The sequence below is a fragment of the Rhopilema esculentum genome, unplaced genomic scaffold (assembly GCF_057945365.1).
Source record: "Rhopilema esculentum isolate cy_ngs unplaced genomic scaffold, ASM5794536v1 HiC_scaffold_37, whole genome shotgun sequence".
NCBI classification, from domain to species: Eukaryota; Metazoa; Cnidaria; class Scyphozoa; order Rhizostomeae; family Rhizostomatidae; genus Rhopilema; species Rhopilema esculentum.
Window position 1 is genome coordinate 2,022,164 of NW_028300848.1, and position 144,179 is coordinate 2,166,342.

The following is a 144,179-nucleotide window of genomic DNA, read 5'->3' on the forward strand; positions in this document are numbered from 1 at the left end:
GACAAGTCCATTGCAGACTTGGGGTGGGGGGGCTTGAGCCTTCCCTGAAAAAGATCTGATAGCACACTTGGGAACTAGTTAAATGTGTTATCAATTTATAAGGCTTAATTTTCCGCGCATAAAATTGTCTTTCGCGACGTGCTGTCCTAAGAATTTTCAGTGTCATACATAGAACTTAGTGTTAAAGGTTATCTAGCCTGCGTCACAGACCATCACCACTCTCCTCCTTGGTGGTGATGTTATCGTGAAGTCCGGGTCAAATATAGTAGTTTAAGACCAATCCACAGGGGGGAAGGGGGGAGGGGACCTCAGAAAAAAGTAACGGCCAGTAAGGTGCGCTCTTCGCTAACGGCTATAGATAGACGTGTGATAAATTATATATTTAATTATAAAAAGATGTAAAAATTATAAGTTGCAGAAGAAATGTAGATGATTCAACAAGGGTATGTGGAAGATTCTGTAAAATGTTGCTTAAATCGATTCTCAGGACCTTTTAAAAGGCAGAGGATGGCCAATAAATGATGCGCCGTAAATCGGTTAAATCTTTCCTTCTTTTCTTTCGATAAAATCGTCCCGGCAGCTACATAACTTGCATGCTAACAAAGGCAAAATAATTTATGCGTGCCATGGGCATAATCTTTCACAAGAACTATCCCAGAGGTCTCTCAAAACTGATATATCTCCTATAAATATCTCAAAACGACTAAGAGCAAAACGAAGGGTATAATAGGGGCTCCTATATATTCTGAAAACAATAGACATACGTAAATGAAACGGTGAAAGGAAGTAATTGCCCGCAACTCGCGCGCGATAGCGCGCGAGTGAAGGGCTTATAGTCTGCCCCGCGTATAAGTAGCATATGGAAGCTTCAGTTCATGTTGTCAGCACTTTGTCAGCAGATTTTGTCATTTTTTTGCTGCCATGACAACTGTCAATCAATTTCATTGTCAATCAATCGGCTTTGTCGAGGAGGTCGTTAACCGCCACCTCTTTGTGCGGAATTATCTTCGGAGCGTTGCTCTGCCAAGACTCTGTTAAAGGCCTTCGGTATTTTGGCACGAAAACGGTGCTGCATCACAGCTCGGTTCTCCGCAATGGATGGAAGTTTTGATTCGAAGTTTTGGGAATCAAAACCAGTCGAATGCCACACCTTTCTCCCAAAAACTCGACACCGTACGAGCAAAAGTTATGATTTCGCTGTACGAATCCTTTATCGCAATCTATTTTAGCTGTACCCGTTCTATCACGTGTCCATTTTCGTACGTCTTTGCTTCACGAAAACGAAAAATAAATGTCAAACCCTAGAAAAACTTCATGATTTTCAAAAGGGCGTTGGACTTAAATCAAAGGCAAACTGAACACCAAAAATTCTTGATAAAAAGAATAGTTTAGCATCAACTAGAGCAGCTGTTTTTATAAAATTGTGAAAACCCAAAATGGTGTCTCCTTCGAATATCCTGACCTAAATTTTCAAAACAATCATTATCAAGGAACTAATTGTTTGCGGGCAGTACTAGCAAGAGCTATTTCTAGTTTACTTAGTAACGAGCGGGGTAGGGTAGCGTGATATCCTTAAATACTGGGTTGCTATGGCGATCTCCTTAACATGCTGATAATTGACGTAGGTATGAATTTAGTTATAGTAATACAAAGATTATCCTGATACACGTGATAGAAAAATGCGGAACGACCAAGGAACATTAAAGGTAAACAAGAGTGATTAGGTAAGGAAAATCAAACGAATGGACTAGAGAGAAAGGCCTAAAATTAGCAGTATTACAATTCGGAAGGAGATATCGGGGCCCATTTGAGCTGTGGTAGGCCAAAAGATAAGGCAATTGATGAGAAAAATTCCAAGAAAGTTGGAGAAAACATACATGGTTATGGTAATGACGGTAAAAGGCAGCGGGTGTTTTGTCATGTTTGCTTTAGTGCCCGTGCTGCATTAACCACAAGACACACTGGGGACTGTGCCCACGACCCAAAGAAGGGCCCAAAATTTTCTGAAATGGTCAGATTTTTATGAAAAGTATATAACGACACATGATCAAAATCCAATTTTTGGCAAACTTATTTATTTCTTGCCCATCTGCAGCCATTATCACTGGGGTCGAGGCAAGAATTCAAAAAATGAAGAAATGTACACACTATATCTCATGTGCCGCCTATTCGATCAATTTGATTGGTAACCGAGAGCTGAATGCTGCCTCAAGTTGTTGCTTCTTCTTTTCATTGGTTGAGAAAGTGTTTGTTTATTTTTCTGCTTGCACATAATGCTGGAGTATTCTTAAGAAACGTTATATGCAAAAGCAGTTAGTTAAAATGCTAAAAATTGTTCGAGATAAGGCAAATGAAAGATTGTTAACCGATTGGCTTGTTCATAAGCCATGGACACAGATCAAATAACCAAACTGAGAAAGAGTCTGTACTAACGTGACCAAAAGCAGCCAATTTTAAACACGTTTAACAGATTTCGCACATTTACACGTTTTTTACGACGCTCGTTTTCAAGACACGGCCCAAGAGGCGTTTTCGATTTTAAAAATCAAAACTTGCTGGTTAAATGCTTCACTAGAAAGGAAACTAAAGAGATAGCTCAACTACAAAGGAAAAGAATGGACCAATAAGTATTTACCTTCAAAAAGCAAAATATTTGAAAGAGTCAAGTATACAAAAAACCTTCACTTACATGAAAAATATACTATTTCCTCTACTATGTAGAGGGAAATAGTACCCAACATGCACTTCTGCGTCTTGTTGAGGATCGAAAAGCGTGCCTTGGTGAGAAACTGATTGCTGGTACTATTAAGATGGGCTTTTGACCCACGGGTTGAGGGGAATAGGAGGGGGACTAGTCCTCCCCCCACTTTTTTAGAAAGTTGGTCCTTGAGTTTCCTGCAAACCCGATGAGAAGTTTTTTATTAGTAGCACTTGATTATAGGTCTTTTCATGATTTTTACACACGTAAAATTTCTAATATCAAAACTCTGAAAATAAGTTTCAGGAAAAAGTGTTCATTGCCAACGGTAAATTAAATGCCAGTTCTTGGAAGACAAGAGGTGTTTCCTGAGGAAAAAATGCTTCTCGCGGGAAAAGGGGGTGCCAAAAAAGGCCCCCTTTTGCCCCTTTCGAACCGAACCCCCTTTTGCCCCTCCCACATATCCCGGGCTGGAGCCACCACTAATTGACTGCTTACCACATCAGCAAGTAAGTGCAAAATTACATGCATATGTTACCTTCAAGGCAGGGCTCAAAGAGTAAAATTCTAACTACAGTTAATGGAAAGATATAAACAAAGGAGTCCAACAGTGATCCGTTTTAGGGTCATTGTTTTTCAATATTTTCCAAAATGATATCATTCTATTTATAAACAAAAGTGAAATATGTAATTATACTCATGGCAACACAATCTGATGACAACATAATATGAATAAAAGGGCAAACAATTAGTGCTATCACCCAACTACGTAAATTCTGAGGTAATACTCTAAACAGCTGGTTCAGAGATTACGGCTTGCTTCTTGAAAAAGAAAAATGGAAAGATGTGATTAAAGAGCCTTGAAAGGCAGCGTTTGGAGAGAGTGAACGAGGATCGTTTAATCAGATAAACTGATTAAGAAGAATTAATTGGCGTAGTACTTGACAATCATCTAAAGTTTGATCATCACATGAAAAAGATTTTGTAATGAAGCGGGAAAGAAGATAAGTGCCTTTTCAAGAATATCACCTTCAGATGAAGAGAAATTAAAACTATTAACGAAATCGTTTATCACTACCTATGTTGATTACTGTGCCATTGTTTGAATGTTTTGTAGCCAAAAAATGAACAATATAATCAACAATTTTCACAAAAGAGCCCTGAGGATTGCAAATAATGACTATGGTTCTACTTTTGGAGCTCTTCTTATTAAAGATAATACATCAACAAAACCTGGAGAGACTAGCCATTGAAATGTATAAAACTAAAAGTAACCAAGACCCAGTTTTTGAATGGTATTTTCCCTATATAGTTAATACGTCCCTATATAGCCTAAAAAATGAGCCACTCGCTACTAAGAAGGCTCAAACAGTTTTTTACGGAATTGAAAAACAGTGTCTTACAATTATAATCAGATTTGGAATAACATTACAGCTGCCTATACCAAAAGCAACAGATGGAGAACAACTCAAGAAACGTGATTCTATTCAATTGCGCGTTCGTACTTCTCTTCATGCGTCATTACAAGGGGCGTAGCTAGCAGGGGGGTGTAAGGTGTGTGACATCCTTCTTTCTTCGTGAGTTTATCAGTAATTCTTCAGTTGGGCTACAAAATCCTGAGTTTGTCAGGAAAATCGTCTATTGGTAGGTGAAATAGCACCTTAATTGTTCTTCATCTATTTCTTCTTCGGTAAAATCTTACTTTTGATAGCCCTCCACCCCCTTAGTCTGTATTGTTAAGCTTCGCTGACTCATTTGTCATACATATTTGTTGATAGTTGTGCACCAAATCAATTCTACACTTCCCTTGAACTCTAAAAGAGCATTGACATAAAATGTGGGCGATGTTGCGTATAAAGCTGATTTTGCTTTGCACATACACAAGGACAAAGAGCTAGATTTGGAGGCAAATCCGTTTTTTCCTTTTTCATTGTTCTATTCACTGAACAACACCTCCTTTTACGTATTTGCCTGATGTAAGAGAGCTAGGCCTAGAACAACAGGTGTTACCAGAAGACCATCAATGTTAAACTAAACAGTCGTAAATTACTTTCTGTGTGATGAATAGCTTCATTATGTAGGCGGCAGGATTGCAATGTGGCCCCGATTAATGTTTACTAGTTTAGGCCAATTACTTCCTTCCAGTTACCTCCATAACATTATTTAAGCCTCCAATATCTCGACGATCAGTCAACCACATCTTTGCTTTTTTCAATGGCTTTTTAACGCTTCTTCTGGGATATATGTCATATTCTCAACAAGGTTCGGATATTAACTTTCGTCGCTAGAATCGAAAGTATCCTCCATCCTTTTCACTTCCTGTACCCAGGGTAAAAATAATTTACCTTTCTTAGGTAATCTTAAAAATAAATTGAAAAAAGTTTTCTGGTGGATATTGAATATGAGAGCCCCTAGCAAGAACCATTGTGGAACACCAATGGTAGTGTTTCTTCGTTAATTCAGTGTGTTGTTGAAATAGACGCAATTGTTTCATCTGATTAAATATCAATGCTTTGGGAAAAGCAGTTCTGTCGAATCCAAGAGGCTTCAGCATGGCCACAAAAAGCCTTCGGAAAGGAATGGCTTTGGCGATTCCTAATTCCAAAAAATATCCATTCCGGTTTCCTCGAAAAACATATGGGGCGTGTGACAGCTCACTTAGAAAATATTTCATTGCAAAAACGAGGAACTTCTTGCCATGTAAGGATGCCATGTTGGCAGAATTTTAGGTGTGTGAGAGTCATGGTTCAGGGGTTATTCTAAGAAAAATTAACAACACCACATTGGTCATTTTTTAAGCTTTTCAACGCCACTGTTGATAAAATACCAAAAACAACGGTAGTATAAGAACCAGTGTCCTAAGAAAATTAGTCTTTCTTTTGTCTTCAATGTTAGCATTGGCGTTGTAGACTTTAAATTTTGACGGGATATAGAAGGTGGTGTGGTTTTACCCAATAAGGATGAAAATACTCAAAAAGCAGTAGCACTTGACCCGGATAGCGGAGCACAACCCCCTAGAATCTATGCACATGAGTGGTAGGAAATTGAGAAACCCTAAAAACCTTGTTAGACAAATAGACAGGCAGCAAAGGGCACCAAAAATGCCTGTATCAGAGACATATCAAAGTGCGTGATAGAATATGCTCAGATTTGGACATTACGGAACTGGCATTTTAGCATCAAGAAGTGGTCAATTTTACGGATGTCATAATGAAAAACATGAAACTGGCATAAGTGTATATCCGTACCTTACGCAAGCGTTGGCTAGGATGCTAGCAGCAGAGCCGCACTCCTGTAATGTTAGATGGCTAATGAGTGCAAACATCCATGTGAAGTAGAAGAGCCCTTATCCGGGGGGGGGGGGGGGGGGCTTTACCTTGGAGAAAAATCACGGGGATTTGCCTTGCGCAATAATTTTTTTGAACCTGTCCATGAAAAAAATTCTGTAGACATGAAATCTATCATGGAATAATAGCTTTTATTCCAAATCAGAGCTTTAAGAGAATAACGCTATAGAGTGGACAACACTTCTATTTTCATGACAAATCTGACCTCTCCTGGAAAAAGTATCTTTGATAGGCATACCTCTGCTAGAAAAAAGACAGCCCTGTCCCAGAATTTTCATCCAAAAATGAGACTGTTTTAGAAAGGGACATCCCGGTAGTCAGTGTATTACGTAAATTCCCTGCGCCCTCGTCTAAGTGTCACTTTTTTCTGTGATGGATGGCTACAATTGAAGGAGAGAAGGCAAAAACTTAGAAAGAAAGAGAAACGTCAGCGTTGATTTCAAGAAGTGTACACGGAGGCATAAAGTTACCCTAGACAACCACACGAAAAAGGTATATAGCCAAGATCAAAAGTAAAATGTTTTAAGATTCAGGACTGGCTGACTATTAACTATAATTTTTCTGCTGTGTTAAGTTTTTGTTTTAATTTTAAATTCTTACAGTTTTACGAACGAGTCCTTATATTTTACGAACAATTTTCCAGAGGGTCGATTTTTTACAACACCACAAAATTGAAAACACAACACCACAAATTAAATTTACAACACCACAAAACGGTAACAAAACCACGTTAGAATGACCCCTGTCATGATTTCTCTCATAGTTGAGAGTCCTCTTTGTATACAGTACTTAATGGTTAAGGCTTAGGGGCCTGGTTTTGCAGGTTGCCGCATTTGAGAGTGTTCGATGTCGATGTTGATGTGACCACCTCCAGATTCGATATTCAGTAAGGTTTTGAAATACTCCCTCTACCTTTTTTTACCCCTTCTTCTTTGGTCAACGGTTTTTTGGCTATCCAAAATGAAACTCATTGCTCCTCCATCCATTTTCGTCTTTGCTCTCTTCTCGCAATTCTTGGCGTTCTCTACTTTCCACCTTTGTATGTTACTCCTTTCTTATACCAGTCCTTTGTTGTACCATACTTTGATTTCGCAACAACAGGTTACATACCCCCGGCGTGTAAGATGCCCGCCAATTTTTTATTCGAGGAGAATGGCAGGTAGACATGGCAGGGGACAGACAAATTTGTCTTGGACTGGCAGAAGATGGGTACAATATGCAATCAAAATGGCAGTGCTCGGGGTCAAAATGGGTAAATTAGTTTGTAACTCGAAAAAATCTCTCGTATTGTTTATGTTGAGCCCAAAAGGGATCTTGAGACAGAACGGGGACAGCCAATCTCAGCTTGCAAGGGACGCAAGGAGATGAAAAAAGGGCCCAGGTAGTACGATTTCTCATCTGGGACTGTTTTCATCGAGCTTGTTGCAATGGGTGTTGAGTTGCTTTCCTATCAATTGTGTTTTGGTGGTCCAAAATTTAAAGAGATATTGTACCCAGTTGTATTCAGAAACTCGAGCACACAAAACATATGCTATAAGCCAGATTTTTCTTGAACTTTATGTTCTAGATCGTCCTATTTCCATAAAACTGAGAAAGTTGAGTGAATGATTCTTGTAAATCTAAGCCCTGAAAGGGAAAAATCTATTTCTGTGAAAAAATCAATCAGAAAGCAATATTGAAGCACAGAGATGAACAGACACCATAAGCCTTTAGCTGTTCCTATGACAAATTATTCTGCTTTGCTTTGTTTTCTATGTTGGAGAGGTGCCAAGAAACGCTTAAAGCAAGAAGTGTACTTGCTGTGAGGAAAAGTAGCATTTGTGGTTAAAAGCGCGTTTGTGACCCTGCTACACTGTGAGACTACGTAGGCTTCAACTTCCCCCATCCCATTGACTGTGCGCCACTCTTGTTGAAAAATTTAAGAAAGCAAATGAATGGTTTGCAACATAAAGTTATCAAATCGAAGGACTCTAGATAAATTTGACAGCGAAAGTTGGGGGGAAAAAGTACACAGTACTAGATAAGAACATTTGTAGATAGGAAATATGAAGATTTGAATGAATGAAGATTTTGCAGCGACAAGCTCTTCAAAAGGCGTTGTTGGTGATATACCCTTGGTGCTAAAGTCTTCATTATTTAGCCTCAAAAATATAGTTTGAAATGTTTGGAACTCATCAGAGAAATGTTTAGTTAACAACCCCGGTTTCTTGAGCTCTGGTACCCAGGAAATTGATGATATTGAAAGCTGAACAAAGAGAAGAGAGTGGTCGAAAAAGGGCCTTCACTTCGTAAAGCCACTTCTGCTTACGGCACGTTTTTAAAATTGAAATTTAAGAACAATCCATCGAACAATACTTAAGATGAGAACCCATGTGATCGCCGACCTTTTTAAACTTTATTTATTGTCCATATATAAACATTTATACCTTTTTTTAGTTGCTTATAGTGAATGTGCTCTTACAGCATGTTGCTTTACGCAATACGTTACATATGTCGGTCAACTGATAAGGACCCATTGATATTTTTCTGTGATAATGCTCCAATCTTAACTGCATAAAGAAGATGAAATAATTACTTAATCGTACTTTTGCAACAAAACAGTAAACTGTATCTGTTCAACGCTTTGTCGTTGGTTTGCCTTGTCTGATCTGTACACTTGTTTGTCGATTCATTTATCACAGTATCCTGCATGATATATTCTCTTCAATACCCACAGATATTTATAAGACAAAATTCTTTGCCCTTCCTCTACCCGGTATCAAGCAAAAGAAGGTCCCTCTACCCTGAAATTACCCCTAAAACGAATAAATAACAAAGAATAACGATGGTAACAATATTTAATGTATTGAATTGAAACACAAATGTCACAAAGTACAGCTCTTATATATAATTAGAAGTTATGGCTTACAGAAAACCGTTAATGGTTGAAAACAAAAAAACAAAAAAGAAGAAAACTCGAAAGTAAATCAAGTCCAAACTATAAAGCTAGAAAATGTATATTTGACTACAATTTACACTGCTGTGTGGTCGTTGTTTCGAATAGCTAACGAAACGTTTAAATAACAAAATCAACAGAAGAATATTTTATTGTGTTTTATGCAAAGGTCTGAATGCCTGTCTAGAAGACAGAACGATTTTTTGGTGACTGACCAGGAATCTCTTGTCTATTAATCTATTTGGTTTACATTTTCAAAGGCAAAGTTGACAGATGTACCAGAACAAAATATTTGGCTGTTGTCAAGGTTCTCATCCTTTGCAGTCGTTGGCCAATGTACTGCTTGGGTTCATAAAATAGGATTTAAGGCCTCGAACAAACATCGGAAGGTTTGTCACATTAATGTACGTATAACGTTAACCTTAAAGGGAAAAGCAACGCTCTCTGTCCCGAATATAATCGCTTTGGTTCTCAGAACTTTTGATAAGATTTAAGGTCTATGAAAGGCTGATGAGGGGGCACCAGAAGTCAGGAATCATTCTAGGCGGCTGCATTTGTTAATTCCTCATGCAAAAAACACAACAAGGTTCGAAATAGGTTACACACTACTTTGCTAAATACATACTATGCTAAAATTAGTTCTTAAAAAGCAATTAAAATTTGCTTTGAAAAACTGGTTGATGACGATGAAAACCACTAAAAAATTTTGTTTTCTCTTGGCAAACCCTTAATTGTCATCAAGAAAAGTTGCTATCAGGATTATTTCATTGCCCAAATCAAGATTCCAATCTTTGGTAGATCTTCCGCGCGTAAATTGTGCCTAGCGTATACCTACACAAAATTCCATGAGCGGCACGAGATTGCCATAATGCCACATCTTCTGAACTGTACCCAGTTCAGAAAAATTTTTGGATACTATATTTGGTGCATCTAAGAGTGGCTGTTCAGGAACAACATGCAAGGAAAGAGTTAACAGGAAATGGCGTGCCATATCCAAATCAAGCTAGGGTTGAATTCAATGGGTTAGACAATGTATGCCCAACCCTTGGTGGACTGGATCCGCTAAGGTTAACTGGGTCTATCATCAATGCTTTATTTATATCAAGAGCCTTCTAGACAACTGTAAGACTGTTTATTTCAAAAGGAATATCATCTAATACAATAAAAAAACCAAATCTTAAGGGCTTGGTGAACATTTTCCACCGATGGCAAATACCATGGTAATCAGTGTTTTATGGCCAAGCCTTGAACTAAGATACATTAATAAGAAAGGACTTTGAATTCACACAGAAGTGTACATGCAAGAGTGGCGATGTAGTACTTTATAGAACAACACGATCAAGAGCTTTCTGGATGCGTCACGAGTAAGATATAATAGTCTCTAGACAGCGCATTTTGTTATCGAAAACGGCTCAAAAGTGCAGATTTCAAGAATCAAAAAAAATTGTTGGTCTTCTGTGTTGAGATGTCAACAGACATAGTATCCACTTTTGGAGATGAAGGTGGTTGACGGGTTTTAAATAAAAATTGAAAGTCAAAGCAACAAAACAAATGCCTGATTATTTTGCTACATGCATCAAAATTTGTCTGAAATAAGGATCAGTTATTGGTTATTTCGGAAATACTTGATTTCAACTTCGTAATACTTGCCGACTATAAATACATTTCCTAATATTCGTCTGCAGTCGTTAAGAGGTTCCTTCATACATTGGGTTTTTGAAATGAGAAGTCGCTTGCTTGTACAAAGGATTTTCTCCCTAGAAATACGTAAACATTAATTAATACCAGAAGTTACTTGCATACAAGAATGCAGCATATAACAAGCAGCAAAACAATTAGCAATCATCTTTAAAATGTCTTCCGGCCAACAGTCTATAGTTAAGTACCCAATACTATATATTCAGTAAACAATGTTGAGCCAAATGTCTGGTTGCACCCCAAGCACCTCTGAAAAGTTGTTCTGGGGGGGGGGGGGGGGAGGGTTGGTGTGATCAAATGCTACCATAATAATTTAACAGTCAACAACAAATCTTTGGAAGAACATTTTATCTTTTTGAAAAAAAAGTTGAAGCGTTCAAAAAGAGCAGAACTTCATCATTTTAGAGGCCTAAATTCACGTCAAGAATTTTGATTTTGGGATGTTCACGTGTTTGATACTAAAACAGAAACATTTTAAGGGGATGAGACTTTCATAATGGATACTTGTGCTGGAAGAAAATCTTTTAGACGTGTTCATGAAATTTCATTTTTCTTAATAAATGTAAACTTCAATTGATATGAACCTTGTTCAGTTCTGAACTGGGATCAAAGAAGGATCATAAATGAAACAATACCAAACATAAAAAACGATCTGGGTTTGCGAAAATGGGTTTGCTGACTTTTATTTGACGTTTCAATGATAGAGACTTATTAAAAATAAGGTAAATTAGCATAGCAGAAATCTGCTGCACAATCTGTTCCTCACCGTATCAAATTTAACTTCCTTCAGATCTTTATTGAATCGGGCCAGCTCTCTGCGATCCTAAGAATGATTTAATTATTTTAGACAAAATTTCAAAAATATTTCTCGACACAAGTCATTCATACAGGCCGAAAGAAAAATATCTTTTTTACAAGAAAATCTGTTGGTTGTTAGATTTGGCAAATAAAAAAACTTTTCTTCGTAAAAGGGATACATGATCTGTAATACATCATCGCTCTTATTCTTAACAGATTGTTCAATAAATTTAAATGGAATGTTAGTCAATATTCATTATCGAGCAAAAATTTTTTTCCAAAGCTATAAAAACAAGGTTAAAAATACAGGGCAAAAAAGCAATGTTATTAATAAAATTTATGTTATCATTAAAATAAATGCTACCAACCTTCAAAGTTGCTAACAGTTTCCAAATAAGGAGCAAAGCCAATCCAACCCCAACAATACCAGCAATCACTCCAAGAATAATGGCAAGGATATCGGGTTCCGCTGGGCAAACTAAAGAAAGTATAAGTATAAGTATTATTATTATTTTATCATTTATAATTATTTGTTTCATTTGCTTTACGAATCGCCTAGTAATGATACCTTAAAGGAACCATTTAAATAAACGAGCCATACTTCTCTCCTTCTGCACCAGCAACTCGATTTCTTCTGTTACGTTGTCTTTCCGATAAGTAAAAACGAAGGAGCAATCATCTTTGTCCGCAGCGACGCATCTTTCGCCAGCACCTACAGAGAAAATGAAACATAAAAACATAAAACATAAAAATTACCATATTTCATCTATATATTGGTTAATTTTTTCAATAAATGAAATAACAAATATAGTGTAAGTCCTACTCAATCATTCGTTCACAAAAAGCAAAAACCGGTAGAAAATATCTGTACAAACGGCATATTTGACATATAAAACTTATTCTACAAAATTTCTTAGCGATATTATCGAGCATTTTCTGCAAATGTTCCAACTTCTGTTTCTAATAGCGAATAAAATCTTACTTCATTTGCTGTCCTTGCTTGAATTTTCTAAATAATGAATATAATCAACAGACAGATCAACTCCTCTATTGTAATTTCAAAATCGTAAAGCATATGATAACATAAACCAATCCAAAAGCTCCTTCTAAAACAATGAGGATAATTGAATCTTGCCGGCCTCTTATTTCCAGCGACTTGCATGAAGTAACTGAGCAAAATTGTCAAACCTGCTTGGACATAATCAACGGTTGTGATCTTTGTGATATTTCTTTTTCTGCATTCTGTCTCGCATTCCGGTGCCCCGAGCTCACTCGTTTTGAAAACTTTGCATCGCACACACTCTTTGTAGTCCACGCAAGGATCTGGGCAGTTCTAAGCGTCAAAATATCAAAATTTGGTTTACTTAGGTAGTGCTTCCTTGATGATCAAAGAAAACATCAGCGGTTCTAAATACAGTGAGATGTGAATCCAGATTTTTCATATATTCGGTGATAGATCATAATAAATAACTTTTCTTCAAAGTTTTCTAAGAAACCACCTAATCAAGAAGTAGTACCTAGCCTTTAACAAGCATTAGGGAATCACAGATTGGTCAATAGATGAGTGGTTTATACATAAGTCAAAACATATTAATCTTAGAAAACTCTATTAAAGAGTATGTATTTTTGTATAGGGCCAGTACTTCGGTGGGACAAAGTGAAGATGGAGATATTGGGATTTGCAGTCATAGAAGCATCTGCCATGAGTCGCAAATAATCAAAAATAGATATGAAGCCCAAACGTACAAATACATGCATAATTAATACTGACAATCGAGGGTCAGTTTTTTGAGTGAACATATTAAAAAGCATTGCCTGAGCAGGAAAATTACCTCTGCACACTGTTCACAGTAATCCCCAAAGTATCCTGTTTCGCAAGCCGAGCATCTGCCGCAAATACACGATCCTTTATTGTTGCAGATTTTCTGTATGCAAAGAGAGAGGTTAGCTTGATTATGAGAAAAAATCGAAATCCAACAACTGATTTTTTTGATCAGGTAAAACACCCTTCACTCAGGGGGTAAATGTAGCAAAGAGAAGGCACAATTAAAGGCATCATGTCCCGGTAGTCAACCGCCCAGAGTTAACAATAGGCTTTGAAGCACGTTTATGATCAAGAACATTGCAAAATAGCCTTACGCTGCTGACTGCATAGGCAACAATAGGTCTATTGTGTAGTCTAACCAATGGGAAATTTTAATGGCCAACGAATGCATTGGGACATAATGCTTTTAAGGTTAGTGACATACTGTAAACCTTTGCACACTGAAAAAACTGAAACAGGTTTATACTGATGGTATAGAGTACGTATGCAAATGGACTTTTTCACCAATATGTGACCTTTATTTCACTACCGGTTCGCATGATCAATGAAATAAATGGATAGTGTACTTTTTTTATAAAAAATCGCAAGAAAATCATCACGTCTTTGACAAAACCTACCCGCTTGTTGGTGAAAAATCATGCCAGACTCTGCCAAGAGAGGTCAAAGAGCCACAACCATTAGCGATTTTTAAAAAAAGTCCCTTCATTAATTCGCTTTCATGAAACACTACTTACATTGTTGTAAATGCAACCAGCTGTTGAATTAATGCATTCGTCTCCACATGTAGGCCCAGTCCAGTTTGATTTGCAGACACATTTGTTGCACTCACAAGATCCTCGCTCCTTTCCTAGAAAATAGTTGGATCGTATGGACAAACCTGAACTGAGCATTCGATAAAGATTCAGTGAAAAGATCTTTGGGCATAGCCTTCCAAAAAATCTTTCCCTCGTGAGACTTTTGAGAAGGATACCAAGGGGCACAAAAGGGCTTTTACAAGCAATGTACAAGCAATCAAGGATTTCCTTGTACATGTCGAAGTAATCCAATGAAATGTTTGCAAGGGTGTATCATTTATTGAGTTCAGCAATTTGATAAATATCAACTATCTCTCTGAATCAGATACATATAGTAATGCATCTAAAATATTCAGATCGTGCTTTACGAGGTTCCTCAAACCATTCTACCTGTGCTGTTTTTTCTAATATTGAAATCATATCAAGAACAATATAGATAAAAGACGGTCGATATGACAAAAAGCAAAAATGTTAACTGAAGGAAGTAAGAAAGGGTTCAACAAAGAAATAAATGGAGCAAAAGATAGCAAAGTTGAGATAGAGAGGTACTTTAAAATGGATTTTTTCTTAATTACAATGTTTTCAAGACAGAAGGATTTTTGACTTCATACCTCCACAAATCTGCCCAAATGATTTGGGACATGTTGCATTACTGCATTCGCAAAAGGCTCCGTATATGTGTTCTCCTGCATTCTGAAACAAATAGTTTGAAATCAAAACATAACTTAATAGTGATATCACTTAATACGCAACAGTGAGTCGAAAAACAAAATTACTTCGCCCCCTGTTCAACAGCAGGAACGAACTATCAACTTGTTCCCACAGACATTCAATGACATTGCTTTGCTAAGAATGAAATATAAATAAATAAATCAAACATGAAGCGCGAACTGGGCGTTGCAACTTAGAACAGTGTTGTTCCTTATACCAAAACGTGTACAGTTATTTAAATAATATATATGAGAGACCAAGTAATATAATATAATAATATATATACATCGAGTAAAGTATGAAAGACCGGTAAAACCAATGAAACATAGAGAAATGAATGCTTAAAAGCTTAAATGCTTAAAAATGTACACGAATTACTACACAGTGTGCTTCGAACTATCTAAATGAAGCTAAGTTGCTGCGTTGAAAGACTTACGGACAACGAGACATAAGTATGAAATAAGTCAGATTTACCAATGAAAACAAAATTCAGGTGTCATTCATAACAAAGAGGTACAAAACTATGACATATCATACACTGCTCGCAGATGTTCAGGTTAAACAAAAGGTAAATGAAAGGAACGCTCAATTACCGGACTCGTAAAACATTGTACACATTCTCCACATTCACAAATGCCTCGATCACTGCAAACCTTTCCGTTTATTCTGCAAAGTATCGAAAGTATTAAATCCAATAATTTCATCAAATTAACTGAGAGCATTTCTTATAATCAAGCATATAGTCCAGGTTACAATATTCATCAAATTAATCTTAGTCTTCCTGGAGCTATCTTTCAGGAAAACTCTCAGGGATTCTCCCTTAAGAGATAAGACATGCTGCCTTTTGTGTCTTTAGGCTTCTAAAGATTTAACTATCAATTATAAAAATGGAATTTTGAATATCAACAGTTTTTTGGCGGTACTAAACCTGAAAATGGCTTTGATAAAAGCAAACATTTTATAACATATTGGCTAAAAGCTTTTATCTGGGTATATATTGTTCATCGTGTTCTTTCGGACCCTTATTCTCACGTTTAATGCTCTGAGGAGTATCAGACGGAAAAGCTTTTAGCCAATATGTTAGTGACAGTGATAGTAGCACTCAAACAGAATAGCATTTCAGAGCTGCAATGGCAAAATTATGTAATATCCAGAATTAGTGCATGTAGTGGGGAAAGAGATCTTCGAAATGCTTAGAATCATTGGTTTTTGAACCTTCGTTTGTGATGTAAGTGGCGATCATAGTTGTAGCCACGTTCATGGTTGTTAAAGACACAGTGGAACTTAGAAATAAAGTGGAACTGGCTTTCGCGTGATGATGGTGTTTGGCTGTGGAGTGTTGCAGGGGGAAGTGGTGTTGGTTAAAATCGTGATGACAGAAGTGTTCTAGTTCAGAGGACAGAGCCGGTGTATGTTGTTGCATCGGTACTTGTCATTATTGGTTCTGGTGGTTGCAGTGATGCGGTGCAATTGAATAAAAAACGATAGCTGAGAGTTATTCGGCGCTTGCAGAATGAGGTTAGACTTACTCCATGAGTCACTGTTTCTCTTTTGCCTCATTTTACGGACACCACAAGAGAATGTGCGTCTATCTATTCAATTCAATAGCGTACTCATGGAGAAAGTATGGAATGGTTTTTACATTGATAAACAGGTCGGTAATACAGGAGATCAAAGCGTCACCAAGTGATTCACTTCACAAACCTGCATTGGGTGTCGTCCTCGTTTGTGGTTTGATTACATTGGCAGAAGCGGCCTTTGTATGTCCTGAAAACAAATTGAGACAAACATTTTTAGACTCTGTTCTTTAGATGCAAAAACGATTTTGAAAAGAATCTCTATCATTCATCGAAAAGCTTAATGGTTGATACAATCATTGCCAAAAATACTTGGAACAACCAGCAATTTGTGTTGCATTTTATATCTTACATTCCATTTCCGTTGCCAGTTCTGCCCCCTTTCCCTTATAACAATGTTAATAGTATAAACAAGTATCATGAGCGAAACGCAGGAGGTTCTTCCTAAGGTACTTCCTAATTGCGTAACACGTTTTATGATAAACCAAGATTGTTCCGTGAGGAATGGGGATAGGTGAATTTGACCTTGCAAACTGACGTCAGTTTTCCAAGACTTTAGCAGGCATTGTTTGTTGCTTTTAGAAAGCTTTCAGACGAACCTTTGTTTGAGATTCTAAAACGACAGCAACTGCGGCTTAACTACAAATTGCAAGGCAAAAGTGATCCACAATCAGGGTTAATGCAGTAAAATAATGAGAATTCGGTTTCAATGTTCTTAAACTTACGGTTCGCAGGCACACTGTCCGCACTTTAAAGACCCTTTATTATTGCAAATTGGGCTGTCTTTAACCTACAAAGTGAAAGCATACTATCAACTACTTTCCTTATTTTTTGTTGAAGAGATTTAAACGGATAAAAAGGGAAGTAGGGGGGGGGGGGGGAGTTGGAAGCTACGATTTCAGTAGGACATCAAAATCCTACATCAAACATATCAAAAAGTGCTTGAATCTTCAAAAGATGTTAAAAAAGATCGGAATCTTCAAGAGATAAAGGAGCGTTAAACAATGCATTTGAAGAGACTTTGCGACTAATTAAAGAAGCAATTGTATGAAAAACACCAATATGTTCTTTTGCAAACTTTCTTTAAAGGAGCTAGTGAGAATGTTTGAAAAAATCCCATCAACGTTAACATAACTGTGAATCCTATCAATTCTTGCAAATAGCAAACATGCTGGAATTTAAAATCATAGACACCCACTGAGAGCAGCCGTCAAGAAACAGGGATAATGAGGGTAAACAGGGATAAAGTGGTCATTGACCGCAGTTATCGTGGGATTTTGACAGATACACTGCGAACATTAAATATGCAATGTGGAAACATCTTAAAATATGCAAATTTAAAAGCCAATTTTTTTGACTGCACGCAAAATACTAACAAAACTTACATCATAAATTGGATCATCACATTCACAATTGCAAACTAACTTGAGATTGACAAACACATCGTCGAAGCTTGTCCTTATCCGAAACCTAAACATGAAAAAAGAAAGCATGACAAGAAAGAACGCTTTATAGCATTTGCACGTCGATGCGTTGCGTTAAATTCAAGCATCCCAGTTCTTGCTGGGAAGAGGAGTCCCAGAAAACCATAGGCGTTAATTCAATTCCACAGAAAACGACTTCTGTTTCTTTTTTTCGAAAAGGTCTTTCTGATTTGGTTTACTTACACGAAAAAAGCATTTTGGTAGGATTATTTTCACAGTCTTAAACTCAGCGATGTCGCAAATGGCAAAGATCTTTTGCTAATGCAATGCATATTGTCTAAAATAATTTTAGTATTCATGAATTTCAGAGTGCCACCCTTCTTGTGGACGCGTGGTGTCATTCAGGGGTCATCCATAACAAAGAGATACCAAACCATGACACATCATACACTGCTCGCAGACCAGACAGTGGTCAATGTAATAACGGAAGGTGCCAATGCATGTGGACAATGATCGGGCCATCTTCCAGATAGATCAAGAAGGGAAAAATAGAGGAAGGGTTATAGCAAGTTATCTGGCAGGTTCTTTGCTATCAATTCTCGCTTCATGGTATTTTATGTTGCATTGAATTTACAATAGAACATTTAGGGGGTCTAAAAAAAGTTGGGGGGGGGGGCTAAAACCGTATAAAAAGAGGCTTTACTGGTAGTTTATTACTTAATATTTGGCCTTTTTGTCAAAAAGTCCACCCCCCTGCTCCCCCTGCTCCGCGGTGCCTGTTATTTCTTGTGACTATGATGCAATCAAGTGCACTTCAAGAGGTGAAGCCTATTATATCTTTCGAGCTTGCAGCAGCTACAGAGCTGTTTTGGTAGACTAATAGCTTCGTCATGACACTGCCAGTTAACAGCATTATTACATTAACCACTTAACAAAAAATTTTTGTAGTCAACAAAATTTGAAGTAGCATAGCATTGAAAAGTTGAAATCTCATATACCGATATATTCGGCAAGCGTTTAAACTATTTATAGCATTTACTAGTTTGATAATAATCTTTCATGCCTGGCTGGATGATGCTAGCTTGATAATTTTATTCGGTTACACGGGTTGGAGACAGATACAAGTTAACTCAGTAACATTTTTCAGCCCTAGAAACAATAGAATTCAAACGAACCCTCGGACTTCTTTTAATTGTTTGCTGCATTCACTTGCCTCCATTGAAACATTGAATTGAACCTGAAAAAAATATTACGTGAATCTATTCAACTGAAAAATGGACGAATAATGGTGTAAAAACCTTGTTTGCGAATGAAGTTAGGCGTAAAACTAAATAAGTTTTAGAGCAAATGATGATGGGGGAATGAATTTCTAAATACAGATGAAAAGGGCAAACAAAAGGTCGTGGGGACTACGAAGAAGTGGATATAAAGATGGCATATCTTGCAAAACACGCAAAAGAAGGGTGGGGGGCACCTGGTGTTCAGGGGGTCATCTTAGGGAGAAGATTATAATATTCAAGTAACCCTTCTGGTTATGCCCTTACACCTCCATGTCCTGATTGGTAATAAAGTTGGGAAATCTTCAAAGTGAGTAAATCTACCCAGGGTGACATAAAAAGAAATACATTGCCTGGATGTACACATTGTCAGGTTTCAAATGGAAAGCATCTGTGCTGCAAACACATGAAAGATAATGAAAGATTTCTTGGGCTACTGAACAGTTTGAGGACAGAAGTGCGGTGGATCAACGATCAGCTGTGTAGCCTTAATTGGTTTGGAAATGATGCTAGTAGAAAGATTTATTTGGAAAGAATGGAGAGAAAACAACAAAATAGCAGATTTATAAAAACCAAATATAAAAAAGTAGCGACCATTGCTCAGTTTCGAAATAAATTTGATGTTCATGCTAGGAAGAGAAATTGTGAGATGAGTTTTTAATCAACATTGATGTCTAAAAACAATCTTCGTTGAGATAAATGGAACAAACCTCTTCTCCGAACTCAACTCCTGTACAACCTTCTTTGTTTTCCCAAGGCTTGTTTTCACTAGTTAGACAAAACAAAGTAATCCATAACTAACGTTGTTTTCAAAGTATTAAATGAAGTACCGTAACCTCGAGAAGGCCTGAATTTGCTTTCCAGACACATTCTTTTGTAGAGAATAGCATAATTAGAGAACTTTGAGTCATGTACACACGGGGAGAACACGCCTTCAATGACGCATTACTCGAATCAGCTGATCAAAAAGGGGATGTCTATGGCATTCCGTATTTCAGCCAATCTGATGCCTATTTCTAAAAGAGACATATTGACTGAGAGGCAAACTCAAGAGGGTTAATCTAAACGTTTTCTGAACTTTCTGGGCCTACGTGGTGAAAAAATATACCCGATCAAAGGGAACACCCACTGAGGACCTATGAAGATTATAAGTTTTAAAAGGAACTATTAATTATGAGCTGTTTTTATGGTCATATTTACATCAATAAAAAATGCATGTTCCAAACACGAGGTGTCATTACTACTTACCCGCATTTTGCCTTCAGCTTAACGTTAATCCCATTGACTTTCTGTGTACTAACCTTCACCGTCCTAGAGATTTTCTAAAAATGGAAAAAAATTACAAGTACATAAGAACAAATAAACGTTTACAACTTGATTTTACATGAAATCAGCATAACTTTAACATAACAGATGCAGCGATTCTTAAAGCCAATACCTCGTATGCTTCTCTGACTAGTGGCACAATGTTTGCCGAATTGCTGGCAAGTCTGGCCGCGACTGCTCCGGATGCTTTGCCAAAGAAATCTTGTACTCTCTAAAATTTTAAATTTTTTTACAAGTTCATGATTATTTGCTCATAATACAGGCAGATTCGACCAAAAAACTACAATGCATGAATAACTGATTAGTTTTGAAAATAAAAAATCGACTAAAAGCCTGCATAGTTTTCAGGATATCATAGAAAGTATAAAACTCATCATTTAACGTATTGAGAATAATCTTTACACCTTAACAGATTTAATATTACAAATTAAGTCAAATCTGTTTAGTTATTTTGGCAATTAGAAGAAAATGTAACAAAATATTTTTGCAACCTTGTCTAGCAGTTTGTGACTTTTTCAAATATAGAAAATGAAAATTTAAGAGTAAGATACCATAAATAACTCGAGGTTTCCAGTTGTTGCAAAAATAGGAACAATTTCTGCCTCCAGCATCTGCTCACGAAGAAAGGACAGAGAAGGGTAATCCATGGTAGATGAGGCAATGTAATCGCCTTTAGACATATGGCATTTTCCATCATTTGGCATAGCAACACCCCCAAGCTGAAACGAATATAAATCTTTTTTAGCAACCCGTAGGCAAGATTGCCTTTTTAATGTTTCCCATCGGTTGGAATTTAAACCAAAATCTTTCTAGTATGCAGCCACAGTTAATATTATTATCTGGTCAGCGTGATATTTCATAAATAATGTAACAGTTAATTCCGTTCATTTATTTAGTTGTGCAAAGCAGCATGGCTGATTGGCAGGGAAACACAAAAAGTAAATATTGAACAATAGTTAAAAAATAAAAAATATAAAGTTTTTCCACTGCTTTTTGTTGAATAATCAAAATCTTTATGGCTAAAAAACGGAAAATGCCACGATTAAATTCTTCTGAAAATTGCTTTGTTGGGAAGACGCTATAACTCTATCCGATTGTCTGAACCAACAAGAAAGTGCATCAGATGCATACGCGCATTAGGGCGACGGAATGCAGATCTCATGGTTCCATAGTTGCATCATATAAACCAGAGTTTTCTCCGTCTTTGATTCGAGACTGGCTTCTTCCCATAAGAGCCACTAATGTTCCTACCAAATAGTACATTGCATTTAATGACAAAAAGTCATCAATTTTAACGGCGCATGTGCATATGATACGAAATTTGAAAGCCAACGGATCATCGAACAAATGCCGGTTCGTCTCCCCAACAATATTTTTTCCAGGTGTTAGGTAGCTTTTGCCTTATTATACTAGCACGCGCAACTCGCCACCAACAACATTGTGCTTTCCCGTATATGAGTTTTTTCTTATTTGATGCTTCCTCTTCAGTAAATATGATTTTAAACATATATTGACACAAATGAAACAGATCATGAAATCATGGATAATGATAATCATGCCATAAGCAATTCTCATTACGCAAATGAGTAAGCTGGCCATAGGCTCCGACGCAAGGTGGAGAGTTGGGGGGAGGGGGCAAGGGCAAATTTAATACTCATGACTCTTTTGTTTTGCAAAAAAGTGGGGGCATAGCAACATTGGGGCCCTGTTGACTGACATGAGACGAATTACAGACATGACAAGGACAGTTCTTATTACCCATGTCGCGTTATAGAAAGTTCAACAAACGATCAAGCTGACTCAGCTGATACCGAACAACGTATGTTATTATACTTGAGAATAAAATTTTGTTTAAATTATCAAAGAATATGGAATTTCCATGTTACATTCATTTAGTTTTTAAAATTTTGTTGCTATCTGCTTCCAGCTTTCAACTCATACCACTCTAGTGTCTTGGGGGGTTGGCAGTTTGATAATACTGTTGGGCAAGTTATGTTTTGCAAAAAAAGTTCATGCTCTGTGTTGTTTAAAACAATTTCTAGACAAGTTTCTTTAAAGTTCTTTCAATTGTCTTTATGGATAAAGTTTCGTTTATGTGTCAGATGGATTCAATAAGTGTTTTGGACTTAGACACAGCATGAGCCATTAAGAGGTATACCCAGAATTTGTGTTCCTACTGCTCAGGTCAGCATCGACAAATCACTATTGAATGATGTTGCAGGTGTTGTTGATCGTTGCTATGTGAAATGTTGAATTCGCTTGGCGAACTTAGCAACACTAGGCTCTATCACAGAAAAAAAATACTTATTTTCTGAAATACATAAGCGAAGCCAGTTGAGCTTTCATTATTTCAATAAACAACTGCCAAATGTGGATATTTAGAGGAATATCAACATATTGTCCCATGTGATGCTTACCCCGTCTGTTTATAGAGTACAGTAAACATAACAATGTAATTGTAAATAGGAATAACATAAATGGTGAAGAAAAAAATAGTTCAAACAACCTACCAATCCATCACCGGCATAGTGAAAGCTGCCATCCGTGGTTACAATAACAATTCTTCTCGCCTTTTTCTTATCTCTCCATCCTATTTCCTGAAACGATGTTTTTTGATATTGGTTCTTTTGCAACTAAGTAACAAGCACATAGATGATCTGAAATAATCTGAAAATATTTCTAATTGGCAACATCCAAATAAATTCCTTTTGTCTAACCACCAGTGTATAAATACATAAATGCCCATTAGAAAACACCTAAAAGCAATGGAAATTCCTAAAAGCAATGGAAATTCCTATACACACCTACATGGTATAGAGCACTTTATGACAGAACGGTAAAACAGTAATTTTCGGTGAATCCTAAAATGTGTTCCAGTCAGATATCTAAACGTTCCAGGGATTTATCGCCCCAAGCAGAACAACATTCTAAGTCTTACAAGGCTAAAGGGTTTCTGATTGTAGATTTCGGTTTGTGTTAAATTATTGGGGGCAGATAGAAGCATTGCAAAGAGTCTATGAAAAGAGGTAAACGGCAAAATACGACGAGTCATAGAGCTTTGCATGCGAAGCATAAAGGTAGAAAAATGCTTGTTAACCGTCTTTGTCGAACAAGGGGAAAGAAGGGAAACCAAAATGTTTGCCAATAGTAGAACTCTCGATCTCACTAAATCTTTGCAAACTTGATTTTGTTGTAGTTAAGTAGGAACAACGTGATTCATTCGAAAAAATAATAGATGTAAAATTCATTACCCTCAGTTGTGAATGGGTGGTACCTTTCAAATAAGACACTTACAAACACCAGTGATATTCATGACTACCATTAAGTCTCAACGTTATCAAGATTAAGCCCACCATCTATAATGGAATAAGCCTGACGGCAGCTGGATAAGATTGATCTTATGCAAGAAAAAGCATGTGTCCAAGCAAATTCAACTTAGGCAAAAATATTCAACTTACACAAGCAAATCCAAGCAAAAACAATTTATTATCAATTATGAAAAAGAAGCACCGTACTCAAAACAACCGGGTTGCGATACTAGTATCAAAGAAAACATAATTTGACATTGGTGACGTCGAAATCTAGAGTGCGCGAAGAAATCCACAGATAGGCTAATTTGGGAGCCCGTCCTGTGCAAGATCTGGAGTTAAGATCTCGTCACATTTCATGGACCAAACCATCAACATTCTTCAGATGTTGAAGTTCGTTATTCAACCTCACGCATCCTTTCCACAACAAACACACTTAAAACACATACATATCACGTAAAATTATATCACGTGGAAACATAACTAAATGCCTACCCATTAACATATAAATTGCTATAATGTATTGTTATTATGCAGAACGACTATCTATAAAAGACGCCTAAAATCTCATCTTTTAATCAATAAGAAAACAATTGAAAAGCTACTTCTGTATAAAAGGTTGTATGCAAAAGTGAAAAGTGCGCAAACAATGCGAGAATTTGTTACCTTATCGCAGGCAACGACTTGCATCAATGCATCAAGCGACCCTTCCGGTGCATCAACGTTATATGAAATTTTTGTCTTCTTAACAACATCCTACGAAGGCAAACGTTTAGCTGTTGAATACGTGAAAGCTTACAAGCGATAGAAAGTCAAGAATACCCGAAGAAGGGTACTGCTTCAATACTTTGTCGTCGAAGAAACTATCAAATCAAATTTTATTAAAAGCGGAATTATTATTGACGCTGCGTACAAGAATCACAAACAAACAGAATAACACAAAGAAAACAAGTCTATGTTACCCTGAATTTGCTTGTATTCAAATCCAATGGAAGATAATTACGAAAGCCAAATGTTTGCTGTAAACCTTGAAGTTCCCTTGACTTTATTCTACAGAAACAAAGATTTAATCAGGCGACCTGAAATGTTTTTACAAAGAAGATTTGTGTAACACTGCCAAAGTATCATTTTACACTATTGCTGAACATTTTCTTGAGATCTAAAAAAAAAGTTGTGTAAATATTAAGTGCTAATGCTATTCCTATAACGAATTTATTATAATTGGACGAATTAACACGAAACATTCAATGGATTGCAAAATAATAAAGTTGATACGATTAGTACCCTTAAAAAAGGAACGATGAAAAACTGAACATATCCATACTGAGTTTATATCAGGGGGAATAAATTTAAGGGAGAGCCTCAAGAAACTTTTTTATACCTTTCTATAATGACTCCTCGTAAAGAATAACGTATACTTAGGAAGGTCTCGTTTTAAAGATGTATATACGAATTGCTGGATTAAAGGTTGTTACATTAAACTCTCAACTAAAAGATGAAATTTGACAATGAACAACGTTCATGTCAACCAGCAACAGGAATGACTCGCGACAACAGATGGATCAAGGGATAATTCCCTTCAAAACAGAGATCATATGACGTGCACGCTAAAATAAAGTGCCTAATCAACAAAGGCAGTCTGTATAAAAGAACAACGGTAATGAACATAATCCAAGGGAAGAGCACAAAATACGATGCTGAAATAGTAAACATGCTGTATATTACATTTTCAACTTCTTTTTTAAACTGTCTATAAAAATTCGAATAAAACATATCAACTAATTTTCAATTGTCTATAAACATTCGTGAAGAAAATCTAAAATTCTTTATAAACAAGACAAAGAAACCCTAGGTAGCATTTGTCAAGCTGGCATTTATTCAGAAATGGGAAAAAAGTATATCATAATTGCATATCAAATTAAACTTTGTAGAAATTTATAAAAGCTGATAGACTTACTCTTTCTCGAGTGTCAAAGTAAACGGACCAAGGTTTTTGTCAACAAAGCCTCCAAAACCAAGACGAAAATTGGAAGTGACATTTCGTAGTTGAATGCCTACAATTAAAAGCAGTTTTCGAATAACTACGATTCAAAGCTATTTTATTTCAAATTTGATGGTGAACATTTTCTACGATAAAGTGCAACAAACATTACCAGGTGTCTTTTTAGAGGGCTCTTTCAGAACAATCGACAGAAAGTTCGACCTAAAATTGCATTTTTTAAACCTTATGGAAATAACATCTCCTTGAAACGGGCAGAAAGTAACTTTGGCCTAACATGTGCTCGTTGATGGAAATTCTACTGCAGTGATTTTCAAGGCAAGTAAGCTAATATCTGAAACATTTCAAGCTAATATTTCCAAGTCAAATTAGAATTCCATCATAAGTTTAGTTTTGAAAAGCGAAAAGATAAAACACTGAAGTTCCTTTCGCTCGACACTCTTCAGAGTATAAACGTTGGGTAATGACCAAAAGTACGCTGAAAATTCATATCCAAGTGGGTATCGAAAGTAACATGAGAGGAAGAAAGACAGGTTTGATTTCCGCTATTTCGTGCCATCTTCAAATAAATATATGTAATCTTGTAAGATAGCTTGTCGAGTAGAATACTTACTTAAAAGATCACCCAAGTTTGTGATTTGGCTCAAATCATCTTTCATGGTATACGTCAGGTCCATTAAGTAATAGAGATCGACTGGGAAATCGGCTGGGGTCTTAACCCGGACGTTGACTGTGGCTGGCCTGCCTGCGTAAGAAAATAAATGGCTTCAGACTAATATGCTCAATAATCATCACCAGTTTCTATATCCAATCAACAATTTCAGGGATGATAAAACGAAGATAGCTATATAACAGACCTGTTGTAAACAAAAAAAACCCGGTTTAACTAATAGGGGCAGCAGAATATCCCAATTTTTTAGTAATAGCATCTATGAGTGGAATTTTAGGTCAATGTTTCCGTGTACCGCAAAAATGCACACTAGTTTTATTTTGAAAAAATATCAGAAACCAAAAGTACATAAAACAACAGCTACTAGAATAGAGATATTCTCAAAATAGGCTTTATAAAGTTCTATATGTTTGCCCTTGGTTTGCAGCAATATGATTGAAGTTCGGAAAAGCTAATCGGTCCTCTCTTTCGATAAGACCATATTTCGCTACACGCTGCTCGAATGCTTGGAATCCCTAAAAGCTGGTAAATCTACTTACTCTCAAGGCAATGTTTATGGGTATCAGGGCCCATTGTAAAAGAATGGCGACCTCAAAAAACTTCTCGTTGTTGATAGAACTACAAAAAGCTGGTAACTTTTCTCACTCTTAGGCCAGGGTTTCAGGGAGCATGGCCCTTGGAAATAACTTCTAACAACTACGCGCGTCGCTTAAAGCCACCTGTAAGGTCTTTGTTGATGAGATTGGCTAAATTATGAGATTGCGAGAGAACACTTTTTAGACTTATTGGATTAAAATATTGGTAAAAAACACCATGATACGCCACGAAATTTTTAAATTCAATTAAATATGTTACAAATTGGTTGAGATCTGGCCACATGAGCACAGACTCTTAAACCATCGATTCAATCAATTCTGTCTTGGTTCTTAACATTTCAAACTGGCTAAAACAACAGTAATTAATTAGCAGAAATTTATCTTCTACTGGCCGTTACGCGGACAGGAAAAAGAAGATTCACAAGTACCGTGTCGCATGAAACTTCAGTCACTGGAGATAATCAGTAATTATTAAAAAGTGATTCATTGTTATGTAGCAAAGTTTCCCGACATAAGAAACCAAGTTTTGGATAAAGCAGGGATTGGACCACAGTTACTGAGCTCAGCTGTCGCACGTCCTTCCAAGCTTTCATAGCACCTACGCATAAAGCTCTGGTCAGATTGCCAAGTAGCTAACTGATCCTTTAATCAACCAAACAGAAAACATTGCAACACTAAGCTTTTCTGCGATGTTACGTAGAAACAAAGCAAGTAGCCAAAAATTGCTAACTAAACTTCGTAAAACTAATCGCAAACCTGGTCTTAGGTACAGCGTGATATTCTGAGGGAACACTCTGTTTTCACCGCCAAGACCAACATTTCCCTGTAAGAAAGAAGATCATGGTTGCCAAAGATCGTCGCAATTTCCCAATAAAATCGGGTTACAATCAAGATTAAGCTTGAAAGGAATCACTAAATAGCAGCAGGGCACTCGGAATTATTTCGCTGCAGCAGTTACAGAAGATAGCATTGCTAATCCAATAAATAAACAGTTCTTTAAGAAACAACCTCAGAAATTCTTTTTGAAGTTTCAAACCCGGCTAAATAGAACAGTTTTTTGTCCTGCCGAGAGCAGAAAGCAAGACCATACTGTCGACGGGGGCAGGGTTTGTGTGTCCTTTTCTAACAAGCTTTTTAAGATTTCTGATTTTTTTACAAGTATACTAAAAACTTTTGTAACCATTTGTCACTCTTTATCTTATTTACACTTAAAAAAGTATGAAACTTACTCAATACCAAGCTTTCTTCTGTGGAAAAAATTAATTCTCAAGAAGGTTATGTTGTTCTATACGGAGCTACCACAAAATATCCTGGCAAGAATTTAGGGGGAAAAGACCATAGAGAATGTTTTTGGAACCATAGCAAATACTGTATCACTCTGCATAATAAAAAGACCAACTAAATGAAAGGACCATAACAATCGATCATAAGTTATGATAATGAATTAATCGATCATAAATTATAGGGCTAACGAATAAGCCTCTAGCCAAATCATTAAATCAATGTCCTTTACGCTGATTTGCCCTTCTAAATCTTAAATATTGTCACTACAGCAATCATGAAAATCTAAATCATCTTTCCCCTTTATTAATTCACCAATAATATTTTTAAGCAAAAAAGGTCATGATCACATTTTTAAAGATAATGATCAAAACATAGATAAATGAAAAGACGAAAATATTGGTTAAGGTATGAAGGTCGTGTGACTAGCGCAACAGGAACAGCTGCCGCAATTTGCAACCGCATCATAAAAATCATCATCAACATCAACATCGCCAACCTATACTCGTAATTCATCCACTCATGTGTAAATCGAGCACAGCAAACAGTTTTTACAATATATTTCGCCGAATATTTGCGCAATGTGTTGTCAAATAGACGTATTTTTTAATGATTAACTGTAATAACAGATGCCGGTATATTGGATTGAAAAAACTTAATCCACATGGTTGATTTTTCAGAAGTCTTCAGACGAAGAACTTGGCTTTATTGTTTATGTTGTCTACATATATACATAGAGATATAATCGCAAAAAATTTTTGGTGGTACAAACTTCAACAATTGGTTTAAAAAAAGCAAACATTATAAGACATACTAAAGCTTCTTGCCTCACAATCTTACAAAACATCAACGAAACAAAACAAAAATGAATACAAAACATCAGACAAAACAACAGATTCTAAAATTGCTAGATGGAGCGACGTACATACCTCAAAATGCCAAAAAGTGAAAACAAGTTTTTTAAGAAGAAATTAACTTCAATCATTTGGTACCTATATATTTAAAATTACCAAGTCATTTAGCTAAATAATCTATTACTTAAAAACATGAGGAAGAAAAAGAATAAATACACAGAAAGATATACCTTATTCAATGTATAATTTGATGTCGGATCAGATATACTTTTGCATCCCCGCTGTTTGTGATTTTCCAAAAAATCGCATCGTGGAAAGTACGACCTGTCGCCTTTTCTGTATATCTGCAGAACGTTCAACAGGCAATTTACAAGTTAAAAATTGAATTCGCCAAGAAATTTCAATCAAATTTCTTCAAATTGAATCATCAAAAATCTGGATAAGCAAGAAGTAGCTTTCAAGGTCAAGTATTGCTAACTGGAAATTTCAACACTTACCAACGACGGCATTTAATAAAAGCATTGATGTAACTAGACAAAATCGCCTATCGACTTTAGATTTGGTCTGTGATGCAGGCTAAGAAATAACGCCCTACAAAATATTTCTGGCCACGATTTACCGAATGATTTACCGGCTCAAAATAGACTTTTTTAAAGAAACTAAAGTTTGTAAGACCCTTTCGTGCAGCTTAAAAGCCATTCATTTTCAGGCTCTTGATTAACTTCCAAATGTTTCTTTTAAAAATTCAACCGGCATACGTACGGGGTCACGTAACTGACCATTTTGCGAAATCCTTGCGATAAAAAGATAAATGTAAAGATAATGATGATGATGATGATGATGAATACATTTGAACATTCACTTTATACGTTAAAACAAAGCGGTGCATAACAACACATTGTAACACAATTGATTCTCAAACATACTAATGCACAATTACGAACCCAAAAACGTCAAGTATTATAAACCCCAAAATAAAACAACTCTAACTAGCATAGCCGATGCTTAGAAAGGGCGACTTTGCCTCAACAATTCTAGGATTGAAACTTGGCAAATATACTGAAATCAGAAATCATGAACAAACATTTTTCTTATTCAAATGGTAAATTTCGTCACTCGTGTCTAATTGAAACCACCTTTTTATCGCGAGAATTTCGTAAAACTTTTACGTTCCGAAATAACTTTGCAGATATCCAGTAGAGTTTCGGTCAGGGCACGTCCTCCCTAATTCTCAACAGGATCGATTTGCTACTTCGTCTTTAAATTCGATGAGAATATGATGGGGGGGGGGCTAATATTTTAGCAAGTATTTTTCGTGATCTGTTGCTACGACCTTGAAAGTGCTTTTTCGTAACCAAAAATTAGTCAGGGACATTCCCTTTGTGTAAAATTGGCGTTCCTTGTTGGTAAAAGGATTATTCCTGGCAGTAAAGAGACGTGGCATGAAATTTTTGGAAAACTATTGAAAATTCTAAGCTAGGAAATATATTCACCCAGTTACAAATGCAATCACAAAACTGTTAAGGGGGTCATTCCATTTCAAAGTGGGACAAATTTCTTCATTTTGTAACCCAAAGTCTCAGAAATTGCTCATTTTTTGTGAAGAAGTGGATAATGATAAGATAAACACATATACAAAATTTTACTTTAAAATCTTTTGTTGTTCTAAAAATAGAGCATTTTGAAATTTTGCTGATTCTCAGCATTTTTTCCAATGTCCGCCATTTTGAATTTAACCCAGAGGTTAAATATACTAAATAAATGCCTCTACTTAGCATCTTGATGTCAAAATCATGTTTTTGACTGATTTATGTATCAGGATTTCAAAAAAAGTTAGAAAAAATTTGTGAGACACACCCACAGTCTGTAATTAACTAATAAATGAGGAGCAGTTGTTGTCATAGCAACGAATTGTCAAGATGTTATTCAAATTTTTGTCATGTTGCACACCTGTGATAAATTTCAAATTTTCCAAGCACGAAGCTACAGTCATAAGTAACTCTTTTACAAAGAATTAGCAGGGTTATATTTGTCTTTACAAAAATACAGCCCTAGAAATGCTAGCTACTGTAAATGCCTCTTTCGTCTTCTTCACCTTGTTAAAAATTAGCAAATTGCTAGCTGAAAAAATTTTAAAAAATATGTAAAAGCAGGAACTGATCTTTTGACGATCTTTGTGTGTTACAATTTATCAGCATACTGCTAGAATAATGCATATAAATCAGTTTGGGACATGGGTGTGGACATGGGTGTTGGCTAAGGGTGTGGAATGTATGCTGAAAGGTTGTAAGGGGCTTGAGGGCTGTAAAACTTATATTGGTAGGGAGCTGAGGCCTGTTCTCTGTAACAATTTATATGGTCATCATATAAAAAAGTCATGATACACCTTAAATATAATTAGCAACTTTAGCAACATCTCTGTCACAGAGGTAATATTGTCTGCCGGACAATGTTGATGTTCTTGGTGCTTCAACCATCATGACAACATTCTCTATAGGTACCCAGCATATGTCTTCTCTTCTGGGCCATGCAAATGAACAGCTTGGTAAGTGTGGGTGCAAGAAATTGACTTTTGCATCTTTGCTTTCAGTGTCTAATTCACCAAAAAGCCCAAGCCAAAGAAAGTCATCATACGAACAGACCAAAAAACATCCAACACGGAGCTTTTCTTTGATTTTTTCATCTTTGGTTGGCTCTCCAGTAAGACTGAACTCTGCTTCAAAGTTGGTATCAACTGATGTTTGTTTCACACCAACTTTTCATTGTGATAAAGGGATAAATTGATGGAAGCTTCTTGTTCCTGGGACCGTCCTAGCTTTTGCAAAGCGGGTTTCCATGCGTTTTCTCGTCTGTGATATCTCAATTTGTGAGATGAAGAAAAATTGAATGCCAGAGATAAAATTTGAGCAAAATTCCATCATATGGGTTGCAGACAAAATTTGATTACCTGGGGGGCGTTGTAAACTGGCTTTTGCCGTGTTTACAAGGTAGGACGTAGACGGTCCCAGGAACAAGAAGCTTCTATCAATTTATCCCTTTATCACAATGAAAAGTTGGTGTGAAACAAACATCAGTTGATACCAACTTTGAAGCAGAGTTCAGTCTTACTGGAGAGCCAACCAAAGATGAAAAAATCAAAGAAAAGCTCCGTGTTGGATGTTTTTTGGTCTGTTCGTATGATGACTTTCTTTGGCTTGGGCTTTTTGGTGAATTAGACACTGAAAGCAAAGATGCAAAAGTCAATTTCTTGCACCCACACTTACCAAGCTGTTCATTTGCATGGCCCAGAAGAGAAGACATATGCTGGGTACCTATAGAGAATGTTGTCATGATGGTTGAAGCACCAAGAACATAAACATTGTCCAGCAGACAATATTACCTCTGTGACAGAGATGTTGCTAAAGTTGCTAATTATATTTAAGGTGTATCATGACTTTTTTATATGATGACCATATAAATTGTTACAGAGAACAGGCCTCAGCTCCCTACCAATATAAGTTTTACAGCCCTCAAGCCCCTTACAACCTTTCAGCATACATTCCACACCCTTAGCCAACACCCATGTCCACACCCATGTCCCAAACTGATTTATATGCATTATTCTAGCAGTATGCTGATAAATTGTAACACACAAAGATCGTCAAAAGATCAGTTCCTGCTTTTACATATTTTTTAAAATTTTTTCAGCTAGCAATTTGCTAATTTTTAACAAGGTGAAGAAGACGAAAGAGGCATTTACAGTAGCTAGCATTTCTAGGGCTGTATTTTTGTAAAGACAAATATAACCCTGCTAATTCTTTGTAAAAGAGTTACTTATGACTGTAGCTTCGTGCTTGGAAAATTTGAAATTTATCACAGGTGTGCAACATGACAAAAATTTGAATAACATCTTGACAATTCGTTGCTATGACAACAACTGCTCCTCATTTATTAGTTAATTACAGACTGTGGGTGTGTCTCACAAATTTTTTCTAACTTTTTTTGAAATCCTGATACATAAATCAGTCAAAAACATGATTTTGACATCAAGATGCTAAGTAGAGGCATTTATTTAGTATATTTAACCTCTGGGTTAAATTCAAAATGGCGGACATTGGAAAAAATGCTGAGAATCAGCAAAATTTCAAAATGCTCTATTTTTAGAACAACAAAAGATTTTAAAGTAAAATTTTGTATATGTGTTTATCTTATCATTATCCACTTCTTCACAAAAAATGAGCAATTTCTGAGACTTTGGGTTACATGCCTGTCCTCCTTTGATATGGAATGACCCAAGGGTGAAATATTATGAACAGACCTGTGTAAGATTTTTGTGGTACAAATGCAACCTATCCATATCAAACAAACACAGGCAAAGTGTTTTTTATTGTAAATGAAACCAATTCCATGAAAATTTAAATGCAATCAACTTAAAGAGTCTTAAAGAAACAACCGAGGATCATCTCAATTTCTAGTTTACTTTGCTTCTATGATTTGGTGTAGTGTGGCTAATTAACTCTGGTTGAACAAAGAAAGATTTTTCAAAGTTTAAACAAAACTAGAGAAGGATGACAGTGATATTTCAGCTGCCGCACTTCGCATAAAGGAGAAGAAATGCATAGAAAGAAATAGCGATTTAAACGTACTTCGTCCTTACACCAGGCACATCTTGGCCCTTTCTGGATGCACTTTTGGCAAGAGGTTTGCTGTGTACAATCAAAAACTGATTCTTGACCTAAAAATATGGTAAACTGTTACTAAATAATATAAAATATAACAATTTATAAATGTTTTCATACACTGATAAATTAAGGCTTTGGTGTATAGAACAGGAAATTTCTAAGTTGCAACTCTCAGTTTTAAATGATAAATGATTATCAGGCAAATTTTGATCATCATCAGACAGTCGCCTGATGATCAATCACATTTAAGCTGCACCTATTGGTTAACCAGGTTTTTTTTGTTTACAAAAGGTCTGTTATATAACTATCTTTGTTTTATCATCCCTGAAATTGTTAACTGGATATAGAAACTGGTGATAATTGTTAAACATATTAGTCTGAAGCCATTTATATTCTTACGCAGGCAGGCCAGCCACAGTCAACGTACAGCTTTCCTATTCTATACATCAAAGAGTGTACAGCTCTGTATAAACAGCATGGCAAACTTTATGACAGACTAGCAAAACAGCAACTTTCACTATTGATAAACTTATGCCCATAATGCAGAAAAAATGTTGCATGTCATCTCTTCAAAAAAACAATGTTACAATGAATTCAGGTTCAAGCTAAGAATTTGGTGAAAATCAAAACTCTTTTCTTTAAAGAAATATATGTGCAAAGGAACTTAAACCAGTACATAATATCCCCATTCAAGTTTATCCCAAAAGTGTCCATCGAAGACCAACAAACCATATGCAAAATAAATAGAAAATAAAGACTTCTGAAAGAGGAAAAAGATTTTACTGGAAACAGAAGATCAAAATTATAAAATACTTGCCATGTATGCAACTGAATAAAAGCACAGATCCCAGGATTAAAATTGATAAATGTAGAACTTGAAATGCCATTTCTGTTCCTACAAAGACAAAATCAAAATAAAATTAAATATATAACTTTTTATCTAAGAGGCGAGTAAGGCTGCCAGGCTAAGACTTGGACAAGACAAAAGCAGCTTTCAATACACTGAATTTCATTTTTAGTAATGTAAATAAAACTTTTTAAGAATTATTTACAAATCATTTGCTTCAAAGTCAAGAAATTCAATGCTAGGTGTGCTTTCTGGTTATATTTTTTGATTCAAAGCTTTCACGAATCAGATTGAATGGTACAGTGAGGGGCACATAGGCTTTTTCAATCTTAGTACAAGTCTTGAAAATGGCTAAACCAAAGCTTTTCGTCTGACACTCTTTAGAGTTTGAAAGGCCAGAACATAGACCGAAAACTCTATGCTAGGAAATATATAACTGGGTATATATATTTCCTAGCGTAGAGTTTTCTTTTTGTTCTTATGCAAATCCTTTAAACATGTGAGTTTTCCGTGTTTATATCTTGACAAGTTATGGTTTTGGGGGGTATGTATGATTGTGTCTTTGTGTGCTATAGTTGGTTATAATTTAGCATTGAACAAATCGGATCATTATTTAGTTTGCAAGTCTGTCAGTTTTTAGCCTTTAGGCCTGTCCTGTGCAGTGTTGAAAGAGTCTACACATGCTACACCTAACTCTGCATCTTTATACTAGTTACACATTTTACTTACATCTTTTTGGTAGCTCTACTAATAAAATAAAAATGTGAATATAATTTCAGAGAGCAAAGACTGTTGCATAGGAAGGCAACAAACTGTTCATGGTAGTTTCAATTGCAGCAGCAAATTTCTGTTTGAAACTAAAAATGCTTCTCTAATTGACAAAATACTCTTGAAATGCCTTTTTTGGAATTATGCCACAAAATTGAATAGGATCACCATATAGTCCAGAGGGTCAAGGGACTTTACCAGACCAACATTTTATAAACCAGCTTTTGGTGTAGAATTTAAATCTGGATGTTGATCAGGCAGGAAAGGGGCCTTTTCCGAAAAAGCATACAGGTAAAGTCAAACATTTCGCCCCTTCCCGAATTCAATATTCTAATATCATTGATATCAACATTGAACAGGGGGCGAGTGATGAAAAACCTCAACAATATATAGATACGTCTGCACAGGTTTGTAGCCTGCACCAAGGTTCATGGACAGCTGAATAAAGACTGGTCATGGCAATTGACGATTGGACAATAATTCGTGGTTGATTTATTTATCTTAAAAATATTCATAAATTCTAACTAATGCTTAAACTTATTTATCTTGACAATATTCATAAATTCTAAAATTCTTTTTGTCTGCTGAATCTGACAAAATACAGACTTCTTGTGCCTATAAACCACGTAATTTACTTCTGGGCTTCTGTTGAAATATGAACTTGGCCAAAAATATTCTTTCAACTACCACAAAATCACTTTTTCCCTAATACAACCACATATTAACTCTTTCTTACCACTTTTTCATTACCATAACATCGAACTAACTTCTAAATTGTTGACAACCATTAAATATAAATTGACGACTTGGCCTTCACTTTAGTATCAATAACATAGAAACATATCTATTGCAGTCGGGGCTGGCAACAGATGTGAGGAAAAAGTGAAAAGTACTACTAAAGTTGTGTAAATATAGACGAAAGCAATTTAGGCCAGAAAGGAAGCGGTAGAGTATTTTGGTCTCGCTAAATATCTCACGACAAGCCTCAGATGACTAGCGGCGAAGTTGTGGCAGGATAAGGCAAATCTTAGTTTGGTTACAGAGTAATTTGTTTTTCCTGAAATCTGATTTTAACCACAGCATAGGAAGACGAGATTTGCTTTTAAAACAATTTCAAGATTTTTCAATCTACGTAAGTATATTAAACGTAAAAAAAGAGAAAGAAAAAGCAAACTCTATTTTTGTTTTCTTCAAGAGCCGATTGCATAGAAAGAAAATGATTTCAGCAGTTAAATGCTCACAGTCAGTACATATTAAGTAAATACAGAAATGCATCAAGGTTAGGCCATATGAGAAAATAAAGCTGTGCACTTACCTCCAGGGCACAGAAGCTGACACTAGAAATAAAAATTACTTACCAATAAAAGCTAATTGCTATTACAAAGTAGCTCCCCTTGTCACCTTACTCGTGTTATATACATTTAAAGAGACAAAAGGGTAAACCAGTAAAACAGCTATCTAGCAGACACAAACATAACATACACGCCCGTTCAAGCAAGGCCCTGTTGATTCCACATGAGCCTTGACGCTCACCCCTGCCCATCACCCGCGACGACGCCAACCTCCGACCGTCGGGTCTCTCGGGGCAATTTCTAATCGATATAGTCAAGTTTTGTTCTAAACATGTGTGAACCGGCGGCCTTTCGGTATATAAACAGCGCCAAATGTTGAATCATTGATGAGAAAAAAAAGAAAAATAGATATAGTAAGTGAATCGATTGAATTTCAGACTCTATGGTCTCACTCCGAATTGGGGCATTTTCTTTTGTCGCTCCCAATAGCCGCCACTGTGTCGAAGTCACACGAAGTGTCAGAAAAAAACTATCGTAGACCCAACCAAATTGATAAGTTTTATAAAGCTTTTTGAAGGTAGGCTATTTTCGTAAATATTAATAATTCTTTTTATTTGAACTTGAAAATTAGTTTATCATGAAAAATATTCCAAGGTAAAGAGGACGCTTTCAGGGCCTTTCAGGTGTTTATAAAAACGCGGTCAAAGGCTACGGCTATGGGCAAAAGTTCCATCTCCGAAGGAAAATGGGAAGGGCGAGTATGTTCTAGCCAATCAGCGCGAGAGCGGGAAAATTGTACCTGAGTCATATCCTACAGTCATCTATAAAAGTTTTGGTAATCGAAGGGTAGCAAATGATTGCGAAAAATGATTCGAAATTTTTGGTGGTACAGAAATTTAAAATAGAGCAAATATTTTGAAAAGTACATATGTCGCATAAGCAGTTGGCTAAAAAATCAAAAGTGTTTGGAGTGGAATTCCATTGTTTTGTGACTTTTCAGTTCTTCTTAATAAATTTTTACTGCTGTAAAAATTCACCCTCAATTCCATGCTTTGTGCTAAACAAATAAGATAATTGTATTGCATTAGCCAATCATGTTCACGACACATGCCCTTTAGACATCAGAATATTAATCGAAAACTCTAAGCTAAGAAAAATAAAGAAAAATTTGGACTAATGGACACCGTAAAAATCAACAGATACTGTGAACATCGCTGCAAACAACAAAACTCTGAACGAAAACGTAGTTCAGCAAGGTCGATACCTCAGAGAACGAACAAACAAAATTATTTTCAGGATTTACTGATTTCAACCATGGAGTGATTTGCTCCTCAGATTTTGTCAGATAAAAGTCGAATCTTCAAGGGCCAAATTTGGTTTTAGAAATTGGTCAATATTGGTCATAAATTATTTCTTTATTTGATATTGAAGACCGGGACAGTGTCAATTTTGTGTCTATCACCAGACCAGAAAATATTGTCCTAGATTTGAAAATTTTTATGGTTATGTTGCATAAGGTAATGAATGAGATCTTATTACGCTAAAAAGAATTCAATTTCCGGCAAATTTGAATCATTAGATTATAAAAACGTTTTCTCTTCGGCGGCAACCATGGTGCCGCCTTAGGAAGTAGAATTATTCTACCCTGTGATAGCATGGGTTGCTGGCTGGGGAGACAACGGCTTTGACCGAGGTTTCTGGAACTTCACAGGCAATGATACCGCAAATCAACTACGAATCAAAATACCAGCATATCGAGTCCTTGGTTATTCGCTAGAAAAATAAAGCCTTGGATAAAGCTCACAGTCCATTCGAACGGTTGCATACAGTGACAAGAAAATGAATTCTACCACAATAAAATTCTATCAACAGTTGAAGGAGAAGTCATGTCTTTTTTATTCAAACTCACTCATTTAAGGGCCGATGGTGCTTTAATTGTTTTCCAAGAGCTACTCTGATCATGCAATGAGAGTGAATCGTGTTAACCCATATTTTAACTTCAATGTATACTTGTATATAACTGTATCGAAATAGTTCTGATGTTACTTTTGTCTCCGTATTGAACAATTTTTTGTCAAATTTAGGAATATGGCATACCAGTAATGCATGCACCTATTCTGTTAATCTCCAGATCTGAAAAAGCTGGATGTATCGTTTCCTTCTATTTTGATAACTGAAATATCGTCCGTAATTGTGATGATTGAGTGTTAGAGGTATCTACTAACGCTCGGCATGTAAATGATGCTTAATATTGCACTCTCTAGCAGCTGCTGTCACAAAATACAGTGAATGATAACATCTTTCATGTACATACTTGTATATTCTCTAACACTGGCATATTTTCATACCTGATCACATTTCAGAAAAGCTCTTCAAATTGCGAAAGTTGTCGAGCATGCTAACAGAAGCTCCACGTCAGTAGAGCCTTTTGAAGATTAATTGCTTCTAGAATGTTTTACTTTTGCTGGCATTTGTACTCAATCATCTCATTTCATTTTCATTTCATTTTATATTCTTTATACAGAAAAATCAGTGATGTGCCTACATCGAATAGAGAGAACTTGGGAATCAACAAACATGGCCAGGGTGTTAAAACCCCTAGCCCTTCCTCCCTTCACGATCATATTTCCAAAACTGGACACGTAGCTTCTGTTGAAGATTTTTCGATTCTCTCCAAAACAAACAACTCCTTTGATCTACTTATTCATAAAAGCCCCCTCATACACAGGGACAGACCTTCGCGCAATTCCCAACAGTCCTCTATTCCCATGATTTTGTTCTGACTTTCTTTCCCGCATTGTTTTCTTTGTTTGACCTTTATTCCTTGTTTATTTCTCTAGGTTGTTTATTCCTTGTGTTATCTCTTGCGTCCTTATTGCTCCTCCAGCGTACTTCTTTAACACATGATTTACGATCACCTTTGTTTAGCTCTTTCGTATTTAAGTTGATTTTTTCTCGCCTGTAATTATACTGAAGATGACTCTAGCCAGAGTCGAAACGTTTAATCTAATTTAATAGACTTGTCGAAATTGCCTAAATTGGAACTGTCTTAATGTCTTAATGGATTTGTCCTAATTGGAATTGTCCACGATGTAACAAGAAGCTGACGAACACATGATGTCTTTTTTTCATCGTCGTACTGGTTATTGATTTCATTATTAAGCTGCGTTTCCTGAAATCTCAATCTAAAAAATGTATCCAATGGCTTCATGTACCCAAATCAAGTACAAAAACTAAAGTTAGGCACTTTGCTCGATTGTTGTGGAAAATTCCCTACTCTACTTAAGTTTGCGATTTTCTGTGTCAGAACGATTTTCTGTGTCACGATTTTCTGTGCACATATTATATTTACCAATATCATTTACATCTGACCTGAAAAATATGTACGTGTCTATAATAGCCATGTTAAGAGCCTTGTCAAACATCTGTAAAAATTGGCATCCAGTTCTCAACGTTTAAGCAAAAGCTTTTGGATATAATGTCTAATAATTGTAGATCTTCGTTCACAAATCGATCTTCAGTATGTTAGATTAGATGCCATTGTCAAATATTGATACTATTTTGGACAAACAGTTTAAAATACACATCCTTCTGGTAAGCAACCTTTGATTAACAACTCTTATAAAGTACTACATGGAAGTCGCCCAGGCATCACTTGTTAAAATAGAACACAAAATCAGCAGGACCTTTATCTCAAACTAGCATTACCTCTTCATCATGATCAACTGTTTACTATCTAAAGATATTCTCTTGATGACTGAGATCAAAATCTGTCAAGATTTGAACAAGGCCCACTTGGTCTGCTAGCCATCCTTTAAATATGATGCCAGGCCAGACCACTATTATCCACGAAATTCGAACCAAATTAAAATTACATTAGATAAATCATTTACAGAATCATAATATAATTTCATTATGATTTCACTAGGCGCTTCCGTATCTTTCACAATTAAATGGAAATCTTACACTTCTTTTAATTCTGAACTTTCTCAAAAACTTTGCTTCCTCATCTCAAATTCTTCCTTCTCTAGACTACCGCTCTCATGTTTTAGATGGCTCTCATTTATCTTCTTTGTATCATGTGCCTCATCAACAACTCTAGCCCTTCAAAGTCTCTCCAACCACTCCCTCTTCGATGTTATGTTACTGACGCTGACCTTTCAATCTTTTACAGATACTACCGTGGATATTGTTCCCAGGGAACCAGAGTAATTATTCCTGGTCCTCTGGCACATTTCTGAAACACCAGAAGCCTTTTCCCGTCTTCACCCTTCTCGGGTACCCTTACCAAATCTACGAGCTATTTCCTACAGAAGAACAATTTATCATCTTTTTTCTGTTCGTGCTCTTTTAACTTTTCTTTCTATAAACAACCTTGATCTTTCTTTTAAACGAGTCCTAGAAAATTCACAAATTTAAAAAATTTTAGTGCGAAATATGATGTCAATTTGTGGAACAAGTCACAAAAGGGAAAATTTTCAACCCCAAGTAAGTCTCAACTCTACTGTATTGACTTCAATCATAAATCTTGTTCGCTTTAGGAATCTTAATGATAGCTAAACTGAAATATGTAGATGACTTTTTTGCTGGAAAAAGGTGATTTTTTAAGGGTTGGAAAATTTTCGTTAGAATTCCAAAACATGGTTGAGAGTTATTGTTAGCAGAATTTTCGAGTAACAAAATCAAAGACCTTATTGTCCTGTTAGGAAACTTACTACAAACCTACCCAGTTTTATGTTGACATCTCTGCTACAAAAAAGATGATTCTTAGAGCCTACAGTGCCCAAACAGATGGTGTTGAGATGACCATCCCACCCCCTAGTTAAATGTTGACACCTCTGCTACAAAAATACATACGCTCCAACTTCAAATGGTAGGGGTGGAGGGGTAGATTTTAGACAGTACATGGATGCTATCGCGGAGACTGTCTTAATAACTTTGTCCAAGGTTGTAGACTATCTTAGGTTGCGTTTACACGATACTAGATTACTCACGTATCGAATTACTTTTCATATCGGATAGGGTGTGCGTCTCCACGGCTCCATAATAATCAGAAAAGTCCCTTACAACTTTTGCGGAGTGAATTAACTGGTATGTCCGATACATACGTCCGGAGAATCTGGTACGCTTTGGCTCCAGAACCTCGAAGAAGTATGCTGCACATTGAATAGTGGAGCTTTGTCGTGTAAACAGAATAATAATAATAATAATAATAATAATAATAATAATATCATATTTATACAGGTTAACTTTGGTCAACATAAAATCATCATGAAGTCAATCCGGTCTGAACGCAGTCTAAGCAGTGAGCTTTCATATCGGATTGCTGAGACCAATCTGATATCCGGTATCGTCTAAACGCAGCCCACTGTTTCAATGGCGCTGTTTATTGAGTGACTTGGCGTGTATTAGTTTCGCTAGACAAAGTTTCACCAAAAGAAGAAAGACAAATAATACTTTCCCATTCATTCACACAATTTCTAAATACATTCTAATTAAAAAACATGATTAGAGAAAACCACTCTTGTCTACCTGACAAAATAGTCACTGTTATTATATTAAAAAAATAAACACTCGTTTGATATCTACGGAAAAAACCATAGAGAAGACAGAAAAATATACAGAACGTTTTTGACAATAGAGAAGACTACACAGAGCACGTCAAAAACCGTGGGTAAGGTAGAGGGAAAAAAATCGTATCTTACACTCAACTCCTAACTCTATTTTGAATGATATCATTGTTCGATTACATAAACCCGTAAACCGGTCTCAAATTAGCATCAAAATAATATGTAAATAGGCCACTGTCAATAAAATTATTACCCTTATCACAATTTATATACATCATTATACCATTTGGAAATCCCCGCAGGCAACTTTACGATAATAGATTGGTAATGTTCATGAAGCTATCCCTTCCAATGTCCTTTTTGCACTTCTGCTTATGTTTTAGCAAAAGAAATAATTACATCAAAAACTGGGATATAGTCGTGTTAGTAAAAAGAAGGAGCATATACCTCAAACTTTCACTATTCTGGCAAACTTTACATTCTAACCTTTTGCAACTCCTGCACCAAAATTTCGTCGCCATCTCTCATTCGGTAGTTGGAAAGCCATTGCCTAGACTGGTTCATCTCAACGGGTTGCCCACACGAAATGAAAAACATTCGGAATTCCTTCGGTTTGAGATCAACTTTTCGGCATATAATGCGCTTAAAATCCCTAACGTTCATAGAAAGATCCACCAAAAGTTTGGTGAGCTCCTGGTCTTCTTTAAACAACTTCACTTGCACATAATCTTTACGGCTTAAATCGACCTCTGCAAGCCTGTCAAGCTGGCCATGCATTTTTACAAGCTCGTGATAGCGTTCTGGTGGATTATCGCTATTCATATAATACCTGATGAACACTCTTTCAGCATCTTCCCGTTCGTTCTCATCGATTTTGCTTCCATTCAGCTTTTTTATATTCGGCAGCCTCGAAATAAATAACTGCCTCTTTTTTGCCTCTTCTTCGTCTTTTCCTAACGGAACCCCGACCAATCGCAAGTCCGTCAAAACAGGAAACTTACAAATTTCATCCAAGGACTCCCAGCCATTGATCTCTGTTTTGCTAAGACTGAGTGTTTCAAGCTGCGGGAAAAATCTTGAGTCGTCTTCTAACTCCACTCCCTTTATGAAATTTTCACAGAGAATCAAAGTTTTAAGACTGGGGAAAATTTTTCCAATTCTCATAACATCCTGCCAGTCATCAAGATCATTGCTATTGAAGTGGAGTTTTGTAACCTTGGGAAATGTAGATGGCCATTCCACAACATGTCCGTAAGAATTTAGGCTCAGGTGGAGCTCTTCAATCCTGAAAATAAAGAGAATGGTCAACGATCTCGAAAAGAAAAAGTTATGGGAGCTAAGAAAAAAGTATATACTGTAGCTGCCAAAAAATGTGATCTATTAAGTTGGACAGGAAGGATTTTGTGGACACTAAAAAGTTTAAGGAAGAAAGTAGAGTAGTGGGGGAGGGGTGGGAGGGAGAGGGGGTGGGGTGCTAAAATAAATTGTAAAGAAGCTGGCTAAGCTGATCAAGTTGTGGCCAAAAAAAGTATTCGAAAGTTTGCTTTAAATATTGAAAATCAGCTACAATAAATCAGAAAAACTTAAATAAGTCCCACGTCTTATTCCTGGAATCTTACGTACTTCTCGCTGAATGGTTAACGTTTTCGTCATCATATCCTATTCTAGTCGACGTACCCAGAAAATTAAGAATTTGTATCGCAAGTAAGGCTCCCTTCCGTATCTTTCGGTAGCAACTTTCATTACTTAAAAGAATTTCTCCAAAATGGCCATTTAATGCAATCATCTGATCATGCAATGGAAAATTATTGAAGCAAAAAACACACGGAAACATTCGTAACATACGTACTCTGGGAAGAAAGACAGGATTTTGAAGATGATCTCGAAAGGCAGCTTTGTGTTGTTGAGAACCAGGTTCTTTAGTTTTGGGACTGGGTTATTTTGCGTGATACTCCTTATCCTTTCTTCATCAAAATAAAAATGAAATGGATTTGAGCTGAGGTTCAAAAATTTCAATTTAGGAAGCTGGCAAATTATTTTGAATACCTGAAAAGTAAAAACACGAACAAAATAACGTATAGAAAAATCAGGTTTTAAAGCAAAGACCTCAAAAGTACATTTTCATTCACAAGATTCTTTGAGAAGGACTTTGAACTTTAGCACGGTAAACTCCGTTTACAGTCAATCCGCTTAAAATTATACTACTGGTTACAGTCACAAAGATTTTCGGCCCAAATACTCAAAGCTGTTTAATAAACCTCCGTTTACAGTAACACTCCGCTTACAGTCACAGCCTTTCAAGCAACATTTTTTACGAGTTTACAAGATTATACGAGGTTGTTCAGAATGGCAGATATCTTTGGTAAAACTACAAATTGTTTATTACATTATTGGCAAAAAAGACTGCGACAGAAAATGTAAGGAAGGGTATCCATTTATAAGATAATTAAGAGTTTCTATCTATTTCATATACTATATCATTACGCAGCACAGGGAATTTCAAGACAGTCTTCTCTTCTGTAGACACAGTCTTTCAGCTATGGCAATAGATTTGTACAAACTGTGTCTTTTAAAGGTGGCAGGTGTGGCCAGAATTTACTTAATAAACATTGGACAAACCTGTTCCCAGCATTGAATAAAGTTCTTTGTCAAGTCTAGCTCAACCAGATTTGGGCAAATCTCAGAGATTTCTCCAGCCTCACCTGCACTACCAATTTTACAGCCATCAAGAGCAAGAATCTGTCTTTGATGATGGCCTTGCTTGTTGATCAAGGCAGCTAATAAGAAAAATTTGCAAATGTCAATGTAACTCTATTGGAAATTCTATAAGCTACCTATTGGAAATTCTTAATGGGGGCCTCGCCACCTTGGCAGCTTTCTAACACAAAAAATTGATCTGGAAAACAATAAAAGAGTTTAATTTTCCATTTGGGATACTCTGTAAGCAATTGAGACCCCCTATCTATATCATCAAAATCAGAATTGGTCAATAAAGGCAATATTAAGATTTTCAATAACTTCAGTTTCAGTAAGCCAATGCAGTTAAGAGTAACTTCATCTTTGAATATGTGATTTACAAACACATGCCACCCAAACTTTACCTGTAGGAGATACTCACTTTTAAGGATTAGGAAGAAAGGAGTACTCAGAATTAGGTTTTTTGGTACATATAGCATGATGAAAAACTGAGTAAATAAGAAAATGACAGGGTTTCTGTAACAGACTGCTACATAAGGAATGCCAGTTTTTCTGCAATGGTCATATCATATTATTTTTGGTTGAAGCTACTAATTGTGGTTGACCAAGAGTAATATGCAATACAATTTCACAAATCTCCTTCCTGGCCTTTCGAATGATCTGCAGCATTAACAATTCAACAACTGTGTCCTAATAGAAGGGTAGAAATGGGTACTGTTTCATTTCAAAACAAATACATTTGATATCCTTGACAGTGTGAATAAGAATGCACCAGGTTTGAAGACAAAATGTTGAAACTAGGCTTGAGAAGAAGAAGAAGGGGTTTCAGGGCTTGCCACTGAAAATTCTCTAAGAAATTGTACCCGAAACATCTGAAAAACATAATTTCATAAAGACTGATTACAAAATCAACACTCATTAGTGCTGCTGGTCATTTACTTATGCTATTAAAATATCTGAAAATAACAGGAATATTCAGAAAATAATGGGTACCATCTTGGCTTACTATTTGCAGCTATCTGAAATTATTTAATGGAATGTTCCTGGGTTGGATGGAGAGCTGCTGTGACAGCCAATTGATGCCAGAAAACTAAAACCTTTCAATTTCCTGTCTTCATTTATCACATCTGACATCTTTTTCTCATGTTTCAAGGACATTGTGTTTTGGCATGACAGTAAACTTTATTGCCAGCAGTTGCAAGAATTCAGATATCCTGCAACCTTTTGATTTTGAGAAACAATGTTATCAAGTAATAGGTTAAGTGTCAGCAAAAAGTATCAGTGTCGTAGGTAAGAATTTCAAGGGTGGGGCAGAAATTAAGAAAAGGGTTCAGTTCTTAGAGTAGGGTTTGAGGGCAGAAAGGGCACAGCTTTATGACCCACAGGCACGCTGCTGCCTTGGTATTACTTGCAAAAGTACCAAAATCTTTTTTAACTGAATTCTTTTATTTGTTAGGGGGGCTGAGACACCCCCCAATAGCCCAAGTAGTTTTGTCCTTGTTTATGTTACGTTACAGACTCCTTTCTCGGATTCAAGCAATTTGTATCTTCACATTTGGCAAAGATGGATAACAGAAATGGAACCTTCATGTTGAAATTAGTCTGTGCCAAAAATTTCAAATTTTTTGGGCCGTCAGGCTGTGAATTACCCGTAGATAGCGAGATACAAAATTGATGACGTCAACTTGAATCCATCAATTGGCACCTTGATCACAATGAGTGGGTCAAAATCACTGTCAAATAATACCATTGACTATAAATCAAAGTTGTGTTAGTCACTGCTTTTTATGCGGTTTGCTGTGTGTTTTCTTTCGTATTTTGCAATATTTTAACAAGATTTCATGAAACGAGAATATGATTTTTGATTTTTAGAGAACAATTACCCCACTTGTTTACGGCACGAAGGATAACTGTGCTGTGAAGGGGAGCAAGGAAAATTTATGTACAATATGTTTAAGAATAAAACAAAATACGTGACCTGAATAATTTGAAAACTGGCTAAATGCACAATTTTCTATGTTTAATTAAAACTGCTTCACTTAAAAACCCACTCCGGGATTTCGGGTTTTGACGTAATAATGTCACAACAACAGTAACAACTGGTAGTCAAGAACGTAAGAATATTGTAAAGTTGATTCATAAAAAAATACTTTTTAAAACAATTTTTATTGATTTGATTAGTTATTAAATTCAAATAAAGAAAATATTGTTATACCTCTTCGTTTGGGAGAGAGCTGGATGTTGTCAAACAATTTTGGTTCGTAGTCAGCATACTTGCTGTTCAAAGCATCAGCAAAAGTTAACGGTTCGACAGCTTCCTCGACCATTTTATCAAATTATATCTTTCAGTTCGGTCAGTGCAATAGAAAGTTCTTGCGATCAGGTGCATACGGCGAGGGATCACCTCCTAACAATAGCGCACCAGAATTTACACCAAGAATATCTTCTCTTGATTTGGGTACTGCTTCATAAAATAACAATATAACGTGACACATTTACTAGGATTTGATTGGTTGTCCGAAAAAGGAACCAATCAGCATAAAGAATTACGTAATTTTTACGAAGCCGAGGCTAAATTATACTTCTCGATGGCGGTCAACACCGTACATGTGGTTGGAGCCAAAATTGCATTTTTACCAACATTGCTTTATAATCTCATCCGTTCTCGTATCGACAGAAATTGGTATGACCGGATTGATCATACTATAGTGCTAGGAGCTTTACCATTCTTCAGCACAGCGAGAAAGGTGCTTGGTCATACTTTCCTCTAATTTTGCACTCGAATATTTGCTGACATAGCAATTACAGGAAACTGGGCTGGAATCTAGATTGCGTCATATGGTGTTATTGTTTAATTGATTGTTAACCAGTTTATGAAACATGAATTCCACTTGTTGCAAATTAACTTTAATCCAAACTTAAAAAGTATAAACAATGTAAAATTAAGTTAACTAGTATAAACATAACAGAACAAATACAGAGTAGAGCAGAAACAAGCTAGTATTTCCAATGCTCGGCTCACATCACAAGTAGTAACCATACTGGACACGTATTGCGATTTTTTGTCCATTAACTAACTTCTTGCCAACTACTTGCCAACAACAGCATCTGTATGCTGAAGGTCCAGCCCGAAACTTGTTTAGGTATGCCAAAAATATGAGCAGATAGTAAAACTGTAAATTTTGTATGCAAGACAAAGAAAACTTATTAATAGAAAAAACTTTGTTGTATGAGTCTTTATTTTATTCTTTTTCATGTCCACCATGTACCTGGCTTCTTGTTTTACATCAAGTTTTACCCATGCCAAAATATTTTTATTGGTTTGCAGCTGCCAAACCTTGAAAAAAAGCCTGAGTATACACCAAAGATCTTCAGGCTTAAGTACATGAAATGCACCCTGGGCCTATTGTAGGGGACCCAAAAGCCACAAAACGGTGCAAAAATCAGCCCAAATCAGCTATCCACAATTAAATTAGGCACCTGGAAAAAATAACTGTGATGCCTTCAAGCAAAAGCCAACTGCTTGGTTTTAAGAAAAAGAAAACATTGCAAAAAGTATCTGCATTACAAGTTCTTGTTGTTTTCACTCTGTTTCACAAAACAAGCTGTTGCTCTTGCCGAATCTTATTTACCATTTATTGATTGCATTAGTTTTTTGAAAATTCACCCACATCTTGAAAACTGTTGCAAATTTGGACTGCAAGATGCACCTTATGTTGAATCTGCATTCCCCTTAAAATCAATTGCCAAATCTGTAGGTCGCTGGAGAAATAGGGTAAAGACTGTGAAGCTGCAAGCCTATAATTGGCCCATGCCAAGTCCAACTGCAGCTAAGTACCAGTTTTAACAAGATTTAGTGCAAGGCAGTAGTAGAAGATTAAATTACTATAACAAGGAATAGCCTTTCCCTCATAAAAACTGATGATACAGCAACCTTTGCACCACTATTAAAGATCTATGATGTCATTATTGAAAAGAAAAGGCATCTTTTGATGAGTTAAGTGTGGTATGGAGATGTTGGTGTTGAACAAGAAATTGGATATCTTCTACAAGACTGAAAAAATTGACAGAAAGCACAACTTTAAATTAGATAAATTAGAATTTCAAAATATCTTTTTATGAAATGCTATGTTCTAAATTTATATTTGCAAATTATGCACTAGTTTCCTTCACCTCTCTAAACATCTGTAATGTAGAAAAAAAAAAGTTCCCCAGGTTAGTTACATCAAAATTCAACTTTTGGTATTTTGGTTTGTTCAAGATAAAAATATAACTTAATGGGGCAACATTCAGCACCATATCTCTATGTTTGCATTGACTTTTAGGACCAATAGCAGGGAAGCTCCAAGTATTGTTTACGACCGACTCATTCACATCAGTGTCTTATGACTTTTGCAGTTTTATTGGCACTTGACAATAAGCCAACATTTTCTCTAGTCCATAGTGCTCTCACCTGGTCCAAGAGCTGTAGAAAGCTTTTACAATTTCACAAATCAGCCCTGCACACCACCTAATTTGCAGCCCCCTATTTGGCCTTTGAAGCAATATAATGATATTGCAATGCCCCTTTTGTGCCCAACTGTCTATGGCCTAGTTCTTGAGTGAGCCAAACAGTAAATGTGAAATCCATGGACTGCTAGGATGATAGCAGTCTCAAGATAAGATGGTCTAATATATTTAATATAAGATGGTCATATGTTTTTTGACCAATTATTTCATTTGACAAAATCACTTGGTAGTAGAGGTCAGAATACCCTCCTAGGTAAGAATCCCTGTTTCAATTCCTTTTAAGTTTAATTCTGATTTCTGAAACTAATTTTTTCTAATTTCCCTAAAGGTATTTATTCAACAATTCTTTTTAGCTTGCTGAAGAAGAAGGTGTTAAAGGAGTTATATCATTGAATCAAGAATATGAGCTGAAGTACCTTTCACCAACTGCAATAGTAGGTATCATACTTGTTTTTTAATTCAGTGTCCAAATTTCATTTCATTGAGCTAATGAGTACTGTAAGTTTGTTTGTAATAACAACCGATATTTGTCATTCTTTGAATCATTATGATATGACACTCGTGTTTGGTTCTGGGAAAATATCCTTGACACAAAACATTCTTTCTTATATAAATATTTTTCAATAATGTGTAGTTTCCCTATTTCAAGCCTTTCAATAAAAGCAATTCAGTTTGTAGTGCTCTATCCATTGAGCTTAAAGTAATCTCATTGGTTATCTTTGAGATGATGAGGATCAACTGTTTTCTTTTCAGCAAGAGGCATGCTCTTTGCTCTTAATAATCTGATTCAGGAGAGTTGAAAAAATAAACCAGCTTTTCACCACAATTGCCTTTTATCAAGTCCCCAGCAAAAACTGCATATGTGTATTACAATCACCACTTTACATTGATACACTATATTTACAACAAGAATTTTATTAATCTTACAGCAATGGGATGATTTGGGTGTAAAGCAACTCAAAATACCTACGCTAGACTTTGATGCTGCACCTTCCATCCAGGAAATCCAAAAAGGAATAGACTTTATCAATTATTACAGGGAAAAGAATCAAAGTGTTTATATTCATTGTAAAGCTGGGAGAGGAAGGAGTGCATTGCTGGTGACATGCTACTTAATTCAGGTATGTTCTTGGCTGTTATTTAATCATTACTCAAGGTGAATATTGCCTTATCTCTGGCCTGATGAATTGAATCTTTATGTTAAGCAGCACCTAACTTGTTTTTGCAAGACATGGTCAGATTTGGTGGTACTCCCTAGTTGATTTGCTCAGTCATATTGAGCACTGTTAAGTTCTCGCCAAATGCATTTGGTGGTTGTCGTAAATTTCAATTATTCATCAAATTTGGAAAGTGTGTTACTTGGGCAATGGAAATGTTGTTTGTTTGGCCACTTATCAACATCAAGACTGGTAAGCAAAACGTTTTGTGTTTCGTAACTATAAGTTCAATCTATTTGGCCAAGCTTTATAGAAAACTTTCGGAATATTGTTGAAATATAGTCAAGGTTTGGATTTTGGATTCAACTTTTCAATGATATTTACAATCTTATCCTTAATATCAATACCATGCTCTAGTTTGGTAAGGTCAAACAGCATCAATGTCAATTAAGAGTTTAAACCTTGTTAAATATTTTTTTCATTTCTAAATGCTTGTTCAATCAATCCCAAATTAATAAATAGTTTAAATTCTAGCTTCTGCTACAATTTGCGAAATTTTAACTGAGCATATTAGATAACAAAATTTTGCAATTTAATAAAGTTTAGCATCTGGAACTGTCTGAGTTAAGCAACAAAAACCCATCCCCATGTTGTGATATAAAAAATTTATAATACCCTTACATTAACCATTTTGTATGACCTGCTAAAATTGCTTATTGAATCAGTCCTTTTCGTGAGCAAAATTACGCGTGTGTGGCAAATCGCACATGTAAACAAATTTGCGCGTGTGATCGCACTTGTAAGAAAATTTGAAGTACAAACCTGATAAAATTGGTAAAAGGAGCAAGAAGGAAAAAGCCACTCGAATACGTGCAAGAGCAAAACTCAAAATTAATCAATACATAACAGATGTTGTTGCCCTTAGCAGCCATCTTTTAAAAGTCGTCGTCACTCTCCAAAGTTACAAGAGCAAGTAAAAATTGTTTCCAACAGCTACTTGCTTTCAGGGCCTAATTACGTTTTGACAGGAAATCAGTTATTACACTTAACATGCTAATGGCGACTTAGCTGAAAGACGAGACGCTAAGTTGAATGGAGCACTCAGTCAAAAGCCAAACATCACTTCCGAAAATTGGAAAAATCATATTGTGGTCAAAAGTGCGAATCAAGTAACAAGGGAAAGGATAAACAATACCATCACTTGCAGTGTTCAATTTGCGAATCGCCGTCGTTCGATTCGGTTTGAAGCGAGACTATTCGAAATACACTGTGACGTCAAAATTGCGTCACAGTGTCACCAAACCAAAAATTTTTGTCGGTTAATTCAATTCAATTATCGAAATGCAAGAGCTTATATCTCACAAACTGTAAAAAAATGTCGAAAAACAAATAACGAATTCGTGATCAGCAGGCTCAACTTCTTTATAAAAATTGCCAATAAAATGCAAGTGCAAAGTTTGGCTGAAGAGGCCCTTAAACAGAAAACTGCAAAAACACCTGTTTGCGCGTGTGGTCAAAAGCACGCGCAATTTAACTTGCGCGTGTGCAGGCGTGTGCGGGTGCGATCGCACGCGCTAAACGAAAAGGACTGTATGAATAGCAATTAAATGTGTAAGAGAAGTAGAAGTGTATGATCATATTTAGACATAACAGACACTGAACTATTCAATGATACATCAAATTTAAAGAAACTGCTGACTGAAACTGCTTATCCAATGATTTTTGTTGCAGGTTTGAGTGCATATATTGCCCAGATGTTCTTGTAAATTAAAAACTGATAGAAAATTGTCTTTCAAATTAATCTTGAAACTTCTAATTTTTATGTGATAAATGGACAAAAAGAGCTATTTAGTACCTGTTTCAATGGCTTAAAGGATTGGTTGACATGATACAACAAGAAACATCTCATTGCTTCTGCTATTACTTCAAGTGAACATTCAAACAAAGCTCTGACTTCTGTTTCTAATAAATCTCAACAACTAACTACACTTCCTAACAAGAGCACATGTTCTTATATCTATTTTTTCAAAACTGTAATTCAGTTACTTGAAGAGTATTCCGTGAGAGCTACCTGTCTGACTGCCTATAGCTGAAACTCTTTCTTTTTCTGCACCAAGTGAAGTTTTGACTGTGCATCTTGTCAAAATATTTGCTCCTGTATTGTTCTGTTTCAATTTTCTGGAAAATCGTCTTTCTTGTATCTTTTAGTTGGCATCTTCCTTGGCCACATGTTTGTCAAATTGAATAAGACGAAGCTTTTCCGTGCTTTCCATCAATATTTATTGCTCTATCTATTCTTAACTTTAATCTTATCTTTTCAGTTGCTAGGAGCATAATTGCATCATTCCAACATTGCAGATCGAATATATGCAGATGATAATACAGATTATACTCCATGATAGTACAGATACTGATTATAGTTATGGTAACTGTGGCTGTGAAGACAGGCCTTTGATCGTTATTCTGAAATTGTCAAGGTTTTTATGATAACATTATGAAGAGGGCTGTACTGGTTAATTGCCCAGTGGATAGTGAAGGCAGTGGCGATTATTCCGCCAAAGATGTTCAGAGCGATCATTTTTATGGTCATGATTGTTATTATTAATGGAATTTTATTATTGTAATTATGGCTTTGATCCCACAGGATTAGCCTCTGCAATTTCTTTTGTCTCAATGGTTGTTTTTTGAGTGCCTCTACGGAAGGGCAGGAGTGGAATTTGATTTTTGGTCGATTCGCGATATCTTCCTGTTTGTAAGCAGAATAGGCATTTGTGGCTGTGAGTTCGATAGTATTTAAGAAGGAAGTATATGATCGGGTCCAGTATGATGTTTAGAAACAAGACCCATTTGGGAATGATGAATTGGTAGAATGTGTTTGATTTGATGATACCCAAAGTTTGAAGAGTGAAGGGAATTGTGCATACAAGAAATGCTGTTGCGACAAGGAGTGAGTTGAAGAAGATCGTATGGTCGTTACTGCTTGTTGTACGTGAAATGCGCCTTTTCTTGAAAACTTTGAAGCAGATGGTCAGATAAGAGAGCAGAAGGAAGAAGATAGATATTATGATGGTGTATGACATGATAATGAATGAAGGGCTATTCCTTGTCTTTTCCCAGGAACTCCATGTGCAGTATGCAGCACAGACAAGCCAAATGAAAACGAGACCGACCTTGCATCGAAATTTAGTAAACAGGATATGGAATCTGATAGGGTAGAGAACTGCAAGCAGTCGTTGTATGGCAATATACTCGACATGAATGAGTGATGTGACAATGGACAGGTCCAGGGCTGCCTCGTTTATTGTCTCAAGGTAAGAAACAGCCGATGCAATGTCCTGTGCTACCAGAACGTCGTATATGCCGAAGCCGAACAGCGCGAGCGCTGTTATGATATCTGCGACGCTCAAGCTGAGTACCGTCAAATCAAACGGTAGCTTCGTTTGTGCTTTCTTGAGAATACAGGACATTTGCAGGCCGTTCAACAGAAGCCCGATACTGCCAATAGTCGTCCGAACAGCCGAGTCGATAACCATAAATTTCGGCATGATTACGACAGTACAGTTGTGCTTTACCTTTTGAAACTCAGCTAATAAAATCCACCAAATGTGTGCGGTTATTCTTTTTTGCAAAAGAAACCGATTGATTTCTTCTTGAAATATCGCGGCAGACAGTTCTTTGCACCAGGCTACGCAAAAAATGTTTGTGTCGATATTTGAGTAGAGCAACTGTTACGTACTGTTGGCCGGTAATTGGCCATCTAAACTGGCCAGTTTCGGCGCCACATGTTTGTTGCGTGTTTCGTTAATGTGGCATTGGTCAGCTAACCAAAAATGTCACTTGAACCTTAAATCTTTTGTCGCTGGATTTTTTTTAATGTTCACCATTCACTCTGAAGTCAACAACCTTTTGATTTCTCAATATCCTGTAGATGCTGCCACAATGCTATGACTCTTCACAACAAAACGGTAATTTCGCATCAATGTTGATTTGCCATTCAATGCAAGTCTTGTTGAGAACTGTTTCCAAGATCAAGTGACCTGGTTAAGTAGAAAAATCCGAATATAATACAGTGTTTTCAATTTCATCGATATTACTGAACAGTTTAGTGTTTCGTGTAGTAGAAATAGCGACTTAATGGAGAAGGAACTTTTGCGTTTAAACCAACCGTTGAAGCTTGAACGAATTTAGATCCCTATCATATTAGTCCATTTTTTCTGAAATCCATTTAACTTTTTTCTTCCATGTTTTCTTCTTCATTCGTCAGTTTTTTCTACATTTAATCCCTATTCCTAACATTAAGTCTACCTAACTTCAATTCTTAACTTTAAATCCTATTTATTTGCAAAACTTGCGTTTTCTCGGGCTCCAATCACTTTGCATTCAACATTTTTAATCCGCACAGTAATTCTCTACAAATAGTTTCACAGCAATGCCATAACTGTATAGAATCTCTCTTCAAATCGCGCTTTACATCTTGTAAGCATATCTGTCATTTTAACTTGAACTTCCAAAGGTTATGCCTTTCAGTAATCGATGCGGTGAAGTGTATAACATGATATGTGGAATTTCTTCAAATCGAAAATGTGCAGCTTATGTTCTCTATCAACGAAAAACAGCACTGCCTTGTAGAAGAGGGAAAGCTTGTCAGCTGATTGGAAAACTTTTTGAACAAAAAACTCAACGCGACAATGAACATACGGTACGATCAGAAAGAAATCGTAAAAAAATTACTTCCAGCGGCTTCTACACCTATGAATTTTCTTTGCTTATTCACATTTTTTGCCCCGCCGTGCTCCTTTGAAGATTAATATGTCTAAGTGCTCTACGGAAGAATATCTCATCCTACTATCAGTATAATGTCAGTTCTCCTTTCCTTTTTAAAATATTTGAAAGATTTTAAATGAAATATTTATCTATACTAGTAAAGTTAATCTACCTGATAGGAAAGTTGGTTGCAGATTTCCTGTGTCTTCCGGCGTAGATCGCTCTTCATTTCGCAGATGGTGCTGGACTCGAGTGTGTTTGTCGATTGCCTCTTCTTAGCTGTGTGCGTTTTTATATATCCTGTTGAAGCGAAAATTTGAATGTCATTAATGGAACGTTACTAAGTAACGTGTTCATTTTAATGAATATTTTAGAAACGACCTTCTCTAGCCTCCTATACGGGGGGTAACGCTCGAAAAATACTGACAATGTCTGTATCTGTTTCAATATAGGGTTGAAAGTGAACATTAGTGACAAGAAAGAGCTTTTGCAGATGGTCATCTTTCTGAATGAGGTCTCTTATTCTAATGAGTATTGGCAGCGCTTTTGAAAAGAAGTCAAAATTCTATGAAGCATGTGCTTTTAGATATTCTTGGTTTTGCAACAATAAATTTATAGCCGGGGTTGAATTGTTATACAAAAATGTATTAATGTACTTGAACCTGCACGTATTGCATGGTTCATGTATTAATGAGACAAAAACGTTCTCAATTCACCTGCTTCAACAAATCTTGAGTTTGCCGCATGATTTCCAAATGATATTACGAAATCAGCTTGAAGTTTGCTTTTTATTTCGTTCGCTTTACCATTTTCCCCAGTAGTGTAACTTCTTCGCAACGAAGAATCTTGGCCATCTACGTAACATGAAGTCACCCTCGTACTTAACCTCTTAGGTTTTAGAATTATATGATACTCTTTTAAGATCTCAAAAGCTTCAGTAAATGTAAAATTGCACTAAGGCACCCTTATTTTTCAATTCTAACATTCGCCGCAAAAGCCGAATGACCGCAGAGATCACCCTAGGTGAGACAAAAGGGTTTATTAAACCCTACACCTTAAAGAACAATACAATATTTGAGTAAGTAAAAATCATAAATAGTAAAGTAATATGTTTATTGTCAGTAGAGTGGCTACCTATAATTTGTTTTTGCTTGAAACTTGCACGCCAGGGAATGCGATCCCGCGTTTCAAACTAAACTCTCCTATTTAGTGCTACTTTGTCTTCGAATCTTTAGGAAAAATATGTGCGCATTATGTCGGTTGCAGGGGCTTTATCTCATTATACGCAGGGTATAAACTTGAGTTAATTTTGAACCGGCTTGCTTTTCTCACTAACTCACGAGGAATGTAGCTTACTTAGTTGGCAATCCGAAGGCTTTAGTACAGCCAGCAAATTATTCCTGAATCACGATCAGCTTCACTATGAATAAGTAGTCTCTTAATTAATACATTAGATTTCTTTGTTTTATTTTCGGTGGCAAAGACCTGCCATCTCTTCAAAAATGTTTAATATTGTTAGTTGAGATAAAGTCAAGCATGTTATTGAGATATCAAGCTGAGATTCACCACCTATAAATTTCATTTCAATTAAAAATTTAAGGATGGAATGCTCTGTTATCCAATCATGAGCTTTTGAAGTCTTGTTTAGACTTGAAACAGTTTTCAAAAAAAAAGCGTTTTCGTGCATCACTATCAACATTTTTATACAAAATTTCGAATGCTTACTTCGCAATCGACTGTGGCAAAAATGCCTTATGAAGCCATTTTGTATGAACTCAAGCATCCACGCATGAAAGACTCGAGGAATTCACGTGAAATCACTCTCTGATATCAACTCCATCTTTCAGAAGCCATGTTCCTTGAATACAATATGATTTGCTTATGTCTTAGCCTGCTTGTAAGAAATGAAAGAAAATATTGCACTAAAAATTAAAGCATTAATGATAGTTAAAGCAATAAAGCTCTTCTCGATTTTAACATTTTCTTTGAAATCGCGCAAAGCATTAATCTGTCATTTTTTCCTTCTGTTTCTTTTTTCCGTCTGTTTCTTTTTTCCTTCTGTTTTTAAAACTCTTGGATGTGTTCTTAAAGGTAGAATAATAACTGGTAGGTGGCAACAGCGGTTTAAAATGGTAAAATCCCAGAAAAAACAGCAAAAAATTTCAAGGTTTTTATTACCCATCATAAAGCATACTGCAGGTGATTCCTATACCTCACAACAGCACAGGCTGCCGTGGTAAACATTATACTTCACTAAAAGACCCGCCGAGAGGGGGCAGGGTGGCAGATTTTTCCAGGCCTTGGGACAAGCGGGGCCCCAAAAGGTTATAACAAGGTTCCTAACAATAACAACAACGATAATAATCACAGTTTTTTGAGATCATCTGAATATTTCACCAAATCTACAGAATTTAACCGTCAGAAAGATTTCTCATGTTTGTGCTTATATAAAGTATGAGCAGTAATGCTTTCCATGGATTTTCTAGGAGGGAAAGTATTCATAAAAAGAACTCAAACCCACCTGTAGACCATTGAAAACACAACACTGGTGACTGGTGTGAGTCTCTATGGTCATCCGTGCTGAAATTCAGTTTCAAAAACTTGACACTACACTACACAGACACTACATTTTGGACAGTTTTTCGTCTTCTAAAAATATTAATTATTGCATGTTCAGTAGCCAATGCAGCAATGTTGTTTCCGGGTATCAGGCTTCTCTCTTAGAAATCATTATATTTTCAAGCTCTGGAAATTGAAATGCGTTTGCTTATATGACAAACGGTAACTAACTTTATGAATATATTAAGATTGCTTCTTATTTTCTTAAACAAAACATTAATGGAAAAACATACCGATTAATGTTTTGTTTTAAAAAAGATTCAATCAATAAGTGATTATAAAATCTTTCTCTACCTTTGATCTATTTTTATTTTAGATTTTCTGTAATATCTGTTGTGATAGACAACAGTTTTAATTTGAGCGTCATATTTTCGATATTTCGTAATTTGTATTCTGATATTGTGATGTAAGTTGAACTTGGCACTTGACGGCCCTGTTTGAATTATAAACGACGAATTTCAAAACAGGTTATCTTCAGTTTTGTAAATAAACTAATTTTTAGGTTAATGCGCCTTTTGGTTCTGTGCATTGCTGGGGTTATGGCAAATTTAAGAAATAAGGCTACTTCAACCAACAGAGGCTTAAAATGTCTATGTTTTCAAACTTTTACGAAGATCGCTATTTACAAACCTCATTTTCTAGCATGCTTCTTGCAAATTATTTAAACTGCTTTTGAAGGGTATTACCAATCTTTGAATATATGAGATCATCATAATGCTCGCACGATTAGGATTTGAGCTCAGATTAGAATTTTAACAGTCCAATTTTTAGTCCGGATACACAGTTGCAAATTACAATGAAACCATTTACCTTAAGTCAATATAACAAGCAGCAATGAAAACTTGGAAGAAGAATAAATTTCGTATCTTCAAACCGAATCTGAAGGTGCAAATTTTATACACTTGTATTCTTTAAAATGGGCGAAAATTGATTCGGTGTATAAAAAGAGGAGTTCAGACAGTCACTTCCTGGTACATGCACAATTGCTTTATTTTGATGAAATTTTAAGTAGGAGAGCCCCCGCACAGAACTCCTAGTTTGGCTTGTACACTGAGCTGTTGTTTCAGTGTAGTGCGAAGTAGGCATTTTTACATAACTGAAACTGAAATGGTCACGTTACTGGATGCGCCTTCCCTTCCAGCCACCTGTACAACACTTCGTCGATACAACACGGTCGCGCTTTGAAATTTCTTCAGTGTCTTGTCTCTAGCGAATCAGTTCCATAATTGTGATTAATTGTGCCTTACAGTTATGCATGTACGTCAAGTACTACTGTTTGGGGCTGCGTTGGGGATACACCTCTGCAGTTTAAATTTTTTACAACCCGCTACCATGTCCACCTGTACAATCAAACACTTTTTGCTAGCATAACTGGAATAACATCTCGTCAAACGATGACGTAGAGGGTAACGAGACTTCCCCATCGATGCATTTCGTGCGTTTCTGGGCTCTTGCCTGCTTCCTAAGGAGTGAAACGACCTCAGCTCAGCAGTCAGAAAAACACAGACTAAATGACAATCATGACAATCAGGGGGACACGATCTTATCTGCCCTCTTCATGGTTTTGATTATGTCGTCCCCTCAAACATATAGGATATTAAAAGTATATTCCCGAAGGAAAATCAATTTTATTTTGATTCTGCTGTTTTGATGAGATTGCTATTTTGGAATGGCGTGAGTTTCTTTTGCTTGCCCCCCTAACTTTTACAGATCTATGTCAGCAATATTAAATATTAGTTTATTGACTTTTACGATTAAAACTTTGGCTATCTCAAGCACGTGTGGCGTGGATGAAATTTTAAGAATTACACAATTGGCGTTATCTTTTCTTGTCTGCATCTGCTTCGGTATTCCTGATCTCTTGTTGACAAGGTGGTCGCCCAAAAAGAACATTTTCAGGTGTCAATGCGTCATTGGTGTGATAATGGCTTTGAAAATCACACGATATAGTGTTTTTTGTATCGAATGCTTGTTGATTTGGTATCTGTTTGCTTATTTGTCCCGAGGAGTGTCGTGTGGGCAAGAAACACTTATCACTTTTGTTGCTTAACGTTTCCGTAGTCGACTTTAATGGCGTTGCTGAATCCTTGATTTCGTTTTGAACTTTATTATTAAGAAAACATTTTGAAATATTCTTCTGGACCACTGTCACATTTTGGGTACTGCTGTTACTAGAACAATAGGAAACATCCAACGACTTGTCAACTTTCATCTCGGATGATGTATTCTCTTTCTCTTTTCTGCTCAGAAGTGACTTGTAATGCAATTTCAGGGCCCACGCAACGAATTGGAGGTGGAGGGGCCAAGTTCTATGCATCGAACTTAAATTTAGTTCTTCAAAACAGGGCCTCTATGGAGATGTTTTTGCTTGTCAAAAAAGTGGGGGGTGGGGGCAAGGCCCCTCCGGCCTCCCGGTGGCGTGGGCCCTGAATTTCATGCCATTCATTAATACTCCATAGAGCCTTTTTTCTTCAAACGAAAGCAACTGAAAAACCTTGTCGTTTTCTGTAGTTTTACTGTGTTTCCTTTTAAAGGTTGGTAAGTCAGAGTGTAAACCCTTACTTATATAGTTACACTGTATTGCATGGACTATAAACATATTTTCGAAAGAATTTTCCATCTTGTTCTTTCCGAACCTTATTGTGACGTCTTATACTATGAGGAATGTCAAATGAAAAAGCTTTAAATATGTTGTAAAATGTTCGCTTTTTTCAATTTTGTACCGCCAAAAGATTTTAACGTATTTTCAATCGTTATGCAATCACTATTCATACTCTGGAGAGGGTCCGATGAAAAGCTTTAGTATGCAATAAAATGTTTCCTTTTTCAGAGCTGTTTCGAAGTGGAAGCAGTTTTTGAAAAATTTCCTAAAGAGACAAGCAATTTTTTTATTAGACCTTTCGGGATCCATATTACTGATTTTTATAAAAAAAACACCAAATATGAAGTCATTTGTGCTTTTCACTCACTATTTTCAACATGTGAGCTTGTTGTACACATGCTATGCATGCGAGCAAAATCCAAACGCTCTATATAGTCCGTCTATTGATTCATGCAAAATGAATGACCAATGACGATGCTGCATTTGATTTGCGTCAACTAAGTAAGCTAAACAGAGTAACTGAGTGAGTAAATCATAAGATGCTGTTTATGCCTAATGGCACTAGCTCGGTATTCTTAATCGACTGCTTAGATGAAAATATTGGAAAACCGAAGAATTATCCATGCCGTCTTCTGCGACCTTCAACGAGAAGAAATATGTCTTGAGATTTGCATTTTTTCATGAAAAAAACATTAGATACTGCGACAATTATGAACTTCTCTCATCACTGAGAAAAAATAGTTTTGTAAGTTATTAAATACAGTTTGCGGTATTTCTGACTGGTCTTTCTCTTTAATAACTTTGTTCAATTATGAACGCGTGATAAGAAATGTCATGTTACCTACATAATCTGTTTTAGATAACACGAAATACGATGTGTCAGATTGTCTGATGATACATCTGTTATTTCTACCGCAAGGCCGTCGGGAGGCAGCTCGGGCCCAGGGATGATTCACAAAACAGGACCCCCTTAAGAAGATTTTCTGTGGCCACGCCCTTCAGTCTTCTGGAGAATTCGGGAAACGCTCTGTTCAGTTGCAATTGTTGAAAAAGTTTTTAAGGATTTTTAAAAGAATGTGCAAAAACATTTTACATGAATTAAGGACATGTGCGCATTTCTCTGCGATAAACTTATAAGACTTGGTTACATATAATACATTGCTTTTATTGCATTGTAAATAGATCTTATCGCATTATTACAGGTCCCATTGGAGCACGGGCCTCGGACCTTTTGCCCCTTCTAACCCCTCTATCGATGCCCCTGTTCTACCGTCATTCCTATATTGAGACCAAGGCCCGAGATACTGGGGGGTGGGGGCCTTGGCCCACAAAACTTGAATAGTGTTTGTAAAATACTTTTATTTTGTAAGATATCGATGTTTTAACACTCATTTATCAGGGCTGCGCCCCCCCCCCCCCCCCCACAAAATGTTGTATCTCGGTCTTGAGGCTCTTGTTATTTCGGTAATTCATTTTGGTAATGTATATCTTTATTAGGTCTGTTTGGGAAAAAGAAAACGTTTTTTTAAGTCTTTTTTTTTCCATCGCACTTTTCTTGTCATTTTTCATTTGACAAACTTTTAATTTTATATTAAACCCCGTCCACTGATAAACGCCGCCTCTGTTGAGCGCCGATCCAAAGTTGGATTTTTTATAAACAGCGCGGCGTTGTTAAGGGGAAATACGGTTATTTGTTATAGATAACACGAAATACAATGTTTAAGATACTCGGATGATGTATCTTCTATTTCTACCGTCATTCTATGCCTATATTGAGACCAGTGGTGGCGCCAGAGGGGGGGCAGGGGGGGCTACAGCCCCCCCGTCGGAGGAGGCTAGCCCCTCCGTCGGAAGATAAATTATGCTTGAATTTTTTTTGTCGGAGCGAATTTTTTAAGTTTTGGCGGAAATAGAAATTTCTAAAAGGACTGTTATCAGAATTCAGGAAGCTCATCCCAAAACAACTCATCGACACATCAATTTCATGGTAAATAATAATCTGTTATAAGAGGTCTGTTCCTATAAAGTTACGTTGTGTTCCAGTTTTCCTTAAGTTCAGTTGGTTGCTTTTTATTTAAATTCATACTTTCCAAAGATAGGCCCTACTTGAATTGGCAACGTTTGATGAGTTGTAAAGATTTAGAGTAGTTTTAAGCTTATCTAGAGGCAGCTTTCAAAAAAAATTTCCAGGGACGCCGGAGAAGGGGGGCGCGGGGGGGCAAGCGCCCCTCCTGCCCTTTGCTAGGAGGGGCAAGGGAGGGGGCAAACGTGCCCTTAGTAATATGTCAAAAAACGTAGTAAAAAACACGATTACACCATTTTGATAGCATTTTTAGCCAATCTAATGGGTGTAGCCACCAAAATTTTCCCGGGGGAGTACCCCCGGACCCCCCGAATTTTCGGCTCGCAACGCTCGCCTTCGGTCTCCAGTACCCTTACAATTCCTTGTCGCCCCCTAGCCCTATCGTTCTCTAAAAAAATTAGCCCCTCCGTCGGAAGTGCTAGCCCCTTTGTCGGAGGAAACCTAGCGCCACCACTGATTGAGACACTTGTTATTTCGGTAAGGCACATCAGTAAATGCTTTTCCTTTCATTCCAGACAAATGGCATGAGCCCGGACGAAGCGTTCAGTTTCATCAAGTCAAAAAGAAATCACGTATTAGTCTGGGAAAACCAACGAAAGAGGATACAGGAATTTGCAGCTTTAATGAATGGATGAACATTTTTGAAAGCGCATCGCATTTTATTGCTTTAAGCCTTCTCTTACCGGTCTGTTAGAATTAGAATTAGAACGATGTGAATCATTTGTAGGAAATTTGTTTTCATTTCAGAATGAGTGAATTTCCTTGTGTTTTATAGGCATGTAAAAAACTAAAAAATCAATATGTGAACAAAAATGTAATATCCAAAATGGAAAAATAAGAAAAAAAGGAGATAAGGAGTAATCACTACCATCTGGTTACAGCCTCAAGTTCAGATTGGGGGTGGGAGGGTGGTTGTGTGTGCCCCTTGTGTATTTAGAGAAATTGGCTTGAGAAGGGCAGAAGATACATTAAAAAAAACTCATCAGCCAGAAATCCATGAAGGACATATCAGTGCTTTAATTCGGTATGTCCATTTCTCGTAGGCGACCCTCGCAATCCTGCGTCCAGGATCACGGTTGCAAACGTGATAAAAAAATATATGTTATAACGATCAACAAAAGTAGCAATCGACACTAAGTGCTTGTTAAGGTATTGTAGAGTGTATGGAGGCTATTGAATTGAGTGGGTGGGGATAGACAGGGTTGATCGTAGCTTTGGGAACGGAGATAGGTTTATAACCTGTACCTAGGGGCATAAAGATAGGGTGGGCATGGTTGGGTGTGGCTGTGAAAAGGGAGGCTCGAATGGGTAGGGAAAGGGGGTGTAGAGTACCTTATCTGAACATGGGTTTGTATGGATAAGTTGGAAGAAATGAACAAGGCTGGGGGGTGAATTTGGAAGGGAAGGGTTCAATAGCTATGGGCAAAGGGTGGCGGGTACCTAATAGTGTACGGAAAAACTAGATAGAGTATGTAGGAGTGGATAGGGCTGGGTGCTGATATTGAAGGGGAGGAGCACTAGGGTAAGGTAACCTCATCTGTGTAAAGGGACACGTGATATTGAAGGGAGTGTAAGAAGCCTCATCTGTGTAAAAGGACACTTGTATGAAGTGGATGGGAATGGGCTGGTCTGAATATGGAAGGGAAGGGTTCAATGGGTTGGGGAAAGGGGTGGGTCCTGTGTGCGGGAACATATAGATGAATTGGGTGGAGACGGACCGGGCGTGACTAGAGACGAGATGGGTTTAATAGCTTGGGACAAGGGGTAGTTGTGAGATGCCTTATATGTTTCAGAGGTCCCGATCTGAGGCCCCAATTGTTTGATGAAAACTTTGTATTTGGAACATATGCATGTTTTCTTCTTTCAGATGCCACAATACCGTTGTCCGTCAAAAGTGTGGCGAGATTTTTGGTAGCAAAAATGTTTATATTCTAATAGCAGTTATATCAACGAGCTATTGTAAAATCACACTTATAAATACACCTGATGGGTCCATTGAAAGAGTTGTAATGGCAGGTATGTGACACTAAGTCACTGAATGAGGCGTTGTAGTTGGATATGAAGTTGTGTAATTATATTTCCAACGAGAGGAAATAGTTAAGCAGTAAGTGTTATGTTACTAGCCTCAAACCAAAGAAGGAAAGCAACAGAAAACACTGGCAAGCCGCGAATTCAATTGTTAGCACTGCATCTGGGGCACCGTTGAATGTGTATGTAGTAATTTAATCGGTTTGTGAAATCAAATCGTAACAATGACTGGTGGTAAATGGAACCAAAGTGTGTACAGTTAGGCGTCGCGCTTCAACGGAACCTGCTGGACCCGTTGCAAATGGAACTGCTAGCCGTACCCAAACGGGACAGTTTGGAACCGATCCTGTCGAGGTCCCGTCGCAACGCCAGGGACAGTTTCAAATGCCTAAATGCGATTCCAAGGACGCGCGTAGCACAACAAGCTCTGAAACATTGCAACACATCTATCGAGATTCAACAGTTGAGTTGATTTTTGGGGTTTGCAATTCATGAGAAGTTGTGCCAATTGCCCGTAGAATGCGTTCCCAAAGAACGTATCCATAACAATCCATCCTTTCTTTGAGTCTCTTGGCACCATCTCGCTCATTTTTGTTTTTTGATGTCAAGGTAATGCTAGTTAAAACTGTTATAATATGTGGATATCTATCACAGACAGCACGAACAGAATCAATACGAGAGGTCAACCTTGTGATACAGAACTTCCTAAGTGTCAAAGATCCTGCGAAACCTTCAACCCTGAGTATTTCCCATCTATTCAATGATGAACCGAAAAAATTAAAAACATTCTTCAATGTCCCAAAGAAATCATCATTCTCAGGTACTGCCCCCATAGAGTCACTAATGACCAGATTAAAGTTTGCACACCAGCACATGTGTTGTTTATCACCGTTTGCACACCAGCATGTATTCCACTCATGACGTTTACACCATGATATTCTTGGCCTCTAATTTTGGAAATGCAGCCAAAGGTCTTCTAAGAATGATCTGGCTGTTTTTGCAATACTTTAAGCTTACCATCTGTTATTTGTACAAAATCCAAGGAAGGTCTCTACATTGTTACATTTATTATCCTTTATCTGCACCCAACGCATCACAATGCTTAACTTATCTACTCGTGTTATATCATTAGTAGAGTCTAAAATCAAAAACCAGTATGGAGCCTTGTTGATCTTTTGAACAAGAGATGAAGTGATTTCTTTCGACAGAAGTCCAATAGGTTTGTTTTGAATTTCGCAATCGAATATTTTGTAGCTCTTGCAGGGAGGGAAATAATTTTAGAAAGGACCGCATTATATTCTGCTAGCAAAGCAACTATTCCAAAAAAGTTTCCACCCTTGCAATTTCCTTCGAAAGCCTCTTCTCTGTGCCCTCTTAATGACAGATTTAACGTTGTCAAGGTTAGAATTATCAATAAAATACGATCAAGTACTTTGACCCATAAACGTGAGCTTCGCCGTAGCTCTCTTTCTTTGTCTTCATTTAAAGTTTTACCGCACTTGCATTTAAGATAAACTGCCGAAGACTCAATATGATTTGCAGTTTTCTCATGCCTTTTTATCTTCTCTAGCATGTTGTGGATCGAGCCAGATACACCATTCACCCAAGCCATTTGATCAAATATTAGCTTCGACAGCAAAAAGCTATCTCTGTTTTTAGCCAGCCTCTCGGTACTCGAATATACAGGCTATTCTATTTTTGGACTAGGTCTAGTACTAAGCAACAGTGCATTTATTTGTCATTTTTCCTCTAGCAGTGTCTTTCACAAAGTGTTCAACAACTGTTCTATGTTTTTTTCCATTCCAGGCTATTTGGATCCATGTTGCTAATGCTACTGTTCAGGAAAGATAGCTTTTTTGATGCATAATTAAATTCTTATGAAAAAAGTAGCAGCGACAGAACAGAAAACATGCATTTGCCTTAATGTCTTTTGCAAGGTGTTCAACAACTATTCACTGTTTTTTCCGTTCCAGGCTATTTGCATCCATGTTGCTAATGCTACTGTTCAGAAACAATAGCTCCTTTGATGCAAATTCAAATTCTTATGACGAAAGTAGACTGTCCACAGAACAGAAAACATGCATTTGCCTTAATGTCTTTTGCAAGGTGTTCAACAACTATTCACTGTTTTTTCCATTCCAGGCTATTTGGATCCATGTTGCTAATGCTACTGTTCAGAAACAATAGCTCCTTTGATGCAAATTCAAATTCTTATGACGAAAGTAGACTGTCCACAGAACAGAAAACATGAATTTGCCTTAATGTCTTTTGCAAGGTGTTCAACAACTATTCACTGTTTTTTCCATTCCAGGCTATTTGGATCCATGTTGCTAATGCTATTGTTCAGGAAAGATAGCTTTTTTGATGCAAATTCTAATTCTTATGACGAAAGCTGACGGCCCACAAAAAGAGCACATGCATTTGTCTTAATGTCTCATTCAAAGTGATCAACAACTTTTCACTGTTTTTCACTTCAGGCTACTGTCACCAGCCTATAATACTGATTTAATATTTTGCTTTCGTCGTCGTCATTACAACAAAGCTCCGCTAATTTGACTATCAAATGTCTTGTATTGGAAGGAGAAGAAACATCCACTGTTTCAGGTTCTTCAACATCACCTACAAATTGTAGATGAGTATGGTGTGGAGAACTTCCATTCACTTTTGAGAGCCCAGACCAGCGCCCATAGCACCCGAGAGGAAGTAAGCAGGAAGGCACGAGAAATAAGTGCCACAAAAGATGTCCTCAGACAGTTCAAGAGCATTCTGTCGCCAGGTCCTCTGCTTGGCTGCAGCACATGCTGTTAAATAGGCCTAAGTCGATGACTTTTGAAAATGGTAAGTACCTTGAGATCTAGATGATGAACAAAAAATCCCAACGACAAAGTTGTAGATTTGCCTTCGCTGGGACCTAAACTGTCGATTTTCGCGCCGAATGCACTTCGTGTATGCTGGGGAGGTTAAAAGCCCTGAACCACTTTTGTCCGGAGAAAGCATTAAGACTTCTCTGCTTTTATTTAAGATTTCATTAACGAATTCACTTGAAAATAAAACTGACAATTTTCCTAGGAGATTATTACGAGCATGCATCTTTAGCATAATTTATCCAAAAATGATGGAAAATGACGATGTCTACCAAAAACCGATGAAATTCAATGGAGCAAAATTATCGAATAACGTTAACTTAGATGGTTAGGACATGCAGTTCGTTGACCAAAACAAACCCCTGCAAAGCTAGCCTAAGCATACGGGGATGAAAAATAAACAAGACCAAAAGACCATCCTTAACCAGCTTGGCTCTCAAAAATAAAATCAAACCTACGGGACATTTATCATATCGGATGACTAGCAAAAGATAGACAGGAGAAGCTTGTAGACTAGCAAAATATAGACTTGCCTAACATAAACATTTCAACCAAAAACATGTGTTACACTAAGTACATTTTTTTTCAAGAAAGTGTTATATAATGAAAATAATAAATAATAAAAAAAATAAGAAAGCTCGAAATTGAAAAAGATCAAATTCGTAGTACAGTCTTAATCCACATAGATTCGTTGATTTTCTTGCTGGGTTTCCAAGGCTTCTCTACTCGATAAGTTTAAGGTTTACTTTGTTGAGTTAACGCGTCAAAAGAAGCTTATGAATACGAGAACACTTTATTTCCTGAAACTCAATTTACTAATAGAAAAAAATGCCCATCCAGAGAAGAACTCATGCTGAACATAAGTAACCACAATAAGTTGCGTCATATCAACTGCGGAGCCGTCGTAACGGCAACCATAATATAATTGAGTACCCATACAAACAAAGACTCCTGCACCATATCTAAAAGGTTTCATTAGAACCCAGAACAAAATGCCTCATATTTACTGCGGTGCCAACATAGCGGCAACAATAAAAGAACTGAATACGCCTAAAGTCATAAGCTCGTCCGCCATATTTAAAAGGTTTCATAAGTACCTAGAATTGAATACCCAAACAGTCGTAGAAATCTTTCGCCATATTTAAGATGCTTCATAAGTATCCATAGCAAGATGCCGTACATTTACTTCCGTGCCGACGTGACAGCAATCACGGTAGAACTGAACACCCAAACAGTCATAAAACTCTTTCGCCATATTTAAGATGCTTCATAAGTATCAATAGCAAGATGTTTTACATTTACTTCCGTGCCGACGTGACAACAATTTTAGAAAAATATTTCCTTAAAGTCGTGCATTTTTTTCATGATAGCATATTTTCATAACAGCATTCATCATCTTAACTATGATGATTATGTTGTCGCAAGATTACATAGCTTATAAATGTCAAGTCCGTATCCAGGAATAAGTTTGTCAGCAATCGAAGTATGACCTGAAACTTGTTCTGAATTTTCTAATCCTTGCGAAGTGTATGTTGGAAAGAATGCGCAACAAAAATATAAATTGGTTTTCTTTTGATACTTTTTAAAGTTTGATATTTAATTAGACATTTTCTGTTCAACGTCTGACTAAGATTTGTTCTAATAACCACCGTCGGTTTATTGAACTTACTCAACATAGAAGATCTTGGAGGAACAAAATAGCCCTATCCGCTGTTTTCATTAAGTGTTTCCAATCAAAGTTGCTCAGAGGGTTGGTCTAAGATGATCAGAAACTGATAGCGAGTATGTTATTGATGTTGCTAGTTACTTATTTATAAGTCATCTATCAAATAAAGAAAGTAGCCTCATTTCAAAAGAACAGTTTTATGTAGATAATTTGGAGCTTGAAATCCACCGTTGCAATGTTTTTTGTTATCGATATGCAGAAACAGCTGGTGAAAGATGTTTGTGCACGATGTGATTTTGGTGGAGAAAATCAATCAAAATAGATTTCGTCAAATGTCTAACGAATCAACAGACATAAATCTTAAAACATATGAAATAGCAGATGCAAGTCAATTTTCAAACAGAAACGAAGATTCAGACTATTATAGAGAGGGTCGTAGCTACGTTTGGGGTGCAGGGGATGTGGCAACCCCCACTATCTTCTGGCTAAATCACAGTCGACAAATCAATTAAAAATTTAATTCAGTCGGCAAGTTGAGAAAACGTAAATACAGTTTTTCCCACTTTATTACAACACGAAGCTCGTTAACGCTAATTTTGCTACGCATTTTATTAAAAAGAACACAAAGCAACAAGTACCACTTGTCATGAAACCGAGAAAATATGACGTAATACCAAACCCAGGTTATCACGCTGGGCGATGCTACACAACTGTGGACTATGTGGTTATGTAACTTCTGCTGACGTGTTGATATTATGCTACACTTATCTTTACATTGTTGTAAATAGGGTTTGCTTTGGTATTGAATATATTTAAGTACGTATGTATATCGAGTTCAGCTATACATACAATGTATGTGTTTATATTTTCGTGGCTCATCAGTTGATCTTTAATGTCTCAAATTTAGAATGTTAAGGCTTTATCCTTATCAGTATTACATTAAATATATGAGACATATTCTAACAGTCTAGGCACCAATGGAAGGACATTCCCTTTAAGGCCGTTGCAACCAATTGGTGTGATGAGATGTTACCCACCGCCCCCCCCCCTCCAATAGTCACTCAATACTAAATTTCAGGAAAATATCTGTTCATTGGAAGAAATGTTATAGGTTATTCGGAGACATTCATATCAATAATGAATCATACGGTGGTATTTGCTCTGTTGGCAAATTAAGAATTAATAATTTCAATATTTCTTGTTGGCATTTAATCCAAGCAAACAGGCCCTTGGGCAAAAGTGTGCCTTGTCTCCAATTTTCCCACATTTTTTTGGAAGAGCGTCGACTGCAATCAACACCCTAGAGGGACTCGGTTTCCCTGTTTTCAACATGGTGGCGAAATGGTTATATCGCTATACCAAGACAAAGGTTATGGTTTTGTGTACAAAGCACTTTTCAAAGTATCACGGTCTTCAAGACATTGAGTCTTGGAACAGAAACACTTTGTAAATTGCTTGCTGTAATATTGAGCTATAATCTATCATCGGTCTACCATATAGCCAATGTAACATCTTCATGGATCTATACCTAGTCTATACTAGCAAAAATAAAAAAAAATACTCTATCCATTGCAAAACGCCAAAGTTTGCACCGGCTAACTCTGCCAACGTTTGCACCGGCTAACTCTGTTTAACTACACGCCAAAGTTTGCACCGGCTAACTCTGCATGTCTACCAGCTCTCTGGTACTAATTTCCTGTCCTTGGCAATCGACGGCCTTATTTTCTTGTCGTACATACAAGAAAAGATTTCTGGGCACATACAAGAGCTGGTTGGCACCCTGATGAGACTATGTGACTGTTAGGAGTTGATCCTATTTCGAGACCACATTACCCTTCCCTACATAAAAAGAATAGGGATAACCAACAATTTCTAATTGCAAATATATGCTAGAATCTAGCTGATGTCTTTCTTTAATAAGCCAGGCAAATCGTAAAACACATGCAGGTTATGTTTCATCAACTTCATCATCGTAAACACTTCTTTTTTTACGTTTTGAGCAACAAGCATAAAGCAGGGGGCTGCGTGCTGTGGGGTAACAATCTAATGTTACTTTTAGTTCAAAAGTAAGGGCCCTCAATCTTTAGGGATCCCTAGCAAAAATATAATTTATGTTATTCTACGTACAAAGGGCTCTGAGCCTGCATGATATCCCAATTTGACTTCATGGAAAGCAAGTTGAATGAATCTTGGCTTTATCATTATATCAGCAAGCCTTAATATTGCAAGTACCTCCAAACTAGCTGCAAATATGTAGAAAGAATCATTTCATGTACTGTTCTCCTAAGGGTCATTATAGCTAATTATAAATCTTGGCTTTATCATTATATCGGTATGTTTAACTTTTTATAAGATTTCGCTCAAACAGCAGAGCATATCTCACAAAGTGTGAGTTTAAAACTTGTTGTTGGTAAGAGATATCTTTACTCCACGAAGACTGCAAATGTCTCCGCGCTAGAAAGTTTGCTATCACTCAGATCACTGTATAGGAATCTTGTACAACCTTTGGCAGAAATCTTCTTGTTTTATCAGAAAATCAATATAAATTCTCTTGACTTGCTGGAAATCTCAAATGTTTTTGCAAGAGTGAATTGTTTCTTGGAAAAGATCAGAGAAAAGAAGAAGGAAAGAAAAGAAGAAGATGCAAAATGAGAGAATGGACGAGTGATTACATTTCAGTTTGGTGCAGTTTGTCGTCTTTAGACGTATGTATAATACACAAAATATTCAAGTTAACTTCTGGAATTGTCATTAAACAAGACTGTTTATGTTTTGGTCAATGTTTTTTTTAATGTCTAAAGCAAACTGAAAAAACATCCCAGGTGTAGTTAGGCCACTCGCTGCCTGCATTATGTAAAGCCATTTAGAAATTCCCGACCCCACAATAGTCAGTGAGTACTCCTTGTATCTGCTTAGGGAACGCAGAAGAAGCGAGAAGCAAACTTGAAAGATCCTCTTCTCTACACAATTCTAAAAAACTATTCAAAATCATGCACTGATTTTTTACTCCTGGTTTCTTCCATTCCTTACTGTCCTATTCAAAATCAAAATTTTGTAAACAATTCTTATATTATCGGATAGTTTTCGATGTTATCGGGTTGGCTGTTCACTGGTAAGCTAATTTGATGTAATTCAAGTTTTCACTGGTAAGCTAGCGTATAAGATCCCAAGTTTGCCTAAACAAGGAAAATGTTTTCGAAAAGAATAGAAAGGGTATAAAATATTAGCTAGGCCAATTGGCATTAAATCGCGCTGATTTTTAGCGATAAAAATCAATTTGCAAACACGTGTAGTGCTTCTCAATAGTTTAAATTTTGCAGGTGCCATTTCTAGAAGGCAGGGTGACCTAGCTGTTGTAATATGATTTGCTGTCTTAAATTTTAATTTGATCTACGAATGATAATGATACAAGGTGGACGATAAAGAGCACGAGGTTTCCATTATGAATGTTGAATTGATGTGACGAAAAAGAAAAAACCAGTAGTTTTTGTTAGGATACAACTTGAACCCCGAATAGCATTACATTCCTCACAATCAATGACAATTTTTTTTTGTTTAAGTTCACAAATTCATAAGAAAGCTCTCCAAAAACATAAATATTCAAAAGAATCGGAGAGATCAATCTCCAGAAGTCGATGGGAAATCAAGAAACTTAACTTCCTTATAGGGACCAACGTTTGAAACTTTCTTTAAAATAAAGAGGATACCATAATCAGCATTAAATGCAGAAAAGCCAGAAAGATAGGAATGAGAAAAACACACATCTGGAGCTTAGGAACTGATAACATGGAGCGGGCTGGCCTTGTAACCGACAAGAAACTATTTTGGTGCAATCCCAGTAACAATAGCATGTTCTGTGTTTAGCATTTGGATTTCATGGAGAACAGGCTAGCCCGGTTAGTCGGGATGTCGTCTTCTGCCTGTTAGGCTAGCTTGGCAAAGCGGACTGAAATTGAAAGTTACAAACAGTACAAAGCAGTGATATCGTATGAACTGAGGTAACAAGGATGTAAAAAACCCAAACTGTTGAATCAAATCCCCCATAGCTGAAAACCGTTTCTTCGTGAGCTCTGCACCATGTTCAAGATCAATTTACCTGCCGAAATTTCTACCACCAATCTTCAGGTCGGGCTGGTGCTCCTCACGTAAGCGTTCAAAAGTGTCAGCCCGGATAGCCAGGCAAGCCCTGGCCACCTAGTCCTAAATATTCCCGGCAGGCTCAGTCAGTTTATCAAACGTATTACATGTGAGTTCCGAAAAACTCTGAGAAAGGGTGGTCTGTAAACTAGAATTCTGGGACATAGAATCTTGAAAATAGAATTGCTTTTTTAATCAGTCAGAGAGAACACAAAAGGGCAGGAATTATATTAAAGTACAACAAATTGAGCATCTAGTCTTGTATGTTGTTCTAATCCTAGATAAGAAATTTAAGTCTTTGTTTAAAAACCCTTTACTGCTAGCATGTACTCATTGCAGGGACACAACTTTTTCATGTCTTAATAAAAGCATCTAACACAATGTTGTGAAGTAAGCAATATGTTGCAGTTATAGTTTTACAGCTGAGATGTCTGATTTTGTTAATATATACTAAGAACCATAAGGGATTGTTGTTAAAATAAATTTTAGTGAACTCTGCTTTTTAACTTGCCTAGACATAAGTTTAAGAAAAGGGATGGTTCTAACATGAATTGGTATAAAAAATTCCTGCCTCAAGCTTGAATAATCTCAGTGAAAAGAGTTTCACAATTTTGGCAAAGTCACAGAATAGGGTACATTTTACATAACCCAGAATCAGAGATAGGGGTCCAGTTTCTACTTTCATGAACACACACGATATACATTGCAGCAACTGACTGTGCCCGCCGGGTAAATATTTCTATAATGATAATGCTTGTTTACTTTGACAGTCAAAAAGGCTACGATTGCCAAGCGTGACATGTCTATTGATGTTTGTCAAATGAATGAATTGTAGCTTTGACTGAAAAGTACAGCTTTTCGAGAAATTTTCGACCCCTCTTTAAAAAAGGAAGCAATCCACTGTAACTGATCCTTTTGCTGATGCAAAAAATGCAAGGGTTAAAGAATACATTTCGCAGTGTTGTTCTCCTAGATACGCAGGTGCTAAATACTGAATTAAAATTCTCCATTTCATCAAGCACTCATTTTAAAACACGACTTAGCTTCACAGTTAGCTCGAAGTGCTTTTTCTCTCATCTAAATATCAAGATTGACTTGAGAGCATGTTTTGCGTCAATCGATGTAATAATTTTTGTATAATAAACTGATAAACGATATGCATTTAACAAAGAAGTTGCTCAGTCTTCGTTTTTTACCTACTGCGAAAAGTTCTCTAAAAAGTTCCTAAATACTGCACGAAATTCCTCGCTTTAATCATTTCATTTGTTATTCATTTTCATCGCTTTCGTTGACTCTTTTTATTAGGGACCTTTATATAAATGAAGCTTTGTTCATTGATATGATCATTGATATGATATGATCCAAATTTCATGAGTCGTTCGTTGCCTTATGATCGTATTAGGCCTAATACTCGTAATTGCCACTAAGACCCCGTTAACACTACAGACAGAAGAACACTACAGACCCTTGGTTCCGTTCTTGTTTGGGCACGATACCACTTTTTTCATCGCGTTTACACTGGAGCAGAAAGGAACGGAGCCAAATTTGACCCCATTTACATTTAAGTGAAGAGAACGGAATTTTAGGTGAGGCATGCGCAGTGGCGCGGCAAAGACGACTAACTTTTTCAGAACGCCTCGCCCCAACCCTAGATTAAGGCCCGTTTTCAATCGTTTTCAACCGTAACCAAAAGTTCCGTTCCTGACCGTTGCACTAGAGAAAACAAGCATGATTTGGAAACGGAACCAGAGAGATTCGCATTTAAGCAAAAACCAAAGAAAAACGGACCCGTATCCAAACTAGCACGGAACCAAGATGCCTGCCTAGTGTAAACGCAAGGCCTATCGTCGCTTTTTCAGGCATGAAACCAAGGAGTTCCGTTCTTTTTTCTGTAGTGTAAACGGGGCCTAAGTACCCTCCTGTTCCATACACAAAAAACGTGTACAGCTTTACCTACGTAGCGTCGAGCGTTTTATGACAGACCAGTAAAAAAACAATTTTCATAATGAGTAGAGTAAGTTTCATTATGAGTAAGGGATTTTAGAATGAAATTCCGAAACCATAGAGATCTTTCCAGGCTCATTGAGAGGTGAGGAAGGGAGGCAATTGCCCTTGGGCCAGAGAGCAAAGAGGGGCCCAGCGTGGCTCTCGGTGGCCATGGATCTTTCAACATGCAACATGCATGGATTCCAAATAGCAGTACTGCATGCTGTGAATTTTGCCCAAAATAATGATTGGGATACAAAAGGGAGTAGCAAAAATAATTCATTGAACATTGCCAAAACAATAAAGTTTCTTCTTTTAAAGGCAAAAGAGAAAAATACCATTACCATCTTCAGGCGAACTGCCGTGCCCGAAACTCATTTTGCCTTCGCTACGAAGCTCTTCGCACATTTTCATGTCGTTAATAACAAGCCAATAATTTAAATGATTAATGTACAACGATAACATATCTTACTTGCAAAAATTTTCGTATGCAGCTTCTGGCCATACTAATTTGCGACATTTTCTCTTTACTGATTGTAACAGCCCAAACACTTGTAGAGCAGACAAATTTTATCTAGGCCATATCTTCACAACGCTCTCCAAGAATCCAAGTATAAGCTCTCCAGGGAAATGAACTCCCGCTCGAAAAGAAGTATTATCCCCGTTAGCATTATAATTTATAGAAATCCCCAACCATCTTTTCTCAGAACAAGCTAGCTTTTCTCAAAAGAATAGAGAAAGCATTGGCGTTCACTGACAGTTCTTTCTAACGATTTATTTGTCTGCGAAGTTTCATGGGATAAAAGAAAATAATGATATCAAACGTTAAAACAAAATTCAAATGTTTGCAACGACAAATCTTTGAACTGGTTGTACTCGGAATAAAATCACAACTTGAATGAAGCAAAAATATTTGGGTATGATCCCTACGAAATCCTCTAAACGTCTTACATCCGCCACGTCCATGTCCATAGAAAACAAAATAAAAAAGTAGGTATTCCGTACTCCCCAAGAAACTGAACATCGTGCAAATTCTGGCGTTCAAAACAGTCTAAAAAGAAAGAACGGAAACATTTGCTACCATTCTTTCTTAAAGTTCTTTCTACTTTAAAAATGTAGAGAAATCATATCTATGATTAGACTTATTTTTGACATGTAAGTTGAGTTTTACAGTAAAATTCCCACTGAAATTAACCAAAGAAGACATTTTGCAAAGTATTCAGCTTTTTCCATATCAATGCCTACTTGCAATGCGATGATATCGTTAGATCTGTTTGGTAGGTTCCTCTTTGTAGCCTGAACTCATGTTCAAAATGGTAGCACTGTGCATTGAAAAGTTTTTGGTCTTTAACTCAGGTGCCACTTCATTGCAAATAAAATAAATAAATGTTATCTTCTTGTGTTTATAGTAGTCAGTATTGTTTTCACTGAACACTCAAAAACAAGGAAAATGAAATTTGCATTCATGTTATATTGGCAAATACACCTAGCAGGCTTCTGTAGAGATGATAAAATAGAGACTGTTTATTGCTGTTGAAGTAGCCTAGTATCATGAAACTGGCTTGTACAGTTTTTCGGAAACTCTCAACAAGCAATGCCTCAGCGATGAAAATTTCAAAAATTATGATCAAAAAAATTTTGATTCTTGCTTTTTGAGAGTCCAATGAAAACAGTTTTTCATTGATAGAGTCATCTACTCCAACAGTAAACTGATTACCTTCTAAATAGGCAAGCACTAATACTTCTCTGAAAATACTGAAAATACTTTGATCTGATACATGCACCTTTTGAAGCTTGTATTAGTGAGAATCGAATTTTACCATATTTTTAGATAAAAGATGCTTTGACTGGTGAAAGCTAACTCATGAATTATGAGACAAATCTGCATTAAAAGTCAGCGATCGTAGAAACTGACTGTTAACTCTATTACTAAAATAGCCATCAGCACATTTTGTTTTTTATATCTACAAAGATAGTTTGGCGCTCTGTTGACGAAAAGAGAAAAAAATGCATGTTTGGAATTATTAAGGGCGGTTTAGGGTGTTGAAACCTCAAACTTTAAAAACAATACTTTTGGATGAAAAATAATACAGTACACTTCGGTTAATTGGGAATTCCAGGGGCATAAAAAGCCTGCCCCTTTTAGCGGAAGAAGGTTATAAAAATATCCCACCAAGCGAGAGATTTGCAAATCATGAATCGGAGGAGACACCAAATGTACTCTAGTTCACAACTAACGCAGGAATTTAGATGGAATTTTTTTTTGCAAATCGGTACTTGAATGATTTACCAGGCTTATTACTAATTGAACTATGTTGTTCGATCATAGGAAGCGAGAAATTGGTCGAAAAACTTTCACTAGCGAGTAGCTAACGAATACGTATTCTTCGCATAGAAGTGTGAGGGATATTTTCAAGGTATAGTTTTAAAAAAGATTTAACTTTAACACAAAGTTATCATTCGCAAAACATGTTATTAAATGAATAATCACAACACTACAAACAATAAAGCTAAAGCAGTTGAAAAAACTAAATAGAAGATGCGTAAGCAATATTTTTACATAATGGTACTAGACGATTTGAAATTTGATGCAGAAGATGGCACAAGAGTTTGGTTCTTTCCTTAAAATCGTTAATGGTCTTGTCCTAGCTTACTTTTGCTTGTTGCTTCCTGAAGTCAATGCACAAGTACAAAGCTAGGTCATTCAGAAACAACATTGTTAAAGAATGTATGAGTACAAAGATACTTGGAGAAACGCTGGATTAGCCCAAAAGATTTGATAAACACACAACGAACCACCCGATGGAGACGTGGAACGCCCGACAATCGAGATATCCCAACTAATTATTGGACATAAGTTAATTAGTTAATAATTAGTTCATTCTTGGCTTTTTCTTTTAGGCTTGGCTTTTTCCATTCAATGGAAAGCCATTTGACCGAATGACATCACTGAAGCTTCTCTCATCGAGCTTTCAAGCTATCATACCTAACTTTCTCTCCCAAACCTTTGAAATTAATGTCTACGGGGCAAATTAAGAACAAACAAGGTCACTCATCAATCAAAACTACCAAACTTTGCGTTGGCTCAAATCTTGTACCATTCTGTGACAAAAGTGGGTGCTTACATGAAGTATGATGTGTGAGTTTAAAATTTCTACTCTGATGCGAACAACCAGCATTGTTATTATAAAGGTTAAGATTGGTCGTAGCTACATTAAACGCGACTCTAGGTACCCCACTGGGTCCCTTATCAACATATCGATTTTTAATGATAGCTCGTGACAATCCTCTATCTTCAGATTTTCGAACATATTCACATTAGGAACAAAAAAGTCAAAGCATTCTCGTTTCCATAAGCATCTCCTGAGAGCCACAACGAGGTCAATCAAGCGCTTACCAAGCTTCACTGTCGTCCACTCGATTGGTGCACGGTATTTCACATTTGCCCAGAACAAAATGGTGGCAAAATGGCAAGGAAGAATTGCGTCTGGGCTCGACAGTTCAGTTTCTCTCAAGCACTGTAATACGAGCAAAAGACGTATTTTGTTTCCTGTTTCGTCGGTCAACTGCAGCAGAGTCCTGCGTGATTTTAAGAATGTTACATGCCACGAGTGCAGTTCCTTTCCAATAGTTTTTGAAGTTAAATGAACGCCCTTTCTCGCAACTTGTTGTTTGACAATAGCATTTGGCCATTCGCGCCCTTTCTTAAACACTGCGTCAATTGGAAATGCATCGATGTCAATGGCTAAAACCATACTTACCTCGTAACGAATATCACTTTCCGGGAATTTAACTGAAATTCTAATCTCTTTCTCGGAAATGTTTTCAAAAAGAACGCGCGAATTATGTGGCAGGGTCATACCGTCAATTGCGTTGGTCTTGACCGTGGCATTCACAATGTGGGTAAAAACAATCATAAGTTTACAAGGGGACAGCTTCCTTTTGCCCGTTATAGGATCAGTGATAGCAAAAATTTCAAGACTTTGATTATCTCCAGTAAGAAATATGTCGGCCAAATTACAACTTGTCGGTTGAAATTGAACGTCAATGTCTGTTCCTGAAATTTCGGGAACCATGTAAAATTCAAACGAATGGTCACCGATAGTCTCGTAGTTTCCGTTAGCTTCAGTTTTCTTGATTCTAAATGGGAGTATGTTGGCAGGAATAGTTTCAATTATCGCATTAACGATGTCACGCAGCTTATTAAAGATAAAATGGAAATTGTTGTTCCTTTCCCTGCCTTCTTTGTCGCTGACTTGCCGGACGAGTTTTGAGACGTCGGCCAACTGTTCGTCGGCATATCTCGGTGACTTGATGGCATCGTAGGCCTCAATTCGGCTTTGCCTAGACATAAACATAAGAGAGCCAGTGCTCGAAACGAGAGAATAAGCATCAGAAAACTCAGTACCTATGCTTGGGGTTCTTTGGTGTGATCCGGGCTTAAGGAGCGCCATGTCCCCCACCTTTGACGAATCAAGGCTGTTCCAGTTCAGTTTAAGAGATGAAAGTGTCGTAATAGATGCTTTTCTTGATAACATAGCATCACTTTTTGAAGTATCGTGGATTCCAGTATTGATGTCAACCACCCTTGGTGAAATCATTGTAACGTCAAATTCGCGAATGGTACCGCTGCGATGACTCTTCGCCGACCAATGCTCGTCACTACCAAAATCGTGAAACTGATGGCATGCAGAACGAGACGAGTATAGAATTTCTCCGCTTGAATCCAGATCATCATTGTCCTCATCTATGCTGTCTGATAAGTGGATATTTTGTATTTCCCTTTGCAGTCGATTGTCGAGGCTTTTCAAGCTACGTAGCGCGTCCTTGTTAGCTATATTCGGTTGATATGGACGGATGCCTTCGATTGGCTTTGTATTTCTGAAGATTACGCCACGAAATTGTGACTGAGGGTCTAAGTTCCATAGGCCCATTGAGAAATTCTTACCCTTGTCTTGTTGATTGAACCGATCGTCAACAGTAACAACACCACTCCATGAAGACGGCAAAAGCAGCTTAGTCTTTTCCCTGAACTTGTCATTAACCTCTTTGCTAGATGCCTTTTTCTCAATATTATAACTGTTTTTACGGCTAAACTTTGATCGAAACATTGTTCGATGGTGAACTTGCTAAACATCACTCAAAGGCCTTAATGATATCTGCAAGAGAGATAAAAATCAATAAAAAATCGTCATTAAGGCGAAGTGGAAATAGCTTCAGAAATCACAACTCAATAGTACAGCAAAAATATGCAAGAAATACCGGAAAAGTATCTTTCTCATCATTCCTAATTCTAAGAACTTGGTTGAATAAATTTCTAATAATTATCTTTAATTTCTCAACCTTGTGGTTAGTTAGAGACCTTTCATCATTAGTTAAATATCATCCATCCACAAAGTTGCGGTCTTTGCAGAGCAGCGTTGGACTACTTCTTTTTCAATATTAATAAAACTTTAAGTTCGGGATTAGAATTTGCAGCTTTTCACTTGCTGTGTTACATTCTACTAGACCACGCATAATCCAATAACTTTAAGCTTCCAGTGTGATCGTAGTTTGAATAAAAACACAAGTTCAAAGAAATATGACAACTTAGATTATTCTACCTGGTTGCTTTCTGACTGTTTTGAGATGGATGTGGTAAAGCAGCAGATTTTCAAGATTATACTTTTATATCAACCATTTATTCGATTAGCTTCACAATGGATTGAACACAGTATTCCTCAAGGCTCCAACTCGGGCCAGTTCTGTTTACATTTTCATTGAGGATGCAATATTTCATTAATTATGATGCATCAATAGGATGTTGCTATTTAAGAAATGACATTCTTTGAAATACGAGTGAAAAGCATGACTCGTACTATTACCATAAGCTTTTACCCCATTTCTTTTATACCATTTAGACGCATCTTATATCATAAAAATAAGACAACTCACGCTTGTCACCTGACTTTTGGCTGACATGCCGCAAAGTTTTCAGCCTGTTGCAAATTTACCGAACATATAGCACCAGAAAGAATTCTATTTCATATATAGAGTACAAAACATGCTGTCTTCCCACAGATATTATGAGCACCGACGAAGTTCTTGGCCGGTAACTCTTTATTCTATCTTGTTATGAAATTTTTGTTTTTCAGAAGAAATGTTTGCCGATAAACACGTTTACTCGAACTTGATAACAGCTTTAAATGACAGTTTTAACATTTAAGAAAATCGAATTTGATTATCATCTGATACACTGATTGTCTGTCTCATTATGTGTAATTGAATGACCCAGGGGGTTACTCAAATATATTTTAGACAGGGGTGATCAGGCTGTAGTACAAACCATCAACCCAAAAAAATAATTTGTAGCATAAAAATTGATTCAAAATGTATTTTTACTCGCCATGCACAAGAAAATTTGCAATTTTTCTTTATTTTAAAATAAATTTCCTGAATTTGAGAGCAAAAAAATTCTTAATTTCATCAGCCCAAAAAATTAATTTAAGCAAATGACTGACCCAAAATAGCTCTTGATCAAATTTTTGACCCAAAAAAGTAACCAGAACACCCCAATTCTAAAAATATGCGATTACAAACTTCCCTTGGGTTAAATATGAGTATCAATCAGCCTTTTCACTTTATAGCTGCCAACCTAAAACGAGGCAGTTTTACAATATGAGGGGCCTAATAGATATTACTGAAATAATATTGGAATAATCCTGAACTTCTTCGATTCTAACACTTTTGCAAATTTTTCGTTTTTTAATTAATTCAAATTTGTCTTGGTGATAGTTTTGTGTTCGTAAATCCAGGCTAACCAATTGCAAATGGCGAGATTTGTCATTGTTGTTTTTGTTGAATTGGAAAAGAAAAGTTTCCATTATTATTTAAGCTGATTCACGAAACTTGCCGTTCGCGGCCTAAATTGCTTCTATTACACCGGGCTTCGCCATCGTGAAGCTTCATCTCTTGAATACAGAAACCTCTTTACAAGAATATACCATATCTGCCTCAAAAGTTAAAGCTCAAGTTTTACTTCGCTATAACTGACTCACATCATATTGACAATTTGCTACTCGCTCAATTTCAGAGATTTTAGCAGATTTGAACAGCGGCCTCTGGACAGGCTATGTCATGTTATGCAAGTTGGAAAGATGACGTACATTAGAGTGGACTCCAAAGTCAAAACATATTAAATTATGAAACATTGATAATCTTGACAATCTTACTTGTTGACCCCCTGATACATAATTGATATGATATTTGCGTATGAAAGGGGTTGAAAAAAATTCGTAGATCGGTAAAAAATTTATGCATCAAAAATGTTGATAACAAAATGCACGCCGCAGTTATCAGAATATAAGGCAATGCAGTGTAGATGAGCTATATCAACAACGTCATACCCTGCGATAAAAAAATCCATAGCACCCATCTGAAACTTTTGATTGTTGAGTTTTGTTGCTAGATAAACCAAGGTCTCCAAGTACTGCCAGCTCGGTTGATATGTGATATATCACCGCAAAGGACCTTGAAATGCAAGAGTGGTTTGCACCTATGTAGATCTGAACAAATCAGCAAGACAGGACAATATACAGCGCACATAAAGGTCTTCTTGTGGCATTTACATTGCATTGGCCAGTGTTCCTAAATGCTTACAACTGCATACCATAAAATGTTTATGTTATAAACAGCAAGACCAGAACAGGTTGGCAGTTTAAAGCATTCCGCTAATTTCATCAATTATTCACTGTCTTAAACAAATTCATCTCGAGTGAATAGGTTTGCTTCCTCGAGAACAAGAAGCTATGAAATGTTTGCAAATTAACAAGCGTTTGCCTTCATAGGCGACCAAGTAAATTCCGTCATTCATAAGAGCTGTTTACACATTGCTTTAGGACAGTTGTGATCCCATGCAGGTGACTTTCTTTCAGATTAGCAAGGGAGAACACCTTGGCCTAATTTCATTGTTTCTAACGTAAAATGAATATGGAGGATTCAAAATTGAATTGCTAATTACTTCATAAATGCTCAAAACAAATTGCAAGGAAACACAATACTAATAAAGACAATAGCCAGGTAGGATGATGGATCTGTCAACCAACATCTTTGCAGAAATACAAATAGAGATAAAAAAAGATCTAAACAAACGGGCTCAGAGCGAAAAACAAGTAAATTGAAATCTAAACGACCATCTGTGAACTTCAAATTATAACGTCAAAGCCCATCACTTCTTAAGGGCATTGAAAGGCTAACTTTGACACGTTCTATATAGATTTGCTTGCCGCAATAGGCCAGTTTTGTAAACATCGCTTTTACTCTACTCAACTTACATCACTCCTACTTTGTTTATTACCCACTGAACTCAATGCCAATAAAGTAGTCTTCGTAACAGTGTCATAACGAAGGGGGAAAGCACTTCGGTATGCTCTGTGTGTGTTTCTAAGGTTGCTGATAATGGCGAATACCGGATGAAAGCTTTCAGTTCATCTAGCGTGTATTCGCAATGTTGCCTCAGTCATGTGAATTGGTGAAGTCGAAATTCACTATGCAAGTCACACCATATACTCGTTTGTCAAAGTTGTGTGTCGCATTTAGAACGCAATCACGAACAAAAATCGGGTTTTAGTCCAACAATCATGAGCAAAATAATTTGTAAAAACATCGTCTATGTAAAATTAAGCGTGAACAGAAAGCTAGGTCAGACCTTGACTTTAATTCTCTAGAGTCGATGCGTAAAACAGTGAATTTGTGAGTCATGTTTTGTATATTTTCAAAAGCAGCCAGAGTTTTGTTTGTTATTAAAGTAAAATTTTCCACGTTCGAATATTTATTTTTTAACTAAGTTAGTCTCCTTAAAGACTGGTATAGAACTCCCCATAAAGCGAACACACATAAAGCGGACAGACATAAAGCGGACAGACATAAAGCGGACCGATATAAAGCGGACAAGCCGTAAAAAGGAAACCTTTTTTAGAATCGAAAAATAAATTCCTCTGAAATTACTTTCTCTAAATCTGACATCATCAATTAACTTCGAAACAACTTATGAAATAAATTTCTCAACATTTGACAACGTCACGCAGAGTTTAAAGCCTTCGTGTTTACATAATAGAGACAACGATGCATTGATATTTTCCTAGAAAACGGTTTACACAAATATCATTTATAATTAAGTGGCTTTTTATTGTTCCAATCGTATTCCCAGGTAATCCAAGAGTAGCCCAAAACACCTATTACTTGCTTAGATTTCTTTTCTTTTGCTAAAATATTGATACTTGTAGAAATCTCTTTAAAGAGGAGACTTTCGTGATGGGGGTGAAATGATGCTATTTGCATTAAATAGATCGTAACGGCACACAAATGTATCTTCTGACTCCATATAATAGCTTCACTAGTCGAAATCTCAATTTTTAGGAGGAAAAGATTGGCCGTGACAAATGTTCGTCTTATTAAAATTTAGTGAACGAAAATTTTTCAAGACGAATTTTTTGTGGTCAATGTAAATGTTTAAGAAATCCGACACTATCGTTCCTTGAGTGTCGCTAAATTCGAAGGCATTTTACTTACACCTATAGACGTTAAAGTGCTTCAAAGTTTCAAATACTAGAATGCATGCTTCTATTATGTATTTGATGTCATTTCTATTTAAAATGATCTTTATTATCAAACTACGTCTGAAGTTTTGGCATTAACAAAGGGGCAGCTCCCTCTTTGATTAGTTTCCTTATTTGTTCGGGAGACGAAACCTTCAGCACTTTGTTTTGAAACAATACCGTCTTAAACCAATCAGTGTTGCAGGGTCATAGCACATGCGCATTAATAACAATTTTCGCAAGCTGTTATGCCTGGGACCACACAACTTCCCGCCAGGGCTTCTAGTGATAATGCGCATGTGCAATGACCCTGAAACGGGGGTTAGTGCATGTCTGGAAGACGGGCGTGGTTCTTCTCCCGAACAAATATTGAGAGAGCTCCTCCTTCAAGAAAACCCAGCATACAAATTCTCCTTGAAGTTTCGTCACTATTTTTTTATCTTTTTAAGTAGTCTGTAGACTACTCCTAATTCTATTATTTTAATTGGTATCTTGTAGTTATTTCAATGACATTTTGTATGTAGTGGACTTAAACAATGAAATTGAAGTAAACAGGACGTATACGGTGTACTTTATAATTCCAGCAAGATATCAACCAAGGTCATCTTTCAAAGATGGCTTCACATAAAAACGTAATATAATGTCTTTCAGATTACTCTTTGTATAATTTAATAACATCTTTATTTTACATTGATAAATCTTATAATTTTACAACTATTGAAAATCAACATTCAAATTAACACAGAAATCTAAATTAACAATCTTTTGCAATGATGATAAAACTTTCAATTCTGATTGTACAATTTGAGAATTCAACGGTTTTCCAAAACCTAGAACAATGAACTATAAGAAAGCAACTCGAAAAAGGAATTGATTTCGAAAGTGTTGGTACCAAGACGTCCTGCCTTGAAATTATTTTTGTCAAACCTACTCAATCTCTCACCTTTCACAGTGTCAAAAACTCTTAAGCAACCCCGAAAATAATAACAATTATAAACAGTTATACAATCTGTTGAAAATAATAATCGGCCCTTGGTATTCAAAATTGCATCCCTGTTATTTGTGCCGCAGTGTTAAATAACTAATGAAGCAACGCTTACTCATTCACTTAAGATTTTGTCACGATTTTCAAGTAAAATGAGGCGTATGCCTGAAAAGCTCAAAAGGACTTTATGGTGACGATTTTTTCTGGCAAAACTGCAATTTGTAACAAAGAATCCGAAAAATATGCTTTTGGGAAAAAAACAGCGATAACATCTGCACAATTTCATTCATTCAGCAAATTCTGCTATCTCGAAAGAACGAAAGGGTACGGCCCAGTAACAGATTGTGCAGCAGATACCTGAAATCAGATACAAGATAACCACACGTCGGCATTTCAGAGCCTTACTGTTCTCAAAGGTATACCGGAAACTTGGTAGCAACTAAAAGTGGTCCAGATCACAATTCATTACTGCTCTGGTTATTTGATTGCTTCATACGGCAATTAACTTTAGGGCTGGCGATTTGATTGGTCAAAATCATGAATGATTATAAGGCTGGCGATTCGATTGATCCAAATCATGAATGATTATTAGACGGGCGATTTGATTGGTAAATATGCTTTAAAGATTCAAAAGTGATACAGGAATACCTGTAGCCAGTCTATCTCAATAAGACGTTTATAGAGCCCAGATTTGAAAACATGAATGTGATTAATGTGTTAATAATATGAATATAACAACTCATTATCGGATTTAAGACTTCAGGCTTTGCGACATCTTCATGGGTCGAGTCTCCGTTGACGTAATTTGAAAAGCTGGTGAATATGATCAGTAGTTAAACTTTCGATTAGAAGTTTTCTTTCATTTTTTACTCTAATACTAACAAATTATCGTAAATGGATGGTCGATTCTTCGTTTTGCGGTGGTCAACAATGTCACAAGACGAGTCAATCTGGGGCAGCGGATGGTTGTCATAGCTCGAAAAAGGCCTGCTCACCCATTGTTTTCTCGCAATATTTCCTTTTTCACTTCGTTCGTTGTCGTTTCCAGTTGAAACGGGCTTCGATATATTCGGCGTTTGATCCGAAACTGACGTCAGCGATCGTTGCATAACAGGAACCCAGTCAATGGCAATAACACCGTCAACAGCAGCACAGTCCGGCACTCCCCCGTCTGAGAGACAAGAGGCACGTTTGTTGATGATGGGGGTAACATCAGGAATATCGGCAGATTGAGATCGTTTTTCTGTATTACCCGGTACATTATAAGCAAAGCGGCCGTGCAGCTGTAGTTCTCGGCCCCCTCTAATCAAAATTGAGTCACGAATTTCTGATGCCTGTCGCCGCCGAGGCGATATGCTGTCTGTCGATTGGACGCTGCTTGATGAAAAGCATCGAACTTTTTCTATAGGTAAAGAATTTTCTGACCTTGTCTTGCTATCTTGATCGTCCACACTCGCAGCACTTGAGCATATCCTCGCAATCTCGTCATATCTTTCAATCCACACTGAGTTTCGTATTGACTTCTCATCAACGGGTGAACTGTGCGCACTGATGTCCTTTCGCGCGTTAGCGCAACTTACAACAAGAAGGTCTAGCTCAGCTAGATTCTTCTCGCTAATATCTAATTCATTTTTACGATCCGATTCATTCTTTTTTACCGTGTTCGATTTATTGGGCTTTTTCTCCGCATTGTCTTCAATTCGACTTAGCCTAGCGTCCTCAATACTGACGTCATTAATTACTTCCAAAGTTGGTTTAAACTCGTCACTGGTATGTTTATCAGAGTTCAACTCTGTGCTCTCACCAGTATGAGTGTTAATACTATGGCTAGCCGATTTCGATTTTCCTTGCCCTTTAGCCCTGGCAGCCTTTGCCGACTGCCTTAGATCAATTTCTGGAGCTGTACTCGTCCTTTCGAGCTGGCTCATACCCCCTACATAGCTTACAAAACTCGAAGTCCGAATTCCAAGCGGCGATGATATTTCCATTTTCTTCTTTCGTCCTTTTTTCCCCTGCGTTGGACGCGTGTTTCCTTCACTCGGTCCCAACTCGCGCAAATTGAAACTGCTTTGCGATCGGGGGGTTCCAAGACCAGAGCTGTCTCCAACATCATAACTAACTCTCCTTTTAAAAGATGAAAGAGACATTGCTTTCTTCTCATCACCATACATATCCAGGTCATTACCAATGCTTTTATTTCTAGAAAACAAACCTTTCCAGCTGCGCTTCTTCGACGCGATTTCTGATAAATTCTCCTTGTTCGTTCTCGAATCAATTTGAAGCAAATCAACCGAACTCCGGCGCATTACTCCACTGCCATTAACCTTGTTCCGCGCCTGTGCTTCTTCTAAGGAAAGAAGGCTTGGACCCGGTGATATTGGGATAGAGGCTGGTATTGTCGGATTCGAAGGAGGCCTCGATTTTCGGCGTGGTTTCTCAGCTACAAAAAATGTATAGAAATTGAACGTTGGGGAAAATAACACAAAATAAAAACGAAACAAAAGCAAAATTTCTCAACAATTCTTTACAAATAAATAGCACTTGGATCCGTTACCTTTTCTTAGCGAATTCAAATAGGGTTTAATCTAAATTAATTCTCCATAATATAGGGTGAGAAATTCCCGCCCAACTAGAAATGTTTGCCCCTCTGTGCCCGTCCAAATACTTAGAAAATTGCGTCATCCTACATCACTGTCGAAAACAAAGTCTGTACATCTGTGAAAGTTCTTTTAGAAAGAGAAACTGGATCCTACACTGTAGACTCTAGGCGATTCAAGGACCTTTGGCATTGATTGTAAAGTATTATCATAGCTTAAGTAATGCGTGAAGGGAATTGGCAAGAATCATACCTGAGTCTAAGTTTGGCTCTGATTCACAGATTCGGTTATTTTCTTTTAATCTCGCTCTTGCTTCTGTCAATGATATCAGCTTTGGTGGCCCTATCCCTATTTTTTCTAAGTTTGCACGATCAAGGACAATGTCTTTGGAGTATCCTATAAAAAAGAGACAAAAAAACAAATTAGCATCAAATTAATGCAAAAAGAAAATACATTAACGAACATGAGTTAAAAGAAACTGGAGTTGATGTTAGCACTTAATAAAACAAAATAGTTTATGTGAACTAACAATAACATTACAGGCAATGTTTAAAAATGCATGATTGACAAAACGTAAGGGTATGCCCGGTGCTGAATACCTCACCAGACAAATTGTTTTAGAGAAAAAAGATAAATGGACGCAACGGAAAATAAATCCCAGGTTACCATTTTCAGCGACTGGAATGGTGACGTCATCTGCTTCTGGGTAGAAGGCGATGGCTGCCGATGCCAAATTTTTGTCAAAGAAGATTCCAACATTCTTAAGCAAATATTCCACTATTATTGCTTGATGTCGTATATCTAACAAAGCAGCTCCAGCCTGCTCGTTGACGTTGGGCCTACAAAGACGACAAACTTTCACAAATATTCTACTTTTACAAACAAAACACTCGTAGTTTAAGGTTTGTTAAAATTATTCCACTACGAGAAGAACTGAACGTGGCAGCTGTTTTACTTCAAATTTGGTCTTTTCGTAAAAACACCCCTCTGTTAGTTCTAAAATTCTGCAGCCAATCTTTCTAAAGCTACCATATCTTTAAAAAATTTAGCTGAACAGATGCAAAAAGCGGCCGTTTAATGTTTTGTTTCTTTTCAAATCAAATATCGCCAAAGTACACCAAAACAGATCATTTTTGCTGCAGGAGATCCTGAAAAGTTGTTCAGTGCTTAAATTATTTTGATCTTGATAGTTTTACATGCTGTGTAGGGCGGACTTGACATATATGCTCAGGTAAAATAATATGCAGAAATACACCCGCGCTTTAATTTAAGAAGTAGATCAGCGTTTTTTTTAAGAAATGAAGCTCAAATCCTTATATGTGCTCGTAGTTGCATTGCATCTTTTTTACCTTGAAAATAAATCCACTAGCAAAAACCATAACGAACATGTCTCCAGACTAATCAGAAGTTGGGAAAATGAGAGTCGTGTTTTTAAAGATAAACCAATTTGAATTGCACATGTAGAGAAAATCTGTAAGTCATGATTTAAATCAAGAAAGCTTTCATAGGGCTTGTGAAAACCTGATTCAAAGGTGCTTGCCAAGCACTGTTCAAGATTATTAATTCAATTTCAAAGAAATCTCGAAATCGCCAAATAAAGCTTTGGGGATGCCTTATAAAGAGCTGTGCATCGTAAAACCAGTTCTGTCCATTTGCAGCCCTAGAAGGGGCACAATAGTTGAAACGTGCAAGGTTGCTCAAGCATTGGTGACTAGCTTGCAAGAATACTTTCACTGATTTGTGCCTTGTTGAGTCTGTTAAAATATAACCCTTCGGATATTTCACTAGTTTAATATTATTTGCATCGACTATACGTTCGATAAATTTCAGCTGATTTTTCGAAATAGAGAAACATATAAAGTAATTTGCTTAATTTGGTGAATAATAAACGGCCAACTATCAATAGATTCGTAATATCATGAAAATTCATTCGATCAAAAGTGTCTCTTTTCATCACAAAGCCGATCTAGAATTAGAATATCTAGCGTGCCCATAAAAAACAAAAAAATCATTCAAACCGAATGCACCAGAATAGCAAATAATGCAATCCACAGGGATGGGCATAACCAACTATTTTCAACGTTACGTGTAATTCCAAAAAGCAGGGACGCCGGAGATAGGGGCACAGGGAGTCACCCGCCCCTGTTGCTTTTTGATAGGACGGGCAAGGGGGCCAAAGTACCCTTTTCATAAAAATACCCTTGACACCGGCCTTTTGTAATTTACAAAGAGATTCCTGTGAAATTCTGACTATAGGGCCTTATTTATGACAACATTTCTCAAAACTTTCAAAAAAATTTCTTACGTCAAAAGCTAGCCAGTTTTAATTCGAAAATTTCATTATAAAATTCATACCTTAGCAAGTTCGGCGCCCAGACAATGGCTAGATTCTTTTCGTTCATATTGGTGTGACTGGACTGAGAAGCGCATTTCTCAAGGTGGCGGAGTAGATATTCTAGTGATCTGAAATTAGAAGGAAATCTGATAACTATTCTTGCTTCACAGGGAAAGTGGCAAATGCTAAAGACAGGGAAGAGTGGAGACAGGGAAGAGTGGAGACAGGGAAGAGTGGAGACAGGGAAGAGTGGAGACAGGGAAGAGTGGAGACAGGGAAGAGTGGAGACAGGGAAGAGTGGAGACAGGGAAGAGTGGAGACAGGGAAGAGTGGAGACAGGGAAGAGTGGAGACAGGGAAGAGTGGAGACAGGGAAGAGTGGAGACAGGGAAGAGTGGAGACAGGGAAGAGTGGAGACAGGGAAGAGTGGAGACAGGGAAGAGTGGAGACAGGGAAGAGTGGAGACAGGGAAGAGTGGAGACAGGGAAGAGTGGAGACAGGGAAGAGTGGAGACAGGGAAGAGTGGAGACAGGAAAGAGTGGAGACAGGGAAGAGTGGAGACAGGGAAGAGTGGAGACAGGGAAGAGTGGAGACAGGGAAGAGTGGAGACAGGGAAGAGTGGAGACAGGGAAGAGTGGAGACAGGGAAGAGTGGAGACAGGAAAGAGTGGAGACAGGGAAGAGTGGAGACAGGAAAGAGTGGAGACAGGGAAGAGTGGAGACAGGGAAGAGTGGAGACAGGGAAGAGTGGAGACAGGGAAGAGTGGAGACAGGGAAGAGTGGAGACAGGGAAGAGTGGAGACAGGGAAGAGTGGAGACAGGGAAGAGTGGAGACAGGAAAGAGTGGAGACAGGGAAGAGTGGAGACAGGGAAGAGTGGAGACAGGGAAGAGTGGAGACAGGGAAGAGTGGAGACAGGGAAGAGTGGAGACAGGGAAGAGTGGAGACAGGGAAGAGTGGAGACAGGGAAGAGTGGAGACAGGAAAGAGTGGAGACAGGGAAGAGTGGAGACAGGGAAGAGTGGAGACAGGGAAGAGTGGAGACAGGGAAGAGTGGAGACAGGGAAGAGTGGAGACAGGGAAGAGTGGAGACAGGGAAGAGTGGAGACAGGGAAGAGTGGAGACAGGAAAGAGTGGAGACAGGAAAGAGTGGAGACAAGAAATATTTTTCGTTACCGTTCTGGTTTCAATAAACCAACTGATTTCCAACACTTCTTTTAACAAATATAAGAGATCTCTTACCGACAAAGTATAAGCTAATAAAAGGTATAGCTTGCAGGATAATTTAGAAGCATAATTTAGAAAACAGTTTTTAAAAATGACAAAACGGTCGGGAGGGAAGGAAGCAAGAGGTGGCAGGTTGCTCTGTCATTTATATCCAGCAGATTCGACTATCAAAACATTGAATTTAAGAAAAAAACCAACAGGGCTTTCACTTTAACGAGCCCAAACACCAGCCCACCGTCTGTGTCCTGAATTGCTTTTATCTCTATGAAAATTTCTACTGTAACCCATGAAGATAAAAGCTATGTGTTACACAGGCACAGAAAGTGCTAAAAAGAAATAAAGGATTGGATGTCGTGAGAGATCAGCTACCTGTAATGTGGAGGAGGAAGCCGTTGAATGGCATGATGGAATGCCACTGTACGATCCATGTCATCGTCTTTTCGAATTGCGGCCTAGCAAGAAAAGGTGATAATTCAAAGTAAAACGTAAAGCAAAATTTTCTTAATCTTTAAAGAAATTGTTCTCAAAATAAATGCACTTCAGTAATAGGACACTGCGGAAAGGATTTTTCGAGTGTTAAATTTTCTTTAACCTTACATTTTTATTTAACCCTGGTGATCTTTGCATGATAATTTTCTTTGTTAGGTATCTTGCACTGCACACAAAGAAAGAGCGCAGCACAAAAAGATAATAGTATTAAAATCTAGCTTTAAGGTCTTTACATTGAATTGAAGATTCTGAAAAAAATACAAAAAAGCATGAAAATAAACCTACCATAAATTTGTCATAGAGCTCGTAGGTTAGCAGAGGATTTGGCAGCTCTCTAAAAGATAAATCATCATCATCATAATTCAACATGATAAAAAGAAATAACAAAAATAAACGAAAAATGAAAATGGCGAGGAAAGGAAAAAGAAAACAAGCAAAATACGACAAAGTTACTATGAACTATAACTGAGGTTTAGAAATCAATGCTATTAAACAAATTAGATTGTAATATAATTTGCACAAACGAAATAATTTATTGGGAATGAGAATCAATAGGGCAGCACAGGGATAACACCTGAAGGAGAAAAATTAGTGATGTATAGACCTATCTGACTGTTTACTTGAGTTTTGTCTCGCTGAGAGCCGCAGATTGGAAAAGTCAGAATATACGTCGTGGTTTTTTGAAAAAAAAATGTGCTTGGCACAAAGCTCACCTGAAATAGGTCTTCAGTAAAGAGGAAATACAGTGAATATCATGGAGGTATCTGCTTTCAGACAGGTCTGGTGGCTCTTCGTTATCAAATGCAAGTCTAGAGTGAATATTAAATGCAACTAACAAATAACATAAACAATTGGGAATCAGAGTAACTGGGGATGATAGCTTGATTAGGACTTTTAATTGCACTACTAGTTGCAGTATCTCTGTTTTTATTCGTGATTCATCTCAACTTTTCGTAACAACAGCGTCCCATACATGAATAAAATTTCTCAAAAACAAATACCAGTTTCGTCTAAAATACAGCATATACGAATAATTTGATTCATGTAAAAAATTCAGAGTTCAATCTTCAAACAGTATTTGCGGCAAACAAATTAGCAGTATTCGTTAATGAAAATATGAGCAAAAAATTGAACTTATGGCCCTTATTTTGAAAAAATATTTGCAGATATAGAATCAGTGATGTTTACTGTCTAAGAAAAAGCATTTTTCAAAATTTTGGTTTTTTATGTCAGTGGCACTTTCAAGTTCAATCTTTAAACAGTATTTGCGGCAAATAAATTAGGAAAATTCGTTAATATTTTTGACACCTGTTGTTAACAAATACATAGGTTAAGCCTTGAATGCAACAAAAAACTGTGAGAAAACAGATCCCGGAAGCAGAAAGAAGGCTCTACGAATAAATTCTTCTACATCAGAAGAAAATTTAGAAAGAAAAATTTCACGTTTCAACTGGATAAACATAGAATGCGTCAGCTTTGCAAACTAAACAGTTAAATACATAGCTGCTTTACAAAGCAAATTACACAAATGAAAAACATTTTCTTTCAAATAATTGGAAAGCTGATCAATTTAAAATAAAGTTTTGAAGCATTTTCTAGGGCTTTGATTATTTTTTCATACCTTAGACGCTGCATATTTGATGTGATGCCTGACAGTCTGTAAATGCCATCGACAATGCCACTTTCTTCAATGACAGCGCAACACATTTCCAGCACAAGTGGTACTGTGAAGAATAGACGTACCAACTATAAGTTAAGGTTTTGGCAAGCACACAATGACAAAACAAGATATCAACATGAAGACAACATTGGCTTGAGTTTGGAGTTGTTTAACAGCAACCAAAAGCATACAAGGCACTTCATTTTCAAGAATTTATCTTGCAAAGCCTCTCCAATCGAAGAAAACATACGAATTCTCATTCTTTTGGGCAAATAAAGACTGTTACTGCCTATTAGTGTCGGATCTTCAAACTATTTCTTAAGTGACATCCAATTTTAGAAGTGCACCAGTGTACACATTTGGCAAGTCTTTGAAAAAATATAACCTATTCTGGTCAAATAGCTTACTCTCTCTTCCTGTGCTAGCTAGATGCTCACCAAGGTCACACCCAAAGGTGCGTTCTCTGCAAAGAAGAAAATATAATGAATAAAACCATCAATGGAAAGTTACAAAATAAAAGCATTAACGCAGGTACCATTTCAAGCGAACAAAAATTGGTACAATAAAGTTACGACTTTGAACCCCATTGATTACCATGTCAAGTTTCTAATGATAGCATTAAACGTGAAATTCATAGTTGCGACTTAAGAATTGTCTTGTTCTGGACACCAAAACGGTTAAAAACCTCTGACTATACGTCATCGAGCAGTCTTCAAAATATCTTTTAATGCATAATGGGAACACCTGTTGCTAAAAACTAGAGACAGAGTACGAGTGGTGCCAGAAGAAGGCATAAAATAAACAATTATAAAAGGTTCAAAATCCAGAAAAGTACTCAAGGCAAAAGATGCTAGCTGCAGTCGAATGTGATCGAAAAAAATTGCAATGAAATCTTAATTTGCGTTTTTCGAAATCAATAGTCTGTGCAGACTGTGAAAAGTGGATATGCTTCTGTTCACACACCGAAAATCCCCTGCGCTAAGTATAATAACGACGAAATCAAAAAACTTATTTCATTTATGAAGATTATGCTTTCGTGGCTTATTAGGGTTTCAGCATATTAGATATTATCATTACCAATAGATTTCAAAATTTCAAACTAGTGATGTGGGATTTTTGAAACGAAGCAGTATCGAAACAAGCTGGTCAACTGAAAGTCATATTTAATAATGTCATATCACTTAGGAATTTATTCAAAGGATCTACAGAAAGAAACAAAATAATGGAAATAGTAATATATACCAACCGGAAACAAGCTTTGCTATGAGTTACAGAATTACTTAAAGAAATTGGCACAGGCAAATAACATATCACCTTTACGTAGCTTTTTAGTCCAGCTAAGGCTAAAGTAGCTGATATGATAGTAAAATTTCCCACCTTAAGATTCCTGTCTGCATGAGTTCGTCTTTGCTTGGTCTTGACCGAAAGAAGTACCGCAGAAAAGATATGAATTTTCCCCGTCGTTTACTAACTGCAGAAAGAAATTAAAACCGATTCAAAAAATGAAGGTTAAGCTGTTGTATTGGCACACTCTGCTTTCAGTGAGGTGTTGAAAGCTTCCAAATACACTGGAGAAAGCTTTTCAGACTAGCATCTAGATTGAATTCATCATATGTAATGATCTTAGAACGTTATTATCTGTTTTGGCAACTTCCATCTTGTTATCGCAGTAACAATTACAAATTGTTTTTTTCATGTGCTGTCCAACATATTAAGTCTGGTCAATGTTTCACCTGTTTCATGTTTTGTAAAATCGATTGAATAATGCGAGTTTTTAGGACAAGAATTCGGAAATAGTTTTATCTGGTGCAAGCAGTGTCCTAAAAACTACCTTCGGATAAAAACGCTGTTGTTATGCATGGTTTTAGTAGGGCCTGATTCAAAATGGCAGCTATGAGAAGAAAGCACCTTAGAAGGAGAGCTGCAATAAAAGCTTCCTAGAAATACGAGTTTGCATGAAAGATACGAAGTCTAGCGAAAACCTGCGCGAAAATATCAATAGTTTATCAAAAGAAACAAATAACGGAAAAAATAAACGTAAATAAACGTAAAACCCGGGAGATTATTCGATTTGAAAAAGTCACAAAATGCTACACTTATAATTAGTTGGCGAGATTAAGTTGTCGAAATGAAAAAGTGACTGATAATGAAATCAATTGATCGACTCGTTGATTGGTTGATGATTGATTGATTAAATGATTGATTGACTGACTGATTGGTTGATTAACGTGATGATTGATAATGATTATTGGTGATGCCTCACGACCTATAACTGATTTTAACGATTATTATCAGCCTAGTTTATCAACACAATATCATCGCTCTGAGAAAGCTGCAAATACTGCAATGTAACCCTCGGAGTAACTGCAATAACTGCAATAAAGCGTTGAATATTACGCGAATACCTCCAGCGAAATATTATGCTACAAGGAAGCAGTTATGGTATCCTTGGTCAAAGACAAAACTGCAACGTCACAAACACCAATTCCAGAGACAATCTTACCAGCACAAGTTGGAAATATAAACAAAGATGCAACTGTGGCACTACAAAGCATAATCAATTAACAAAATTGAACTCATACATGCCTGAAATTCACCAAAAAACAACTTGTAAACAAAAGTGCGTGTAGCTAAGTCATCTACAAAACATGCTCGTACGATTGGCAGCTAAGAGCTGGCTTTGCGCTAATTGCACGCGGCTATTTACTATTGCATATAGATCTTCACAGCAGCAACTCAATTTGCTTTCGGACAACATTTCTCTTACTCACAATAACGCTGTTATAATGGTAGCTCCGAACAATTTGTAAACCGTAGCAAGACAATACTTAGGCATTACTCCCTGTTGATAATTCAGCTAGTCGCATGATCTGAGCACAAAAAGTTTATTATCTAGAGGCCCTGTTAATAAAATGTCCTGAAAAAAACATCGCAAGGGAAGGTCCGGGAAGTTGAATAAACATCTGAATCAATCCAGGCGTTTTCACCATGGAGCCTAGAGGTGCACGCAAATACACAGTGTTATGGGAAACAGAAGGGACTTTACAATCGGAGCAAGTACTCCAACTTCATCACATCTGCGCTTGTTTAGAAGAAAGCAAGCTAAAGAAATGAAGCTATTGTAGCAAAGAAAAGATAAACACAGCTTAGATTGCTTTTATTGCTAGACGTATAAAAAATACCAACAGTTGAAATTATGCTGAGACGAAAAAGGAAAGCTATGTAGCTTGGAATGCGATGCTGCATTTTCATAAGTCAAATACAAACATAGAGGGAAGAGATTCGAACACACATTTGCCTTATAAAATAACCTCTTTTGGAAAGAATACCCAAAATTAGTTTTAGATAAGTTTATATCTAATTGAAAAGGTTGTTCTCTTTCAATTCATAAATACAGTACTCTTCTAATTTTTATTTACGTATTGCACAAGAGGAATAAAAAAGGCCAAAGCCTTGTCTTCATTTTAATCATCGTTCTTATTCGTAAGGCGTGGAGATCGTGACGCAGCCTTTGGCGCGAGCCTGGGTGAAACGGCCTCTAGTACAGATCTTGGTGGTAGTAGCCAATATTCAACAAAGATCTGTCACAGTACACTGTCAAATTCACACGGCTTTACAATTCAGAAATAAAAGAATAAGAAGCGAAGGCAATGATCAGTATTTTTCCTTGCATAGCCTTGAGAAAAAACAGTACAATCCGAAAATTCAACCAGCAGCAACAAATATTCAATTAATGGTATTCACGCAAAAATCAGGGGATGTAACCTAGAAATCAGAAGATGTAACCTATATAGAAGATGCGTGCTAGAAACAAGCCAGTTGAAAATACGAGAGGCTTGTGATCAATAGCAACGAGTGATGACAAATCAACAAAAGGCTTGCACTGAAACAATTTTATTGAAAAGTCAGCTGGGAACATCAAACTCAGTTTTGAAGAGTGAATAATAAGGTGCCTAAAACATAATTTGTCAAACGATTATGCTGCATCCACCAGATTCTAACAATCTTGCGTTGAAGTGTATGACAACGGTGAACAGGAGCAAAGCTAACCGACAGAGAACAATCGAACACAACGAGAATTGATAATTTAAAACAAAAATATACAAAGAAAATGAATATATATAAATCTAAAGACTTGAGTATGACATGTTTCCGCTTTCAGTTGTATCTCAAAATTTTGCGGTATCAAAAATTTAGGAGTTCCGATGTTAACTTAAACGACTCTACAAAGGTCCAACTGGCCTAACGCGTAATGCAGTTTTGAAGGGCGACAGAAAAAGCCCAACACATGCTGGCAGGCACAAAGAGTTAAAGATTGAACAAACATATAAGTGGCAAACCTTGCTAAACATGAACCTCTCCATAGAGCAAGAGTGCGTGTGAATAAACACAATGACATTGCAAGTAGCCTACACGCCGAGCTCGAAGAGAAATGTTCCTGCGCAGGTGGTTTTGCAGAATAAGATTGTGAAATCTCACTGGCTGAGACTCAAGCAACAAATCAAGCTGATTTAAGGCTTAAGGATTTTTTCCATTCAACTTAGCTATAGAAATGTTTAATTTGTCCTATATTTGCCAAGCTTGAGGTTTTTTGCCTTTCTCGCTAGTTCACGACCCAAAGCTCAATACATCCACGGTCTCCTGGGTCTCCAGGCTATGTTTCTCCTGGGACGTATATAATACACATTGTTGCTAAAATTTTAAACTAGGATGCATTTCTATGTTCAGCTGAATTGTATTAAATTGAATTTCTTTAAGTAAGCTTACTTTTCAATAAATGATGCAGGTGCAGGAATAAAAAAAGTCTACAATCTATAAACACTGTTACATTGGCCAGCTTTAGAGACGCAGATAAGATTCATCGCCAGTCTCTCTATCCATCTAATCATGCCACTCTATCAGTCGCTAGTCAATAATCATTAATTGGGCGAGGATCGAAGAAAATCATATACCCAGGCCTTTTGTAGTAAAAACAATGTTCGCAACAGATAGACAGCTAGTCCAGAGCATAACTACATATCGCGAGAGCGTTTCCTCAAAAGAGAAGCAGCAACATCGATGAATCCACGCTACAATTTAAGGACCTCTGGACTCTATTCTAATCTTTATCACACTTGTAATAGAAACACCTTACTTCGGGACTTTTTCTGCTACGTTTTCACTCCAAAAAATAGCTAAACGGATCTTACAAAGGTTTCATTCATTGCCTTGAATCATCATTTTGAAATAACAAGACGCACAAAAAATTCTGGTACAGCTAGACCCAGCACTTCCATTATGGCTCAAAATTTCCGTGCTGTTCGAATCCAAGCCAAGCCAGGACAAATACATTCTCAATTTATCACGAGCCTTGTTTCTACTCACTTTCAAACCAAAACAAAAATATATATCCATATAGGCGAAGTTTCTTTCGCGACACACTTTTGCTGTATCACAGCTTCAAACAACCTTAAAACCGACCAACAATTAACCAACAGATGTCCCTTGCTACGGGCTTTCATTGCGAATCTTGGCGCCCTAGGATAACCCTTAAAAATGTGTTGCTGGAATTTTCAAGACCCTGTTGAGCTATCAGAAATATTTATGCAAATACACAATGTCAATGATCCAGATATACCGTCCAAAGATAACTTTTCAGAATGAAAAATAGCCAAACAGACTGTGCCAAAAACCCGTTTGCCATATCCGGCCCTTCACCAACAATTCTTCAATGTATAGTGCAACTTTTCGTATTTTACTATTTCAACAAAAACCATTTATTCAATATGTGTTCGATTATTTTGTTAATTGCTAATTACTTTAATTTGGTATTTGGAACTGATTGAAAAAGTATGTCAATTCTAAATGATTCTCAGGGAGAGCATTATTTGAACTTGCGAGACAAGAAGCTACAATGATACTGAATGAAAAACAAACTTACTCGGTCTTTGAATTATCGCATGTTGGATGAGCTGTGAGTCCAATTCTTTATCAATGAGAATGTCAACACAACTTGAAGGGAAAAAGCCAACCTAAATCAAAGATAGTGTATCATTAGACTTTAAATTTCCTACTTTTGGAATGTTTTCATAGTGGTAACAACTTTAAAACATCAGCTGACCTAGAAACAATGCTCTGTACAGTTTTCATTTCTTTCTTCCATATCGCAAACCAAAAACGACCAGATAAGGAGACAAACGAGTGGCTCTTTATATGCTCGTACGACCCGTATTATAATCTGGTTTGTCACCAATACGAAGCGCAATTTAAAAGTACAACTACAAACTGCACGGAAATAACCACCGTGAGAATTTATTTGCAAAATTTCAAGGCAATGTGCATATAACAGTGAAACAATCTTGTTAAAAAATTAAATGACCTAACATCGACCAGTTGGTGGAAACTGGCTTAAGATCTGTCTTCAGACAAACGACTGTTAGGTCGGCAGAGTCCCAATAAATAGAATAAAGTCTCAGTTTGAAAATAAGGGGATACCAAATAAATCCCCAAAATTAGTTTTTCTTTTCATAAATGATTCATCAACTATTTCTAGGACATTTATTATTTATAAAACATAGCGGAATGTTCTTGGGGCATCTTTTGTTTTCTTGTTTCAAAGGGGACCAATTTGACTTTCAATTGAATATCAAATGCAACAGGACTATGAAAGGGATAAACAGGGGGTGGGGCATGGGGAAGAATGAATTAAAACTTAGGTATTGCTGTTTGTAAAGGCTACGGCGATACAATACAAGCCCCGTGTAATCATACCTCAAAACCTTTCTTCCCTCTCCACCAAATTGTTTCCTCTCCAGGGGGCATATCGATCACAGATACAAACTCACCGACCTGAAACCCGAATATATTGAAGATTAACTTTCATCGCAGTTAACTTGGCAGTATGGAAATCTCATACTTGCAAGAATGTTATTATGAATTGTAATGGCAAGATAATCAGCAGAAAGCCTTTCGGCTAAGGAGTTGAAAAATTGGATAAATAAAAAGCAAGAATACCCCGCCCATTGCTTAACTGTTTTATCGTTCTAATGAATGAAAGACTTTCTAGTTGCCATAGAGGGCAGCTGAGTCATCTAAAATGATCTCTGTTCCAACGTTTAGCGCCGTCCCTGTAGTAATAAAGCCTTATTCTTTGTTGACATAAAAGTAGGGTTTTAGATGACCATTATTTTGTACTTGACTCTTTTCAATGAAAATTTGACAGAAAGGATAGATAGATAAGGTGAAAAGGTGTTGGCGTCAATATGAGATGCAAAAACGTACCTCTAAAGAAATTTCGTCAGGGGCCTGGGCGACGTAGCGTTTGATCACGTGGGCTGCAGCAATCGCAGGAACATTGATAGCAGAGTCGTCGGCTTCCATGACAACAAGATGGTTTCCATGATTATCAAGCTGAATTGAAACAAAACGGCAGTTACTTGGAGGAACTCAACACGATAAACATTTCAAGGAATATTGAGATTTCATGTTATAGTTGGCAAATTGAATTGCTTATCAAACGAAAATGAAGCGAATGGAAGTAATTCAGATAGAAAGCACGTTTTGCCTAGACTGTTCAACCATATCTAATTTTAATATGATGCTACCGTGGAAGGCAGTGAAGGTAACAGATATTTTAATCGTATGCAAAAGACGTAGAAAAGGGTCTTTAAATGCTTTCTTCCTACAATTAGCCTCATTATGAGAAATATTGTAATGAAACTTCAAGTAGTCTTGCTTTAAGTTTTGTATCAATTATTGAAATAAATCAATCTTGCGGAGTTTTTCAACTCTGCTCAGCAAAATCTGTAACAGTTTATGGTTGATGCAGAATAAGTACAGTTTTTCAGGAGGAGACAAAATAATATGGCATTTACCGGAATGAAGTATGAATATTTTTGGGTACAAATATTTTATATTGAAAAACCACATCAAAATTTTGCAGCAGCAAAAAGTGGAAGCATCCATAAAATTCGATGAATCACAGGCAAAGTGTCAGCATAGAATTCGATGCCTCACAGGCAAAGTGTAAGACACATTCTTGCGCAGAGCATTTTTTGTTTTTATTTCATAGGCGAACATAGTTATTCAAGAATCGAAGGTTCTTATTCAAAGGATTATAGCTTTTGGATTTGAGAAAAAAGAGCCAAACATCTCTATAAAAATAATTCAAATTCTTTCTCTGAGAAACATATTGTTCGAAAACCAACATTAGTTAGATTAAAGGGTCTGTAGCTCAAAATTGCAGACACAGACTAGAAATTACAATTGAACCTTGGTCAAAATACAAATATTCATGAAGATTCCTATTATATTAAGAACCTTGCATACATTTCTCGTTCTAGAAAAGATTTTTAGATGAAAATGCTTAACGAAAGTGCCTGTTGGTTCTTAAATTCTTTATTTCTTTTGAGGGACTTGCTTTATGTCGAAATGTAGAAACGACAAGGCCATAGGTGTTTTAACCGCAAAATATTACGATGGAAAAGTGTTAAAGTGTTACAAGAGAAACAAGGAAATCTTTGTCAATTTAATACCTCAAACCAATTCAAAATGGGGCCACAGTTCAAATTGTTTCCAGCAATACTGTTGAGTCTTTCCAGATAAGCAATGGTTCTTTCCTTCATATTCTACAAAAAAATAATCTATCTTGGTGACTGCTTTCATGAAATAAAAGAACAGTGCTCTAATAAAATGTTACATATTTTAGACAATATTGCCTCTCTATCTTGCTATCAAACGCGCTTCGAACGCGCCTCGGATGCGGCCCGGATGCGGCCCGAACGCGCCTCGAACGCGCCGAAACCTTCTTTGCAATCATCTAAGGCTATGTTCACATTGCTCCGTATTTGTTTTTATCCGTTTTCATATCGATCCGTTTTGCCTGTTCCCACTGCTCCGGACACATTTGAAAACCGTATGAAAAAGATGACGCGTTCACATTGCTCCGCTCTGGATAAAAAGGAAAACGTCACTAACTGGTCTACAGCACTCGCGACTGCTAAAAAACAACTCACTGCCACTAAAATTCCTCCGAGTAGTGTACTAACTTCGAATTAATCAGCCATGTTAAGAAAAATTGTTTAAATTGGCGCGGTCTAAGCATCTTGCTGTATTGTTGTTGTTGTTAGCGTTTTCAAAAGTATCCGTTTTCGGTGTTCATACTGCGTTTTTGCGTTTTCAAAAGACTCCGTTTTCAAAAGTCTCCGTTTTCAAGGGTGAGCAGTGTGAACGCAAGGCACAAACGGATACTTTTTTATCCGTTTTCATTTGAATCCGGAGCAATGTGAACGGGGCCTAAACTTCACATTTGTCGCACCTGTTCTATCAGTTGCAAGATCATGAGAGTTGCATGGAGATGGGATGCTCATTTAGGGAAAACAAGGAAAAGTATTGTCCTACACCTGAGAAATGAAATAACAACGTATTTTTTCAATGAACTAATAAAAATTCATAGCACCATTGTATGATTCACTGCCGTTGAGCGTTGGTGTTCGCGATGAGTAAGTTGATGGGAGGGAGCTTATAAACAAAATGAATAATCCCTCTTTTTGACCTAGGAGGGTATAAATGCTACAAAAGCAGTATGCTATTGCCCATTGTCCAAATAAAAATTACAATGTGTTACCTTTTTGCATCACAAAACGACGAGTAGCCTATTGTTTATTTACTCAGAAATAACTGGCTACGCAAAATGATGCAATCTGCTTTATGATAATAACATAATTTTTCATGAAGTTTGTCTTAAAATTGATATTTAAAATTTTTGAAAAACTTAAACAGTGTCTCCCTGTAATAAAAAGCCTTGCATATCCTGTGGACTATTATCAAAGCAATACATTCATTAAAAAGCCATATTTCCACCTACTGTATCTATCACAATACTCCTACTGCGATCGATTTCACCAAGATATTCCAGTTTGCTGAAATTTCTGTCGTATATGCATCTGAATGATGAGAAGTTGATATCAAACAATGCTTTCTCCTCACAAAAAGCAAAATGAAATAACCCATGTAGCTTCAATATCTCAATATACATGAACGCCATGACACTAATAGTGATTGATTAATTCTTAAATCGTCATTCCAAGCATTTTACTAGGCCCATTAAATCTAATTTAGGGCAAAAGAGATCTTAAATCGTTCTCATCGCAAACTCACAAACAATACTGTAATAACAGAGCCTATATATCACTTAACCTTGAGAATGAAGAAAATATAAAACAAAAAAGTCATACCTGTGAAGTTGCCTGTCAAGCCCTATCAAGTCTTGATAGCTTCTTCTCACTGTCCAACTTGTGTTGCCACAAGATATTGCGATCTATAAGAGAGAAAAATGGGAATTTTCGTATGTTGAAAAATGAAACACTACAATATTTTGAATTCGTGTCCTTTGCTTTCGTGCTTAGGAATCAGCTAAAACAGCATGAATAAGGGTTAAACAAAACTGAAGCTCTGTTAGTATTGGAAACATTCCGCGGTATTGCCCACGAACAAATACTTGCAAGGAAACTGAAAAATGCATAACACATGCCATAGAAGCTGAGCCGGACATTGATCTCGAGGGCCACTGTTTTATCTGACATAAAATGCAAATCATGAAGATGGATTAGGAAAGGACTGAACAATTGGTACTCTATTACTGACTAATTGACTGCAATCATTCACGTTAATACTACATTAACGAAGCAGCATGACTAACCGAGTAAAGTATCCCTTAAAGAATATTTGGTTGCCTATCTTGGTTGCCTGGAAATTATGCCGAATTGATTGTTTTAACATTGGATTTTTTGAATTTTTCAGGTACGTGACGTGACGTTTTAAGTTTTTGCCATTGGAAGATTGAACCTCGGCAATACCGGACAGAAACCTTGCATCAGGCTACCCCCGTGCTAATAGTATTCTATAACGATAGTCACGGGGTGGGTGTGAATGTTCCAAGCATAGCGGATTGATCTCCTTAAAAGGTAACGGCGCCAGTTGATAATCAAACACTGATTTGCCAAATTATAATCGACCTAATTCCTCTAGAAATGGATAAAAATTTTAGGCTCAGAACTACTTGGCAGGTTTGTATCTAATTTTTTACAGTAATTAATCGAAAAAAGGCCTTTTTAAGACAGTGTGAGCCGCAACTGTGCTCTTGGATACGGGGGGGAGGGAGGTGTGGTTACTTTTTGGGTTACTAGAAACTTAGCAAAATTCACCTTTTTGGATCAGGCAATGATACAATTACATTTTTGTTAAATGAAATTCTGAGTTATTGTTTTAGGTCTTGAATATGAAAAGTTTTGAAAAATTAGAGAAAAATTGCAAATCATCATTTTTATATTTATGGCCTTATAGACGTTTAACAACTGGCATTGAATTGCCGAAGCGAAGCAATGTCTTTGATACTGAAGCTGTAAACTTGGTGTAAAAAAAGTAATTATCGATAATGCTCAAGTTGGCTAAAATAATGAAAATTCTTATAGGGCTTCTGTGGTATCGAGTTGAGCCAATACGGCGCAATGAAAACAAGGAATTTTTGAGTTATCGTCGTGGATATCAATTGAGTTGAGAAAGGAGATTCACTTCACAGGGCTTATAAAGATAAAGACGCACTTCGAACTGACAGAAAAATGTGCCGCAAACCATCAGACACAAGATTATGGATTGCTTTAGCCTAAGGCTTAGCAAATTAGAAAATTTGCTTTAGAAATGAATAAAATATCAAGATAATTAAGCCACTTTGACATGGCTTTGACTACGGCAGAATATATGATTTAAGACTCGAAAAATCACATATAAACACGAACATAAGTGGCTATTGTCGTTGTTAGAACTAGTCGTTAGCGATAACAAAGCTCTATCTCGAGTTGATAGAGGGAGGGACGTACTCAGTATGTGAATTTCAGGGATATTTCATCTACACAATTTGAAAAGATTAACAGGAACCAGGGAATGTTGTGGTTGGGATTGGCCTTTCGGGTAATATCAAACTGGACAAAACCCATGTTATTTCCCACAGGAAAATTTCAAATAAGAAAAGCATTTCAAGGTTAAACTTACCGATAAATCAATGACAACAAAACAGTATTTGTAAATAAATGTAATTCAGTAACTATGAATTATTTCAAAAAACTTAAAGGAAAAGCGAGGAAAACTAAAATGTCAAAATTGTTACTCTCCTAGACATGGTGTTTGATTGATAAAATGTCAAATGTCGAATGTAAGTCCGACAAACAAAATTCACGGCTTCCACACCCCAACTAGAAATCTTCAATTTCTGTTTTTCCTGACAAATTTTAAAAAAACCTTTTAATTCTTAAACTCATTGCGGCCATCAACACAACACAAAAAAGATTAACTATTCTTTTTGGCAATGAGTTGTCTTCCAGAAACCTTTTATAAATTTTCGCTTTCTCGTTTGCTGTAAAAATTCTATGAAAACCATAGTCTAACTTGTACATGCATCCAAGGTTCCAGTAATTGGGAGAAGGGCAGAAGAAAAAGTTCCAGTAATTGGAAGAAGGGGGGAATAAAGGTTCCATTAATCGGGAGAGGGCACACCGTAAATTTACAATCTGACGCTAAAATCTCATGTTCAACCGACAGTTTAGTCGGACATGGGTAACAGCTCACCCTGATCAATAAAAATTCCAAGTTCTGGCTAGATGTATAGCAATGGGAAGACTTTTGCAATTTGTTCTTCAATAATATATTGCTACCCGTATAGCGCTGTTTGCTTGTCAAATTATTTCTCGATTATACCCTTAGAAATTATTAATGAGCAAAATTTTACTCAGTTATGAATGTCACAACAAGACCATAAACACGTGTTGTCATTTTTAAAAATGAGATCAGAAAGTGTCGAAGCCCTTCACTAAGCCACGTCGGACCAAGGGGCAGGACCAATGCTTGGTACTCTTTCTACCCAAAGCAATAAACCCGAAATTGCGTTTAATATAAATTTAAAATGCGAAGAATTACATTTATTCACTTTAGTTTACCTTCGTAAAGCATTGTTAAACTTTCGCAATACAGATATGTTTGTTATTACCATGTTTTCAAGAATCTTGTTTGAAATAGAGACAGTTTAATTTCCAGCAGACTCTTCTTTGCTCACGGGCCAAGGGCCAATTGCCCTTATGTCCCAGTCAGCTTGATGTTTCTTTCGGGCTAATTTACTAGCTACGGCCAGCCTTGGACCATTAAATGATTTATATAAATTGTGTAGGCCAATGTAACGAGCGCTTCGACAAAATGTAGTATGCTATCTTACAATATCCTTTGATTTCAAATATAATAAATCGAAAATATTTTTCTTGATACACGAAGTCTGATATAAGCCATTCTTTAACTTAAGCACTTACAAAAATAGCAGCTTATGTCTATATTTCGTGAAAATTGTGATATTTATGAGCAGAAATGAAAAACATACTTAAACTTATATTTCCATTGGTACCACTGCCCATGCTTTGAAATAACACCGAAATTGCAAAGCTCAAAAATACATGTCATAAGTATTCGGTAAAGGTCAAATTTTGTCATTTACATATCACGTCAAAGTTTTATCAAATAAGTTGCAAAGACTAGGTTCACTTTGATAAGAACAATAGCGAGGTAATGCGCCGTATTAATGAAACACGTTTAAAAATGTCTGAAAATATTCTTTGAGTAAAGCCAAAGTACCATTATGGACAATATCGTGGAAGTTATATGAAAAAATCTGGCTCGACAATTAATGAAAATACTTTTCAAGAAGTTTCAAGAAATAGGTTTCAAGAAGACTAGGTCCCTCTCGATTGGTGCGTAAAAATCAGCTGATTGCTACGATAGATAGCTAAATGAAAACAAAGATAAAAAAGGGAAGCAACTCACCTGAACAAACTCGCTCGAATCGTTTCCTTCTAAGGTTTGATCTTCAAACAGTGTAATCTACGAGTGTGTAGGATAAAACAGTCAAACAACAAGCACTGCCAATCCCAAAACCTTCCCTTTATTGTAACAAATGAGTCAGGATGAAAAACATTAACATTGACAATGTCTCAAGGCTGACCCAGCTCTGAATTTACAGTGCCGGCCCGACTGTTGAATCAAAAGAGCTTGGTATTATGAACGAATAAAAGCACGTTGAACTGGACCGCACGAAACAAAGAAGAATACAGTTTTGCATTGACAAAGGACAATAAACGCCCATACGACTCTATAATGCAACCCGCAGACACTGTGCGAGGAAAAGGCGAGGTTCTCCCTACACATAGTTAAATAAATATCCGGGTTAGTGACCGATCAAAGCTAATATGTTTTTAATATTGAATTAATAGGTAATTGGCCGGGGGGGGGGGGGGGGGGGGGGAGTCTTCAGTCATAGCTAGTACAGTTTTATCAAAAGTTTGATCGGATAGAAACAGCTCCTTTTAAGAAATTTTACAACATGATACTTGCCAAGAACATCCACCAAAAAAGGATTGTATGTTAAATTCTCATTTAAAATTAAGAAATTTCAAGTAATAATAACTAACTTTGAAGACAGTCTCTCGGACAAACAAGTTGCAAATAGGTTAAGGAAAAGCTAATACGTTCAAATTATACAAGAAACATTGCTCATAAACATCTAGAGGAGTTTATTTTTCAGAAAAGGTTATCATATTCTTTCTTTTTGTTGACGTCACTGGTCATTACTTTTGCCAGCGGTGTTCTCGCACAGCATAGTTGATACTGTATGATCACCATAGCAATTTCATAATTCCGCGCCAATTTCGTTTGAGTTAGGCGACCAGGAATTTTTCAAGTAAGGTTGCCTAAGATTTGATCATTTTTCTTAAAAAAGATTTAAGAACAATTTTAGGCTCAGAACTACAAATTTTCAAGAAAACCAAGGCTCAGCCAAATTCAAGGTACTCTTATAAAAAGTATGTATATGACAATGCTTATCGATAGTAAACTGTCGCTGTACAATGCGAGGAAAACTTTTGATGTAGAAATATGTTTATGCAACAAACTTTGAACTAAATAGCGTTAATTCACCAACAAACGCGTTTACGAAAGTGAATGTCTGTCTCAAGCAAACGTGATTACAAAAACAAAAGCGTGTATTGCTTGGCTACAATGTTGACTTGCATGGGCACTGAGCGGCAATCTTTCAACTGGTGTCTAAGCTTCATGAATGTCAGATAGTAGCAAAGCGAATGGGGGTACCTGTTCCTAGTTACAACCTGATGGATCAAAGGTAACAGAAACCGGCAAAATCATACGGTTGGCCAAAAGAAAGGTATCTTGCGAATAGGTCATTAGCTCGCTTCAAAGAATCTTGCGATTTAAAGGAATCGCGAGCAAGAATTATGCCAGGGACCGCAGAATCAGGGGGGTAGGTGAAGGCTATGAGTCCCCCCCAATAATTACCAGAATGTACTTAAAATCATACAAAAAGGTGCCCTGCTCTTGGTTTTTAGCATGTTTAGCCCTCCCCCTAAAACGTTTTAGCCCCCTCAATCTGTAACATTCTCCACATTCCTTGAATTACGCAGGTTGATAAATAACACGATACAGTAAAACAGGAAATACACAAATGAAGAAAGAAAACAATTCGTCCAAGCTTATAGATTAACCTTGATGAACTAGATGGAAATTAAAAATGTAAAGTATACGTGGTCACAGTGGCTAATTTTGTGGAAGGTGTAAGGTGTAGATACATCCCCTTTAACCATTAATCAAAAGTGTACCCCGTCTTTTCAAGATCATCATGTTTGTGGTCGAAAGTAGCCATGGTTACAATCTTTCAGTGAGTTTTCATATCATTATTGTCTTTGGTTGATATTTGGCTGAAGCTCTATGAAAACCCTCTGGAAAACACTTAGGTTTATTTAACGTAATCAAAATATCCCCGTTCATGCAAAATGAATTTTTTTATACTATCTGGCACTGATGGGAGTAATTTTAAAACTGTACAATTGTACAATAGTTAAATTCGTTTAACCCCCGGCAGTAAACTTCAAATGCAATACTGTACAACATGGGAACATTCTTTTGGAATCTCGTGATAGAATTAAGCATTGCCGCAAACTAGTTAGGCGACATTGATTATTCTCAAACATAGTAATGTTAGAATTTTGCTCGAACATGGGAAAATGAGATACCAAATACAGGATTCCAATTTTTTTTAAAAAGCTAGTAAAAAATCTTATGGAAGTGCTGTAGATACATAAAGCATATGACATAGATATAAGAGTAAAAGAATGGAGAAAGTTCAATAGCAAGAGGAAGGAGCCAGTGGAGCCCTGAAAGAAGGCCATGAGAATATTATTTAAGGAAGAAACTTTTCTTGGAATTACACAGAATTTCTTGGAACCTTTGAATAGTGTCTTGACAAGATCGATCCACCGAAAATCTTGATTTTATTGAATAGGAGTTCATTCTATTCAAATCATTTTTAAGATAGGATTAATGGTGTGAAAAGAAGTCACCAGTTATAACAAGCTTGTGAAAAAATGATAAATTCACAGAGCGACATTTCAAAGGGCTTTCTAATGATTGGTTGGTTGAGACAGGTTTCCAGGTTTTGAAAATATTGTATAGCTGTAAGCCTTCAATAGAAAAAAATGGGGGTTTTTAGGAAATATGGGGAAATATGGGGTCACACCTAAAATATCAGGGGGAAATGGAAAGAAAGGAAAGCATTTTCTTAGGTTTTCAAGACAGGCCAGACGTAATAGCATTTCTTCATCTTCATCCCTTGCCCGTTTCTTGGTATTCTTCACTAAGCTAGCTTGATGAAACATGACTTCAATCTTCGAATCTGCATTGAAGGTGTCAAGGAACAACCAGGGTGGTTATCTACAAATTCTGAACCCCAGAAACCAGATATATGTCGATTTTTCGATGAAAAACAGATTGATATCAAAATTTCATGAAAGGTTGCCAAAACTAGTTAGGCCAGAGAATTTAAGGTAAAGATTTATTAAAAGCTTCCGTTTATGCTCCGATAAGCCGGATTATTGGTAAAACCAACATATGTGAGTAAGTCGACACTAAATCCTAGAGATATCCGTAAAAAAGATGTTTTTTACAACTTTGCCAAAAGAGTAATCTAGAATATTTTTCTGACGTAAGACAAGCTACAGTTATTGTTCCGGAATTTTAACGCACTTGAGCAGACCACAGGTGAAATGAAAAATACAATACAAGAATTAAGTAAAGGAAAGCTAATTAAGATAGGAAGAGAAAGTGGTTGAAAGGAAAGGAAAATGATTGTGCCACAACTCAATATAAACGCAAGGTGACAAAAATATCAAAAACATCAAGATGACTAATAATGATTATAATTATAATGGGCGCCTTTATACAACATCGTTGGAACTTCAGAAGAGTGATAAAAATCGACTCTCCTTTCAATTAAATCTGATGTGTGAGAATATATCTGTTCTTTTCATGTTCCTGCTTGAACGACGTGAAAAATGGGAAACATTGCTTTACTTGGCACAACTATAACATGATTTGCCAGGGCACCTGACTGGCGAATACCGTACCTTTTTCGAGGGGAGGGGGGAGGGGCAATTTGATGATTTACGGTAACATTCGCCGTCATACCTTGGAGCCATTACCTGACTGCTTCTCGTTGTAAAAAACTTCCATACAAGCGGGCGAAAATTTGGTAGAAACACAGGACCAGGCAGAAATATGAGGTAGAATATATTTTGACCAGTGAACAAAGGTTGAAGGAGGCATGCCATATAAATATCGAAAATATGAACATAACATATATTAATAATTTGGATACAGAATAAATCGAGTCCTGAGGCTGAATCGTCGTATTCTGGCATGGTATAAATTTTCATATAGGTTGCATTTGTAAGTGAGTTTACATACCATGATTCTTGTAACGATTCCATATACAGCTTATAAAGGCATTATAGAAATACGTAGACAGATTAATCCAAGAAATTGCAGCCACAAAAACAAACTTACTTCAAGTTTTCCAGGAATTTCTACGTTGTTATAGTGAAAATGTGACATTTCCTCTATGCGCGGAAAGCGTGATTCACTGCTCACAAGCCTACAAAAACGGAAACATCTTTAAAAATAAATTCACAGCACATCTAAAAGTGTCTACTAGATCCGCTATAAAATGTCTTAAAAGGGAGCGGAGGTCAGATTTTCCAGAAATGAACATTAACTGCTAATCTACGTTAAGTATTTCGGCTGCACAAATAATTCTTTAGAATAAATCATGCTTTTAGTTAAATACTTTCTTCATTGAAGGCTAAAAAAGATTACCTTGAAATAAATCCTGCACATGTTTTGTGCATAATTCACAGGATTTTTATAGGATAATAAATTGAAACCAAAACCAGTTGTTGGCTTATATTGGTCCAACGGCAAAAGGTTTTCTGGAGAAAAATGGGCAACAAATTTTCGAAAGAGAGGTTCAAATGTCTTCTTGTCTACGTAAAAGAGTGTTCTAGCCTCGAATGGCAGAGAGACCAGCAAAATAAAGGGCACGGTTTAATTCAAGGTATGGAAACCAGCGGATCATTACCACTATTCTTCAAAGTATCAAACATGTATAAGCATTTTAGAGGTTTTAAAAGGGGACTTCGTCTAGGATGGATCTCTATAACAATAAAAGTTAAGCTGAAATTACCTTAGCTAGGCGGAATTAAATTATTGTCTACAACATCGTATTTCCATCCTCAGGCACCACACACCAGTCTAAAAGTGAGGGGGCAGACTTCAAAGGGGGTGTCAGAAAATTTTTATGCCCCGCCCTCAAGAACGCCGGAAAAAGCCCCTTTTCGAAAATACTTGCTTATTTCCACTGATTTGCTGTATAGGTTCTTATAAGGCTGTTGTTAAATCTGCTGTCAAATCTGCTAGCATTAAAAAGAGTATACAGGTCTAGGAGAAATTACTAGCAAGTTGTAGATACACTACTACAGAAGCACGCGTTTAGAATAATGGTGTTATAACATATTGGTGTTATAAGATCCCTAAATAATGACAAACTCGCACATACTTTTTAACTTTAATTCTTCCAATAGTTGTCTCTTCCAATGGCTCTTTGAAAATGATTTCATTCTGCAAGCAATGACAAAGGTTTCTTGTGAGACCACAATCTAGCATAACGTTTGTTACTCCCACTTATTCAATCTCAACTCGATCTATGCTGCTGCTTATCCAAAACACACTTGAGTGGGTCTCAGCTCACGTCATAGGTAAGAAATGCCAGATCAACAGTTTCAATTGTTTTTAAAGCAAATGAAACAAAAAAGGAAAGAGGACCAATAACAACCAATGAGAACCAATGAAAAAAAACGAAATAAAAGCAAAAGTAAAACATCGAGAAGCAAATTTTAATGTTTACTGCCAATGAAAATTGGTCAGGTAGTGTCCCTGTCGTGTTCTATTCGAAGTGAAAAGTATTAAAAACGCTTGAGACGGTAGAGTGGCATTGAAGATAGATAAAGAATGGGGATACCTTTCCGCTCGCTAGCTTGTAGCAGCAGCAGATAGACATGGCAAAGAAAAATATGATGGGAAACCTAGACAAAGTGAAGAAATAAAGCATGTAGCTGTCACAAAACATTAAAGGTGAATTAGGGATGATGTATATGCAACAGCACTTACTTCACTTGGTACTGGCATAGTTTTGTCAAACAAAATGCTGCTTCGTTTGGCATTGACCCTGCCATCCACAGAGAGACGCATAAGCTTTCGGTTGACACTACAAAAAAATCAAGTACTCAGTAGATAAATCTTAAAGCTCAAAAAATTAACAAGATAGTGATACATTGCTCGCTTCATGAAAAATAAATTTATGTAAAAGCTGGGTAAATTTGCCAAACTTTTCAGAAGTGCAGCAATGAGAGACCATGTAAGCTTGATTCCGTTACCGACCATACCCATAGTTTCCGCACACCTGATTTTATTTTGGCATATTTCTACAGATTCGAAGAAAATGATTTTTTCTCGCCTAAAACTGACAATGGCTATAATCGAGTTGTCACAATTTAACCAATCAAGACATTAAAAACCTATGCAAAAAAGTTGAAGCAAAGTGCTCACCAGAAATTTGACCCTCTCATCCCTAACGCTTATCAAATAGTCTTGTTAATTCAAGAAAAGAGTCTGGTAATATAAATGTCTGTAAAAAGGGAATGTAGCCATTTCTAGCAGTAGTTGATCTTATTCGAAAGCCACGCAACCTCAGACCTTGAAACTTCCAATTCTACACGTGAGCAACCAGGTCATTGGGAAGCAAACATTCAAATGCACGTTGATCCGATCCGGCGATGAGCGGGGAACGTCTGGAGTTGGATTAAACTGCTTTGCATTAGCGCATAAAAGGCTTGGATTCGCGTGCGGAGACACTTACCGGTTGCTATCTGTAGCATCTGGTAATGTCGGGTTGCGTCAGACATAGGGCGTTATTGGAAGTCTCCTTCACAGGATAATGTCCATAATTACTACATATACCTGCTAGAGGGCACACCAGACAACGCACTGCTTTGATATGCCTTCATACTTTTAGTTTGGAAAAGTACTTGAGATGGCAAATCCTCTAGAACTTTGATTTAGTGCATCACACATTTCATTTCCATCAAAATTATGACCAACAACAATTTTGAAAATAGGCTACTAGTATCCCTTGCGAAAACTGAATAATAAGGCAACACGTGATGTAACAAGGTACAGGGGCGTCGAGAGGCGGGTTAGGAGGGGCAAAAGGTCCGGGCCCGTGCTCCGATGGGGCCCGTGATAAAGTAACATGATCTATTTACAATGCAAAAAAGGTACTATTTCAGCTACTTATACGGAATCAACGATTGTAAGTTTATCGCAGAGACATTTCCACATGTCCTTGATTCATGCAAGTTTTTTTGCGCATTCTTGTAAAAATCCTTGAATAACTTTTTCAACAATTGTACCTAAAAAGAGCGTTTCCCTTGATCTCCAGGAGATTTAAGAGCGTGGCTACAGGAAATTTTCTGGGGGTCCCAGTTTTGTGAATCACTCTTGGGCCCGAGTTGCCCCTCGACGGCCCTGACAAGGTATGACATGAATACTGATTGATCATTAACTTCAATCTTATTATAAGTCTGAGATTCTACGAAGCTTAATTCTACTTACGACTTGGTATGAGACATGAGTGTACGGTCAGGGTAAAATCATCACGAAAATAATTCGCTTACTATCGGATAGAAAAGATTCGGGAAAATAACTTCGGACAAAAAACTTTCGATGCATTTTTGAGAGCTTCTGCCAAACACTTTTTGTGAAATATCCAAAAGCATACTTATACCAAATTTACGTTAATAAACCTAGCTAACTTGACTTGGATATATAGATGTAATATAACGAAGAGCCAATAGAACACTAAGAGCCACGGAAAAACTAACACGAATCGATCAGAGCGTCAATTGCAATTAAGTGTTCAATTAGAATAAGCAATCAATTAGAAGTGGCAAAATAAATACATATTATTCAAAAAGTTGGTTTCAGATACGTATTCGAACATGACTAAGACTGAAATTAAAAAATAGAGAGAGGAGGGTGGTATGTAGTGGCGTCGCTAGCTCGAAAAAACTGGGGTGGACATAAACAAATTTTTTCTGTCACGCCCTTCGGGCTCTTGGAAAATCCTTTTTAAGTATTTTTTATCTATTTTGAAACTTTTGAACAAGCAACTTTCTCAAGCAAACTTTTTTGCAACAGTAGCTTTTTTGCCAGTGCGAAAATGGAAATCGATCTGATCAGCCCAACTCCACATCCCCCCCCCCCTAAAAATTTTTCAACGGATTTTGAGAAATTAGAAAATCGACTTCTGCAAAAACCGGGGTGGGCATGTCCACCCCAATCCACCCCGTGACGACACGACTACTGGTGGTATGGGCTTTTTACGAAACTAAAACGGGCACCATAGCTCTACAGTCATTGGCAATCTTCTTTATCTGCGCTTTCTAGGCCTATCTGAGCTGGACTTGTGTACCATTCGACCAAAATTGCTTCCAGACGCATAACGTGCGTGAGACCGAAAGTAGCGAGAGAGGGGGTGGTTTAGGATTTTAATGACACTAAAATGTGCCAACAGCTCTGCATTCGTATTTAACCCGAGTGTGTGTAGCCCTTCCATTCCGAAATGTAGTTGAAACCATACGAAAATCTCCTTGTTATTGGTTTTATCATGTTTAGGCCCCCAAACATCTTTAGCCCCCCCCCCCCCCCTCAAACCATAATTTGTTCTGTGGACCTTTCTCTCTTGGCTGGACAGGCGAGCCACGAGTTACATGCTTGTGCTTTTCAAGCTCAAAACAAAATATGTGTATCTGCCTGTTTCAACTTTGGGTTACTTTAAATCAGATTTAAATCTGATTGCGACTGGCTTAAGAAAATTTTAACCCTGACATTTATCAATGCCATTTAAAAACTTAGATAAACACAATTAAAGTTTTCAAGTTTCGGAAGGTTTTCAAAAGCAGGGCATACGATAATATTGCCAATTCTTCTTAAAAAGTCTTCAAAAGAGAAAAAAAATCACTTCTCTGAAAAATCAAACAGTTAAAACGATTAAACAGAGTATTATGATATACTTTCAAATATTTCTATATCGCACCAGCTTCTTGTTAAACAACTGATAAAATATTTGTTCACAATTTTAGACTTACAAACACAAGATTATTTTAATCAATAGAAATACATTGAATTTTAAACTTTTAATTTCGACACGGGCACAGCATACTTTTTGACAAAACATTCCGAAAACTGGACGAAAAACGGGTTTCTTGAAAGCCATCTTTCCTTCAAAAATAAGAAGGCACCAGGTGCATTTGATTTTGATCTGTTAACAAAACAACTTTATATTCCTGGCTCACATGCTAAAAACACTTTAGATTCTCAAAGTTTTCGATCACCAAAAGCGCCTTTAGCCAGCTTGCAAAATTTCTCAATATTTACCAAAAATTGTTACCAAGAATTTAGAGGACTAAACAACATATAGTGCCATATAATACATATGGTGACGGAAATTGGAATCAAGAGTCAGAGACTGATCAAGTAATAATATAAAGTAGAGCAAACGGCGTGTGTTCCAAGACACGTGCTACAAGAACAATGTTAGCTGTGAACATTTCCTTCAGGCGAATTAAAGAAAATTCGAAATTCAAATTAATTTACCTGCGTATACTACAAAGGCAGTAAAAAACCATTTTGATCTTTGCCACCTGTTTAGTGCGTTGTGAAAACAGCTCTGTGTGCTTCTCTCTTTTTGAACACTTCAAATTTCAATATGCCACGATGTACGCATGTAGAAATTTCCAGATTGTGAGCAAAATGCCTGACTCAAACGAGTAAGGTTATATATTTAGGTAGCATCCAGCACCATCACTAAACAAGCGTTGTTTTTTCTTATTTCACACAGAAGTTTGTAACATTATCCAGGAAATCAAAGTTACTTGCACAAAACCAGCAAACAAAAAACAATGACAGATACAAGTAGCCAGGAATCTTGTATATTCACTGATAAGTTGCCAATCGCGGAAAACTTTAAACCAGGAAGTTTTCTACTGGTTATCTTGACATGTGGTATTAATGCCAAGTCTCCAATAAATCCGTCACAAATCTTGCATAAAAACCAAACAAAGAAAGATTTTGCAACTCTTCTACAGACGCATTCCAGACTAAACTTCAGCATGTATGTACATAATTTTGCAACTCATTTCGACAAATATTTGCGATCTTCTGGAATGTGTTATCGATGAACAAACTATGTCACAAGGATAGATCTGGCATTAAACAGGTAAATCATACATCAAGAAAAATTACATTGTTCTCAGCATGCTCTTTTGTGATAAAATCACGTGACACACGAAAAAGACCGATTATCGCCCAGACAATGTCACGTGACCTTCGTAACTGATAATTTTCAATGAATTAGAATCACGTGACTATTGAAACAAACACAACAAAGCGACACTTGGGTCTGAATTATTAACGAAGAAAGCATGCTTACTCTTTATTACCAGCATTGTCCAACTGCTATACACCTGTAAAGCATCATTTGACCCTCTGAAAGCTCTCCATTGCGGTAATTTACAAGTTTACACCGATTCTTAGAGTCAATTAGCGTTACCAAAATTAGGCCTAAAGTGCATCTAATCTTTTGGCTACAAAATATTCCCTATAAAAGCGGCATATGAGAGTTAATCACAGTTATTTTCTAGATTTAAACACAGCCAATCACCTCATCGGGAAGCCGGCTGGAATCTAATTTGCGTCCAAACCACTTGATTTCCAAGATCATTTTATAAAATTCTACCGAAATATGCTAAGATAAAAGCCATCATTTCAAAATATTTTATTTAGTAAATAGTTTGGGCACATTGGATCTACCGTAATAGTTTTTCAAATTGCAATTCATTTCAATGGTACAGAAATAGCTATGCAGCCTCCATTTTTGAAGCAGAAAATTAAAAAAGGCTCTCTTCGTTTTTGATGTTTCGGATAAAAATATAAAAATTTTAATTGACTAAGTTTTGATTAAAATACGACAAGCAGCTGGTATTGGTTACTTTCCAAAGATGTATAGCAGAATAAACCCCCCTATCAATACGCTCCCTCTATATTAGCACCCTCTCGTTAAGCCCTTCTCTGCAACTTCAAAAATTAAATAGCCCCCATCCCCTCCGGGGCTTAATGGAGCTTTTACGGCTGGCAAAAAAGTAAACGACTAAGACCAAGAGAAAATGGCAGCGCATGACCCGTTATATGAAATTTTATACGGGCAAGAAGGGTAGCTCCCTTTCCCTAAGTTGGTACATTGAAATGACCTGAAATGACCTGGAAAAGGGAGACGCTGTCGAGAAGACAAGAAATTGACAATAAAACACTTTCACAGAAACATATGCTGAAGTACTTCATGTATCACCACCGCTGTGAAAGGGTATTTAAGCAAAAAACAATCTGTTTTTATGACGCTGAGTTTGTAGACATATGAGAATTTGATTTTTTAGAAAAAATTGAGAAACTGCACGATAAACGTATGCCCTTTTTCTGCAATATTACAGTGTTAAAGTTTGAGTGATAGATTTACACAGCCCCCCCCCCCCCACACAGAGCAGTGTGATTTAACCAAAATCAATTGGCCAAATAATATTACCAAAAAAGATCTATTTCCAGGACCCTTCTTCTTGAAACGTCTCTTTCAAAGTCCTTATTATGGCAGGAAACTCTCCTTAACCAAGGTAAACTGTCCTTGTATAATTTGCAAACATTGTTCCAAAAGAACGTTCGGGATATACGAGTTTCAAAATACGATATTAACTTACGCTATTTGGTGTGTACAACAGGATGGTTCTAAGGTGCCACTCTGAGTTTCACGCTTAATGCGATCACCTGGCAACTTACGGCTCTCGTATGGAAATCATTTAAAAACTTCATCCTACGATTTTTAAAACTCAGATTAGGACTTAAAAGCAAACTTCTCTTGATAAAGCATATGTCCAAAAACAATTTTTCTAGATCGAGCATGGCAAAAAGGGCTTCATTTTAAGTTCAGAAGATTGTCCCTGGAAAATCGCTAACTCTTTTCCACAATTTTCTGTTAAACCGTAAATAGCTAATTGTTCTAAACAGTTTGGCTTATAGTTTGGGAGATATTTCTGTAGGTGTCCCACAATGTTCGATTTTGGGACCTTTGCTGTTTCTTGCATTTACATAAATTTATCAGTGACTTAAAGGTAGGCCTGAAAAGTATGATTAAATTATTTGTATTATAAGTTCCCTTTATAATGTTGTAAAGGATCCTAAACTCGCAGCTGATGATACACACGGCGACTTGAATCGTGTAGATGAACGGTTACATAGATGGATGATGTCCTTCAACCCTGACCCCAGAAAACAAGCTGTCGAGATCATATTCTCAAGGAAGTGAGACAAACTTGGCCATCGCACGATATTTTTCAATAATATACCAGCAAAGAGTGGACGAGCATAAAGATCTTGCATAAACACTAGACCCGAGCCTTCCTTTTCCAGTGATATGAAGTTTCCTTTTCCCAATAGCGAAAATATCTTCGGAGGGAGCAGGGCCGTCGCTAAGCACTTTCACTTAAGGGGGTGCCATTCACCAATTTGCCGACAAAATAGGGCATGGCCTAAGATATTTCAAAGTGGGGGTGTGGCATTTTGATGCAATTGATTTTGTTTATCAAAGATGATGTTCTCGTTAGTCAATCATCGCTTCAATTTTCGAGTGACTGTGGGTACTTGGGGCTCGAATGCCTTGAAACAAAACCGAAAGACGAGGTCCCCCTGCGAGCGGAGCGGTCAGGAAATTTTTGCGACCACGCCCTTCAGATTTTCTTAAAATGTATTTCTTGCAGTCATTTCTTGCAATCGTTTAGAGCTTTTTACTATTTTTAGGCATACCTACGTTTCATTGATTTCATTCTTAAAATGGAGTTCATTACTACTTGAGGCCCCCTCGACCTCAAGGCCCTGAGGCACTTTGCCTCCTTTCCCTGCTTACAGTGGCTTCCAGTACCTCCAGGATCAACGTTCAGAGTTTTTCAATAAACTTTGACCCTTCCCTAAACCCCAAACTTTAGGTAGAAATCAGGTCGCCCTGGATATTGGACATTAGATTCTAGACTCCGGCTGCCGACATTTCCCCCTCCGTAACACCCATAGCGCTTTCTTTTCCTGTTTTGAATTGCTGAGGGCTTTTGGGCAATATTTTTAAGTTCACATCCTCATCTTACCCCAACTGTTCGCTAAAGCTATTGCTTTGGGAACTTTGAAAGCAAAACCCGAAAAACACTTTTAGAAAATTTGCCGACAAGAATTTTCTAGGGCACCCCCCCCCCCCGCTAGCGACGGCCCTGGGAGGGACCACCAACAACTATTTATCCTTCAACGATGGTGACTGGAAATCGTGAATTATGATTGAATGGGTACTTACGCTAGTGTTGAAGGATCCAATTGATTTCCCTCGAGAGGCGCGTTCGGGCTTGAAGGCTCGCCTTCCATTGAGAATACAGCAACTGAAACAAAATGATGTCCATATAGGTACATAATTCAATATTGATCGTGAGCTGCTAAAAGGACATGAAAAATCGACACATCACCGTGCATATTGAAATCCAATATTTCTGACCGACCTTTTCATCACGCTAAAATTACAATGCATAGTTTGTATACTTTGAGCTGTATGATTGAGGGCCTAAATGCCCTAAAACTGGTTGCCAAACAAATAGAAAACCATGTCCATTTTATGAAAACCATGTTCTCATGATTAATTGGCGTTATTCAAATTAGGGTTTAGAACCTTGCACCCAGAAAAAGTGGAAAGTGAATGGGGTTTTACAAAATGTTTGCACTTCCAGTTTGTAGTCATCCTGAATTTGTTTCATTTTGTGAAAACCATTTTCTCATGCCCAATCCTTCAAGAGCCATTGACATTGTCAATTGTAATAATTGAGTAAATTTATATGACTTTCTTACTGCAATTCCTTTACAATCAGTTTCCTTCTTTTCCCATTCTTTTTGTTGAGAACACAACTCAAAACATGTAAACAATTTTCATGCACCTTAAGTTGGCCTACTTTTCTCAACATTTTCTACGAAAATAAAGATATAAGTAACGAAGCTTTATCCAAATGCTCTTGTTTTGAAGCCTGTAAACCCCAACTCCATCCCCTTATATCTTGGCCGATCAAATTTTGAGCATCAGAGGAAAGAATAATAAAATCGGCATTTTTAAAATAATCATTCAGAATTTGATATGTTTACCACCAGATAACGTTTCTCTCCCTACTTTCCCTGTTTTGCCAAAGGCAACTTGCTATGATCATTTTCTAGGCAAGGAGGGAATATGAACTATTCACAATAACAAAAGCAAAAAAAAAATACAATGACAAACAAAGATCGCGGATCATATAGCGGATTGGGGGCAGTTTAACAGTTTCTAGGGCTAAACATGCTATTTTGTATGGTATTAAGTATATTTGGGCACTTCTAAGGGGGCAGGGGCTTAGACTTTATCTTCATTTCAATAATATTCCCCATTTCCAATAATTTACCATTTTTCAACCCAATTTCCAATAATATTGTTCCTGCATTATAACGAAACTCCAAAACAGACTATCTAGCATTCAACGAATCCAAAATACAAGGCAAAAATGTAAATACCACAATATGAAAAAACACATTGATATAAATAGTGTTGGTCGTTGGACATACTGAATATTTAAATAAAATTCTGCACCACTAACATTATTATCATTTCCATGAACTGCCTTTCTATTTTGATAATGGCTGACCCTGTTCAAAAGAGGCACGTGCTTTGGAACAGATTTGAATTGGCATTCTACAGCTCTCAAAGAAGTAGGAACGAAGTAATTCATTTTTGGATGGTTTACCTTTGATTCACAAAGCTGACGGTCACTGATCTCAGAATGTTTTCGATACGAAGTTCATGCAGAATGAAGTAGCAATCACACAACCAACTCGTGTCGACGACGCAACTGGTAGGAGGGAGGGCCCTCGTCGAAAGGGATTTACTTCACTTTTCGGCATGTAAACACTTTCGGCAAGTAAACACAGAAAACAAAACGAAGAATGCGTGCTTAGGGTACCTGCGGTCATAACATCAACAACTTGTCATTTTCACTGTTGATGTCCATTCAACCGACATATGCAGACAGTCTACTCGCAAATATCGCAAAAATTCGAAGAAAAATGTTTAGTATTATCAAGTTCGAACATGTTGCTGAATAAAGAAGAAAGCTTTTAGCATCGCCATGATGGGAAATTGAGACGATAAAGTTTTCTGGCCGAAATTGGCGATATATTCTGTATTGCAACTGTTGTTAAATTTATAGCGAAATCTTTACGATTACAAACCCAAATACAGGGGCGTAACTTGGCCAATAGTTTTGGGGGGGGGTGAAAAGGGTTTCTGCCCTGCAAAACTGAGTGGTGCCCTGCAGACCTCGTAGCAACGGTTTGTCTATAGGTTACTAGTGAAAACTTTACCAGTGTACACTGGTCTTTACCAAGGACAAACTTCTAAGCAAAAAGAACAAACTTGAAACTTCATTGCCTATGAAATTTCTATTTCTCTACGCGAGCGTAAATTGTTTTTTTATATTCACTTCATTTAATGTTGGTTTGCAAAATTAAGCTAATAAACAGCTAATTGGGGGGTGGGGGGGAAGTGGGTACATGATGTAGACAGCGCAACGAAATTCAACCCAGTGGGGCTAAGAGTCGAGTTTAGTGAGGTAGGAGGACCCACATGGTTGGGTCCGACGTGAAGAAATTTTTTGAAATTATACCTTGTAAAAAGGGCTAAAAAGCATCTTTCAGACAAAAATTTAGCAAAATACTATTGTGCTAAAAGAATTGATTGTTTATTGAAAATATTATTGTTAATTGGGAAAAAACGGGAGGGGGATGTCATGCTAAAACTCTAGTGTTAGACGTTGGGGAAGGAAAGAAACGGCAACCGTTCGTTTCAGATTGGACGTAGTTGTGAATGACAGAGGAAGATGTTGTTTTGATTGGGAGAATTTTTTTTTCCTGAACAGAAATGTGCAGTTTCTTGTATCAAGAAGGCCATCCAAAATTAAAACATTGCAATGATACAGAAAATGATTTACTGAATTAATGCAAATAAAAGAAAAATAATAAAAATTTACGTGAAAAAGTTAGCAATTAGATGAAACAAAATCGGTATCTTAACGATTTATTATGTTTTTAAGTTCATGCACTGTTAAAAGATAATAGAAAAAATGATAAAAAATTCCTATCTTGACCAAAGAGAGAAGCTCTCACTCTCATAATTTTTTAATTTTAATTTTTGCGGCTCTGGTACCCAGGTTACCATTGGCTATGACTTTCGGTAAGAAATGCTTTCGCTTTGCAAATAACGGAGCTTTTCCTTACATACCTGTTCCGTTCTCTATAATGCAATGTCAGGAAGGGAGGTTCATAACAAATACGATATTTCCATTTCAAAATTCCTAAACGGCTCTTTACGAACTTCAGAGGTGGCATTTCTGCGTGGCAATAAAGCTTTTCTTGGCGCCCTGCGAAATCTTCGATTGCCCTGCGAAATCGACTATTTTTTGGATTGGGGGGGGGGGGGGGTGTCACACCCCCCACACCCCCCCGGTAGTTTCGCCCCTGCCCAAATAGAGTACCATTTTTAGTCTTTTCAGCATCGGAAATTTTTAGAAAAATCTTTTCGCGCCGCAAATGATTCTAAATTCAAAATCTTAGGCTGGATTGTTCTTAACTTGTTTCTTAATTAAAAAGGTCGTGCAAGCAGTGCAATTACTAGCTTTTTCGGTCTAGGGAGGTTTTCAGGCCTCATTTACCAACAAAATGAGTGAGACAATTTTCGCCTACAAGTTTGAAAATTCACTGAAAAAGCACCCACACATGGGTACAAATCCTCGATTTTGAGAGGAGACGTTGTTTAAAATTACATTTTATAGTAGCTTAATCTCAGTTTGTTCTTAATTTGTTCTCAACTTATAAAATTGTTCTTATAAAAAATAGTGTACCGGGCAAGGACCATTTCTAATGTTGTAATTATTTTATTTTTTGTCAATCAATACAACAGCTTCTTGTTATTTACATCGATGTGCACTCTGAGCCACAGGTCACCTTTTCTTTCTTTTCCCAACGCACAGTGGCGGATTTAAAGGAGGCAACTAGGGGCAGTTGCCCCTCCCTGAAGCAAGTTTGGCGCCCCTTCTTTGGAAATTGTGCGCCCCTTTTGAAGAATGGGAATCAGGTGAAAAGGTTTTTGAGACCGATAGGTTAAGTTGCTTCAAGGATTACCTCAAAGTCATGTCGTTTAATCCGAGAATGGATCTGAAATCGTTGTATACAGCGTACTCTCGTCACCAATTTTGAAAATTTTTCAGCGCCCCCACTACCAAATGCCCCTCTTTCAAATTTGCTCTAGATCCGCCCCTGCCAACGCATGAGTCCTCCCCTCAAATTTCTTCTAAAAATCAATAATCAATGTTTTTCTGAGAATTGTCGAATTGTGTATTCTGAGTGGTATAGTAAATTGTTAAATGTTAGTCTGGGAGATGCATTTATAGCCATTCTAGAAGGCTTGATTTCAAAACTTTTCTTCCGCGTCGGACCCAAAAATGGTGGGTCCTCCTATGTCACTAAACTTGATTCTTAGCCGCAAGATTCAATTTCGTGGTTAGGTTAAATGAGCCAAAAATTGGTCGGAAGTTAAAACCATAAGAAAAAGCTGCAGCTGAGGTACTTTAAAACGTAAAAACATAAGAACATTGTTATCACGGATATACCTTTCATAAATGGGTAGACTATTTGCTACCCGTTCAATGTTTTCTGGATTTGCTAATGTCTAAATGTCTAACATACATCCATATCATTTAAGAACAAATCAGGAATAACCCAGCCTCAAAATTTCGGAAAACTAAGAACAAAAAGCCTGAACCTCATTTCCCTAGTTCCTGAATATAAAAAGATGTCTTTATTGGCAGCACATCTGCACCCGCCATTTTAGGCAGCCATTTTACAGCAAAAAATCATTGAAATATCAAACAATTGCAATTTTCTGCCAACATAAATTTAAAGAAGCCCTTAAGCAGCAATTCTTTCAAAGATTAGAAAAATTTCAGCATTGAAAGTTTTTAGAATTTGTTTATAAAAATAAAGGTAGATTTTATAAAATATTGGGCTTTCTGTCCCGTCTCCAAACTGAAGTTTATTGTAAAAATTATAGTGGTTACCGCGTATTCATAAGACCCACCCTTTACTTTCAAAAAATTTCGAGGTAAAATTTGTTCATTTCCTCAAGCTTTTGATTCATATAAACAGGTTCTTAAGTAAAGATAAACCAGTGGATTGGAGGATCATTAGATTATCTACTACAAACTAAATTTCCATATATCAGTATTTATAGGGGAGTAAAATTGTACAGCAACAATAGATTACGCGAGGAAGGCAAAAACTACCTTAGCCCCAAAGCAACAACTACCTCGCTGCTACCGAGATATTTCTTAGCACATACCTTTAAGAAGCTTCATCTTTTCACTGTATAGAGACCGGCTCACTTTGCTTTTACGTCTTGGTCTTTGTGAACGGTTAAAAATTAGTGTTGAATAATGGCTGCCTACGTTAAAGCCTTCATAACGATAGCGAGTTGATTAAAACACCTTGGAACTGCAGCAAACTGTGAAAACTGCTTGCATCACCTGGATACAGCTGGATCTGGCGATATTGCTGGTAGGCTTGTGGCATGTCATAGTCAATAGGATGCTAGTTATTTTTACAGTAAACAAGAAGGCTGAGGACGTGTTTTGAACGCTTATGGAAGGCAAAGACTAATGTGGGCTCACAAGCATGTGACCACAAAAAAGCCTGTGCAATGAACCTGACGAATACACAGCAATGGTTTACCATATGTCGAAGGTCTTTGCCTAAATTATCTTCAATTCATGAGAAATAATTGAACACAAGGAAATGTTTTAAATGAATTTGCTATGCGTAGTTGCCTCACTTGATAACGAGTACATGCTCGAAACGTCGTGTTTTTAACAATCAAACTATTATATTTTCATTCTGGTACTAAATTTATTTGCTAACTGTATTATCGTAGTTGCCTTTGTATCGATAAGGATACGTGCTTTGTATCGTTGCTTTACGTTGCGTTTATGTATAGCTATATTTATACTTATTATTACATCATTATAAAGGCCAGTTACAAATTATCTAACTAATAGGGAAATTGACAACTGTTAACTGTTGTTAAACAGGAATTGCGAAAGGTTCCATAATGAGTACATCTACTTAGATCATAACTTGCCTCAACCCTGCAAAAACATTAGCGAGGGAGATCTATCGCTTTATGCTTTGCTCAAGCCATTCATGTTACGAGTCAAATGTATGTCAGATTTACAAAATACAACTTTAGTCATACAGAACAAACTTAGATAAAACGACAACATTGTTAGTAAGTTTTCATGCTGTTGCTGCTGTTGTTGTTTGTTTGTTTTTTATATTCATTTTTGAGGTTTTTGTCAATGTTCGTGAAAATATTCATATCATATTGAAAATAGGTAATCAAATAATAACCATAGATAAAATTTTCATTTATCTCACAGCTATCAATTCTTCTAAATACCAATAGATTATTTGCGTTGCCTTCCCTTGACAACTTCCAGAAGGGAAGTTGAATTGAATATTCTTTCTGTTAGGACGGTTATTCTTTTAAAAAGATAATTAGTTATAAATCCTGTTACCTCCTGCTGAATAAAATAAAACGAGGGGACGCTACACATGTGTTGTTTATTACGTTACGTGGGTACGAAGACAATGGAAAGTGTTAATGACAGTGACACAATGGAGGACATGATTACGTTTAGACAATGGTCACTATAAAGCAGAAGATCTATTCAATGCCATTAGTGAGAAGGAAAGGATTTTATCACTTGAGATAGAAAATATGGAGACAAAATGAGCAGAAGCAGCGATGGGCTTATTTCAGAGGAAGTTACAAAATACAACATGTGAAAACGTCCTACTTTGTAGATATCAAACTGTCTACAAAAATAGCACGAAACTTGAACCAAAATTCGTTTCTTGTCCTAAGTCAGTGCAAAAGCAAGTTTGCCTTAAAAAACCAGATCATAAACTAAGAAACAGTCAAAAGAGGAGCTAATAACTTAATGAATAAAGACATTGAAATGATATGCTTACAAATCTATGGCTTGTATGATGACATAGGAAACAAAACGTTTTGACGGAAACTTATGCTGCAATTTATGACCGTCGATATCTCTGAATTTGTGGGAGGAGCATTGGCGTTTAGGCCGTAAGCGTATTTTCATTTATAATTTATCATTAAATCCTAGAAAGATGTCCCCTGATACCTGTTTTACAATCCTAAATAAATTATTATGTCGGAGAGATAAATTTGTAAGCACTTTGTCTCTTAGACGTGATTTTAATTCCTGATTCATCTGCTGTTAAATTCTGAAACGTGCGTACAACAATTTCATCGTTTTTAGCCCTGGACATTGAATCCTTCACATCAAAATTATTTTAAATTCCTTTAACTCGCTTTTAAAACATGTGTGTGGTTTATATTAAATCATTCATAGAGTTGTGTGTCATTTTTCAAACATGCTCCTCTTTAAATTCGATTTTGCAAACTCTAACTTCTAATCTAAAGTCCTTTATAATGACTAGTTCGAATTAGAAAGAGACTTTTCTAGCTTTAATAACTGGACCAATGGCGGTGCCAGCCACTACGCTCTGGTAGGGCGGGGGACAAGATAAAACAATTCAGGCCACGCCCTTTTAGCACTAGAAAACGCCTTTTTACAATTAAGGAAAGCCAATTTTACCTGAAAGTAACGCCCATAACTAACTGTTGGCTATTTAAAGGCAGTTTGAAAATCAAAGGATGACATCAAAAAAGTACGTTCACTTTTAGTGTTCAGTTTACCGAAAAAGATGCAACGCAGGTGAATTGTTTTATATAAACCATCGCCCAGGGCACGACATCGATCTCTCAATTTAATCTTATTTGTTTCAGTTAGAAACAATTGGAAAAAATTATAGAGACCAATAAGAGTAAACCCATCCTATTATAAGACGTACCTTTAATGATGATTTATGGTATTCATAATAGTCACACTTGATGTTGCAATGAAGTAACTGTCCTGTAGGATCTTTGAAGAATTTCGAGTACCTCGCCAGACTTCCATTGACAATGGCCTAAAAACATGATATGTGAACGATTTACTTAACGTTCCCAACAGATGCATAAACAAAATCGAAAAGCAGTGGATCGGTGCTTCTTAAGATATTCGCATTGAAAAAACATTGTCTTTACACCAAAACAAATACGAGAGAACAAAACGAAGATCAAAAAGGCTTATCATTGTAACCACTATAATGTGCGTGCTAATCTACATTCCAATGATGATTTTCTTAGATAAAGCGGCCAGAGCATTGTAATGACGGATAAGACAAAAACGGAAAGTCATGGGATTTGGTAAAAAGCTGTCTAAAACTGAATTAATCATTTTATCAGTTAACCATTCAAAATTTTGTAATATTTTCTAGTTCAAAATCTTTTTTCGCACTTTTCAAGAGAGCTTCTTTGAAAGAAATTCAATACTTGGATATAAAGACACACACCCTGCCTACAACCAGATTATTTGCTAGATTCAAATTTCTGAAGAAAAGAAGCAGAAGTTTTACCAATATTTCTCGATTACTGATTGGCCAAAGAGGTATACATGTTACACTGACATGAAAATTTTTAAATGGCAGGGCATACATTCTCCAAAAATAATATTCTGGCTAATCTTTGACCTTCCCAATACTCTCACGTCACGTGGTTAGGAATTTTATTAATGACCATAAAATAATATATTTAAATAACAAATTTGTGATTTGAAAGAAACTTAATTCTGGTGCTTCGAGCATAACTCTTCTTCAGATCACATAATTGTGTTACACCTTGTTTCTGTTGTTGCTGTAGTCACTATATTTAATGAAATTGTTATTGTTGTTGTTGTTGTTGTTGCTACGGTTCTGCTAGTTTCAAAAAATCTTATGGTCTGCTTTTCTTAGATAAGAAATTACATTTGAATTTAACTGTGTACCGTATTTTGTCATGTATAAGACACATCCTTGCATATGACGCACCCTTAATTTCATGCTTGAATTCTGAAAAAATAGCTTTTACCATGTATAAGATGCACCCCCCCCCCCTTTTCACAGTTCTTGTAAATCATGTATCTTTCAATGAAAGAATAAACTCAAGAATAGTTTAGACACAAACTCTGTAGAGGAAAATTCTTCAAACCACAATGTTTCAAATCACCGAAGTAGAAAGTTTATCGTCATAAAACAATCAAAATTATCATTAATGCTTGCAGTCCTTGAAATCCATGACATTCTTGTTTTTCACCTTTTTCATTCACAATATTCACAATGATTGCAGGGATGTGCCCTCCAATGTAGGGTACAATGCTTCCATTTTGGAGTAAAAAAGCTTTTGACAAATATTTTTCTATCTCAGCTAGAGAATATCAAAGTTCTTACTAAATTTCCTGTGAAAGTGTGATTATTCGTATTAAGACAGCAGGTGCGTCAAATATCATAATATTTTGTCTATAAAATGACACTTTGCCTTAAAGGTAATGATGGGACAGTCAATGTTACCATGCATAAGACGCACCTTTAAACAAAGTCAATAATAGTTCGCAAAAAAGGTGCATCTTATACACATTAAAATACTGCATTAGCATACAAATTATTTGCTTACTAGGTTGCATAGATTAAAGTTTGGACTAATCATTCTTCATGCAGGATGGCTGTAAATTCATCATAAAGAGTTTCAATTAGGTTAATTAAAATATTAAAAAATGTTAAACAATTTCAATTTTGGGCTTTCTGGTGAACCTTGACCAGGCCTCTCCCAAAAATGAGGATATTTGCAACGGCTTTTCCAGCCCACACAGTTTTGTATTACATCTTTTCCAGTCCATCTTTGCATTGCTGATATCAAGATAAAATGAGGATAAATATTTTATCCTCCGGACAGTTAAACATTGCTTTTTTCATATCTTTATGCAAGAAGTTTTGGTCCTTTAATAAAACTCTGTTGTTACTTTTGAGTGAATTTTCATTCTTTTTAACATTGTGCCTTGGAAATGAGAAACATTTTAAATCATTTAAACCGTTATCTTATAAATCAGAAAAATTAATAAAAAGCTCCCATATCTATTCAATTACAAGCTGACCTTGATTATAAGTTGCTCTTGATTACAAGCCATTAGCAAATTTGGTTCATAAAAAATGTAAGCAACCCTTGATTGTAAGCCACATCCATCAAAACCATGCAGAGATACTTGGTTTCAGTTTTTTGATGCAAAGCTGATAAAAATCTGATTGTGTAGATTGGGTAGAAAGAAGGGGATTAGCCTCACAACGACTTGCCTTGCTCTTTGCTTTTAGTCAGTCTCCAAAATATATGTAACAACATCCTTATGAGAGCGATTGAGATTATTAAAATGCACGAAATCAGATGATTAAAACAAACTTAATGTAACTACTATTGTAGATCAAAATTTCAAGAAGGAAGCGAATCGAAAAGAAGAGTGCAATCACTTCCTTTTCCCAGGAGGAAAAGAAAGCTACCTAACAAGAAAAGAAAACAAACCGAACGTTTTAACGCAGCTACTAAGAAAACTAACACACATTTTGCATACTAACTAAACATATTTGGGTAATTCCTGATGCATTTTAGCATAAGTCATTTTAAACAAAATTGGAAGTCTCAGTGAAAAGAAGAGGTCTCGAGATTCGAGGGCAGTTTTCAGATTACCCTTCTGCTTCAGCAATGCAGCGCACGAAAATCCAAATTGTTGGAGATTTTCTGCGAAATGCAGTAACTAACAGAGAACTTAGTGTAATAAAAAGAATATATTTTCTTACTCACTAATTTCGTTCCCCTATATAAGTGCGTTTTGGTCTTTTAACCATCTCTCCTCAGGAAAAATATTTTGATCTCTCCAACTTTTCACCCTTGACCAACCATCCAGCCTCATTTGTCTTTTCCTAGACGAGGCTGTTTCAAGATAATTTATGCGGACTCTTGGAAACCCTTGCAGATTTTAGACGTCGAAAAAAACAATTATGGTCAATTAGACTGTTGGAAAATTTCACAAATGGCGCCAGTTTGTTTTCTATTTTTTCTACTTAGCCTTTTTGTTATTACTAGGGGCCAAAATGAAGAAGATGGAACAACTGAAAGATCCGAGCGGCTAGCTGAAATGATGAAACATGACGGAGTTGAGAGGGTTGTGCAAGTAACCTCGAAGAGTTTTAAAGGCCTTGTTAAGAAGAATGATATTATTGTGATGCTTTTCCATGCACAGCAAAATGATTCACTCTATAAGCAAGAAAAATATGCTCTTGAGGTGAGAAACTGCACCAGATTTTTTTCTGATATGGTCATTTGGAGAGGAGCAATCGTCTTCTTTCAGAAAACTATATTTCATTTCTGAGTTTTAACCAAAAACCCAATGTGTTTTTTTAAAAAATAATAACGATATAACAAATACTTAAGAAGAATGAGTGGTGGAGCTGCATTTTAACTTTTGGAAGTTAAGAATATAAAGTTCCTAGAAGTTAAGAATATAAAGTTCCTGTAAAGAGCCCAGACTGGAAACTTTGCTGCGCGCCCGCAATATATTGCCCGCGCACACCTCTGCGCGCTTTTGCATATTGGCCGCGCAAAATCCCCTAGATCCCTTGACGATAGGATTTAACATTATTAACAATAAAAATAACTAAGAGTGCATGATTTCAGGCGCGCAGTCTCAAATTTTCAAAATAAACTTGCCCGCGCAAGAAGCAAAGTTTCCAGTCTGGTAAAGAGCCACCCACACAATATTGAGCTACTCATGTGCAAACCAGAATAGAGCAATTTGGCTGTTACACTTCATGCCCAAGACCTTTTTAATATATAGCAACTGATTGCAACAACAATGTCCTTGAACATTATCATATATAAATTTCTTTGAATAAATAAAAATTGAATATCTGATTAATCAATTATGTTTTCTTTTAAATTCTATAACCTGGTTTTGTATTGTAGGCTGACTTTCATTTCTTCTTCCCCAGATTGTTGCAAAATTGTTTGACAAAAAAGGGGTAGTTTGCACCACTAGCAATATGCTGAAGGATATGAAATTGGCTAGAGAATTAGGTATGCATAGCAAAACTTGGAGCATATTGTTTGGGTTATATTGCCTTTTTACTTTCAGTTTTTCTTTGTTGAATATAAGATAAATAGGCTAAGATATATATATATATACACTATTTTTAAAGTCAATGGCCTCAAAGCTTAAAACTAATGAACAATTCACTTCTATTCAAGGATGTTCCAATATGTTTTGGTGAAAATTGATCAAAGGGCAGCCTGCATGAAATCAAAACAACAGAGTTTTGTTAGGAAATATATTTTCATCACAACAAGAAGCACCATGAACTTGTAACTTGTAACTCAGTTCATAAGTTTGTCTACTTTTGAACTTACTGAAAATTTTAAATTTGTCTTCAGGTATTTCTTATCCTGGGGTTATCAAGATATTTAATCATGGAAGACCAACAACATACTTTGGTCAGAGGTTTGTATTGTAAAAATTAACTAGGATCCTAGTATATTTGCAGCATATTTTACTTATCCTTTTTGTTATCATATATTTGAAGAAGAAGCTGAAATTACATTGTTATATAATTAACTCTGTTAATGCTTAAAATCTCTATCAACTGCTATTACGTTCAAATGCCTTATTTTAGAAATTATCCATTTGCATTAATGATTTATAACTTCAAGATTTCAATGAAGTTTTAAAAAACTTGTCAGTTCTAGTAAATAGGTTACACCTTTTTATCTTTAGGTCACCTGATGTGATGGTTCCGTATCTATCAAGGGTAAAATTTATCTTGATGTAATTGTAATTATCATTATCATTTGTATGATCAAAATATTCTCCAGATCATATAATGTGAAATTTGCATTTGTCTAAAGTTGTTTTGCTTTTTTATGTGTAGTATATTGTGTGTGATACATGTATTGCAAGCATAACAAGTGGACAGGATAAACAATGTTGAGGAGGGCTGGCGGCAAAATGACATGGGGTCATGTTTGTAGTCCACAGGACAGATTTTGAGACATACCTTTTCTTTTGCTCAAAGGTTATCTCTCCAAAGCATTTTTGGCATTACCAACAAGTGAACTTTGAACATTTTTTTCGATATTCAAGTAATCAGCATCAGCGGAGAAAAAAATTAAAAAAACTGGGCAACGGGAAGGGAGGATTTGAACAACCTACCCCACCACTGATAATCCATTCTTAGTGTGCATTTTCAGGGGCTTTGGTTCTAAAATTTCTTTTTATTGTCTATTACAGATGTTTGAACCACCTGTGACAAATATAATTTCAAAAACTGGAAAAAAGAATTTTGACAATGTTCAGTTACCAAAAGTTGTTGCTTATGTGGAAAAAGAGGGTCAAGGTTGGTTTGTTGAAGTGTATTTCAATTCTAATACTACATGAATGACTTTTAGTGCTCTTAAAAATATGTTAGTTATATAAATTTTATGTGTGCCTGCAAAAACACTTTTTTAGCTTTAGTGTTTAAATACTTTTCTTGATATTGGTATGCATTTTCAGGTAAGGCCTGCAAAATATTTCCTTACAGTGATAAAGGAATAATAGAACACAATGTAATTTTCTTAATCAATCAATAGCTGTAATCTGTTGATCTTGCAAGCCCTCTACAATAGGTTTCTAAAAATTTTGTTCTGTTTGTATTGTAGAGTACACAGAGCTTGTAAAAACTGCAATGTCTTTTCAACCAATGATTCAGTTCCATGCAGTCTTTGATGCAAAGGTAATTTCATGCCTGAAGAGATTTAAGAAATTTAGAGTAAAACCTACCTCATTAGACATTAAATGAATACTGCTTATTATATTCAGAAGAACAAAGTAGAATTGAGCAACAAATTTGGAGCCAAATCAAAATAAAGTTAAACTAGTATATAAGCTGGATCTCTTCATATCATGCAAAATAGCTTGACTTATGCCAAGTCTGAAATTTCATGTGATGCTTTTGTGGGAATTGCATGCAGTTACACATAAGCTCAATGGATGCCTTCAGTGTTCCAGGTGTGTAAAATGTTGCACACCTTGATTTTTGATGAGAGAATGTTTTTGAGTTTTCATAAAAATATTTAATGTTAAACTTTACATCTTTAAATGTTGGTATTAGTATGTGCATCCCTATCAAAGTCCTACCACTTTGGCAGATTTAAGTCACACAACAGTTATAAAGCCAAGTTGTTTACAAAGGGCAAAACTGCTGAACATGAAAATTACGAGCTTCCTATTGTCCAAGGAATCATTTTTCTGCCATTTTAAAAAGAGAACAACACAAAAGATGAACAAAAAATCACATGCAAAGTCTCACAACTGATGCTTGTTGCCTGTTATTTTTAGCTTGCCCAGACCCCTGGCACAAGACAAGTGTTTCCTTAAAGCAACAAGGATTAATTACATTGTTTCTAATATATTCTTGAAGAATTGTGTTCCATTTTCTACTTGACCTCAGGAATCAACTACAAATCTGGTAGTCAAAGTAGCCAGAAAATTGGTACTTGTTCTAAAAAAATTAGATTAGTTTTATAAAATGCCTAAATGCTGTCCAATGACCGAGTGGCTTCACAAAGATCATTATAATTCCAAATAACATCGTTACAAACAAAACCTGATGTACACATGGCACTGCTGGATATATTTTACTTCTTTGTATAGCAATTTAGCATTCTCATAAACTCTTATGATGTATATTTGCTTATCATATATTAATTTTTTAGATTGCAAAAAGTCTGCAGCTGAAAAAGATTAATTCACTACTCTTTATTAAACCATTTGAGAAAACTTTGAAACTGCCCAGTGCTGTAAGTGTGTGTATTAAAGTTTTCTTTTAGCCAATATTTTAATTTATATTATTCATTTGCTAAACTGTTATGAATCTAAATGATAAATGATGAATTATGGAGAAATCAATTAGATACACATAAAACAATTTAAACTAATATGGTTGGAATGAACCATAACTTCCTGGTACAGCAGCTCCAGTTTCTTTTCTTTTGTATAAGTGAAAGTCCTATGCACTTTACTCAGACAATAAAAGGGTAATTTGGTGTTAAACTTTTAGCATTTTTAATTTGTTAGATAGGTTTTTTATTGATGATATTTTGAAACATATTCTAAAGATGTTGTATGAAACTTGGTACATGGCTGTTTGCGCATCTTGAAGCAAAATTTGGCATCAAGGTCCACATTTCATAGTATTAAAGTATTAAGGCTAGTTTACACAAGATAGTTTTCCATGACAATTTTTAATTGACAATTTTTTTTGCTCATGTAGATGAGGTCAATTTGAGCTCATATGACAATTTTTCATATGACAAGTGTACTTTTTCAAAAGCTGGCATGCCAGCTTTTATTCGCCATATGAAAAATTGTCATATGTAAAACTTGCTCATGTAAACGCTTTGACAAGTAACTTGACAATTTTCTTTCGCCCTCACACCTCGCATGACCCCGGTGCCATAACTGTAAGTAAAATCTCAACAGCCATGTCCAAGTTCCAATCTTATGTTTCTGGCGCCAAATTTATTTATCAAAGTGAAGCTAGCCTACAAAACTGAGCGAATACTGCTGGCGAAATCCATTGCCTTCAGAACGAAAAGGTGTCAAAGAAACTTGCTGCTCAGCCACATGAGCAAATACATTTGACAATTAAAAACTTGTCAAATATCCATCTACACGAACAAGGAAACTTGTCAAAGAAAATTGTCATAGAAAATTGCTCGTGTAAACTACGCTTTATATCATAGCTTTATTTTTCAAGTGTTATAGACAACCACAAAAGAAACTTCTATTTTTTGTCCCAACATGACTTCATAAAAGTAATGTACTAAACAAGCATAGGTAGACTATTATTCTTAACCTGTTTTCAATCTAAAAATTACTTCCTGTAATGATAATAGTGACAAATCAGATTAAGAGTGGTTCTTTAAGCACAATCAACCAGCACATACAGTTTTACACTGTTTAACAAGCATATTGTGTCATGCAATTCCCTAAATGGTGAATGCTGTAATTTAAAGATGATTCCCAGGGCAACAAAATAAAGTTTCTGATAATCATTACAAAGCAAAAATGGCTGAGATGCACAACAATGCTACTTTTTGAGAATCAATTGGTGACAAAACGCACATCTTTTCTCGCCTAGATGCATGTCAAGTGGTGGGTGCGTCAAACTGAGGCCTGCCTATACTTGCTGCCATTTTCAAGGTTAATTAATGCATAACAGAGAATGGGCAAAATAACCATTATTATTTTAGAAGTATTACCAGTTTTGGCATTCAATAGGCTAAAAATGGAAAGTCAAATAATGTTTTCGTGTGATTTTCTGGCCATCCTACTATTTCTATGCTGGGCATTCTGCATTATGCACAATCTTTGAATTATTTTAAGACTTTTTAAATTCTTTATGCTTTTTAAGATGCCCTACTTCATGAACAAAATTTTATCTTCATTTTCTAACTTTTGATACAACATACTTCAATTCCTATTGCACTGTTAATGTAAACTTTATTTTCTGTAGGTTACTTGGAAAGAGAATAAGCTTGTTGATTTTTTGAATCAAAACAAGAAGTAAGGTTCTTGACCAGCTTAGCTTCCTTTTGAGAATATATATTGCACAATGTATAACACCAGGGAATTTAGAATACTTTGATTATTTTCAGTATATAAATAGAAAATTTATATGATAATCAACATCAAAATTGCTTTTCTCTCAATTCTGTACAATATCATCCTCACCCTAACAGGTTTATGGCAACCATCAGACAAGGATCACTGTTAGCAAACTCAAAGTTATTTGATTGAAGTATTATACTGAATATTTCAAAAACTAAATAAAAAGAACCTGTATATAAATATAAAGAATCTAATATGTAAATTTTTTATTATCTATATTGTCATCTTGTCACATTTCATAGGCAGAGCATCAAGAAGATGTTATTAGAAAACATCCATGAAATATGGGTATGTAAATGAATCTAATTTATCAGAAGACTCTGTAGAATTCATCCATGAATTTATGCATTGATCATTCTCATATTCAAAGATTGGCTTGATTATGAGAAATTCATCGTTATTGATTGTCTGCATTAAACTTACAAAAAGTGGCACTGACCATTCAATGATTTTCATTTTTAGTCACCAGACATGAAAGGATATATAATAGCAGTATTTGCCAAAATAGAAAACCCAGGTAAACTGATTATTATGGCTGTTAGTAAATAAAACCTGTATTGTGCTCTTAGAGATCATTAAATATTTAAAGTATAAAAAAAATTCATCAAAATGAGATTCAATTGTGGATATTTTTTATTTTCTTTAATTCCTGTTACCGACCTTAAAATCTTTTTTGTAAATTTTGTTGCAAAGCTTTGTCTTTCAACAACTTGATGTAGGCAAATCAAAATTCCCATTGTTGGTCTATTAAAAAGATATCCCATTAAGAAAATTCATCCTGTTGCCTGGCTTTAATATATGCTGACCCTTTAATTGTTGCATCCAATCCTCATAGACAGACCATATATCAGGTCCCCTTGCAACCCAGGAACCCAAATGGTGGGTCTTGACAAAAGAAGTGTTTTTAATTGACACAATTCTGAAACGTGACACAAATGGTGTTCAATAGTTGATGACAAACAGGATCCACTAGGTAGTTGCCAATTACCACTTTTGTGCTTTGTGTTTTATTAGACTGGCAGAAACATAGTTGTAAAGGGATCAATTTGCCTTTGGTGACTTCTTGCCTTTGTCCTTTTTAGTTGGAAACAGATTTTTCTCCTTGGTCAAATCTTTGGTGAGAAGTGTTGGAGACAACGAAAAGCTTAATTTTGTGTGGATAGATCCAGACCCATTTCCAGCAGTAAGTTTATAGAAATTATAGCAGAAAATTGTTAAAAAGATTTATATTTATAACTATCAGATTTATATCTTGTTGCATTTCACAGGCCACAAAGAGCAGATTAACTAGTACACAGGTAACTTTTCAATTGGAGACTGGCCAACCACTACTTTTGAAACTAAGGAAGGGATACTTTAATCAATTTTAACAGAACAGTTTCCAGCATGTCTTTTAAAAGACAAGCCAGGAAATGTCTTCTAAGGCAATGAAAAAACATTTGCAAAGTTTTATGAGAACCCATAATTGCATTAAATTACTTTATACTAGTTTTGCTTGCAAAATACTTTAAAACTGCAACTTTTTTGAACATATTCTTCAATTTTTTTATTTTAATTTTAGATGAAAGAATACTGGCAATCAACTTTCAATGTTGACCCAACAAAGCCCAGTATAGGTGCCGTGGATTTGAATGAGGTTTGCAATTAAATTTTAAAAAGTTAATTTATTCCAGCACTTCTACTGAGCTTTTTTCCAAGGATGTTTAAATTTTTTGGAAATTAATTTTTTTGTAAAAAAGCACCAAAAAACAGAAAAATTAAGAATCTTCCCAAACTGATTTTCATTGATTGATCAAAAAATTGATTGATCAAAAAACAGAAAAATTTGTTTGCCACAGTGCTCACTGATAAGAGTACTTTTTGTGATTTACAATTCATTTGCATTTATTTAGTATTCAAGAAGTATCAATTTGCTTTAACAGCAAGCATCTACATGGCTTTTACAAAAGGAAGATAAAGAGCTAAAATTATCTGACTTAAAAAAATGGTGCAACAATTTGCTTGCTGGAAAGCTGAAATTAGTTCCATTGAGAGGTAAAGGAAAAGACCGACCTGAAAGTACAAACAATGAAAATGCCAACACAGAAAGCAATATTCAAACAGGAAAAGATGACAATTCCGGAAACCAAGAGGCAGGCAATCAAGGGACATTATCAAAAGATGAAAACAAGGATGAATTATGATTTTGTTAACATAGCAGAGCTGTTGATAATTCTTTAGGGTTATGAAATTTTTTTAAATAAATTTCTATTTTACCTTTGATATTGCTCAGCATTGATTTCAAGAAAATGCTAAACAAAAAAATATATGGCAAATAAAATGAAATCTCGTTTTACTGTGGTGCACTTTTTGCCTCTTTTTGTTTTTATGATATTTACTAGCTTCTTTCTTAATAAAAACTTTATTTCTCTGAGATAAAGGAATAAAATTGAATCCTTCTCAAACTTTCGACTCATCCCAGGTAACATTTTTACTTTGAAGAAGGAAAGGAAATCCAAAGGGAATTGAAAATCAGCCCAACTTGATTAAATTCTGGGTTATCTCGGATAGTAGGATTAAACTGTATGGCTTTTTGCTTTTAAAAAGATATGCTCAGGGTTAAAAAAACAGAGCTAACAGCCTAAGCTATTTTCTATGACATTAAAACATTATACATACATGATAAACAAATTATGATAATTATATATTACAACTTAGTATACAAGCAAATTACCCTTAATCAAGCAAACAAAATTTCATTCATATGAATGACATGCATTGCATTGTTGCAACACTTAGATGAGCATCAAAAAGTTGGCACTTGACTGAGACCATCTTCAAACCAGGCTTACCTGAGTTTTTTCATGTTTTTTAAAACTGTGTCTTTTTAAAATCAATTTTTAAAAAACTGTGCCAAATTCCATTATATTGCAAACAAAGCTCCTCCTAGAACATCACACAGCATCAGAATTTTTTATTGTCAGAAGGGTTTAGATTGTTCGTCGTTTCTAAAAGATTGAACACTCCAAGGACAGGCTGAACACCCCAAGAACACCCTAAAAACAAACTATTAAGCGGCTGAACACTCTTGAAAACATATCAAAGTCGGCATATCATTCAAAAAATTAATTAGCTCAATCAATCAAAATCAATTTTGGGGATGGGAAAGGGCCTGATAAGTCTAATGTTGTTGGTGTTGTTACAACCAACTTATGTTTTGCGCACCAGAACTGTGAACGGGGGTACATGCAGAGCAAATTCAAGTTTGACTCCCTTTGAGCCTTCAAGCAATTTCCCATTGTTTTGAAAATCTTTCACATCCAGTGACAATGAATGTTGTTTAGACTTGTTTAAACAGGAATATTTCATTAGTAAAAATATGACATGTCACTTGACTACCTGTTAATTGATGAGACATTTATTCCTCACAATTTAACGTTCTGCGTGAGTGATCAAACGCTTATGCGTGGTTTGGTTTATGGGAGTACTGACGCAATCGCGAGTGATCACTCGCATCAAACGAAAAGGCCTGTTAATGGCTTGTTCTTAGGGTGTTCTTTGGGTGTTCAGCCTGTTCTTGGAGTGTTCAGTCTTTAAGAAACAATGTTAGATCGTTACCAACAGAGAGGCTGGGGAGAAGGAATTTAGATCTAATTTTTTGTGAAGAGTCTGGATAAAACTTCCCCCTATTAATGCCAGAAAGTAACCCATTTTGCTCCTAAATTTTGTATGAGAGCTTCCTTTGTTCTTTCAAACCACTATACACTGAGTATGGGTTACATATTAAAACATTTTGGTAAATACTACAAACAACAAATAAATACAAAACATTTATCATGCTAATGCTTTCAAGCGTACGGACTGAAATCATGGTATATAAGTCCTTACCAGCTGTTTTTTACTTAAATGAAGAGAAAAATACCACGCATTGAAAAAGGTATTCATTTCATGCATCACAGACCCAGAGGTGCAACTTTCTCTTTTGAATATGGCCCCTGAAAACAAGACATAAAATACTTAAATGTAAAATTTTGATCCCAACTTCAAGCAGTTGGAGATTATGTGCCTGGACATGGGGATGGTTAATTTGTGTTAATTTCAAGACAACTGTTCTTATTAACAAAAACACCAATTATTTCTGTACACACAATCAGTTTATTAGCTGCATTTCTCGAAGTGATTTGAAAAATTGAATGCATTAGGTAAATGTTTGTTCAATTTTAAAGCACCCATAACAAAGTTATATTTTGAATTTCATTTTAGGCCTAAATGAGATAATATATTATCAATGTCTTAAAACCTTCCAAGGCACCATTAATTAATGTCCACATGAAATTTGTAAAAATAGAAGTTACATACCATGCGTTGGATCTTGATCAACCGATTGCGCCTCCATATCATAAACACAGCAACCAAGCCAAGGGTGGCCAAAGAGATAACTGATGCACCAAGAAGGAATCCCTCATGCATAGAATGCTCTTCAAAAAGAAGGTAACATCAACATGATTTAATATGACAGGTACAACAATCTATTTTTCTTCCTACATATCTTGTAGAAACATGAAAGTTGACTCCACTTTTTTAACCAAAGATAGCTTTCTTTAACAACTTTTTTTAGTATGTAATAACTTGGTATACTCAGTAGTATAGTGAGGGGGAGGCAAGGGGGTGGTGGACCCCCCAATGGCAACAAATATTTTTGAAAAAGGATGTTTTCTGGCATTCAAAGGGTGTGGACTCCCAATTTCCCCTTGCTTAACTCACCTTCCCCCGATCTTAAATCCCTGGCTACGCTACTGGATACATTTTGTAAGTTACTAATTTGAAACATATTTTTAAACTTTTTCCCACCTTGAAGGCTAGCATTATAACATGTTTTTCAAGAAGACAATTCAAATTTCTGGAGATCCCAGGTCAAATATTTTCCACTTCTTTAAAATAAGCAAGTATCAAAACATTCATACTGCTTAAATATATCTTGATACCCTAACCTAAAATAAAATTTTAAAACTTCCTCATTCAAAATCTGGCACCTCATAAAAAGCAATATAGGACCCTTAGCTGTAAGCATCTAGATTTTGATTTGTATCAATTGTCACAAGGGTTGAAAACACAAATGTGTGTATCTCATTAGAGACTGAGACTTACTTTGGAAATTATGTTGGCCAAAATTATCTGTTGCCATAGCAATACCCTCATACATGAATATATTAGACTCCTTAATAAAAGGTAGGTAGCCTGTTGCCGTGTCACTAGGTCACATTCTCTCTTAAAGTATACAGTGGCTTAATGCCTATAATGTTATAGATTGTCATCTTTGCTGTTTTTTGCCACAAGTCTAATTGATTTCTTCGTGCACTGTCCATTTCACATTTATGAGGGTTCTAAACTTTATCAATGCTCAATTCTGCTCAATGCTCAAATATCAAGCCCTTGGGGCACAAATATGCCATATCTCCCTCAAAGATAATGAATTATAATCATGTTAAGTCCTTCTGCATATTCAATCTAACAGGTTCCATTATGCATACGCATCTTCATATCCATTTGGTATCCAAAAAACTAAAGAAAAAAGAAGACAAAAGACAAGACAACTGGATTGGAAGGAGTCTGAAATCCAAAAAAATCCAGTGCTCACTTGCATAGCATTCACCATCATGCACTTTGTACAGATCATTCCTTATACCACCAACACAGGAATCTGCATCCATCAAGCATTCACTGCTGTAAGTCCTGCCATTGCTGCCACAAACTGGCTCATAAATAGCTGCACACATTGGTACAGCGCATGGCATTGACTCAACTTTATGGCACACATATGAACCATTGGGGAAGCTTGTGCATATGCTATTAGTGCAAGGGGCATGGTAGCACGGATCATCATTTCTCTTTTTGGCAAGCATCTTGTGATGCCTGGGGTGGTCCTTCTTCTGTTTTCTTGGGTAATCAACTACAAAATGAGAGAAAGGGAACTATAAGCACTATAATCAATTCACTTCTCATGTTAGGAAATGCTAATATGTAATACTGCTAAGGACAATGATTAGGAGCAAAGAGGAAGGGGGGCTTGCAGTTACATATTGCTTTGTGCCTTTTCCTTATATATTTTGCTACACCATTAGATCAAAAGAGACTCAAAAAGCTCGCAAAAAACTTGCCCCGCCAAATGCTACCATTGAGATGCTTGGGCTCTTTGGCCTGAGTGACAGCTAAGCAAACAGTTATCAAACTAGGACTCTGAAATTCACAAAAATCCTTCCTTTGCAGCCAGCTGTGAGGCATGTTCAAGTTTCATATTTATTTTCGAGCCCTTTATTTGAAATAACTTGGGGACTCTAAGAAGAAGCGAATTATCAGCATTGCATGCTGTGTAAATACTGTGAGGCTATAAAAGAGATGAATCACCATCCGCAGGAGATTAAAAACATTAACTCTTTGTAAACAAGATGCTCTTTATAGAAAACCTTGACTTGCCAGTAACATGTTGCCGGAATTTTAGCAGCATTTAAATGATTTAAAGAGGATTATTTTAAATCTAGAATTTTGATGATGCCTTGGACTGATTTTGAAAAAGTTATTGTAAAATTTTAATTGATTT

At 36.5% G+C, this 144,179-nt stretch overlaps 7 protein-coding genes across 13 annotated transcripts in view; 2 read left to right on the top strand and 5 right to left on the bottom strand.

Annotated features, from left to right (window-relative positions):
* Window positions 1–8,864: 8,864 nt before the first annotated feature.
* Window positions 8,865–36,910, bottom strand: LOC148957163 (integrin beta-1-like). Its single transcript, XM_089115823.1, has 27 exons — window positions 36,753–36,910; window positions 34,597–34,674; window positions 33,744–33,832; window positions 29,349–29,462; window positions 27,740–27,806; window positions 26,331–26,462; window positions 25,676–25,772; window positions 24,681–24,768; window positions 24,385–24,474; window positions 22,921–23,007; window positions 20,962–21,129; window positions 20,523–20,621; window positions 20,333–20,406; window positions 19,795–19,852; window positions 18,983–19,044; window positions 17,769–17,853; window positions 17,109–17,173; window positions 16,511–16,573; window positions 15,400–15,472; window positions 14,707–14,788; window positions 14,036–14,148; window positions 13,309–13,401; window positions 12,665–12,809; window positions 12,078–12,188; window positions 11,845–11,954; window positions 11,445–11,501; window positions 8,865–10,737 (listed from the first exon to the last, which is right to left on the bottom strand). Exons 2-27 carry the CDS (start codon window positions 34,664–34,666, stop codon window positions 10,669–10,671), a joined length of 2,361 nt encoding a protein of 786 aa, XP_088971949.1. The 5' UTR covers window positions 34,667–34,674; window positions 36,753–36,910; the 3' UTR covers window positions 8,865–10,668.
* A 1,150-nt stretch (window positions 36,911–38,060) lies between these two features.
* Window positions 38,061–47,310, bottom strand: LOC148957164 (tubulin-specific chaperone cofactor E-like protein). The gene is made up of 4 exons (XM_089115826.1): window positions 47,169–47,310; window positions 44,876–45,033; window positions 44,106–44,302; window positions 38,061–43,541 (listed from the first exon to the last, which is right to left on the bottom strand). Exons 1-4 carry the CDS (start codon window positions 47,278–47,280, stop codon window positions 42,731–42,733), a joined length of 1,278 nt encoding a protein of 425 aa, XP_088971952.1. The 5' UTR covers window positions 47,281–47,310; the 3' UTR covers window positions 38,061–42,730.
* A 231-nt stretch (window positions 47,311–47,541) lies between these two features.
* On the top strand, window positions 47,542–63,444 carry LOC135684707 (phosphatidylglycerophosphatase and protein-tyrosine phosphatase 1). 2 transcript variants are annotated; one of them, XR_010515896.2, is made up of 5 exons: window positions 47,542–47,700; window positions 49,816–49,896; window positions 50,392–50,583; window positions 53,737–53,930; window positions 63,203–63,444. XR_010515896.2 is itself a non-coding variant. In XM_065200344.2 (4 exons), exons 1-4 carry the CDS (start codon window positions 47,542–47,544, stop codon window positions 63,320–63,322), a joined length of 552 nt encoding a protein of 183 aa, XP_065056416.1. In that variant the 3' UTR covers window positions 63,323–63,444. The 2 variants fall into 2 exon arrangements, 1 of the variants encoding a protein (XP_065056416.1); XM_065200344.2 differs by lacking the exon at window positions 53,737–53,930.
* Window positions 63,445–72,259: 8,815 nt separating this feature from the next.
* On the bottom strand, window positions 72,260–85,428 carry LOC148957165 (uncharacterized). The gene is made up of 2 exons (XM_089115824.1): window positions 82,754–85,428; window positions 72,260–80,527 (listed from the first exon to the last, which is right to left on the bottom strand). Exon 2 carries the CDS (start codon window positions 80,477–80,479, stop codon window positions 78,578–78,580), a length of 1,902 nt encoding a protein of 633 aa, XP_088971950.1. The 5' UTR covers window positions 80,480–80,527; window positions 82,754–85,428; the 3' UTR covers window positions 72,260–78,577.
* A 140-nt stretch (window positions 85,429–85,568) lies between these two features.
* LOC148957166 (GTPase-activating protein CdGAPr-like) lies at window positions 85,569–131,828 on the bottom strand. Of its 6 annotated transcripts, none has more exons than XM_089115818.1 (23): window positions 131,701–131,828; window positions 128,847–128,963; window positions 121,147–121,228; window positions 113,817–113,913; window positions 113,206–113,267; window positions 112,158–112,245; window positions 108,072–108,128; window positions 104,447–104,529; window positions 104,077–104,155; window positions 102,746–102,838; window positions 101,493–101,621; window positions 100,983–101,060; window positions 100,153–100,243; window positions 95,610–95,703; window positions 94,640–94,695; window positions 94,194–94,296; window positions 93,286–93,381; window positions 92,858–92,906; window positions 92,453–92,535; window positions 90,881–90,988; window positions 89,192–89,364; window positions 88,778–88,921; window positions 85,569–88,368 (listed from the first exon to the last, which is right to left on the bottom strand). In XM_089115818.1, exons 3-23 carry the CDS (start codon window positions 121,212–121,214, stop codon window positions 86,795–86,797), a joined length of 3,405 nt encoding a protein of 1,134 aa, XP_088971944.1. In that variant the 5' UTR covers window positions 121,215–121,228; window positions 128,847–128,963; window positions 131,701–131,828; the 3' UTR covers window positions 85,569–86,794. The 6 variants fall into 6 exon arrangements, with proteins under 6 accessions (XP_088971944.1, XP_088971946.1, XP_088971943.1 ...); XM_089115820.1 differs by having other exon boundaries at window positions 131,697–131,811; XM_089115817.1 differs by lacking the exon at window positions 131,701–131,828 and having other exon boundaries at window positions 128,847–129,945.
* Window positions 131,829–131,853: 25 nt separating this feature from the next.
* Window positions 131,854–139,927, top strand: LOC148957167 (calsequestrin-1-like). Its single transcript, XM_089115825.1, has 13 exons — window positions 131,854–132,181; window positions 132,888–132,972; window positions 133,327–133,393; window positions 133,667–133,700; window positions 134,180–134,285; window positions 134,590–134,663; window positions 135,646–135,729; window positions 137,448–137,497; window positions 137,845–137,890; window positions 138,065–138,119; window positions 138,685–138,785; window positions 139,164–139,238; window positions 139,525–139,927. Exons 1-13 carry the CDS (start codon window positions 131,930–131,932, stop codon window positions 139,783–139,785), a joined length of 1,290 nt encoding a protein of 429 aa, XP_088971951.1. The 5' UTR covers window positions 131,854–131,929; the 3' UTR covers window positions 139,786–139,927.
* Window positions 139,928–140,215: 288 nt separating this feature from the next.
* Window positions 140,216–144,179, bottom strand: part of LOC148957168 (uncharacterized) — a 7,087-nt gene continuing 3,123 nt past the window's right edge. Inside the window, exons 3-5 of the mRNA XM_089115827.1 lie at window positions 143,220–143,531; window positions 141,941–142,059; window positions 140,216–141,576 (exon numbers count right to left, since the gene is read on the bottom strand). Coding sequence (XP_088971953.1) covers window positions 141,535–141,576; window positions 141,941–142,059; window positions 143,220–143,531 — 473 coding nt within the window. The 3' untranslated portion in view covers window positions 140,216–141,534. The remainder of the gene's footprint in view (window positions 141,577–141,940; window positions 142,060–143,219; window positions 143,532–144,179) is intronic.

Bases quoted from the DNA above. Each gene is read 5' to 3' on its own strand.
- LOC135684707 (XM_065200344.2), top strand. From the start codon at position 47,542: ATGGCGGTCAACACCGTACATGTGGTTGGAGCCAAAATTGCATTTTTA. The intron at 49,897-50,391 runs GTAGGTATCATA...TTAATCTTACAG, and splicing joins ACCTTTCACCAACTGCAATA to CAATGGGATGATTTGGGTGT. The intron at 50,584-63,202 runs GTATGTTCTTGG...CTTTCATTCCAG, and splicing joins TGACATGCTACTTAATTCAG to ACAAATGGCATGAGCCCGGA.
- LOC148957167 (XM_089115825.1), top strand. From the start codon at position 131,930: ATGGCGCCAGTTTGTTTTCTATTTTTTCTACTTAGCCTTTTTGTTATT. The intron at 134,286-134,589 runs GTTGGTTTGTTG...TTTGTATTGTAG, and splicing joins TGTGGAAAAAGAGGGTCAAG to AGTACACAGAGCTTGTAAAA. The intron at 134,664-135,645 runs GTAATTTCATGC...TTAATTTTTTAG, and splicing joins ATGCAGTCTTTGATGCAAAG to ATTGCAAAAAGTCTGCAGCT.
- LOC148957164 (XM_089115826.1), bottom strand. From the start codon at position 47,280: ATGGTCGAGGAAGCTGTCGAACCGTTAACTTTTGCTGATGCTTTGAAC. The intron at 45,034-47,168 runs GTATAACAATAT...TTTTCTTATTAG, and splicing joins GCTCTCTCCCAAACGAAGAG to CTGCCTTGATCAACAAGCAA. The intron at 43,542-44,105 runs GTACGTATGTTA...CTTTATTTTCAG, and splicing joins ATCCTGTCTTTCTTCCCAGA to GATTGAAGAGCTCCACCTGA.
- LOC148957163 (XM_089115823.1), bottom strand. From the start codon at position 34,666: ATGGCATTTCAAGTTCTACATTTATCAATTTTAATCCTGGGATCTGTG. The intron at 33,833-34,596 runs GCAAGTATTTTA...CCATATTTTTAG, and splicing joins TTTATTCAGTTGCATACATG to GTCAAGAATCAGTTTTTGAT. The intron at 14,789-15,399 runs GTAATTGAGCGT...TATTTGTTTCAG, and splicing joins TACAATGTTTTACGAGTCCG to AATGCAGGAGAACACATATA.
- LOC148957166 (XM_089115816.1), bottom strand. The intron at 93,382-94,193 runs GTATGAAAAAAT...TATTCACTCTAG, and splicing joins TCAAATATGCAGCGTCTAAG to ACTTGCATTTGATAACGAAG. The intron at 92,907-93,285 runs GTGAGCTTTGTG...TTTATCTTTTAG, and splicing joins TTACTGAAGACCTATTTCAG to AGAGCTGCCAAATCCTCTGC.
- LOC148957165 (XM_089115824.1), bottom strand. From the start codon at position 80,479: ATGTTTCGATCAAAGTTTAGCCGTAAAAACAGTTATAATATTGAGAAA.